The sequence below is a fragment of the Fistularia commersonii genome, chromosome 28 (genome assembly GCF_037954325.1).
Source record: "Fistularia commersonii isolate RoL2024-O1a breed Wild chromosome 28, RoL_Fcom_v1.0, whole genome shotgun sequence".
NCBI classification, from domain to species: domain Eukaryota; kingdom Metazoa; phylum Chordata; class Actinopteri; order Syngnathiformes; family Fistulariidae; genus Fistularia; species Fistularia commersonii.
Window position 1 is genome coordinate 4399095 of NC_141311.1, and position 144179 is coordinate 4543273.

Here is a 144179-nt window from a genome sequence, read left to right on the forward strand (position 1 = left end):
CTTTGAGAACATCTGCCGCGATTCAAGTATCGCAAGATAATCCGCCGCTTTTATTGCTCCCGTCTCCTCACGGCATCATTTGATCGGATCCTCTAATCCTCTTCTGCGCCAAGAACGGCTTTTGAATAGAGAGATAATATACAATCACATATTGGTGATTAATTCATCAGGACACATTTAAAAAACGAAAACTCCATATGATGCTTTTTTTTTTTTAATTTGTTGCTTTACACCGGTTTTCTGTGTATTTCCCCCCCCCCAAGTCAAACACCACTCTTTGGCATCTACCGGTATGCTACCAGCAGGGGGCAGTAACAAGATGTTACTCAACCAGTCTTCCCAGTATACGGTACTTTTCCCGGGTGATGGAAAAGTAGGTACGTCCAATTGAGATTGTTCCAGTTTACGCTGAATGTGTGTTATTTTCAACCGACGATGGGAGTTGTAACGATAACGCCGCTGGATTTAATTCACTAAATCAAGCCCCCTCCTCCGCGCGCCCGTAAAACAGGGCTGATTCTCCACTGTAAAGATCTACCACGCCATCAGTGTCGGCGATTGTGTTGATCACTTTATTTTCTTTAATGGTCCTCTGATTTATAGACCATCCAAACAAAGGATGGTGAGTATATTAGACATCACTTGGTGAATTAGGTTTAATATATGTAAGAGTACTTAATAGATGTGTTGCCCCGGTGACTTGATGCATGGAGGTAATTAACTCAACACACAAACTCAGACGGGTGCAGAATTAATTCAATACCTCTCTTTTTCCTATCTCTCGGAGTGCACCGAGAGTGCAGATTCTATTTAGACTTCCCTTAATGAGCGATGACCTTGACAAAAGAAAAGCCCCCCCGCCGCCGCCGACCCCTTCCACCTCCTACGTGGACTGAAGGCTCCGTGGCTGTCAGGGGTGCAAGACTCTGGCGCTCATGTGCACTAAGTCAGTGTCACCGCGGCCCGGACAAAATCAAAAGAAAGAAAGAAAGAAAGAAAGAAAGAAAGAAAGAAAGAAAGAAAGAAAACACGGGGTGACCGGATGGTCAAGGCCTTCCCATCGAGGATGTTTCAAAGAGCGAGACGGCAGATGGGCGTAGGTAGGGGACGCTCCATCACGTCGCCCTACGCATAGCGCTCGCTGTTCGGTACGAAAAAAAAAAAAAAAACAGGGGCATAAGAGTCTGTAATTTATATGCTCGGGTGCACATAATAACTAGATTCCAGCTAATTAGTTAACCGCTGCGACCGGGGTTATGAGGTGCCAAGAAAATAACATGGGAGCCGAGAGTGATCGCGGCGAATTTGGGAGGCTTATGGGATGCTAGATGGCTGCAATAACAAAACCACTTAGGTATGTGATCTGCGGCTGATAGCCACGCTCGCGCTCGCCCAAGAAGTGCACAAAACTTACTTACCCTTTTGTGCCTCTGCGGCTGGACAGACAAATGTTAGCAGATAGCGCTTTATTCAGGAGTCAGAAGCTATACCCGCACCACAGTTATTAAAAGATTACATCGGGGATCACACCACTCTGTATGATTAATTAACCTTGACTGATGCTTCGTAAAGCTAAATCCAGCTGAGCAAGCGGGTACACGGGTCCGCGCGCACGTACACTTACATACGAGACAGATGAGAGCGTCACGGTAATACTGACTCAGGATTACTGTAGTGAAACAAAGCCTCGCTTTCTCATGATTACCGTGGAAGCGGTCCGCTCACCCTGCCCCACGTACAGAGCTCTCCATAGTCCTCGCTGATGCAAAGGCCGTTTATTTTCGGCCGTTTATTTTTAGTTTTTTTTCCCACCACACGGCATCCCTGCTCTTCCCCGCGTCTCGTTCATCACGCTACGCTTCGGACACGGACTCGATTTCGACGGCGTCATCATCCGAACCGCCGGGCCGAATCTGCATAAGGCGAGGGGGGCCGAGTTACTTGGCCTCGATCTCCCACTTCCCCCGGTTCGCTGATGAACAGCACTGCGCTGTCACAAGCCCGCGGGCCGGCCAATTACTAAAATATAAACCCGGTATTTGTCAGGCTTTTCAATTGCTTTTTGAATCATGAGGACGGAATACTAAAGCGTACACATGTGACAGTACAGGACGAACGCCTTTCTGTTTGTTATTGAAAAAACGAACGCCGTGAATAACCTGCAACAACACGCACCGGTGGACATTTACGACGTTCCCAGAGAAACAGCATAACTGTGGATATTTTCAATATTTTTTTTTATTAATATGTGCTGATACAAGGTCACTCTGACCTGTGATGAGGCAAACACTCACAGAAAATCCTTCACTTTGGCCAGGATAGCTGTCAAAGCAATGACCGTATGAAAAAGAAAAATTCAAAGAATGAACATCATTCCGCAAGAAAATTGAAACAGATTAAACTCAGTATTACAAATGTCTCAACAGTACATGATATATGATCAGTTTTATAGAAAAAAATCACAGACAGCTCTGGAAATGGTGCTTCATGTAGAATCCCACATGGCACGATATCAGCACGGGTCGAACCTCCGAAAGCCTACCAGCCTGCCAGGTAACACCGCTGGCATCCAATAATTTATATTCAGCACATAGCTAATTTCCAATACTGATCGGGCTCTGCAGAGGCCGGGACGTAAGCTGAGTTTTTTTTCTGCCTCCCTCCCCTCTGTACCATTGGGGCGGGGAGATTACGACGGCCACGCATGTGCGCGGACAGGAGACGTTCGTCTCCTCCACGCCGCCCGGGATGGCGCACCCGAAAAAGGAAAAGAAAAAATATAAGAGAGTCATGCCTTCGGATTCATCCTGCTTGGACGCAATGGAAAAGGATGTCAGCACGTAGACAGCAAAAATGGCTACCTCGGTCAGTCTATGCTGTTTGTTTTTAAGCTATCCGACGTTACTAAACATGAGTGCGCTAAATGTGTCCGTGTTTGGAAATATGCTCTTGTTTTGGACTTCGGGGTCTCGATGCAGAATGGGCCATACGTGTAAAGCATTAGGAGAACCCCGTGATCTGTTATTAGTCCTACCCTGTGCATCAAAAATGGCCACTGGCCTGAATGACGTCCACCTACACACACACACACACACACACACACACACACACACACACGCGCACACACGCACACGCACACACACACACATCCAACGTAAAAGAAAACAACACAAACCTCATCACTTAGTTAATGCCATACCCTAGATAGTCTTAAAACTACTCAATATACTCTCTAAAAGAACTGTATAGCAGTCACATGGACATGTAACAAGAGACCAATAACAAAATACTTTATTATTGTTTACATTTGCCTTTTAAAAATCTGTATAGGAAAATCCTATTATATTCGCTTGCACTCTAAAAATCTGGCTGATGCGGCAGTGGATTCTCTTTCACATTTTTTTTTTTTTTTAAAGGAAGCATTTCCGTTAGACCTATTCCTTCTCCCTATACAAGCAGATTTGTTATATTCTGTGGACAAAAAAAAAAACCTTGAAGTTTGACATGCCAGCTTGATCAATTTTGACCATAATGTGATAACCCTCTGGACTGCAAGCCACCAACAGAGAGTCATTTGAAACCAAGCGAGACATCCATCTCCTTATCTCCAGATGCAACCCTGCAAACCCTCACTCTCACCAGTCACCCTCCCGCTCCTACTGTCTTACCGGCTATGAATTTCTGCTGCTGTCCTCGTTTTCTCCTGTCGTGAGACAATCTTTGCAGACTAAATGACCCTTTGCTCTTCTGCTGATGGTGAACTTACACACACACACACACACACACACACACACACACACACACACACACAGGGATATGCACACACACCAGTCTACCAGTCCCCCAGCGCCCTTCTTGTGTTATACGGGCCACACAAAGCATATGTAAAAAAAAAAAAAAAAAAGAAACCCAAAAAGATCTTAGTGTGAAAGGGTCAACTCCAAGTGAATGGTCTATCAGCCTGCTGGGACCTCTGCTGTCTAATAACAGCCCCAACCTGCCACGGCTCACTCTCTACTGACAATAAGCTGCAGGGTTGAGGCAGCAGTGTGTCAAAGGTTGGGCATCCCACCTCATAAACAACTTCCCGCCAAACCGCCGGAGCGCGCCTGCTCCTGACAGACGGCAGGAAATGGAAATGGTGTAAGACATTCAGACACGAAGATAAAAACAGCCAGGAATGTAGCGAGGCCAAGCACACTGCGGTAAATTAGTACCCACTCTGTTGTAATTGTAATCAGAGGTTTGGAAGTGATGGAGAAACTCCCGTTGTGTAAACCTTCATCCAACAGTGTGGGCTGCAGATTTCCTACTATATAATCATTATCATTTACCACAGCACAGTGCAGCTCTGTTTATTGAGATATTAATCTGGGATAAACAAAGCTTTTGACAAAACAAATTAACGCTCTCAAAGAACTGCTGCACTAATGGAGTCTATTGAGACTGATATTAAAATGTGGATGGGAGTGGATATAGGGTTGGGTGGGGGTTACTGGGGAAAAAAAAGAAAAGGGAAAAAGCAAGCCCAAGGTGACGCACATTCCACCTCTCCAGGGGAGAGTCCGTCTCATTGGCGCTCGTCCCTAAACACCCGGGATCGGCGCGTCACGTCAAATACAGTCAGGAGGGGACGGAGAGCGCTGTGACCGGGCGGCCGGCTCCGGTCACCCTCTTCACGGAAGTCCGACTTGCTCAAATACATTCATTTGCTCTCCGGTAACCAAAGGATACCTCATCATCAAGACTTAGTCATTAAATCTGTGCGCACGTTGAGCTGCGCTGCCAACGGGCGACGCACATCTTTGCATTCGTAAACACAACTTCTCGCTTTCGCTATGAAATGCATGGGCGATGGGCTGCGAAGGGGCCCCGGCGGCACAACCGCCTCTAAGAGTTTAAAACAAACAAATGAAGCAAAAAAAAATATTCTCACAGTATCTCAATATTAAAATAAAACGCTTAGGCTGATATTATTTAATATCTGATCATTTTTGAACGCTACACAATTCCTGGAAACCGACCGCCGAAACGGGATCCCGCCCTCGATATAACGGATGCACTTTCAGTTGATTTTTATGTTTAAAGAAAAAAAAAAAGTACTTTTAGTAACACAAACATAAAGGATGGGATGGATGGGTTTCCAGGAGGGTAAAATTCTCTGTAAATAGGTTCAAATTCTGTCGTCCAGAAATAATTAGTACAAAAGTCACAAATGTTTTAGAGAACTAAATATTATGCCATTATATAGACTTTTTTTTAAGTAACCCCAACTTTGTCTGGCTTACGGCATCCCTGATCCAACCAGTATTGCACATGTTTCCCCGATGGCTCCAGCGATAATGAAGGGGCCTTCTTTCCGAGCTTCATCGCGCTCCATGGCCAATACAATGTTACTTACACAATGAACGGCAAGAATAAACGTGACAAATCCCCTTTCCCTTGTCTGCCTTTAACCCCCTCTCCCCTTCTTTCAGCCCCCAGGAGCCAAAGCTAAAAGCTGTCCTTTGGGTTCTCTCAGATGTGGGACAGTCGGGCTTAAGCCAAATGTCACACTGCAGCGGAGGCATCTATTTTCTGCTCACGTTCGGTCCACACATCATACGGTCTCACTTGGTGTGGGTTTACGAGGGAGGCGATGGAGGAGGGAAAAAAAAAAAAAAGCAAAAAAAACCAAAAAACACAGTGAACGATAACTCAAAGATTATAAATATTCAACAGCAATATGTAAAATTGAATCAAATAAACAATAAAAAAAAAAAACACCTATAAATAAGTGACAAAGAAGGCAAAGTCAGTTTTTTTAAAGGTCAAACAGATTGCAGCTGGATGACAGGATCCTCTTGAGAGGCCCTCTCTCGACAGTTGATTTTATGAATGTATCTCTTACATAAGGTGGCGTATTGGAAGCGTGTTCCGCAGATTCAGACAGCGCCGCTTATCATTTTCACGGCATATGTGTATGTCACGTCTCCAGACGCGGCCCCCGATTCCCGGTCCTTTTTTCTTTCTATCTGAACGACGTGACCGCCAGAACGACTTCCATTCAACACGGGGACGGTAATGGTAGCTCTCTGCGACGAGCATTACCCGGGGCTAATTTGCAATTCGGTCACAAAAACAGCCTTTCCAATGGATGTGCGCTTACAGAAGTGTAATGCATGGCAAATACATGTGGATACACACACACACACACACACACACACACACACACACACACACACACACACACACACACGCATACGCATACGTATACGCACACGCTAGACAAATAAAGGAATAACTAACATTCGCGCGCGCAAACAAGCGCGCAGGCACACGTTGGGCACTTCACACAAATAAATACAAACGCGTGCTCACAAGAAATTAATGAATTGTCACATTAGGCTCTGGAATAAGAGAACAAATTCTCTTTAAGAAAACAGCAAAATGCAATATTCTCTGATAGCAAAAAACAAATCATGCTGAAATCCAAGTTGTTCAGTTGTGTGTAATCTGGTTATACCCTCTAAATAATACAAGAACAAACCAAATCACTTTATGGATGCTGTCACTCACCCATAATGCTTTATCGTGCCTTTGAGGCACAGTATGACATTTGACAACATCTATCTCACTTGCCCCGTACCTCCCAGCCCCCCCCGACTGCCCGAGGCAATTCCGTCCAGGGAATATCAAAGGTCAAATATTAACAACGTGTAATGAGTTATATTACATAAAAATTGTGCCATGATTTTTCTTTTCTGTTGTTGTTTGTTTGTTTGTCATTTATCCGGAGAAGAAAAAAAAAAAAAAAAGAAATTCTGCCGCACGGCGTAATTTCTCTCTCTCTCTCTCTCTCTCTCTCTCTCTCTCTCTCGTTCTGCCTTTTCTCTCCGCTTGACAATTAGGGAATTTCACCGAATGGCGGGGCGGCGCCGGGTCGCCGAGGAGCGAGAGAGCGCGAGACCAAGCGATGGGGGAGAGAGATAGAGTGTTTCATTCAGGTCACAAACTCCAAAACATTTTATTTTTTTTTCTTTTGTCGGTTTGTTGCAGTACAAGAAGTCATTTCTCATAGTATTTGTTACCTTTTGTTGCTTTTGATCATCTGGTGTCTCTATTTACAAAGTAGGAATAAAGTAGATTCATGAGTGGTTCATATGTACATGGTTTCTACCAAACGGTCGACCGGCGGATTCGCGACGTTTACAGTCTTGTATGTCACGACCGTAACGGGAGACGAGTCCTCTTCCACTGGCTAGGCTCTAACAGCAAATACAGGGGCGATGGGTTGACATCAGTCTGAACTCTCGGTCCCCGGAGGATGCATATCCAAAGTCAACAAAATGAATACTATCACCAAAAACGATAGCAAGGCAGTCATTGAACTTTTAAAATGCCTAAAGCAAACAACCAGAGGGAACAGCGGCGAGGATTGGCCAGTCATATGCGAGAAGGTTCTCCCGCTCTGGAGGGACGTCGCAGCGCCTCCTCCGTCTCCGTCTCCGCCTCTGTTCCACTTCTGTACACAGTCATTGATTCACAGCAATAGAAAAAGGAAGGCAACTACACTGAATCAGCTCCCACTGCCTGCTTGGAACAAAAGATCCTGCTCCCTTTTACTTAGATGGATTACTGTTTTCACTTTTGATGTTCATTAATGAGCACTTCTGGATAAGTGAGTGAGTGAGCGTGTGTGTGTGTGTGTGTGTGTGTGTGTGTGTGTGTGTGCATGTGTGTGTGTTTGCCTCGTGAATGTTCTACTTTCTGTTCTGGCTCAATAAAAAGATATTTTTGGCAACAATGAAGAGCTTTCTGTGAGACATTTTTTTTTTTTAGGTTATAATAGTGTACTATATGCCCTGTCTCCAGAGTAACTACTCCTATCAAATGATTACTCTGGAAAAAAAAAAAAAAAAAAAAGCCTATGGATGGTACGAAAAGGAAATTAGATAAAATATAAAGCAATATTCCCATCTCCAGAAGTTGGTCTGAAAAGAAATAACATTTAAAAAAAAAAAAAAAAACTTTAACAAAGTTGAAAAGTATCTGAAGGTAAAGGGGGTGGATCGGTACATTCAGAGTGCTGGATGTGGCCTTTAAGGTACCAAAGGAAGGGGAGTGGGGGGGATGGGGGGGGACGAGGGGGGGGCTTGGGTGGAAAAACACCAATCACTCATCTCCATAAGATGGTGGCGGGTCCGAGATAAAGGCTGCTCCTGCAGAGCCAGCCGCAACTCCCCCCCGTCCCCCCCCCCCCCCGTTCCCCTTTCCCGGAAGGTCACGCTCACTGTTTGCTCATCTGTTAGTTAAATAAAAAGTCAAGAGAAAGAAAGGCAACCAAACAAGCAGACAGATGTGACAATGAGATGGGCAACGAGGCGACTCCGGCCGTCACATTTGTCCCGAGTTTCCTTCTCCGGGCTCCAGTCACAGGCTGGTAACCAGCTGCATCTGTCCGTCTCCCTCGCTATGGGCCGGCTCCGGGGCCTGGTGTCCGTCCCCGCTCGGCCTCCGAGGCGGGGCCTGGTAGAAGGTCTGCATGAGGGCCCCGCGAGAGCCGAGGGCGGGCCTCCCGGAGCTGTAGTACAGCTCCTCCGGGGGCTGAGCCGATCGCGGCACCACCTCCAAGGGCTCGGGGCTGCTGTCGGGGTAGGGTGAGTCTCGCAGGTTGGTGATGCTGGTGTACAAGGAGTCACGGGCCGGGGAGTCCGGCGCTCTGCCGCCTCCCTGCCCGCCGACGCTCTGGCCGCTGTGGCCGCTGTGGCCCAGGCTCTCGGTGAGGTCGGCCGTGTAGCTCTCTGACTCTTCCGGATCGCTCTGGTAGAGGACCGACTGGGCGCGTTGCAATAGCAGGGGCTCCTCCAGAGCTTTATAGAGCAGCTCCACATCCTGCGGCGTACGCTGCTGCCGCCCGTCTCTCAAAAAGTCATCGTCTTCATTCATGCCCAGACACGTTTCCGGCCCGACCCCCGTGCCCCGTCCGACCCCGCCGTGGGAGCGTCCCCCGGCGAGGCTGCCGCACCCCCTGTCTCCGGCGTCACCGCCGCCGCCGCCGCCTCCGCTTCCCCCTCCGGCGCCGCCCCTCAGGTTGTTGTGCACGAGCTCGGAGATGATCATCTTCTCGAAGGCGGCGGCGTCCGACAGGTTCCGCCGGATGCCCCCGCCCGCCAGGGCCTCCGAGCCGCGCGGATTGAGGAGGGGCGGCGGGCTCTCGCCACCGCCGCCGCCGCCACCGCCACCACCGCCACCGCCGCCGCCGCCGCCGCCTAGGAAGTCACAGCTCCCCCCGCCTCCCGGGCCGGTGCGGAGGGAGTAGCTATTGTTGAAGTTACCATTCAGCGGCAGGGTTTCCATTCCGCAGGGGTCACGAACCTTAGATAATGTGCTCTCTGGATCCAAACACAAACATAAAAAGAGGGGCACAGGACGGAGGGGTTTAGCGTTATTTTAGCGTCGCTCGAGAAGAACATCAGTTATTGTGAATTGTAGCATACGGCGGTGAAAACGCGGGTCAAGTACACTTACTTGGGTCTCGGAAGGTCCCTGTGCATTCAAGTGAACGTGGAGTGAATAAGAGCGAAAAACAGACATCAGCAAATGTTCCTTCACACACCATTAACTTGATCAATTCATTTCTAAACAAATGCACAAATTCTCCACCATCCCTGAAGGGCTGTCATGGAAACAGTCAGGGATACTGTGGTTTAGCGAGGCTTCGCCCCGGCACAGAAAATCCATCAGATTATTTGGTACCGCCGGTTCAACCTACATACATAATTCATTAAAAAGGAAAACTCGTAGAGTATAGCGGTAATATTTATCTTGCGTTGGAAGCTACCGTGCCTTTTCATACAAAAATACCGTGGCAGAAAAGCTGCAGCCGCCCCGCATAGTGTGAAGCATATTCATTTTTGAGACTGCGCTTGTAGTGCGACTCCCGTCGACGTCCTTCTTCTTCGGCGGCGGCGGCGGCGGCGGCGGCGTGGGTAATTAGACATCCTAATGAAGCTCTCTCCCCGCTTCCTCTCCCACTCTCTTCTAAAAATGTCTTGGCTGTCAGGCCCGTGGCCGTCAGGGTTGACGTATTATTCGGGGAGGCTTTAAAATATTCAACAGAAACGCCGCCACAAATTTCAGTCCGCAGACGCCCCGGCCTGTTACTCGGCGGGTCTGCGCTCAGCCGGGGGAACCGGCGACACACACTTATAGCGGCAATTACACGAACGTGTCTAATTCAGCAGTCATGGGCATCCAAACAGTGCAGTTTGCCATAAAGCGCCTTACGGTTCATTTTAACAGGCTGCGAGCCGAGGGCGGGCAAGGACGTATATGCATGCACACACACACAAACACACACACGCACACACACTGAGAAGTCATACCTCAGCCCGGCTGACACTCAGACAGATTGAGCCTGGCCGCTGAGCTGTCTCATCGGGTTCTACAGCTGTCCTGACTTAAACTATTTTCTTTTTCCAGCTTGGCAACGGAAAAAGTGCGGGGCCGGTACTTTTGGCAGTCACAGCTGTAACTAATTTTCGAATCAATTTGTGACTTTCTCGCGACTCGGCGTCCGACCAGATGGCCGGTTAGGCCCCTTTTCTTAATTGTAGTAAATCCATCCGACAGCGAGGTATTCCGAGGAACGAAAAAAAAAAGAGACCCCGAACAAACGGCGACATAAAAACAGACGTGTGAACATCCGTGTGAGTGTTGGAGCCGCCGCCAGAACACGACGGCGGGGTCGAGGGCGAACATACAATACGCACACGCGCTCACATCCCTGCACACAAAATGCCGATCTATTACGAGGAGCTAACCGGTTGAGTTGAAGACGCCGGGTGAAGGTGGGGTGAAGCTCTCAGCCAGCAGAGTGTTGTAAGGAGAAGTACCGGTGCGTGTCTGCAACACTGGGTTCGTCAGGAGGTGGTTGCCCATGGTTGCTGCAACATTCACAACAAGTACATGATCATAAAAAAAAAAAACGCTCGTGTCTGTGCGAAACGAGCGAAGGCGACGGGCACCCGCGTGCGGTAGCCGCGTTTTTCTGACATTTTCCAGACTGTGTAATAACACTTGCAACTGTAAAAATATTTACTGTTTATTCAGATGGGGTTATTTTTGTTATGGCTGGGCTTTATGGAGTCATTTCACAGTCCTCCTCAATGTTTATGCCTGCTGATTGTAACCTTTGAGTGGAAATACAATTGCAGGGGAAAGGTACTTTTTAGAGCATTGCCATTCATTTTTTTTTTTTTTTTTTCCCTTCGGCCCCTGACAATGTAGTGAGACGGGGGGAGATCGGTAATGCATGCCATTATGTTGTCTTGGGGTGCAACCATTGAAACACAGTTAATTTCACAGTGAAATGTGAATGCCACTACAAGACAAAAATAATTCAAAGAAATGGCACACTGAGAATGTTGTATAATGCCCACGTATGGCTGCAGCCCGGGGGCGACTCGAACAGAAATGCCATGAAATTAAAAATAGGACAGCATGACAGAGTAGTCCGAGACCGAGTGCAACCTTCGGGTCTCAGTCCTGCCGTTCATCACCGGGCAAGGTGCCGGGGAACTCAAAAAAAAAAAAAAAAAAATTAAAATATGCACTCGCACACAGCTATTTATTTATCTTGGACCCTTTTCTTATACCTTCTTCCTGGCTCTGTTGTGTCACATTCTCAGTTCCCCCGAGACGCGTTTTTTTTTCCGAATTTGTCCGAATTTTGCCGTCTGTGATTTCCTCATAGGGAGAAAAAAAAAAAAAAAAAAAAAAAAACCCGTTGGAAATGGATTTAAGTGGGGAAAGAATGAAGGGCGAGGGGGGTAACCGTGCGAGATGGCGGTCGCGTTGACGCGTCGGCTTGTGTGTACGTGTTTGCGGGTCCCGTGGACTCTGTCGCTTTAATTACTGTTGTCGAGGAAAAGATTGCGGATCATTACGGCTGAAGTGGCGTAATCAAAGAGACGCGGGAGAAAACAGCGAAGAATTTTTTCCTCCGGCTTTTGCCGCTTTAATGACTCCTCCGCGATGGCGTCTCGCTCTGAACCCCCTTCCCGCGCTTCCCCCCTTTTGTCTCTCGCTTCCCGCCGAGTGACGAACTTCTTCTCGCGGGCGCCGAAAAGGAATGGAAGAAACTAACAAAGGGCTTCACGCCGCGGTTGTTTGTGTTTGACGGCGCACGACGGAGCCGTCCGTGGCGATCGCTCTATCTTGACGCGTCGGGTGGGGTGGGGGTGGGGGTGGGGGGGGGGGCCTTCCTGAAGCCGACCTGCCAACGCACTACAAGAACTACAGATGCGCGCGCACGTCCCATCCATCCATCTTAATCGTAGCGCCCCTCTTCTTCAACCTCGGCCTGGCTCCTGTCACTCTCCTCAATTAGAATAATTAGCCCCTGTTCCCTCGCACGATAATCAGTTCATTAAAAACAAAATGGATGAAATTAGCGTCGAGACTGACGGCTGATTTAGCAGCCGCCTCTGTGTCATCACCCCGCCCCCGCCTCCCCTTCCCCGAAAAAACCGAATCGTGAACCTGAGCGGACCTTGATCATCTCGGCGGTCGTGCCACCGGCAGCGGAGATATGCCCGGCCCTCAGAACACCGCGGCGAGCTTAATTATTTAGAGATGGAAGTCTAAGACAAGCGCGGTTCCCGTCTGTATCCCGCCACCATTGAACTGCACAGGGGCAGCGTATTTTTAATTAAGACGGAGCCGGATACACCGCCGCTTCAAAGCGGAGGCTTCACAACAGCTGCTGGGAAGTATTTCTGAACACGATGTTTACGGTTTTTAGAATCGACCTTCTATTTCAGCGACATGCGCTAAATTTGAGTCGGTAAATATCCCTCGCTTCGGCTTTAGAAAAGATTCTATGGCGGGATTTTAACCCTGTATGGGGAAAAAAAAAAAAAAGAGTCCACGTCGTCTCCTGCGGTCAAACGGCTGCGCGACCCTTTCCTTAAATGAAACACGTCGAAGGACAAATGGAAATAAATGACACTGAAGAAACCTGCCTGCCAACGGATGAAGGAACAATCCGGACTGAACATCTGGGCTGCCGGTGAAAGCCATCGCGTTTGCCGTTATTATTGACTAAATGACCTCGGCGCCGGCGGAAAAAAAAACCATTATGAAAATAAATGTAACAAAGACATCGAATTTTTCCCGAACCTTACAGTGTTCGACTGCAGACCGCTCGACCCCGGGGGGGTACGGAACAATCCAAACACGAACGGTTTCCGTGCTCGACGGAAAAAAAACTTGGACCCGCGCAAAAAAAAAAAAATCACAATTTCTCGAGGAATTCGGGCAGATATAACATTAAACCTCTACATTTGGCAACAGGCTCACATTCACACATATTACAAAGTGTTGGTTTTAAAGCAAAAAGAGCCATTTATTCACCCCATCGTATCAGGTACGTGAACATAAATACGGTATTGCTGTTTTTCCTTTGTTCCCTTTCTGTTAGTATGCTGAATACATATGTGTGAATTTAACCGCGCGCTGCTGAATAGAGGGGAAACAGAGCAGAGACAAAGGGACGGCTCACCGCGGTTGAGTGTCGGCGTACTGTTGATATCCCCCGCCATGAAGGAAGACTCCGTCTGCTTCCGAACCGTGTCGTTCCACATCCTGCGAATCCGGCTCTGGGGGGAGGGAGGAGGGAGGAGGGGGAGCGAGAGGCGGCAAACAGACGAGAGGTTTAAATATAGAAATGTTGCAGATAAGACTTTGAAACTCGGCGGGACGGCCGTAATCAAAACCGCGGGGCCTCGGACTAATCCGCGAAGAACAACAGGCGAACACGCCAGACAGAGACGGAGGAAAGAGGCACGTCATGTTCTCACGAAGGAGACGGATGAACTCAAGATGTACAAGGCACGATAGGGAGGGTCGATTCCTCGGAAGCTTCTCGCGTCGTGGTCGAACGTGGCGCCACGTGTGCCGACGGTCTTGAACGGCGCCCGTGTCCACATGTTGTACACCGTGTCCGGAGGATGTCTTTACAAAGTATTTTTTAAGGGGGAGATCGAGTTCAAATAATTCGTCATTGGAAAGCTGAGCTGATTCGGTGAAGGTTGAGGCGATGGCGAATTTGATCGGTGAATTTAATCAGCGAGCCGTCGAATTAATTATTAATCAAACTCTGGTAACTGAGAATCTTGGGGTTTTTTTCGAAACCATGCACTTTCTGTAATTCCACGTACTCGATTTTGGACAATAAATCAGACACTACCGTGAGGACTCCTTTTCAGAATTATTTTTTTAAATTAATAAAAGTCAGATTTATTGTCGATGCGCTAGACACGAGAAGACGTTTCTCACAACCTCACGGTGACATGAAATGAACAAAATAGAGTGCAAGTTAAACAGTAAAGTGCACTGTTACATTCAACAGCGAACGTTAAATTGTGAAGGTATAAAGTGCAAAAATACTTATTTCCGCACGTACGAGTCAAATGCGGTTGTCAATTTTCTCGTCCTGACTCTCACCTGTCTATGTGCCGCCGCGTGGCGAGCTTGGCTGCCGCTGTAGTAGCGATTGTTGGCGCGCAGACCCGAGTTCTTCAGGGATCCGTGAGAGCTGGTGGTGGAGGTGCGGCTACAGCAGTAAGAATGACGCAGACACTTACTGTATTCCTTATGGACCTGTAACGATGATATAACAATAAGCAGGTTTATAATCCACCAGTAAACATAAGCGCTTCGGTTTTAATTGCCTTAATAACCCCAAAACAACCGAAACAGTTGGGGCGATATATGCGAGGTACCTTCTTCTGCAGGGCGCAGTGGAAGATAAAGATGAACATGCCCTGGAAGGCGTTGAAGGTGGTGAAGAGGTAGGCCATGATAACCGTGTTCTCGTTGATAAACAGCAGGCCGAAGGCCCACGTCAGCCCCAGCAGGAACAGCAGAGCGATGGCCCCCAGAGCCCACGACCTGAGGGAGGCGGAGAGAGGCTGTTATATGATAATCGGCGCGATATAAAATCGTCTCGATACGGAAAATAATAGCCGGCTGAACTTCTCTGACTCGGTTTCAAAAGTGTAAATTGAGACGAGCCGAGCCGACTCACTTGATATTATCCAGGCGGCTCGAGTCCGGTTTGAGCGCCGAAGAGTTGCGGATCATCTTGTGTAGCGTGATCATGAGGAAAATGAGGTTGAGCTGCGGACGGAGGGATGGGAAGAATCAAATAAACGCGCAAAGAACCGCCGGCGGATACGACGGCCGAGTCGTAACGGGGGAGCGCGCGTTGAGACGGTTAAGCCGCTACCGTGATGACGAACGAGACGGGTCCGATGAAGCTCCAGATGAAGTAGTTATCCACTCGCAGCCAGCATCTGGAGCGGCACAGAGCGGGAAGAGAGCGTAAAAAGAACTGAGTCGGGATACACTAAGACACGTGCACACGCAACTTTCCCGTCTCGGCGGATTATCATATGAAGACTAATCAACAGGCTTCGGCTAAGTGTGTTCAGAGATGCCAGTCGGCGGGGAGCCGCGGGAGCTGTTTGCACAGCAGAGCATATTATATTTCCAGCTGGGGGAATAACATAATCCTACTTCTCAATCTGCAGGTGCAAAAGGCCTGTCTTCACACGTACGCTTTCTTGGTCCCATAGCTCCGGTAGTCTATGGCTGCCGAGATGCCCACCACCAGTGCTGGGAAGCAGTAGCCGCACAGATAGTAGTACTTTTTGCGGGAGTACTCGCTCTCAAACACCTCCACCAGCATGAGATAGAGTTGTACGCCCTCCAGACACATCCAGGAGAAGGCGGCCAAGAAGAAGAAATGCAGAAGGCCAGCAAAGATGGGACAGGCAATCTGAGGGCGGCACCCAGAGAGTGCAGAAAGGAGAGAGAGAGAGAGAGAGAGAGAGAGAGAGGAGGGGTGTTAAACTGAAAGAGGTTTAAAAGTGAAGATCGAGACTTGTGGAATCGCAGGAGGACAGAACAGTCACTACGAGGTACTACGTCAGTGAACTAACGGGTAATCTCGGCGACACCAAGTACGGTAAATCATGCAATCCCTCGCCAAATCGGGGAAAATGTCGCATGAAAAGTCACTCGAATTTCTTTTCCCGCCGCGGCGTCGCCATCGATCGGTCCGACCCGGACGCTCACTTGATAATCCGTCTTGTCGATCCCGATGAGGAAGAGCAGCTCGGCGATGAAGAGGTTGATGCAGAGGTTTTTGTGGATGGTGTTGCGATCGGTCTGCAGGCCCCGCAGGAAGCAGAAGGTGGAGATGCAGATGGCCAGGCACACCAGCGAGATGACGATCCCGACCCAGGTGATCACGAACAGGATGAGCTCGTGCATCCTTCCCTGGTACTTGGGTTTCGACGTCGTCGCGGACGAACAAAGGAGACGGGGGCGAACGTGCGGAGGAAAAAAAATCACAGCGGGCACGTTAGACAAACAGGCGATGTAAAAATAGATGACAAGAGTGTTGGGAAGACGGCGGCGTGAGCGATGAGGAGAAATCAATATGTGGATAGTTAAGACAGAACAAAGAGGTGGGAGAAAGAGAGAGAAAGACCACGATCGCTTTGTTTAATATTTGTAAATATATGCAAGGGAGCTTAAGAGGAGAGACAACGGACGAGACGTCGCCGGAAAAATAATAAAAAAAAAAAGGCATAAGAATTCATGTGAATGTCAGCGAGAAGTAGCGGGACGTGCATTTGTAAACGGCGAGCGCCGGAGCGAAAGGAGGAACGTCGGGAGAATTGGAAACCAAAGAGCTTGTCAGCCTTGAGAGGTTACATTAATGTGCATGTGTGTGAGGGCGTGTGACCGAGAGCGAGCGAACGCTAATACCCGAGCGTAAATCAACCCCGGCGCGCGTTTTTTTTCGCCTCGCCTGTTAACTCACGTCGGGCTCGTGGTGAGCCATCAACACGGCGAAGTTGGTGAGGTGGCTGCAGGAGCAGGTGGTGTGTGTGCTGTTGGTGTCCAGCTGCCGGCAGCCTTGGGAGGACCACTGGCCGGTCATGGAGCGCTCCGAGTAGTTCCAGAAGGAGCAGTTTGGCGTGTAATAATTTTCCAACTGAGGGAAAAGAACAAAAAAAAACAAAAAAACAAAAAAGGGCGGTTAAGTTTCTTGCGTGCAAATGAGAGAAACCAGATTCGATTCGCGCCACCTGAAGATGCTTCAGGGTGAAGACCACCGGTTCGGTGAGAAACACCCTGCTGGACTCTTTGTTGATGGACGCCGCGATCACGTGGGAGTTGACGGCGAGACGTTTGCGGCTGTGACCGGCGCCGGCGTCCAGCTCCATCTTCACCGTGGCGTTCTCGGTGGACAGGAAGGATCCGAGGTGCTTGTACAGGATGAACACCACCTTGACTTGTCCTGGAGGTCAGGGGAGCACGGCGGGGGGAACAGGAGGGAGACAATGGGACATGAAATTGAAGAGGTATAAAAAAAAAAAAAAAAAAGGAAAACGAAAGATGTTAAGTGAAAAGGCCACGGTGACAGGAGGCGAAGATGAGGAGAGGGGAGGAGGGGAGGAAAGACCAAATACAGAAACGGGGGCATAATATGGTAATGGCAGAAGGAGTGACAGAGATAGAGGGCGGAGAGTGACAGGGTGAGCGAGACGGAGACAAAGAGAGAGAGTTAGTGAAGGTTAGAATGATGGTAAGGACCGTTTCATTTTGACTGGTGGAAGAGAGCGAGATTTAATGTGGAGGGCAATGGAACATTCATCCCTCAAGCATTCACAGATCTCTTATTATTCCATATGAATATTTCATGTGCGTTTGTTTCAATCATTCTAATCTCGTTCCCGCCGCAGAGCCGAGCCGAGACAGAAAACAGAAAAGGATAGCGGAAAGAGGGGGCCGCGGAGGGAGGAGAGGAGCAATGAAGAGGGGGATGACAGGGGCGGCGGCGGAGGGGGGGGGGGATGAAAGAGAGATGGGAGAGGGGGATAAGATGGAGGAGAGACCATGCAAAGGGAATGGAAAGGGGTGGAGAGAAGAGAGGGACTGCTGAGATTGCTCTGTCGGGCCCGGCTCGATTGTAATCTACACGCCTCCCGAGCTATTCTATTAAGACCGCTGTTAAGAAACCATCAAGAAAAGAAATTGTCTCAGCGCTTTTCTTAATCTGATTAGCCCATTATTATGAACCAATAACTTAGTCAACTGCACGCCGACTGCTTTAAGTTTGCATGAAAATGCAAATCGGGGGGAAGCCGGGAAGAGCGTCGCCGTAGAGCCGGCGGAAGTTTTCGGTCGGCGAGGTGAACGGGGAAGGGGGAGGAATCGGCGTCTCGGGCTCCTGACCGTTGCGGCTGTACTGCTTGATGGTTGAGGCGGAGAGCTGGATGGTGCTGTCGCTGGCGTACTGCTGCGGGAAGGACAAGTCCTGCAAGTCCATCTCCGTGTTTAGAACGTGCACCTCGAGATCTGCCGGCACAAGGCGTGCGAGAATATAAATCGGAGGTACGGCGTCCCCGCCGTCCACCGCGTCGTAACGCGCGGCCGTTTCCTTACCGATGCTGGGCGCGTGGTCGCTAAAGCGATTCCCGTACATGTTATTGGCCAACAGAAAAGCTCCTTTCTCCAGAACGTCCAGAAGCATGGTGGCGGTGTGAGCCTGCTCCGTGCTGTTCATGTCCTGCCACGACTCCAGAGCCTCGGGACGCAGCAGGTTGTCCACCGTCTGCACCACAGCCTGGTACAAACAGGAGGCACAGCGGCGATTTCCGCGGCGCTAACACTTTAGAATATGACGACCGGAACGGAGAAACGATCAACAAGCAAATCATCCATGCGTAGAAGCCGAGCCAAGAGATAGCTGTACGATTTCCTCAAATATCCTTTTTTAAATTTGCATCCGTATATTTACGTTTTCAAGTTACGCGACTAAATAAAAGAGCCATGTAAAAATCAATCAAAAAATAATAATGGAAAAAAAAAAAAAAAAAAAAGAAAAGAGGACGAAGGCTGAATTCATTTAAGGAATAATACCTCGTGCTGCAGCGGCTTGAGCCATAAGTGCAGTTCAGCCATTTTAAATTTAATTTATAAAGCAAAGTAAATTCACCCACCACTAAGCCGTTGAGCAATTTCAAGGAACAAGCATAGCATTCTGACTTGATCACTGTCCACCCACTGCTGCAGCAGTGCAATGGGGTCAACACACACACACACACACACACACACACACACACACACACACACACTCAGAGTCCTGAGAATACAGTAGCTCTGAAATCACTTAAAGTGCATTTTTTAATTCTCTATTGACCCTGTATTGTTCATATTTTTTTCCAATCTAAATTCTCCAAGTAGCGTTTCGTGCCGCAGGAAGGCAGCGCTTGCAGCTCTCCGACGCGGCGCTCGCCGTTTTCGTGAGAAAAGTGGTTGGCGTGCAGATCTCCAGACCTTCCCCGTGACTAATTGTTAAACAATAGTTTTGAAAGCGGGTCGAGCGGTCGGCCTTTCGCGCCGTTAGATATTCATTAACTATCTGCTAATCGTCATTCCGTCGCTGAAGTTTCTTTCTGTTTCATCAATAATCACTTACTTTGCAGCAGGAAATTTCATCAACTGCAAGTCCCGTTTAATTATAAACTTTACAAAAGAAAAAAGGAAAAAAACAAACAAACAAAAAAAATCCCTTCCTTCTTGAATTCTTCAGTATAAGCCTTGGTTTATTTCTGATTTGTTTAGCAAATACTCCAGCCTTGCATCTGGGTCATTTCTCTGCTGCCCCCCAACCCTTTCCTTTAATACAATTTCCCTCCTACACTTTATTTAATAATTCGCTATGTCAGACATTCTATTTCACACTTACAATTCATTTAATGGCAATTTTGACGGTTGCATCAGCTAAGCAATTTATTGAGGTAGCCGGCTTGATGAATCATGTAATTCTCTTTCTCAGAATTCTCTAAAATGAGGATTGACTGATGCGTAGAATACAGAGAATTGCTGTTAATAAAATGAATCTATGACCAAAATGCATGGTATCCTCAACGGGGAGGGTGAGTTAAAACATTAAAACGCATGTGTGTCTTGTGTTCATCATCTGAACGGTACTGTTTTAACTGAGTCATCTTGTTGTGAATGACAAAAATGACGTCTTTTCTTTTTGTTTGTTTTTGCTTTTTTTTTTTTTTTTTTACCTTATCATATCTTGCATCAGCATTGATCATAAGAAAATGTGTCATATTACAAAACGCTGCGGACAGGAGAACACATACAAAGGACTAATGCAGAATGTCACATCTCATCATTACCAAAAAAAAAAAAAAAACCACAACACACACACACACACACACACACACACACAAGGCCTTTTCATGATATTAGATTACAGCTTCCACAGAACCACTGTTATTGCACGAATATTGAAAAAGCACAGAGGGATGTAGTCACACAAACTGCTTAATACTATCATCAAATTACATTTTCTTGGAGCCAGAGATATTGTGCTTTAGAATGCAACACAATGAAGCATAGGCTAATATACAGCCGGGGCTCTATCAGGCTATAACAAAGCTATGTTTATGTCTCAATGAAATGAGTTACACATTAGCCGGAGCCATACAAAGCACCGCTCCGGGGAAATATTATACCCAGATATAAATACTGCACATGCTGTCCGTAAAGAATTACACCAAAACAAGCTCACGGTCCTCTTAATCACAAATCAAAAATCCACATGACGATTCCCGCAAGCAAACACACACACACACCACCACGATACACAGCTCCGAGCCAAAAAGAATCTCCTCCACCTACAGGCTACTCCAGGATTTATCTCCCTTCAGTTTTTCTAAGTCGGAGTGCAGTCCTATACTACAGGCATTCAAAGCAGGGAGATAAAAGAGAGGAGATACCTGGATGTAGGCCCGACATGTCCGCTCTCGCTTCTGGAGCTGGGAGGGAAAAACAAAGCCGGGGATGAAAAGGCTGAGAGAAAGGATGATTTAAAAAAACTCACCGGTCCCCGCGCATATACGAGGGGCGGCGGTGAGCGTGTGTGTGTGTGTGTGTGTGCTTTTGTGTTCTTTTGGACTTCAATTACAGCTCGGGTGTACGTGTGTCCCTTTGCATGCTTTTCATGGATAATTCTACCTTGTTGTAGTTGCGCGCGGCCGATTCCTTGTTCCCGGGCCTCAGCGCCTGGAGCTGGGCGTCCAATATGTCCAGAAGTTGCTCGATGAGCCGCACGGACGAGCTCACGTCTCCGGCCTGGATCCGACCCCGCGTGTAATTCATCAGATCGCCGGCGATGCTGGCGGCGTTCTCCCCGCTCTTTATCTGCGCATAAATACGTTGTTTATCTATTTGCTCGCGATACAATGATAACGTAATCACGATTAAAAAAAAAAAAAAAAAAAAAAAAAAACACGGACCGGCTCGGTCGGATTCGCCCGAAACCCGTTCAAGGCCGCCGGATAATTCAAACGCTTTGTTTACTTGTAAAATAAACCCGCCTCAATAAAAAAACCATATCTCTGTTATCAGATTTCCCCAGACCCCTTCAAAAACAAATATCTGTCTCCCTCACATCACAGCAAACAAACCTCGGCGAGCATATTGTGAAGGTTTTTTTTTTCTTCCTCCCCGCTATTGCGGTTTCATTTACGAATCATACCTTAACAAGCACTTTCCAACGCCGATTGATTTTGGCCAAAAAAGGAGACGGCAGAACGGATTATTCAAATGATGAAACATTCGGGGCCACGCTATACTCTCTGTGTTCCCCGGCCACAGGCGAGGGTGTGCTCGGGTAAATAATCAGTCAATTCTCCGGCAGGATTATAGCTGAATTCCCATTTAGCTGGACTATGAAACCTATTACTTCCAAAACTGGGAATGGTGAGATTTCGAGAGCGTAAGTACTTCTACAGGTTAGCAATTTAAATAGCTCGCAGTGCGGCTGCATTCATTCTGCATCATCGAGGGACCGTAATGTATGACCGCACAGCATACGGGTAACCCATGATGGGAAAATTGCCTGTAAATGGGGTTTTTACTAACAATTCGGCCGGACGATAACTTAACTAAATTAGCGGCAAAAAAAAAAATTTTTTTTTTTTTTTTTTAAGGGCAGATGCTTTGTAATGAAGGGTTAGTTGTATTTTAATCGGGCGAGCCAGGGAGGTATGCTAATGGGCGGACCGGGCGGGACAGACCCCCGGCCTGGAGGTCTCACCTTCTGGGCCACCTGGTTGACCCACGGGGAGGTGCAGTTGCTCAGGTCAGGACCCCGAGGGTTCCACATGACCTGCTCCGGCAAGCACTGGAACGAGGCGATACCTGGAGACGAGGAGACCAAAGTGGAAAAACGGGGTCGGGAGGGGGAACGAGAAGATGTTAATCGTCCGGCGTCGCCGATCGAGGGGGGGGGAACGTATGACGGACGGGGACGGGAAGCCGAAAGGCCCGGCGGGTTGTTGATGAATTTCGAGGACGGGGACGGGAGAAGGTAGGAGGAAAAAGTCTGGTGGGAAATTGTTGAAAAAGGTTGAATAATAGAGTGCGGGGCAGTGAGAAAGCGATTCGAGCAAAAAAAGGGAGGAAGAGGAAACCGGATGGAAGGGGCTTTCATGCGATAAATGCGACGTTTTTAAAAAGGAAAATATGCGGACGAAACCGCGTCGCACTCGCTTTGCGCACACAGACACACATCAAAGAATGTCAGGCATGATCCCTCACTGTCAAATAAAAACACCGACCGGAGAGCATCCTCCTCCTCGGCGTCATTTCCAGCTAGGTTTTTTTTTTTTTTCTGTTCAGCTGTAAGGGTTCACAGAAAGGACACCACTCTGGGATAAAGCCAGAGGAAGGGGGGGGCTGGAGGGGGCGTCTAACTGCCGCTGTGAACACAAATAACCAACGTCATGCCGCAAAGACAAGACGGAGAAAGGAGAAGAAGGGGACCACATGGAGAGGGATTGAAGCACAACCGGAGCGGAGCGACTACAGAGACAATGCGGCGACGCTTCACAGTAGTACCAGGATCATAAATGTGGCATCCCATTTAATTCCCCTTTTTTTTTTTTTCCTCTCCTCCACTATTTTTTTTTTTTCCGCGCACCCTCCTCCCGCTGCATACAAATGGGGCTCGAGAGCTTTTGCCAAGATGTGGCAATTAAACCGGCTAATTTAACGTTGGTGCCATTTTGCAGAAGACGACAATGGGAGACGCTAGTTTTTCTCCGCGACCGGAGCACACGGCTGCGAGTTTAGAGGTATAGAACACAGCAAAGAGGGAGAAGAAGCCTCTGTTGGCGGGGCTTTCATATTTATTATTTCCCGCTTTTAATCAGTTGTGTTTCTACGGGGTGACGAGCCTTTCATTAGCGGGACGACGGGGAGAATAACGCGAGAATAACACCATCGCTCGTCCTCACCCAGCGATCCCTTGGGACACGGGCGGTCCACTGTTTCTCCCCGCTGAGTGGCGGGCCACTGGATGCCACGGACCAGCTTGGCCTCGCAGACGTGGGGCTCCGGTCCTTGAGGGGACAGCGGCGGGCGGCGGGTGACCGGCACGGTGGCCGTGATCGGTCGGAGATCCGGGGGTTTGTTGATGGCGCCGATGGGGCGGGACGTGGGGGCGAAGGGGCGCGGCGTGGAGGCGCTGGCGCTGGAGGTGAACGGCCTCGCCGCCGGCGTGGTCGTCACCTGGGTGGTCGTCAGGGGACCTGATGAAAACAGAAAACGGAACGAGAGGCGAGACATTTAGAGAATTATAAGAACGTCAAAGATTTTAAGGATTTGAGGGATGAAAAGGTGCTCGGAGGAGATCAAGAGAGTGAAGGACAAACGGACGTGAATATATGATACGGGAAGAAGTTCAAAAGAGGAGAGAAAATAACGGTTCAAAAGTAAGCCCTGACAATAATTGGGGTTACAAATACTTTTTCTGAGCCCATCAAAGCTTGTTCCTGAGAGAGCGGGAGGAACCGGGGAGGAGACGGAGAAAGAGCGCGCATCATCACAAGTCAGGAGGAGGTAAATAATTGATCAAATGTATCACAGAAGTCACCATCGCTAACAACCGAACCTAATGCCGAGATAAAAGCGCAACATCGCAACTACAAAATCCCGAATGATCAAACGCAAAGTTAGCTTGTAACAGCGAGCGCCGTCGCCGCGCGTGTCTCCGCCTCGTCCCGTTTCTCCGGGCAACACTCGACAGGGCTTTATAAGGCTCAGATATACAGTGTATTGAAAACCTCCCTTTCATATTGATGGACTGCCAGAGAGCGGTTTGGTGTTTTCATTTTCATCCCCCCCCCCCCTTATCATCGCAGAGTGACTTTTATGTTTTTAGGTTATCCATGACGCAGCGAAGTTGGAGAGAAGGTGATCTTACGAAAAAAAAACAACAACAAAAAAAACGTTTGGTGAGCGATGTACTCGACCGCTGTGTGACATCTCAAACCGTTTCGATTTTATTTGAAATCTAATTCTATACGGGAGTTCATACAGTCAGACTCAAATCTGATTTTCAAACTGTGATTTTAATTTAAATGAGGAATTATAGCTATCAACACCAACAAGCCACGCTTCTGCTTCAACCAGGAAAATTCAACTGGAAAAAAAAAAATAAAAAAAAGAAAGATTTGTTTTAAAATTACTTTGGAAGAAGTCTTGAAGAAATGAATTAATAATATGCCGAGCATAACGTATGCAGATTGTTCCCGGTTTGAGGACCAAATTACTTCTTATTGTGTTCCATCAATTTTCAAAAAAAAAAAGCAATATTCCCCAGTAAGCCGATATCAAAAGAAAGATTTGAATAATTCATACGAAAACGGGTCTTAGATTCGGAACGCTTTATGATTTTGGGAAATAACCGCCCACCTATGGTCGGGTCCGGCGGTCCGAATTCGAGCGGGTAGCGAAGCACGTTGTAGTTGTTCCAGACATACAGCTGGTTGTCCCGGGGGTTGTAGTCCACCGAGGAGATGTACTGATACGGGTTGGGAAAGGGGATGTTGACGGGCTCCTCGCGGGCGTGATTGGTATTGTAGGCGTACATCACCAGGTCGCCGCCCGCCTCGCTGTCATCGTCCTGGTAGACCGAGCGCACGGCGTACAGCACGCCGCACGCCATGAAGGCGTTGGAGGCCATTCTCTTGTCAAAGCTGGTTTCCCAGGTGCCCTCAAACCGCAGGGTGTAAGGGTTCACCTGCGAGGAGCATCCAAAAAACACTTACTAGAACCAAGCCACAATCTATACTTTGCTAATTCTGCTAAATTGGAATATACACAAAAATCAAATAGAGGAATTACATATTTCTATACATATATACAGTATAAAGTAATGGTCCCGATTAAGTCACAGAATTGATGCCATTGGTGCCATAACATCGGCCGTTTATTAATTATTCAATTATTCAAAATTATTATTATTATTATTCGAAATTATTCCTAGGTGCTATTGGGAAAATTATAAAAATAAAAAAAAAACCTACTGATGTTTATTTAATTGAATTAAAAAGTTAAAATACCTGCAGCTTTATAAAATATGTACTCTATTTTTTTTTTTCCTGCAGTGCCACCTTTCCTCGGTTTAATGCATCTTTGTGGGCATAATTGAAACATTTATGATTTCGCAACCGTCTGGATAAGGATCGGGCATAATAAAATGTCTGCAAAAAACAAACAATTATCTGATAATAAAAGCGATGACTTTCTTTTTTTATTACTTTGTTGCTGGATTATGATACGTCTTCATAGCTCGTGGGGTTTTGAGAGTCGATGGATATTTGGCTCGTGGAAAACACGATGCCGGGGTGAGGTCAAAGACGGCAATAACGAACGGGACCCGTCTTTATGAAATATGATGCAACCGAATTGAATCTGATTAAGAGACTATTAAAGTATAACTCTACGTCGACGGAGATCCGTTCGGTTCGGGACGACGATAGTATCACAAATCCGTTTTCAAGTTGGACGAGGAAACGTGGCCTTATTGTGCCTAAAAAAAATATATATATATAAAATAAATATTTAGCCTCGTTCGGATGATTTGTTTTGGGATTTAAAAAAGGGCTTAAGCCATGTCCCCCTTTTTTCTGCCCTCCGACATCTATATATCTGATTTAAAAGTGCAGTCTTGCAAATCTGAGCGGCGAATATCTCTCACGTGACTTATAACCTTTCTCCGACAGCCAAACGAGATTTGACGTAATCCGCTCCCGCAACGACAATTCCCCCTCTCATCCCTTTTGGGCTCGGCGCTGCTCTCCCACCTGGCTGACCACCAGTCGTCCGTTGTTAGCCTCCGTGGCGTAGATCACCCAGAGGCCGTTCTCGTCCACGGCCAGGTCAATGTCCGACTTCCCTCCCCAGCGGTAGGGCGAGGTGTCGTGGTAGTTGGCATTTGTGATAATAGCCTCGCCGCTTTTGATGCGTGTCCTCAGGTCATATTTAACTATGTTTCGCGTGCGTTCTTTGTTGTAAAACACCGCGCCGTCGTACACGACGAAGCCGGTGCCGTCGACTCGGTTGGGCAACCTGTTAAGAGAGAATCACACGAGCGGTCAGAAATCCAGCTGAACACATCCTTTCATGTACCCCGCATGAAACGATCCCGCAAGACTGCCTCGTCGGAGGCGAGCCGACACCGCGGTGGGATGATTTTTCCGTCACCGTCTACATCCACACCCAGAGCCAATAAATCAATACAGCAGCAGATGCTATTTGATCATCCAGGACTGCGGGGTGCGCTCTCACTTGTAGGTGGTGGTGGCCCGGTTCTGTTTGAAGTCTTCCCAGGAAGCGTACTCGTACAGCATGTCGGTGCGGTAGGGGGTCCAGGGCATGACATAGAGACGGTCCCCCGCCTGTAGGGGGTCCTTGCACCACGCTCCCGCCTGGTGCTCCGCTTCCTGCAAAGAGCTGGGCGCCTGCACCCGCACCAGCGTCCCCGGACACACAAAGACTAGCGCAGGAGGGGGGAGGGGAGGGGGGGGGCGACGTGTTGCAGCGGTGAAAAGAACAGGGGAAGAAAAGAGGGAGATAGAAAATGAAAACAAAGTACTGTAAAGTTTCAGGGTATCATGGGCGATGGCGGGGTGAAGGGGTGGGGGGTGGGGGGGGGAGAAATGGGGAAAAGGCCAAAGATCGTGGTGTGTGGAACAGGAGAGAAAGACGTGGGGTTGGGGGTTGGGGGGGGGGTTGGAGATGTGAGTTGATAAAAGTACGTAGAGAATTGAAAAGGAGACAAAGAATAGCAGGAGAATGGACCAGGGGTGAGGTGAGGTGCCTTATCAGATTTAAAATGAAGGAACATATAAAACCTCATTTGTAGAACATCAGCATTGTGATTGGAGAGCGTCTGGATATGATAAATGGGAGAGTTCTGGCTGCTGCCACGGCTTAGATGTAGTCTCTAATCTAATTTATCTTGGCCTACTTTTTATTTGATTGTGCAATTTTATTTCAAAGGCCTCCGCTTCGCCGCTCTACTACTGGGTGGAAAAACAGTAATTGTGGAGCTTGTTTTATTAGGTATAAAATTTGGCTCTCAGTCAAGAGTAATGTGTCAAAGAGAGAGGAAAAAAAAAAAGGATTCTGGGGTAAAGATGTGAGGTTGGCCAGGCCTTAGTTACCTCCATAATTGCAACTCTCTCTCTCTCACACGAACACACACACACACAGAGCAAAAAACACACACGCTGAATGGGTAGAAAACGTGCAATTAGACACAAAATATTGCTCCTCATCCACCCGCGACATAAACGGAAATACACAGCTACATGCATGCCGCAAGATCTTTGCACATGCACACACACAAACAAACACACACACACACACACACATATACACACACACACACACACACACACACACACAGACAAGGGACCGGTGACAAATCTGCTGACCGACACAGCGTGAGCCTGACAGGGACTGTGCCCTGAGCCCACTGAGCGTGTCAGGCGATCTCCGAGGAAAGCTGCGAGCATCCTCTTTCTTCACAGGGGCGCCCGGGACGGTGAAAAACAAGTTTAGGAAACAGTTTGAGGAACTACGGAATAAAACAGAGGACACCCCTCGTCTCCTCAGACGGTTTATTTTTGTCACTCCATTGCTTGGAGTTGACATGAAACCGGACGCCCGCTGGTCACCTCGTGATTAAACACATCCCTGAACTAATTGGACACTACAGGGGTGTTTGGACACAGATGCCGAACAGCACACGCAGATGCATGACTACACACACACACACACACAAACACACACAGATGTCACTCCAGTGCACCCAAAGAGAGTGCACGGCATTCATGCGCGCACGCGTGTTAGAGTGACCAATCGGTTTAGGCCGGAGAGTCTTTGATTGTCGCCGGGCGCAGGGGCCGCATCAAAAATGGCGAAATTGTGGAAATGGAGGTAATCGCGGCGTTCTCAACCGCAGGTTTCGCGTTTTACGGTCTGTCACGGAGCTGTTGATGGCGGCTGGTGATGTGTAAGTGCCGGCCCACTTAGGAATTAGCCTGTTCTGTCTGAGGAGGTCCAACAGGGATTGAGACTGGCAGCCAAACAAGAATCTAATCAAGCCCAGGCATAAACAAACAGACTCTTCACAGGGAGGAGGCTTGTCATGCTTCATTGTCGAACCAAAATGCTCGCTCGAAAGCAGGGACGCCCGAGGTATTTGCTTTGCAAATATGAATGTGGGTGACTGAAATATGCAAAACAACACCGAGAGCAATGGTTAAATCTGGCGCTTTCTGACAGCCGAACAATGATTTTCTTGACTAACAACGGTGTCATCTCTCACACATCAACATCAAATGACGTCTTTATCAATCAAGACTCGCGGTGAGTGTACTGCGAACCACTTGCGGTCAAATGTGTTTGAAACGCCTCCGGGCGATGGCACGGATCCAGGGAGAATCTTAAGAACCGGCCAAAAAAGGCCAAAAAAACGACAAACAAAATCGGGGCGCCGCCTGCAAACGACAGTGCCGTTTTACATAAAGAAATGAACAGCGTGCAGAAAGCAGTGGACTGACTCTGCATGCAGGTGACCCATAAACTAGGCCTGGAACACTCGGCCTGAAGGTAGAATAAAGGACAAAGGCGCACAAACATGCAAGCCTCTTTTCCGCAGTCACAAAAAGGATGATCTAATACAAAAGTAAGTATTAACAAGCACGCAAGCCTCCCACTCATCTGTTGTTGCAATACAGTGAAATGTACTATGGTACATTAGAGGGTAAATCAATACTGCTTCTATTGAATTTGGTTCATCAACGGTAATCCACTAAAACACATCTTATGCAGCACAGCATTCAAAACAGAATAAATCTGTACAACAACAACAACAACTTAATGTAATGAGGGCAAATCAAATAGGGCTGACATACAGCAGCTGTTAAAACTTCCTCGACGGATACATTTAAAAAGATTTGATCTTGGAAATGTTGAATTGCTGCCGGACGGAGAGACGATGTCTGATAGGAGCAGTCGGATTGGAATCTAGAGAGTCCTGTATTAAAAAAGGGAGGTACGATCAGCATTTGAGGCTGGTGTTCGATGAGCGAGGCGTAAAATTGAACCCGATAAATTTGTTTCATGATTGCGAGTTTTCCAGTAACCCGTTTTCATACCGGATAAAAGGACCGTTTTTCCCCAGGAAAATGCACGTGGAGTCGACAAATCATTTCATCATTTTCATATCAATTAATGAAATAGTGACAGCCAATCAAAAATATTTCCAAATGAACAAGTTATCATATGACTTTGCTGCGAGACTCATCATGGAGGTTAAATACAGCCCAACGCCGGACCATTTGCTGTGCTTAAAAGGCACTGAAGTGAGATTAAATAAAATGCAAATGGGTTTTAAAATGGGTGTTAAAAAAAACAATCTTAATCCGGACATTACGCTCCGCATGTGTACTCACAGTGCTTTTATGTCCTCTGACAACTGTTCTCTGACTTCAGAGATTTTTGGGCTTTTGGGCATTCGGCTTTTTCCTTACAACCGCCGCCCAATTGAATTTGATGGCCAACAACATTATAGAGCCTTCGGTCTTATGAAACAATCATATGGAACCGGAGGAAACGAAGGTTTGAAAAAGTCTGCACGCGACTAGTGCTCCAAAAATAATTTATTTTACATAAAGATCATTTTTTTCAGCATGATGTGTCAAGCAACAATCTGCTCTTCTTCAGGTGCTTACCAAATATGTTTTAGAAACATTGTAAATGTATTTGGTAAGCATCATCAGATTGTTGCTCGAAACGTCATGCGAGCCTAGCAAATGTATTTATAAGGTTTACAATGTTTCAAAAACATATTATATCATGCAAAAATAAATTATCTTTACTGCATGTAAAATAAGTTCTCTTTATATTTGGAGCACTCTTGGTGTGCAGATTTTTTTTCAAAGCTTTCCTGATTTCATAATTTTTTTAATCCAGCACCCGTTCCTAGCTAGGCAGCGGTTGTGCTTTTTTCTTTTTTTTTTTTTTTTTCTCGAAGCCAGAGAAAACCCACAAAATACTCAAAGTAGATGGTTACGCAATGGGTACGACTTGCGCTATCAGCCGGGTCAGCTGATCATTATTAGAATAAGCAAACAATGACTGGCGTCTGCTCAGCGCGGACATGGCGTTTTTTTTTTTCTTCGACACTACAGAGGTGAAGAGAGATGCTGACACAGCGAGAGGAGGCGGGCGCCGCTGTTTGCAGAAGGTTAGTGTCCATCAATGTACATGCTCGCATCATAATTGTTATCTTCTTTCTGTGTGAATAGTCCGATAGACCTCTAATAGGAAAATAGTAAATGTTTAGAATCGCGGCGAGTGTTGGAAGAAGTAAACCAATACGCTTTATCTCGATTGGTCATATTATGCAGGCTGGAGGCGATGAATGCGGAATCATCTGTAAGTGTTCCGCTATTTTTGAGGCCTGCAATAAAATTTCCCCGTGCATATTCGGGTCCACCGCTGTCATCCTCAAAATACAATTTGATTGTGTTTATTATTGCAGCTAACCTTTCAGCCCTGTCTTAAATTGGTAGCGGTCTGTTTTCTATGAGCCTCATCATTACAATAAAACTCTCACCAACCTACGAGAAATCTGTCATCCCCTTCCTTCCTTCCTTTTCGTCCCTTCCCCTCCACCTCCCCCATGTTGCTTTCTCTTCCACGCCTGCAGCAGGAACCCTGCTGGCTGCTGACCAGTGGGCCTCAGTTAATTCTAATGACCTGGTGGTTGGGTGGGCCCAGTGTCAAAGGGGCTCATCAAGGGCCTCCAGGCTGTACATATAGGTCATGTGAACGCACACACACACACACACACACACAGATAGACTCAAACACTCCCGGGCCGAACAGAAACATTGGCCACGCTTCACACACTACAAACTCTGCCTAGGGGGCTTCATTAACTTTGACCTGTGCTCCCCAGCCTTCTCGGCCGGCTTTATGTTTACCATCTCCTCCGCCTCTCCTTAGCTCTGCCTCCCTCACTCTCGCTTCTAACCGAGACGGCGGATGTAGCAGTGGGATACCAGAGCGGCAAACCCCAGCGGCAGAGACTTGTTGTACCAGAGTTGTATTATGTGCACAGTATGAATGAGGCATTAGGTAATAGGCACAAAGCATTAGGCGTAAATCTTGAGATTAGTCATTATCCTGGTCTGGCTGAAGCAGGTTAGCTCGAGTTAGTGCCATCTGGAATGATGCGAGATAGTTAGATTAATAGATTAATTCCTCTTCGGGTGCAGATGGAAATCGTGTATTCGCGATCGGCGCGGTGACGTCACCGAGCGGCGCAGACACGCTCGTTTACTCAACAAATAAGCCAGATGGCTAATGAAATGTACCTTATCAGGGATTAAAACACTGGCTGAAACTATATACTCCGGCATGCCAACAAGTGCCAGACACAAAGGGAAATACTGCTGTTGTACTCGACTGTTTATCTCTATAATCCCTTTCCCAGGCACAGGTCAGCTGTTACTTGTCAATATGAGGTTTTCATCATTCTAAACAGGAGCCAGACGGAAATATCAGGCTGCTATAATAAATCGGCCAACGCGAGCCTAAAATGGGCCGATCGCCGATGTGTCCGACCTGGATATAGTCTTGCCGATACGCATTGATGTGAGAACGGCAATTGGCTCCCGCCGAAGTCTGTCTACCAACGAAAACATTGGGGAGAGAAGTAAGAGAGATGAAAATCACTACGAGTCTGTCTGTTGCCGGGCAAGCTGAATAAAACATCTTTGGCAAGGAAGCGGGCCAATTGGTGAATACGACGACGAAGCTCATCGCTTTCTATTTTCGGCACGTGCGGCGAAGGACCGAACTCTGCTGAAAGTTGGCTTTGACCGATGTCGCTACGAAGGTTGTTCCAAGTACAACTTTTCAAAAATGAAAAGTTTTTCTCGCGGCGACGGGGGAACGTGTTGATACCGTTATAACTTATCTTGAAATAGATTTTCTCCTCGTCTTACAAGCGCTTTACAGTTGCACATTTTCCCCCAGATCTGGGCTAGAATTAAACAAAACTCTTCCTGTAATTCGGGTCCAATGCGAGGCCCAATCAAATAACCCACGTTAGTTTTACCATCGACTACATCTTCTCTGTATATTGTTTTATATATACATATATATATATATTTAGAAGAGAGCGCTGGCTGTGTATCAAATAAACCTCGCCGTAACTGAATCAAACGGCTGCGAGAGGAGGAAGTCGAAAAAATGGGCTATGGAAAAAATTGGGTAAGAGCGTCTCAGCTCGGTGTTCGAGACTGGTGTCAGCTGCACAGCACAAAAGAGTTTATGTCATACTGTGCTATAGGGCTGTTTCTGAATGTTAATTTTCATCCTATTTGAAGCCTCGCTGTTATGTTGGTAGTCTGCAGCTGTTAGCGTGAGCCGCTGCCAAGGAAGGGTGCAGTGCATTTAACCTTACATCGCAGCAAAAACAAGAGCAAAAAGGCATTGTACACAATCAAGTTTTAACCGGATTATCTTTTTGTTTTTTCTCTAGATACGGCTGGAGCTTGAAAGAAAGGGCCCCGGCCCAAGTTCCCGGACGCCTGTTCTGACTGGAGCTAACTTCGGGAAGACGTATCGCGACCAAAGTAAGCATTTTTCAAAAGCCTCAAAATGGCCAACACCACAGGCCTACTTACGAATGTATATCATCATATTTAATGTATTGACTGCATCTTATGAATAATGCAGGGCTCGCAGTCCGCGCCGTCAAGTTGTCAGCACTAATAAACAGAGGCCGTGATTGGCTGCGCGAAAGCGATGATACTTTTTGTTCCTTTAAACACCTCCGACAATGACTTGCCCCTGTTTCCCGAGTGACATCCTCATCGGATTTTGCCTTTCACCGTGACTGCGGCTTGTGTTGGCTTGCGCTTTTGCCCAGTCCACAGTCATGGCCTGCTCATAGGAACGACCGCTGAGAGCATGCTGCTCTAATTGAATCCTGCACCTGTTACTGGCAGGTATAGCGCGCAGGCAGCAGGGGGCATAATAGAGCATGGCACGTTACCCCATGTTCCACACTGGAAAGTTAATGGGCTTTGAGGGTTAGTGAATCCCCTGATGATTTGCATTCTTCGGCCCATTAGTGTGTGCAAATGTGTCACACTGTGTGAGTGAATATATAAATATATAGTCATATATCTGTGTACGGGCATGCGTATGTGTCTGTGACAAGTGCAAGAAGGAGAGAAGAAAGCGTGAGGAGGGATGTGAGCATGTTCTGCATAAGCAAAAAAGAAAAGAGTGAAAGAGGAGTACAGCGAGAGAGAATAAATAGGTTATTTCCTGTGAAATGAGAATTAAGAGTGAGTTAATTTGCCGAGGATTGACATAAAGTGACAGAGAGATGATAGAAAGGAAAAGGGAGGCGCTCCAATTGTGTTCCCGCTTCCTTTTAGACTACAAGAAGGCAAGTCATTGGGGTAAAACACAATACAGTACAAACACCCATGCACAGACGGTACACACACATAGATATACACTCTGAGGACACACACAAACTCTCAAACAATGCGTACAAGAACACACTATTCAGACGGTGGAAGAGGCAGGTGTCAAACTGGCACTTTTATCAACCCAAACATTCACCCCAGAGAATACCCTTCACTGAGACCAAAAGCTGGCACCGGCTGGAGATAGCGCCCGGTGAAAGCGGTGTCTTATCTACCTTGGAATGAAGCTGACACTGAGTGACAGGAAAGTTGGTCGGGACATGCCTGCGGAGGCCGCGGCGGCAGATACAGTAAGTGACGGAAGGGCACGCTCTGCGCCGATCGACCGGGGCTTAAGAGTTGGGGCGACGGGCTTCTGTGACCGTGACGGTAGCCTAGCTTTGTCTGCGTGTCCCCGAATCAGGACTTCCAGAGGCGCTGCCCTTCTCACGAGGGTCTTTTAAACTCGCCTTTTTCCATTCGGACGCCTCCGTTTCCTCAGTCTAAGAAGGACAGAAAGTCCATGTCGAACCCCAACCTCGGTCGTGGAACGCGCGCTCACGTCCGCACTTGTTTGCGGTGGGTCATCCCTAATGAAGCTTAGCTGCCTGACTGCACACTACCTTCTTGTCTGCATTTCTAAGAGTATTTTCCTGTCACACAATGCAGTGCTTTTTTTGGATGTTTTTTTTTTTTGCCTTATTGTCTGGGAAAGAGATGTCTGTGTATGTGCGATGTTTCTGTCGTTGTGTGCTTCCCCTCATTATTTACATGGAGCGCGGCCTCCAGGGAAAAAAAAAAAAAACCTCCATGCAAATATCGAAATTGTGCACATAAGTATGCCGCTGTTCGTGTCGCGTGTTGTTGTATTTTGTTTTGTTTTTTTCCTTGAGAAAACAAGTAGGAAAATGCGATAGAAACATGTGTGGTCTGGACGACCGGGATGAAGCTAACGCCGTGACGATATCGGCGGTGTACTCTGTAAGACGGTAAGTGAGGACAGACAGAGGTAGAAATGGGAAGATGCAGGGATGGCTGACACTTTCAGTCTTGAGTAAATGAAAGTATGACATTCATTGCATAGGATCTCCAGCATTTGACATCACCGCATGTGGCACCTCATCCAAATCCCAAATCTGTCAATCAGCGAATCAATCAGTAAGGATTAATTGGACATTCAGGGGCAAGACGCGAGTCTGGAATTTCAAATCAGCCATACAAATAGAGAAAGAAAGTGTGTTTAGCAGCAGTGTAGGGTTGGACTGGATAATGGCAGGGATGCACAGAGGAAAAGGGTTTTCCTCTTAGTGTTAGTGGGAGGAAGAATTAGGAGGGCGTGGTAGCTTGCTATTCCACTTCAAGTCAATAGAAAGCTAAAATGGCTGCTTGTGGTGGAAGAAGAATGTGGGACAATGATCCATGTTAATGAAAAGCCATGGACAGGATAGACGGAGAGGTCCATTAACCAGTTAATGGCAATGTCTACAGGAGTTAATACCACCGACATATGGATCCAACCACGGGGCCGGACGGGAAGGATGGAGGCAAAAAGATGGAGGTGGGGGCGCGGGGGGCGGTCGGAGAGAGTCGAGGAGGCCGGGGGGACCTGAGGGGGAGAGTTAGCGCTCGCCTAGACGCCTAGACGCCCCCTTTTACGGTGACCTCGCACGGAAGGTCGGATCTATCTTCTGTTCTTTGAGACTCTCGTGATCGAGGAGCCCGGCCACGCTGATTGGAGCTCTTTAGCATCGGAGTGGTCGTTACAAGGAGCCCGAGCGCTCCCGACTGGGGATACACTCGCCGCCGTCCCCCCTCCCACCGACCCTTTCCCCTCTCCTCCCCCCCCCCCCCCCCCCCCCCCCCCCTCCGAAAGCCAGAAGTCTCGAATACATAAGGAACGGACTCGTGAATGGGTCGGGGGGGAGGAAGGGGGCGGGGCAGGTTCACTTGCAATGTGCAATAAAGGAAACAACATAGCAGCAGTAGCACACTGTAGAGACAGAAAATAGGAGGGAGAGAAGTGTAGTATATGCTCAATAGAGCCTGCAGCAGCTCGTGATGATCAGGTGTGATCTGAGAGATAAACCAATCAGAGAAAGAGAGGAGGAGAAGGATGGCACGAGGCGGACAATAAGCAGACAGTGAGAAGAGGATAGTGAGATCAACAGAGCTGTATGACAGTGTGACAAATTTAGAGACACGGACAATGAAGGAGGGACAATGAGGCACCTGGAAATGGGATTTTATCAAATTATCCGAGCGTTATTTTTGACCATTTTGTGTGTGTGTGTGTGTTTGTGTGTGTGTGTGTGTTGGCTATGTTTTTCACAAGAGTTTGCAAAATCTAATTGGGAAAATTGTTGATGGATAGGACAAAAAGAACACAGAGCTGCTGGGTAATGTAAAAGGAAGAGAACCGTGTTGTTTCATAAATCTGAGGGGGAAAAATCTCAAAATTGAAGTGAGTGTAACCAGACTTGAGGTGCGGCAGTGTGTTTTGAACGGCGGACAAAAGAAGAATTTACCATTCATGAAACAACCTGAATGGGTGTTATGTAAATTTCAGCTGACATTTCAAAACTGTCATATTAAAGAATAAAAAAAAGTACATGTCTAGTTAGTCCTTGCTACATAAAGGGCTGCCTGCCCGCTAATGCTGTTTGACAGGGTTGATTAGTGTGCGTGTGCGTGTGTGTGTGTGTGTGTGTGTGTGTGTGTGTGAGAGTGTGTGCGTGCATGCAGGTCAGGCTGGTGTCATCAGAACCGAGGAGGAGAGCTAGAAGGATTTCAGAGTTTTGGTTATAAGAGAGATAGAAGGAGGTTCAGAGGAGGCGATTAGAGAATTGAGAAAGAAAAGGGAGGGATATCAACATCAAACATGACCACTACACATGGTGCAGGGTTAGGGGGGGATATGGGGGGAGGAGGGGAAACGAGGGCGGAGGAGGAGGAGGAAGAGGAGGAGGACGAGGAGGAGGGAGGAGGAAGGGGCGAGCTGTGGTTGTTATGTTCATTGTGGTCTTTACCTTTTTGATCCACTTCTATTCAAGCATCGGAAAAAAGGAGAAGGAGATAGACAGATAAAATAGAAAGACAGCAAGGAAGAGAGAGGCAGAGGGAAAGTAAAGAAAATGAAAGAAAAAAAACAGGTGCAGGAAAAAAAGAGAAAATTGAGATTAAATAAAACGCTGTCCTTTCTCTCTTTCTCTGTTTCTCTTTTTATTTTTTTTTTAAGCAAGTTATCTGTCTGCGTTATCGTTGGCTACTCAGAGAAAGGATGGCTCAGATGGAAAATGAGGAGGGGAAGGATGGCCTGACTTAAGTTTTCAATCCATTTCATTTCACCTTCATCAATAACTCCCCCCCACCAAGAAAAACAACACAATCCACCCTCAACCACACACTCTCGACCCCACCTCCACCCCGCCGCCCCCCCTCCCCCCGTGCCGCTTCTCTTTCCGGACCCCGGCTCCTGGAACCTGTTTGGAGGAGAGAGCGAGGAGAGCGTCTTTGTCTTGCGGTCTTCTTCACCTGTGGAAGTAAACAAAGGGGGCGGGGGTGAAGGAGCTGGGCGAGAGGATAGAGCATGGAGAAGCGACTCTACGCGGGACTACTTTCTTTACGGAAGGGTCGCGGCGAATCCCCGTGTCGCCCGTCTGAGCACGCTCAACTGTTGACACGGGAGCGGCCCCTTTTGATCCGGGCAAAGAGACGACGCTTTTGGCTTTGCTCGATTTTCCAGAGTCCGGAGGTAAGCTACCGCTACCGAGGCGAGGTGGGAAAAAAAAAAAAAAAAAAAAAAAAAAAAAACACTCAACCCATCGACCAGCCAATCAATGGGGCGGCAGCCGGCTTGCCTTGCTGAGGATGTCTCATCAAAGAAAAAGAACAAACAACGGGGAAGAGGGAGGGCTTGACACGGTGTTACATCTCAGACACACAACCCCCCCCACCCCCCCAATCCGTTACTCAGATATTCTGCCGCACCGCTCGCCCGGACAGTTTCTTTGTTTCACCACCACAAATCTCCCGTAATGGTGCCGGGTTTTGTTCTCGCGTTGTGGAATAATAACAGGTCCGATGAGACTCCATCCGCCGTCTATTAGCTAGCTTAGCCCCCCCCTTCCTCTCCCTCCCAGCGCGGAGGGGGGCGACATGACTTAGGGAGCGAAATACAGGAACGTAAGTTATATTCGGAAAAAAAGATTGTTCCGCTACGGATAAAATACGACGCGTAATTTGTGGTGCAGCTTGATCCCGGTTTATCCGATTTGCGAGCCGCCGAGAGACCAAACCGGGATATGAAGTCCATCTTTTATAATCGAGGTATAGATATGATAAGCATATGTCATATCTCAGGAAGTCAGATCTGGGAAGCCCGGAGAAACCGTCGGAGGGGTTTCCCCCCCGAAGGTATCAACGGGGGGTCGGAAATTGGAGAGAGCGAGACGGAGGTAAAAAGAAAGGGGGCTCGCAGCCCTTCCTCCATCGACGCGGGGGGACGACCTCGCATCTTGGCAGCGATGCAGAAAAGGCAGCACCAGCATCGGATCATTTATTATCATCTGCCAAGATCAAACTGAACAAACAGCCTCTCCAAAGACCTGGGGAATGGTAGCCGTTCTCAGCCCTGGAGGGGTAAATATGGCAAAGCGCGGAGCCTGCGGAGGCCGGTCGGAGGGGAAGAGGGCATCGCATCGGCGCCGCCGGCCGCGAGCGAGATCGTCATCTCCGCGGTAAAGGGGGACGAACATACGGGACGGAGGACGCGAAGGACTAATGCTAGACGCCGAGGGAGCCGAGGCATCGGTAACGTGCGTGAGGGCGGCGTCCTCGCAAGCTGCGGTGAAAAGATGGAGAATGTTTGTGAAAATGATGGATGGAGGGAGTAAAAGACGGGAAGAAACGTCGGAGGAAGACGTTGCAGAGGAGGAGTAAAGGATACGGAAGACTCCGTTTATAATCTCCTTCTGCTTCGGTGTTATCCTGAAAAATAGACATGAAGCACACAGAAAAGTCATCACAAGTACCTGAGGACGCATACAAACGCCGGGAGGAGAGAAAAAAAAAAACCAACAACTCACAAACCATTCAGACGCGCGTGTGGCGGAAGAGGGGGGTTAGTTTAAGGCCACCTTGGATATTTGTCTGATTCATTCAGCGTTTCTCTTTCAGGGCCCTTTTGAGAAATAAGCCACTGCCCTCTCTCCCTTTTAATCACTCTGCTCAGCGCTCCCTACAACCTTATCAATTACTCCCACACTAATGAGTACAGCTAGAAACACACACACACACACACACACATACATACGCACGCTATTGGTGTACAGCAGAACAACTTAGCTCCTCTGTCTCTTTCACAGTAGTGAGAGATAGTGTGTTTTCCCCAGCGTCTTCTGTCCTCTCCCCACTGTTTAACCCCTCTTTCAGTTTGCATTCTTCAAGTTGAGGAGAAGATCCTTTTCCACCTACCCGGAAGAGCCTCCCGCTTCTTATTCACCAAACATTTATAGTGCTGCTATACATATTAATAGAATTTCATTTTCGGCTACGTCAAAGTGTTTCCTCACCTCCCCTGAAAACTTGACATATTACAATGTCATTATTCCTTTTCCTGACAACCCCCCCCTCCCCTCCCCGCCCCCACCTCCGGACGAGTCAACTATCACTCGCAGCCGCTTAGAGTCCAAAAAGTGATGTTTCATAATGAATAGGTCGTGCTGAATAAATTTTGCGGGGGCCGAATCAATTTTGAAACAGTAGCAGAGCCACAAAATATGAATGTAAAAAGAGAGGAGTGATATGAAGTCATCTACAAGCTCTGTAAAAAATCTGCTCGCCAGCCTGAGTAGTGGCTTTTAAAGCGGGTACCTCGGCGCATATTAACATAATAAATCAGAGGTGATGAAATAGCGGCGGCGGAACAGCGGAGCTAACGGCAGGGATAGTATGGATGGCCCTAACGGAGAGCTCTGGGGATCAATAATGATGTAGCGTCGGGCGGTGGAGAAGCGGAGGGAGGGTACAGGTAGAGATCCTTTTGCAAGGTATATTTATTTTGACACCGTGTATATTTGCATTAAGACGGGCTTTCCGGCGCGGTACAATCCCAAAGGTGATCTGTGATGTCTTCATGTAATCCAGCTGTCTGGAGCGCGGGGGTGGGAAGGTGTAGGTGGGGTGACAAGTGTGAAATGCGGTTAAGTCGGTTCGTCTTGAAAAAAAAAAACACAAAACAATTCCAAATTCCGATTCCCGGGCGGGCTGATGTCATATTTTGCGGAGGAGATCCAACATGCACCGGAGGACGCGCACAAAAATCGGAGCCTTATCCGAAAAAAACGTCGGGGATGCGCGTGAATTCCGGCTGTCGCCTCGCGGTTTCAGGTGAACGGTAACGCCGTTTTCGCAGCGAAGATACGCGACCTTCTCCGCGTCGACTCCGTCGTCGGCCTCTTTGTCGGGACGGAAAAAGCGACGAAAAACATGTGTCAGCCCGGGATGATGTCGGAGTGCCCACCGTTGCCAGCCAGACGTGAACGATGGGGCATTACTGGAGCGATTAGCGGCGGCAAATTCAATTAATCTTGACAAATCTCTACTGAGGCAGAACTGAAGAGAGCAACGGGCCCCGCCGTCGCCGCCGCCGCCCCCCCCCCCCCCCTCTCCTGGTAATTAAAAGTGGCCGAGTTGAGCGGCGCGCTGCGCAACGGTGGCTAGGTGTTCGGGATGAACAGCTCGGGCTCGAAAATCTGCGGTTGTATTCGGTCTGTCAGGACGACGCCGACACGCGGAGCGGCCCGCGGTGTGAGACGCACACACACACTTTTTCTCCCGCTATTCCGTTTCTATTCCTGTACGGACGTGTTACCGAGCCCACTCCGGCTATGTTTCCCCACCAAAGGAGAGCGGCAGAGGACAGGGGTAATTGGCTGTTCTTTGTCACCTCATATCGGCAGGACTTTGCATCATAGCGGGATCAGCTTCCAATTTTCCGAACGGCGCCGCTCTTCAGATGCAATCAACAAAGTTTCCTTCCAAACAAGAGGATGGAAAATGCAAGTCAGCAGCTATTTAATCATCCCTTTGATTGCCTCATGGAGAGAGTACAAGCTCCCTTGTGCAGTCGGAGGGAAAGACAAGGTTAGAATGCGTGAAAAGGAGAGGGAAAGTACAACTGAGCCGCGCCGACGTAACCTCTGCGGACGATGCTATATACGGCGCAAAGCCGCGGCCGATTTGACCGCCCGCCTACGGACGATTAATAAATAAACGTCATATAATTGGAGAGGGTCGAGCCGATCGCGGCCGATAGCGACTGAAAGATGGCTGAACAGAGAGCAGAGGAGACCAGAGAAGAACACTTGGTACCACTTATAAGGCCGTGAGGAGCGGATTTACACCACAGAATAATCCCCAATGGCAGGAGTCCCAGCTAACTTCTTATCTATGATTGTGGATGCAATTTTCTCTAAAGCAAACTGAGGAAAGAAACACACTGGGCAGAGAAACAGGAAAAAGAAGTTGGAGAGAGATGATTGGAAGTCCCTGAGTTTGTTTAAGCCTCCCCCAAGTGGATGCTTGGATACTGTCATATCCTCTCCACCTGTTTAAAAAAAAAAAAAAAAAAGAAGCGGAGACAGACGAGACAGGCGAGAGTGATAAAGAACTGCGGCAGGATGATGGACAGATGAGAAAAATAAAAGAGAATGAGAGAAATAAGACAGTGGGGGAACATGAAAGATCTTCGGGTGAGCACACTGGAGGAGGAAAAAAAAAAAAACGCACAACACAGAAAGATAAGATATAAAAGAGATGGAAAATAAGTGGCACTGACTGTGAGATGAAAACGGTAAGAGAGGGGAAAAAAGTGGGCGATATCAGACGGGGTGATCAACAGAGAGAGAAAGAGAGCAAAAGTTGTTAGTGGCTCGCCGTCGCCGTCGTCCTGCAGCTCGCCGGGTGATCGGCACCTGCGGGAAGAAACGGAGAAGCAACCCCAACCCCCGGAAAAAGAGGTGGCATTTGCACCCAACTTTCTGCTGACCGCGAACCCCCTCCCCTCCGTTATTATGCGCCCCATCTCTGGGGCGAGGGGCACCGGTGCTGCCCTCCATCCAGGTGCTCTGTGGAAGGATCAATGTTGAGAGAAAATAATATAAGAGAGGGAAAAGGAGTAGGAGGAGGAGGAGGGACTGAGCTGAGATTTTCACAGGAGTGAAGAGCAACACAACAACAGGTCATTTTTGACGCGTCTGCTCCTTCAGCGATGCGACTGCGCCCTCGCGAAGAGTGCGATTTTACACGCGCTCGCTCGAAGAAAAAAACAAAACAAACAAAAAAAAAAAAAAAAACGGTCACCGGATGCCGAGACAAACGGGAACAACTGTTCTTGAGGGCCGCTCGGTAAAAAGCGGGGTGAGAAATGCTTTCTGTGTATATGTGTGTCATACCTGCCACATAGCTTCGAGAGGCGCCGCGAGGAAAATAAGTCGTTACCATGGGGACATTAAAACGTGTGGCACTCCGGGTCATGTGATCTAAAATAAGCCTTTTGCTTTCAGTGTTAATGTTCCTATTGTGAGAGACGCCGTCGACGCAGCAGCACCTGCACTCCCAATCTCACTGTGCCAGTTTTTATTTAATTGGATATCAGAGGGGCAGCAAATGTGTTTGGCACCTGATAAAAGCAGCGGCGTGCCCCCGGGTCAGTCGGCGCGCGAGATCGGGCCGGTGTGTGTTACACGGCGGCGATCGCCACTCGCGGCTTACCCCCGTGTTTAGGGCGGGCGTGCACGAGGTGCTTATCGGACCCCGTGTTTGTGAAAGACCGCCCCTCCCCCCCACCCTCACCCCGTGTGAAAATCTCCCTCAGATACCTGCACGCCACTCACTGTTGATGAAGAGAAAAGGGGTTTAGGTGCTCCGCGTGAGTGTTTGCGTGTCTGCATCTGCACGGTGTGTCGGAGAGAAATAACCAAGAGACAGATAAAAAAAAAAAAAAAGTGAGAAGAGAGAATGTCGGTTTGTTTATGTGGAGGTGGGGGAGGGCGAAGAGATCAGGTGTGTTGGAAAAATGTAATTTTTTTCCGGGTATTTTTGAAAAAAAAAAAAAAATTGCCAGGGTGGGGGTGGGGTGTGGGGGGTCAGGTCGGGATGTTGGAAAGGGACGAATGGGAAGGGGGGGGTGGGGGGGAACAGCGGATGCGGTGAGGGAGGTGGTTGACGGGATTTCTGTACTCACTGTAGGGAACACACTCATACTGGATCTCCAAGTACTTATAAGTCCCCGGGCAGGGGTCTGGGAACACGTCTGACCCCGCTACTACCACACACTGCGTGCGGTTATTGCACCTGTGAGAAATGACAGAGAAACAAAGAAAAAAAAAAAGGGAAGGGAGAGGATGTCAGCCATTGCGGTCCCATTGTAAGACGGACAAAGAGAAAGTGGTTGGGGGGAAAAAAAAATGAAAAAATATCGGGGGGTCTAAAAGTCGGAAAAGAACGGCTGGGAAGTGTGCAATTTCACACAAGACTAGATCATGTGACAGCTGCACCCGAGGGAAGGGGGGGGGGGGGGGGGTGGAGAAGGAGGGAGGAGGAAGGACAAAATGAAGGAGGGAGGGAAGAGGCAGAGAGAGGGCGTGTGACGTAAGAGGCTCCTCTCCTGGGGGATTGTGAGTGAGAGCAATTAGAGGTGAGAGAACAGGGAAGGACAAGGGGGGGCTAAGGCAAATACTCCACAACACATGCACGGGGGGAACATCCATATGCACACATTACCTACGTCTAAACCGCATCTCGGCATGCCTTCTCACGTTCCCACACCCTTCTCGACGTGCGCACGCGCTCACACGCGCGAAGGGAAATACACATCTGCACACGTTCTCACTTATTCCCATCACATAATCCCTCTATATCCAGCTTTTAGCATTTCTGCCGCGTTGTCTCTCCCTCACTTCACATCTCAAATCTCTGCTGCATTCACTCTATCATCCCATCGTGTTTAGCGGCCTCTCTCCTTCCTTTACACCCTCATTTCTCTCCTCCAACCCCTGCCACTTCACTCTCTCTCTCGCTCTCTCGCGCTCCCTCCCCGCGCTAGCGCCCACCGCCTCCATTACATGCGTGACGGATAGCCAGGAGAGGGCTTTCATTGATCTGAGCTTAGAGGTGGAAGATGCTGAACACAAACACTGAGAGCAGCTGTTGGAAGCCTTACAAATACTCCTGCAACAATCCCAAACATGTCCACAGATGCACACACATTTTCCACCATTGACACACACATCAAGATGCAGACGTGTTCTGCACAAGGATGCTGACATCAGTATTCCGCGCGTCACGTAAGCACCCCGGAAGGAAGAAAAGCAGGAAATTCTGGACAAATTATGTTGTGAAACAGTATCTTGTTTCCCAGGGCGGTAACAGGCCCCGGCTCGAGCCGGAGCGCGAGACCCGAGCGAATCGATAGTTACCTCTGTGACATTATCTTGAAGGCATCGGGCAGGTAGCACTGCACGTTCTCCATCTGGAAAGGGTCGGCGTCGCAGATCTTGTCGTCGGTGCGGCCGTAGTTGGCCGTTTCAATCATGATGACATCGCTTCCAGGACAGCGCAGCTCGATGGGATAGCCTTCGCAAGCCAGCTCTCGACGAATCAGTCCAAAGGCCATCATTGACCGGCCGAGCGCTAAGGAGGTAAGAGAGAGAGGGAGACGCTATTGACAATGTACTCAACCGCCGCTTTATTATCGGACGAAATGTAGAAACACGTACTCTCGGCTCCAGCTCGCCGTTTGATCCGATCGTTACCCGCGCGTCGTCGTTTGACCGTATACCGTACTTTCGTGAGTCACTCGCGATAGGAGGTAAAACCTTGAACGCCACGACATTAAGCGCCAAGTGCGCTCAGGGCTGTGTGCTCAGCCCACTGCCGTTCACCTCGCTGAATTAAATTAAAATCAGGTCAATTAATTTTTATTTATGCCGCCCCAAAATCATGAACACAATTTGCCTGCGAGGGATTTAGAATCCGAAAAAGACACGGCGACCTCTATTAGACCGTCGGCTCGAGAGAGAGGGTTCCGGACCCGGGTCCAAACACGGAGATGTAATTTGTGGAGCGGGGGTGTGTGTGTGTGTGTGTGTGTGTGAGAGACGAAGCGACTGGCTGCTAGCCGCAAAGACAACAAGCTCTCTCGCTGTATTGGAAATGAAAGAACGGGGCTTCAAAAAAGTGAAATGAATTCCTTTTTGGCAGGAAAAACACAAACGGGATCCTTTTGAATGATTAATTTCATGAGCATTTCTCTACCGCCGAGGCGCAGACCGGCATCCCGGGTTTTCGCGCGGTGGCAATCGCAGATCGCATACGACGGCGGAGGATTTACAGCCAGGCCAGCTCGTCCGACGCCATATCGCACCACTTGTGATACAAACTGAGAGTCTCAAATGTTAACAAACTCCTACACGCGGAATATCAGCGGGTTCCTCCGAGAGGCGACTGAATCCTTCCCGGCATTGTTTGGTCTTTCCGCCGAACAAAATGTACGCTATGAAAAAAAAAAGAAAAAAAATAGAAATTAATTTCGCTGTACACCTGCACCTCTTTCGGGCCCTCGGCCGACACGCGCGCTACCTCGGTGTGCTGCGGAGAGAATACTGGAGCGGGGTGGGGGAGGAAAGTCGGCGGGGTTAATCACCGAGCCGGTCTGAGAGTCACGAAACAGGTCTACGAGTCACGAGTGTGACAGTCGCTGTCTTTCCGGCTCGCTCCTTATCCGCATCTTTATCCGGCTCCGTTCGGCCCCCCCCTCCCACCTCCGATAGCGAAGGAAAAAAAGAGAAAAGAAAAACAAAATGGCCGCTGGCTGTCGAGAGCACGCAGGCCAAACAAAAACAGAGAGAGGTGAGAGAGAGCAGTCTGGCGGAGACGCTGGATGTGATGCCGGGTAACTTCAAATCCTGCCAGCGAGCACGGCCAGGATGAGCTGTCCGCGGTGCTGAACTCAGAAAAACGCTATAAGGTAAAAGGTACGCGCTGGAATCTTTTCAAAGTGGCCGACGCCGTGACCTCTTTCCACAACACCGCTGACTGCTGGGGAGATTTTTGCGGCTGGAAAATGCGATCGATTCTTTTTTTTTTTTTTTTTGGCCAAATAACAGATTCCTGTATTTGGAAACTGTTTACAGATGTTAATGTTCGCCTCCATGGAAAAACACATTGCGAAATGACATCCCCTGCTGGGAACAAATGTTAGACCGATCCATTGGGTTACATCTGGTAAGGTTTAAAAGCATTGAAAGTGTTTGGTTTTTTTTTTTTTTTTGTCCAAAACACGAACGGTACTCGATTTCACGTATTTTTCAGAGAGATTGTCGGGAATCGCTGTTTGCTCTCAGCAGAGTCATATTGGTCGGACTCTCGTCTGCATTGTCATTAAGCCGAAGATGGCAGATACGACGTAATTGCAAATCTAGGCTGGCCAGAAGAAAGCTGGGCCAGAACAACACCGCCCCCCCCCGGCTCCCCGCGCCAGATAAGGGCGCCGAGAGGGCCCCTCTTCCCCTTTAATGACGGCGGAGAAACTTGCAGCCGGCGCCGATTTCCCCGACTGACACTGAATTAGTGCTGCTTAGGTTTAAGCCACTGTCCATTCAAGGGGAGTGCGCATCTGGGTCAATGTCAATGCCTGTCATCCCCGACATTATCTGCAGTGGTATGCTACATGATTCACTGCCATTGGACTTGCTCATATTTCTAAATGCCACTCATTGATGCGGTGGGGACTTGAGTTCGGTTGTGCAACCGGAGCCATTAAGGCTGAATGACGAGCACAGGCTGACTTCAAATCTTTTATGCCTCGCCGGCATGAACCGCCAGCGCCAAATCACGAAGACCTAGATGCAAAAGTGCATACTAATTAAAAAGCGCGCGACGGCCGAGGCCGGGCGAACAAACATCGGTGCGCAAATTTAAAAAGCCTTAGCTGTAAATGAACACGCGGACGCGCGCTTTCCCGGTCAAGTACACGAACGGTTTTCCCACATGCATACGTACGCCCGGTCCTGATGTCACGCGGGGATTACCATAAGCATTGTCAGTGTGTGGCCTTGTTCTTTTAACTACCCTGCGGTGTAAGTACACAGCGGCGTGCAGCTGGCCGGCAATTAGAACCGCACAGAAAGCCAGGAGAGGAGCAAAACTGAAGTGGGTCTGACAGGAATGATAACAGCCCACTCACAGCGTGGATCAACACCAAAGGAAAATTAGCCCTCACCGGAGGGGGGGAGATCACACGTTATAACGCACTATGCACCCTAACTATGGTAAATATATGTGCCGTGATCCTCCGTCAATAGGAGAGGCTCATCTCTCGGTGGAAACCGACCAAGAAGCGGTCGGTTTAATTACGCGAGGGCCGGCTGACTTACGACTGAGCCGTTTTGACGGTTTCGGCGCTGTTTTTGATTGATAACGGGGCATTTTCATTGGTGTACTTATGCTTATCGACGAGCGTTTGTGTAAATAACTTCGGCTAAATATTGTTCGGTTGCGTCTGGCGCAGTATATCATCTGCAGCTCGCCGACTAAACGGTGACGTGTAAATGTTTACTCCGTCAAAGTGAGGAAACGGTCCGATTTTATACGGGAAAATGATGAATGAAACTAAATCCATTACCATTTTCTGGTTTTTCTTCTTCCAACCTGGCTGTTATTGTGCATGCTTAGCGATAATTGAGCGTAGCAATGAGTACGCTTCGACGACAGAAGCAAATGCGATAACTTGCCTATTTCTAGCACGACTGGAAATATCTACCTGTGCCATATTGTATCGCATTTCACACCTGCAGATTTCACACCTGCACATCCGCATTTTGACAAGTCCCAGATTTAAGGTAAGTTTTTGCTCCGCGAAACGCGGCGAGATGCAATTTGCACACCGATTTGTGAGATTTTTTCAAGTGGCATATTTACAGACAAATATGGAAAGAGAGGGAGGGAGAGAGAGTGTATGTGTTTGTGTCAGCCAGATGGCCCGGGGCCTAGCTGGAGCCGCGGCTGGCTCTGAGCTGAGCCGAGATGAGATGAGCAGAGGATAAGCCTGGACTGGCCATGGGCTATGATTGTCCTTCACTCTACAGGAATCCATTAAGGTTTCAGGGTCTCTTCAGTCAAAACACACACACACACACACACGCGCATACACAAGTGGTCACGTCTGTCATAATACTGAATGACAGAGTGTTTTTTTTTTTTTTTCCCGGCAGCAGCCGTACGTATAGCCTACGACTCACCTCCTGTTGTATACGAAAACCCCGCTTATATCTGTCATCTGTTGGAAGTGGCGAACAATCGGTGCGCAGGTTGGAGGTAAAGCTGATTCAATAGCGATACCGGCTGATTTATATGGACTCCGACGCGTTCGGGAGACGGACGGGGAAGGCGCGTGTCGACAGAGGCACGGTTTCACCCCGGAGCCCGTGGCGTGAGGGGATGAAGCGGTTGACTTTATAATAGAAGCGCCGTACAAATTAAGAGGAAGAGAGAGAGAAGTGATTTGATTTGAATCATTATGCGTAGTTGGTAATTAAAGCCTGAGGGGGGAAAGAAAACCTTTGACAAGAACACGGGTTTGCACACATTCATTCTGTTTTCCACATCTATTCCACTGCCCCCACGAATAGGAATGTGAAATGTGGTATCATTTGAAGTAACGACTGTTTGCAGTACAAAACAGTAACAATACATGGACTCGCAGTTGGGTGATGTTTGCATCCAAGGCGCCGGATCTGCCAGGACATGAGCTAATTAGCGCCTCATCAGCTTGCACATTAATCATCAACATCTTTTCGGGGATCCGCCGGCGTTTAAGAGAAGTGTTTTTTCGTCGTTAAGAGTCTGTTTGTCAGCCCCGTTAGCCTGTCCGCTAGTCACTAGTTTTTCTGCAACGCCGTGATACCACTTCTTGTTTTTTGCTGAAAGATCAGCCTGGAACATTTGCTTCTGCTCACGATCAATGCGTGCAAGTTTGGCCTTTTGATTTAAACACCAGAGTTTTTTAGAAAGAGTTTCAAAGTTGCCTCTGAATGGTATCAAGGATGTTTAGTCTGTCTAGAGCTAACACCTTCTTCTTTTTCTCTCGGCTTTTCTCTTCAGGGGTCGCCGCGGCAAATCGGCCTCCTCTCTAATGCTATTCTCTGTATCCTCCTCTCTCACACTAACAGACCTCATATCCTCTCTCGCTCCGTCCATAAATCTCCGCGGTCTTCCTCTGGATCTAGAGCTAACATTGTGTAATATAAATAAAAGGCGTCGTGGACATTTTTAACGGCAAAATAGTCAGTTTGTGTGTAAAAGAAGTCACAGTGTTTACTGCAATGTCTAAATCATTGTCTTAAATGATAAGCAAAGCCAGAACGGAATTGACGGAATTAAATCCGCCCTGAGACATAAACACGGTGATGGAAACAATCGTTGCCAAAAGTGAAACGGCAGGGCCTGTTGTACAGCCGTGTTTATGTCACTCTCTTTCCCTCCGCACGCCGTGTCACTCGAAAAACAGGAAGTATGACGGAGCAGCCTGACAGAGAATAAAATTCTCCGTGACATTTCCAGCTGGAGAAAATGTAAGATTCAGCAGCTGCTCATGGAAACTATGTGCTTAAAATTAGATCCTTTTTTTTTTTGTTTTTTTTGCATACAAATAGCCTCCAATTTCACTCTAGATCTTCTTTCTTCTAATATTATGAAACATAATTCCATGATTTTATCTACATTATCCATCCGGCAAAACCACACGGCTCTTATCTTATTAATATTAAAAATTTATATCAGAAATCCTTTTTTTTTGCCCGCGTAAAAGCACTAAAATGACCTGAATGCAGATCAAATTAAAAATAACTTCTATTTAGTGTACAGTATGGGTGTTTAATTCAAGTTTATTGCACCTGTGGTCTACCACAGTCAATCTGATTCACACGCGCACACACACACACACACACACACACACACACAAACACACACACACACACACAAGGCGTGCCGTATGTATGTGCTGTTGATTGTGGATTGTGGGACGGCCATGATTAAACCAGTGTATGATAAAAAAAGCATTAGTTACCAAAGCTCGACCAAATATATATTTTGAGGCTTTCCATGAGTCTTGGTTTAGTCCTTGTCATGGGACTTGAGTGATTAATGTCAATGGCACTTCTTGTGGGGTGCATTTGAGATTTTCTTTTTCGCTGTTTGTTCACATTTAAATCACTTCAGAATTTTGAAAAGTTCCCAGTGAATCAGGTAAGAGTTGTTTCTCTGCAAACAATAGCGGGAACATTTCAGAGGCAGCGAGGCGCTTTCAATCATAAAAAGCGCTTTGAATTCTTAATCTCTATCAACTTGACCTCGGTCTGCATAATCACAAACATTGTATTGTGTTTTTTCAGAAATCATCAAGTGAGGCGGTTTGGCCTTGCAGCCAGCCAGGGACCGCGATAGTGACTCTGCAATTGAGTCACAGCAGTGAGATAACACTTGTGGAGCTCTGTGACCCCCAGGCTGACCGGTTAGCTGGCTGGCTGACTGGCTTTCAGGGGGCCGATATGTGATCAGACCCTCTTGGCTCCTCTGCTGCTCCAGCAGTCATCTCTTAATGCTACCCCATTTGCATAGCGTCGGAGCGTGGTGCCAAGGAAGAGACGGGCCAAGCGGCACCGCCGGTTGAGAGACGACTGAAAATTCTTCAATGTTCTTTGACACAGCCCGAGGGCAAACAGGTGGGTTTGTCCTTTTTTTAGCGGAGAGGTAGCGGTGGAATTATTCGGGAAAAAAAGTAGCATTTCATGGATCTGCAAATGCGGTCCGTCTCACCGCTGTCACAAAGAGCCAATTCAGGTCGGTGCCTTCGTAAAGCTGGCAAAGAAAAAAAACTCATTTCACACTCATTGGACAAAACTGTCTCGGTGACGGGAGTCCCTCCCTAGTTGAGAATCCTCCCTCCCAATTTCTCCAGTGTTTTATCAGCTTAGTGCTGTATCTTAGCGACTCACTTAGCGCTGCGAGTTAGTGTAATGACTCGCTGGAGCATGGCCTGTCACCGCAGACAGGCGAAGGCGATGCGGCTGAAACTGTCACATCCAGGCAGGCTTCAAGCTAAGGGGTTGTGACAAAGTGACATCCAAAGACAAACCTAGAAGGCCTAACATGAGGATGCAGGGGATGGGGGGCTATGAGATCTTAGGGAAGCCTGTGTGTGTGTGTGTGTGTGTGTGTTGGTGTGTAGTGAAGGAGGTAATGCCGGACTGAAAGCTATGATGCTGTCTCATCTCCTGCGAATCCCCCGCCTGTCTCCTACAGGCAAAGTAGACAGTGAAGATGAGATGAAGAGCGACTGCATGGGGAGTCACCAGCCGCGCTATAAGGTCAGAGCAAAAAGCAGCACAAAAATGACATACATCCGCCGCGATGGAGCCGAGTCAGGCCGACTCACGGAGAGTGGAAGAACCGAGCAGATGAGTAAATGGGACAGGACGACAATAGGAAAAGATAGAAACCATCAACCTAAATGCCGCTATAAGATGAGTTCGAGGACCGTTATTCGTCACGAACATAAAAGCAATAAAGCGCACGCGTTCACAGGCGGGGGGTCCCGGGCAGAGACGGCCACACGCCTTTGAGCAACGCGGGCCTCCAAATGAACTGAATTACAGTACAGCCCATAACATTACATCATTCATAAGAGAATTAAACCTGGAGGAGGAGAGATACATGCACCCTCGTTCAACACACACGCAAAGCACTTGAATTCTTGCAGGCAAACGCTCATGAACCAAAGCCCTCATCCATCCCATAAAACTCTCCGCGGATGTGTGTGTGTGTGTGTGTGTGTGTGTGTGTGTGTTGACAAACTTTGCTGTAGGGGGAACTAGCAGGAATAGCGGAGAGATTAAGACGGGCAGTTAAAAAGCCACTGAGACACAGAGCAAAGCACACATACACATAACTTGAGGAGGGAGGCGAGACAGGACGTGCTCATACTGTCAAACCACTTCATTGGTAGCCATGGCGCCTAATTATGCAATAAAAGTGCCACAGTGGGAGGAAACAGCGTAGCCAAAAATAAAAATCAGCCTGATTAAGCATGAGATTCAACTGGTAAGATATCCTCCTTTCCCCTCTGGGAGACCAGCTATTCCACAGGCCCGGCTAAAACTCCGCTCCTGTTCTTTGTTTCCAGCACATATCGTAATAAGCAAAACCAGGGACTGCGTGTCAGACCTAGATTCACGTAAACACCGGGCTTGGGTGAGCTGTAGGTGCTGCGAGGATACAGCCGCCGGGATGAGGAGAAGGTGCAGCTGAGGCGGAAAGAGAGAGAGAGAGAGAGAGAGGAGGCTGAGGAAAACAGAACGTCAAGACTGAGAAGTGATGAGAGAAAGGAGAGAATGAGAGATGCGAGAGGGAGAAGGAGCATCCTGCAAAGGCCTGCTGTCAGAGAGACAGAGTTTCTGCGTCTGTGTGTGTGTGTGTGTGTGTGTGTGTTTGGAAAATTCTCAAGTCACATCCAGAGACCTGTTCAGAAAGCCGACAGCCAAAGCCCCATCCTGCTGCTGCTGCTGCTGCTGTCGACATATAATTAACCTCTATATATGCAATACAATGAGGGCTACCTGTGTGTGTCTGATTGTGAGTCTGCATTTTCCGGTGTTTGCGCCTTGCACTTTATCCATAGCGTATGACTTTCATTTAATTCATTTCCATGAATTTTAAGTACCTTTGGCTGAATGCTCCCTATCTGTGTATGCTATCTTGTTTACCTGCGGTGTAGTAAACCTGTTCCCTCTGCTTTTAAATCAAGCACCGACGCCTCCCATCTCTTCTCCGACCCCGTCTCCCCCTTTTTCACGCCACTGTTCCTCCGACTTTTTACCAAACTGTTTACTCTCAGGTTTCCCCTCTTCTCTCCGTTGTCCATCCCATCTTCGCCTCTGCGCTCACGTCCCTAAACCCTTCCCTTTTTCACCCCCCCCCCCTCCTTTTCTTCTTCCATCTCTGCCGGTAATTAGCAATCTGCAGTCCGGAAAAACATATGACAAGTAAACACACACACACACACACATATATACATTCTCAAGCACATGATGTTCGTGACACAAACACGAGAGCGATCCTGCACGAAAGAATACCGAAACACGCCGGATACACACAGTCCTTCATGGCGACAGAGCCTTCAGCTCGGGCCCTGAGAGGAAGCAGGCGGCGATCACAAGACTGCACAAACAGGAGCGCGGTCCTCAATCCTTTATGTAGAGGCTTGTTTGCGGTACACAAATCAATGTACACGAACTAACATACCCCAACAGACACGACTACAACACAAACAATCAAACAAAACGGGTACAAATGCGCAGTTCGGCGCGAATACAAAACACATGCGCGCACACAACCCTATGAACAAATGAATAAACAAAAAGGCCGGACCTTGTATACAGGCACGGACACATGGGGGGGAAGCGTGCGTCATCTTCAAAGGGAGGTTTAAAAGAACACGCCGCCACTCTGGCCGAGCCGCTCCCTCCTTCCTCCACCCCGACCCAATATATGTTCAAAGGGCGTCCATTAACCTTTCACTCACACAGGCCTCTCTGTGATCTACTGCTCTCAGCGAAGAGCTTTGAAGAGCACGGCGGACCCCCGGTGCCGGGGATGCGGCGAGGGAGGTGGCCAGCAAGTGCCAAAAGAGGAAAAAGACAGAACAATAGTGCAAAAGGAATAAACGGCAACCATAAGAGTCGCGCGCTTACGGAAAAACGGCCGCAGGACGAGGACGGGGAAATCGGCCGAGTGGAAGAAAGCCGGACGGGGGTATCGAGTCGGAGAGGCGTTGTTATGACAAGCGAGGACGGCAAAAAAGGAAGGATATTTGGGGGCGGGGTTGGGAGGGGGTTACCGAGCAGAGAGATGGCGTAAGAGCCGAGGTGTTTAGGGAGAAGAGAGCGAAGAGATTGGATGAAAATGAGAGGCGAGTGTTGGGAGCGATAGGAGTGAAAAGCACAGACTGTTGCTAATAGGATAGCGAGGCGACGAGAGCTTAAAAACACACACTGGAGACGGCGAGAGAGGAACAGGGTGAAATAGGCTTTACAACAGTTCATTATTGCAAACTCCAGATGATATGAAGAAAGATGCTCAATTAGCGCAAGGCGGCAGCGAAGACGGCCTTTTTCGACTTGCCGCTGAGTGGAAAATAGAGAAAACACACACGCGGATCATCAGTTATTCGGACTATTTAAGAGCCTCGTGGTCAATCTCAAAACAGATGCAATAGCAGATGGCTTGAAAGGCAACGGCCATTAAAGATGCTACATAAGTATGTCATTAAATATGCGAAAATGAAATAAAATGGTGAACAGCTAGAGAGGCAATCTCATGCCTGCTGCTGCTGGCTTGCAGAGATATTTACTGAAATTCACCTGCTAAACTGTTGAATCCCGGTGAAACTTGATACATTTGAATAAATGCATTACAATGCACAATTAATATTAACTCTAAATGCAAAAGTGGAAATGGGAAGCTGTTCCCCATCTACCTGTCATAGTCTTCATAGGCTCGATTTTTAAAATATATTTCAAAACCTACAGAAAAAGCACAATCTAGATATTCATATGAGCACATCCTTGTACTCGCCATGTAATACCTATGTACGGACAACGTCAGATTTATTCATGAAATGCAGTTTCTCTATGTGCAACTGACAAGACTCCATTCCAATAGGCAAAACATTGCACGACACGCAGTCTGGAACCGCAAACTGTAATTGGTGTGTTAGAATAAATCTCCCATGAAAATATGTTGTTTTTTTTTAATTAAATAATGAGCCAGGGAAGCCTTAAATTTAGACTCCACTGATATTTTTGGATGGCTGTCAGGGTCATAAGCAGAGGTGTTGGGTGCAGGTAGGCTGAGAGAGGCAAGGTCAGCGTTGATGTCACGCTTGGGGGCGGCGGTGGCTCTGATTGATGAGCTGACACAAACACACCTGTGGGAGTTCTTGACCGCAAAGCTTGATTTACTCATTGCACGAGAGAAGGCGAGTTGGAAAAGTACATCATTGCAAATTCCCTATATATATATATATACACACAGTATATCTATATAGATATATGTATCGCTCTCTCTCTCTCTATATATATATATACAATGTATATATACATATATATACATTATATATACATATATATACAGTAAATAAATACAGTATATATATATTATTTTTATATATATACTATTTATATGTATTTTTATTTTTTTTTTTCTTTTTTCCTGTTTGCGTAGATAATACTCATGTCAGAGGAAATAGGAAAACATAATGGAAACACAGCACTGTTTCTATACAGATAGCACTGTTCTATTTAGCGGGGATGAAAAAAATAAATAACACCTTCGGCGAAAGAAGACACTCTATTCAGGCAGCGTGTTTGCAGCCTCTCTTTATAAACACAGAGGACACGTGCATGTCAGATGGGAAATTCAAGAGTGGAAGCCTTTTCAATAAAGCAAGGGGCTCAATAATAGTAACCATTTTGTAGAATCAATACATTTTGATGTGAATAGTGGGGGTGGTATGTTTCCTCACTTGCATTTCTGCTTTAATATCATTGATATTATAGAAATAGAGCTCAGTGCTCAATGCATAATGCACAAAAGAATCAACTTTGCATAGCACAGTTTTATCCCACTGATAAATAATCGCTACAAGCCTGACTGAAAATAAATATCTATGGGTAAAAAGAATGGGATATATAGTGAGTGTGTGTGTTTGTGTGTATGCATGCGTGAATGTGTGCATATATATATATATAAATATATATATACTGTAATTATATACATATATACACATATACACACACACACACACACATATATATACGTATATATGCATATACAAACATATACATACATATATATATAAATACACATATGTATATGCATGTGTATGTCTGTGTATCTATGTAAGCGTTTATGTATGGACTATATGTAGTGCTGCAGGACAAAAAGCTGACTTCCCTGGTGAATTCCGATTGTAAAATCCAAGATAGAGCGTCAGGTCCTGAAATTACTGTCAGGTTAGTCATAAAAAAGACACAACAAATTCTTCACGCAGCCCTCTATGAAAAATTATTATCAACCTGTGCATTGTAGTGCGCTAACCGCATTGAAAACTGTCCCTATTTGGAGATTCTGTCAGCAACCAAGGACAACTGCGACACAAAGAGACAAAAAAAATATTGCAAAAACTGCACAGGCCCATCTTTAAATATATTTTCACCCTGGTATATTGCCCCCTGAATAGATTTTCCAAAACACAAAGTCACTTCCACAGATTTTCCAACTGAACACCTGCAAACAAAGTGCATCGATACAAATAAAATGAAGCGTAATAGACTGTCAAATCTAGTAAAACAGTGGAAACTGTGCCCAAGGAACACTGGCATGATATGAAAAACCCTGTGTGCAAAACATACTTGGGTCCCTTTAAGGAAAAGTTTAATCATTTGCGAAAAAAAAAAAAAAAAAAAAAGGTACTCAAACTGCCTTAATGTCTCCGTTTTGGGGAACAACAAAAATTAATCACCTAGAAATTGAGGCCACACAGGTCAGCCCCAGATCCCATTCCTGATTATCATGGAGGGCAAGCGGGTGAAAATAAAAACCTGAGCACATTCGATTGCAACACGGAAGCTTCAGATCTCTAAATTTACCAGCAAATGGAAATGCGGACAAAGATCTTTCTTCCCTCTGAGTCTCACTCAAAAGGGTGCTATCCAGATTTGGAATGCATAACTACAAATATAGGCGCACTCATCCGCAAATGTTGTGAGCGCAAACAGTTTTGTAATTATGCAGCAGGCAGGAAGAACCTTTTTCTCCAATGTATATTTACGAATTTACCGCCGTGCGGCGGTTACCGATCGAGCGTCGGGTTAAACACTAATGAGAAAACGGTCGAAGACAAACAATTCTGGAAGATAGTATCAACGAATTTTGCTCGGCATTAACCGAAATCCTGCAAAGCCTAATTGCCGCCGGTGAATTCCAGATTTCCGGCGGGTCGAACGTTCCTCTGGATGCAAGTCGGGAAAAGTTCCACCAAATTAGAGCAAAGAAAGAAACCAATTCACCTTTCAGTCAAAGATGGGATGCATGAAGAAGTCACAGAAAGACCGTTGTTGAGCCGGGCTCACTAATAAGTGAACGGCTTGCATGCTGCAACCCTAAGTTGGATGATTTTTGACGACCGTGTTTTCATCCAATGGGGCTTATTGATGTGGCGTGGCGTATTTCCGAAGGCGCGCGAAACGTCTGCCGTGCGCCGAGCGACCGAGACTCAACGTTCATTTCAGAAGACGATCAAAACCGCACTTAAAGGTTTTCGGCGTGAACCTCCCGCCTCGCCACCGCTTCATCAATTATTCCCCTCTGCATTTATTCTCTGACAATTTGGTGCTTTGTTTTCCATTTCGCTGTTAAGTCTTCCATTACAAACAGAATTAATTAATTTCACTTAAGTTGTAAAGCCATCTTCAGTGCTTTTCCTTTAACAAGAAATTTCATTGGGGGGTCCGGTGGCCTCCGGGGCATCGCATTGCAGACACCGGTCAATATTCGATCCATTTTCAGTGCTTATCCATTGCTTTAAATCACATTTAAGTCCAGCAACACACTGACCGGTAAACTAGATAATCATAATAACATATTTAAACCAAAGCGTGCCACGGGCAAATATTGCAAATGTAAAACAAATCCTCTAAGGAGGGCGGTGGGGGAAGAGAATAAAGAGGAAGACACAGAGTATTTAAAACAGGCACACACAAAGGGAGCACACAAATCGTCCACATTTAATATTAACATCTGACAGTGGAACAGAAAATACGGTAAAAGCCTAACAAGCCGCTTTTGAATAATAGCGACTCATCAGGGGAGGAGGGGAAGACGGACGAAAATGTCGGCAAGTGCACAAAAGGACCGGTGGAGTTTCCACGTGACTGATCTGAGAGCAGAGGCTTAAATAAAGGGGAAGATGCAATTCCACCAGTCAGCTGGCACTCGCGTCCTGATAGGAGCGGCACGCACACCCATCCATCTGGACACGTTAACACCCTCGTGTAAATACAAATACCCAGACAGACTCCTGTGCATACACATCACCGGGCCCTCACAATAATACAGTAAACAGATATACCTACAAGATTAACACATTTCCAAACACACATGTGCGCCTCGTACCGAAAGGATCAACAAATAGCATTATAATGGTCCCCGCTGCCGCCGTGATGGAATACAAGCGTGCGCGCGGCCATGAAAGAAATCTCTGCGTCAGGGTTTCACCACGTACGCCGCGGTTTCCCGGCATGCTTGCCACATTACACACGCCTAATGGGCTTCCAGGGATACAGCTCGATACATGAGGGCTTGTACGTTGTCGGGCGTTCCGAAGGAATCCCGTTCCGTTTGTCAGGCCGCGCACGTCAGTTTGCCGGGGAGCCGGCCGAGCGGGACGGGGAAGGTGTGTCAGCTGGCGGGAGATTTTCCATATCCTTAGTCGCCTCTGTTAGCGCGGGTTCGCCTTGACTAATGTAAGCCTTGTGAGTTACCCTGCTACTGTATCTTTTACAGAAATAGGAAACTGAGTTAAGGCCTAAGCAAACATTTTAATTAAAAAAAAGAAAGAAAAAAAAAAGGCTCGGAATTAGAATATGTTTGAGGTAGAAAAGAAAAACACACACGCAGCCGCTGCCCAGTTAGGGACAGGTGCTGGATAAAAAAAAAAAAAGAAATCAAAAATTTGCACACCAACTCCAAAAAGAAAAAGACGATTTATTTTACATATAACGCAAAACGCTTTTTCTCGCACGCGTGACGAAATAGACTCTTCCTCAGACACTTATATGTAATACAAGTATGTTACTGTGGCGCCATTTTTAAAGAGAACAGAACGATCATGTGATCGTTTTTTTTTTTTTTTTTGCGCCTAACATTTTAACATTGCAAACCTGAAAGTTAGAGGTAAACATAAGGAGATGCAGAAAGGGGTAGAATGAGATTTGTACATGGCACATTAGTCAGGACGGCGAAGAGGAGCCGGCGTGCACATTAGACTGTGAAGCCATGTGTGATGAACCTGTAGGTATGTAAATGAGTTCTGATTAGCCTGAAAGGAAATTCAGAAGCTCTCATCATGTTGAAACTCTGCCCTTTGCCTTCAAATTCTCACTCTCTCTTGTTCCCTTTTCTTTTCATCCCTGCTTCTGCGGTCGGAGACAAAACGCGAGCGACAAAATTACGAACGTCGAAACGACGCGTCCTTGCATCGAGCATCTTAGTGTTTGCTTTTGTGCGCGACGGATTCCATTAGTCAGGAATGTTTTCTGCCTGCGCTTTGGGGCTGAATGCAGAAACAGTCAATTGATTATTAATGTATTATTAATTCCACCCGAGAGCCAGGCAACATAAACCGGTCTGAGGCCCCGTTCTCAAAAACACACACATTCGCAAACATGTAACACAAAGCAACGTAGCGCCGGGGGCCGAATGTGTGCGACGGAACAGAACGTACGCCACGCAAATCCACCGTTACGAGAGCGGCTATATTAAGATGGAGAAACACGGGGGCCTCCTCGTATCGCGCCACCTGGCCAATCAGAGCTCACGCAGCGGGACCGCTAATACCAACGCTGACACATGCAGTCGTAAACACTTTAAAATGCAAACCCTCCCTCCGTCGCTTCGTTCGACCTTTCCCGCTTTATCGCTAGCACCTCCCCGTGGCGAGCGCGCGTCTCCTTTGTGCTTTTCCTAAACGTGCTAGCTGTCCATCACCCAGAGGCTTGTTGGCACAGAGCTGACTGAGAGCATGCAGCAGATGGTGTGCTGCTGTCTGTGTGTCAGGCCACTAGCAGGACACCAAGCAGTCCCTACTTTCGCTCCACTGCCTCCCATACACAATCCCTCCTCATTCCCACTTACACACCATCTAGCAGACGCACACACACACGCATACGCACACACGCCCCACAGCATAATTTCAGCCCAACCAGGTCACCTGCTGCCAGGTGTATAACTTAAGAAAAAAATGAAACATCTTCTGGTCGCATGGCCCGCTCAAGGAGGTCACACATATGGCGCCATTACATGCGCGGATTCACCCTCATACAATTGCCGCGCTCCGGCTGCCGTTGAGATGACAAGAAACGATATTGACATTCACGCAGTCTTCACCTCGCTCGCTCGGTTGAGACAGTTTGGTTAATCAAATGCCGCGTTTCCAGCGTGGTCAGCAGGTCAATATACTTACAACCTTCGACACACACGGCCACGGTATAAATATTACATCCTCATTTGCAATAGCCGGGTCAGGCCACTTACGGGACATTACACACTCTCAGCCGAGCCACGCGATCACACCGGACCAAATATGCACGCCGTAAATATGCATTTACAATATCGCCGCATGTATTATTATTTTACTGTTATAGGCATTGCTTACCTTGTGAGGACGGAGCGATATTACTGAAAGCCACAGCGCACGTGAAGATAATCAAGATTGCATGAGCCATGCTGGACGGTGACCAGGGGCGTGGCTGAAGCGGAGAGGTGGTCAGCAGGCACAGGTGAGGCGGGGGTTTAGGGGGGGCGGCACTTTGTCGGCTTACACCCTGCCTGAGGGTGACCCTGCAGGGGGGGAGGAAAAAAAAACAAGAAAAATTGTGAGGTAAGGGACTTCCATGCACGGATGAAAGAGGAGAGGAGAACGTTTGGTCAAGTTAAATGATCATACCGGGAGATCTGAGGCCATTTTGTGCAGCATAGCATGGCAACAGCTGTTGCTACAACTGGCTTGTCACTCCAAAGTGTTTTGAACGCTTCATCGTGTGTGTGTGTGTGTGTGTGTGTTAAAAGTGGTGAGTCAGTCAGCAATGCCGCAGGGCTCACACATCTCATTTGCCTAATGAAATAAATCACAATCTGGAACTTTAGCTCTGATTTTTTGACGGCAAAGCTTACTCTGCCCCTCTGGGAGGGCTGAAAGACAGAAAACAGAAGAGACGGTATCGCCTGAGCCGACATAACCACCAATTTCTGCTTTTGCGTGCGTCCGGTTAATTTTTCGATCGCGCCGATGGCAGGGTTAAAACCCAACCCCGAAATTTTTCAGACGCCACACAGGTCGGCCGCTAATTCCCTCTGCGTGTCCCTGCATTAATAGGAGGCACGACCGCGCATGACATAACGCAGCAGACGCAATTCAAAACAGTAACGCGGTTATGAATATTGCACGGCGACGACGTCGAGCGGCGCAGAGAGCATCAATTGTTGTGGAAAACAAAGAGCTCAGCTAACATCCAATCACCGCGACGTCCCACCGCGTGTGATTACACTGCATTGGCAGCCACTGTATGCATGAAGCACATATTCAAAATAGCCTTTCACGCGTTGGATAAAAACATCTTATACATCTGCCCGTGGAGCTTTTATTCCATTCTAAACATGTTGTCGAGATGTCTACGTCTTGAATGCAATGGAACACAACGGCGTGGCACTCAAGGTGTCATAAAAACAGGTATTTTCTGAGCAAAAAAGCCTGAACACACATCTTAAGTGATATACAACACGATACACGTCGAGTAACCCAAGGCAGCTACTGTCAATATTTATCTATGTACTATTTAACATCAATTTCAACTGTATTTTCTACAGCATAGTTTACATTTCTATTTGTAAATTATGTTCGTAGTTCCTGTCCATGATATTCAATGTGAATACCCATCTGTTTGATATTTTCATAGTACCTTATCTGTAAAGCACCCCCTGCTGCCCTTCCGCACTTCTGGTTAAAACTGCATTTCGTTGCCTGTACTTGTGCATGTGTTGTGACAATAATAATAATAAACAATATAAAAGACAATAATAAAAGTTAAAGGTAATCTAATATAATACAACGCATTAAGGACGGGTATGAAAATGTTATATGAATTTTGGGGTGAGCTGTAAATTTTCATGTGATTGACCTTTGTGATCGTGCATGCGGTTTTAACGTCTTAAATAATAAAATACCCGCATTACAAATTCCACCTGCGCCGGTCATTTATGTGACATATTAATATTGCAGGCCACACACATCCAAGCACGCCATGTGGGTATTCAAAAAATACACAATCCACAGTTTTGCAAAACTTGCAAGGAAAACGAATCATTCCGACGTCGATTAAAAAATACAAAATAAATCTTTCTCCTTCACTGCACAAAAACCCGCACCCTTTCTCCCTCTTCTAGCGCCGGCCAGTTGTCAGGTTTTGAATGAGTGGGTAGCTCCACGCCCCTCTTCATCATCACTGATTCGGCTTCAGCCCCCCACCGCCGCCTCTCCGGCCCCTCCTCCGCCTGACCTTCTCTGATATTTGCCCTCCTCCCCAGCGAGGACGCCGGGGCACCGACGGCAACCAGCCTGGCCGGGTGTCGCTGCGTGGGTGACTGTGTTGAATATTGTAGGATACTAGTAGCGGCTGAGAGAGACAAACAACGGACAAAGGGGGTAGATAGAGGGGCGCGGGGTGCAAAACAGATTTTCCTTTTTTTTTTTTGCCGACATTTATGTCTCTCACACACACACACACACACTTAGCACCTCTAACCGCTGTAGCCCGAGTCTTAATCTGAGTTTGTGTGTGACTACCCTTGATAGAAGACAGAAAAGGACAAACGGGGAGGGAGGGCAGAGGAGACAAAGAAAGGCTAGAGATGCAGTAAAGCTTCCTCACGCTCCCTCTTGCAGTACCTTTCCATCACTTTCCGGTCAAAGGGGGGGGGGTTCTGTTCCTGCGCGGCGTCGGGGCCGAGGTTTTTTTTCCGCAATTTGTGGTTTTAATAAGAGAAATCAGTCGCGCCGTCTTTTTTCTGACCGCGCTCCTCTCTGCGGTTTTCAAAAATAGCTTTCGCCGAGGTCTCGGAGGATGAGAAAGGCCGGAGAAAGTGAGTGCGGAGGGAAGGCGGGACGTCGGGAAAAATTGCAGGGGGCCAGAAAACTGCGAGGTTGATAGATTGATTTTTTTTTTTTTTCAATAAAAATGACTCCATTTTAATGAAATAACAAGGACTGACCGATCGAACGGCGGATCAAAAAGAGGAAAATAGAGGAGAAGAAGTTTCACGGAATGGGGAGAAAGAAGCAACAGCGAAGGAAAAAACCTGACTCCGGCCAGAGGAGGGATCCGACCTCGGAAGGATCCAGAAGGAGACGTGACATTGGACCAAAAGGGCAATATGTTGAATTTTAGCAAAAATATAAGAAAACCCTTTACCACGCAGATTCTTCTCAGCCTTCGCTTTGGGAACATTTATTCCAAACGCGGTGTTTTCACGCTGATGTAAATTTAAAGATGCAACGGTTTGATTTCATTCCAGCATTTTGTGCAATCATCTTGCTGGCGAAGCCGGAGGAAAATAAACAGTCCAGAGGCACACGTTTTGGCTGAAATTTCAAACGCCGAAGTCCGAGCACGGTTTGCTTTACTTGATGACACATTGACTGGAACACACACACACACACACACAGCGGGATTTTGGCATTATGCAAGTAAAATATGGTGATAAAACATATCCGTGATATGCGCATATTTATCCCGTAATAAGCTGATAGTACTGGTGAATCAACACAGCGGTCTGGCACTGCGCAGAATGGAAAGTGCAAGAAGGCGTGGTGACTTCAGAGCTTGCGAGATGGTTTCATGCCCGCGGCTTCACAATGCCCTTTTTGCTCCGATCGCATCCACCATTATCATCATCAACGTGTCTTTTCTAATAGAGCGGAAAACATCATATCCCTATGAGACCAGTGGCCACAAAATGGGAAAATGGACAGCAATTTTGCTGCACTGGTGGAAAGGTTAGAAGGGCTGTGGGTGGGGGGGGGAGGTGAAGTAAGAGGCGGCGCAAATGACAGTCAATTGTATCGCCAAAAAGACGGACGCGCGGTTGTCTAAGCGGAGCAGTGGCGGCACTATATTAAGAGGGCAAAGCTTTGTCATCTTTGTTTTTTTTTTTTTTTTTTTTTAATGCCGCACTCAGTTTCTTCTGCTATTAATTCATAGGCTGCCTTGATTCAAAGCAAATAACCTCATTATCCACTTCTATTGGATCATTGCTATAATCACCGTGATCATTAGGATCCGTTTGCTTTCGCAGACATGCTCATCAAGAGCAGGGTGTCACAAGTCCTTTCATAGAGGGTACGGGTTGCTGATAAAGGCTGTGTGTGTCTGTCATGAGAACCAGCCATGTGTTTCCCATCACACAAGTAATTTCTTCACAAAGGAGAGAGAAATTTAGGGACATTATCCGACATGAATCAAAGGGAGAGGGGGGAACAAAGAGTTTATGTCGACAGTTTTTTGCTGCATAATTAGAGAAGGTGGTGCAGCTCTCGGAGCGACTACTGCTCCGGGCCCTCTTTCTCCTGCATGCTCTTCCCTCACTGCAGGGAATCTGATACCAAGGTGGGAAACACAAGTATGATAAGTATGAGTCACTGCAGTGTGTGTGTGTGTGTGTGTGTGTGTTTGAAAGAAAGAGAGAGAGAGAGAGAGAGAATGGATGCCCCATTGTTAAAATGCTGTATTGCAGTTTACAGTATCACTTCAAATCCAACATAATGGCAACTACTAACATCTTGATTGGCCTTTAAGTGTTTCTCCCGATGAGCCGTGTTGTACGCGCGAGGCTAAATCGTGCCGGGCGAGGCGGGTGCGAATACGCAAATACCGCACATATCCTATTTATTCGGTTCAGAAGGCGCGTGATTGATGGAGGATTTGACGCTCATAAGGTACGAGGGACTGTTTCTTCATACCAAATCAGTCTCCGTGTCTTGAAATGAACCTCCCATGTTTGTAGGATGTCTATAGCGGAGATGCGTCAACAGCAGAAAATATGTGAGACTTCCCAGCAGAGTCTAATGTGCAAAACTGCACGGTAATTGCATCAAAATTACAGCTGGCGCTGCTTTAAATGTGTGTAATCAGGCGCCATTCAGCTTAAAAGTAACATATAAATATGTTAATAAGAATGAATTGACAATATGTTTTCGTCTATTTATCTATTTTCACTCAAAGCTGTTTGGTTTGTGGGTTAGTCCCGTCAGAGGCGTCAGAGTATTTCTCTTTTCTAACTCGCTGGCGCTCTGTCACACGTGATGCCCGTTTTTACTCCCCAGAGTACAAAGCAGGAGGGAGCGATACAAAGACGTGTTGCAGTAAATGAGAACGGGATGGAATTCATTAATTCCCTCTTCACCTCCATAAAACCAATCACCTTCCAAAGTGAAAATAACAATCCTACTGACACGTAACAGACACGCCACTACCGCCATCCTTGTCGCCATCTGTGACCGCGCTTTGCTTAGCAGGAGGCTCGTTGTTTCTCTCGAACCTGCCGAAACCGAGGGAAGACGTCCAAATGTAAGGCAAAGACTATTTTAATTATCCGAAAGATGACGTGGACACGCTTCCACCCACCGTGCGTGTTGCAAAATCCCCGGTGACCTCATAGCATGACGGATCGCTGCGAGAATGAGAAGGCGTGTTCAATCCCTGTGCCGAGAGTGACACGGAGAGGAAGTCCGGTTCCGTCCGTCGGCGTCATGTATGGAATTCCGAAGCGCCCGAAAACCGCGCTCCGGACTGTAAAACTAATTCGGGAAATGTAAACACAATTTTACACAGACCGCAGCATCTCCGCATTTGCCAGCTGTCAGAAAAGCCTGAATCAATGTCACGGCATAATAAATATGATACCAGCTTGCACAAACCACACCCCCCCACCCCCAACCCCTTTGTTATCTTCCAGTTGGGCCTATCGCTAATCTCCCTAATCCTTTTCAGTGAGGCTATCACTAGCAAGGACAACATAATAGCATTAGATATCATTCCTTCAAAACAACCTGTTTCTATCAAATTTGCATCGACGCCGACGCGGTCTCGTCCGGTCGTAGCGGGAGGCGGAGGCTCGCCGCGAGGCTAGCGCTCCGGCACAAACGCTCACACCGCTTCCGATTCGGTATTCACAACGGGTGGAAAATCGCTGTTAATTTAGCCCGTGACTCCACGAGCACGTCGGGGTCAGATCATCTCAACACTTCTCCATTTACCAGGGTAGGTCAGTTAAGGCCGGAACCGTGGTGTGGTACTCGCTAGTTGGCTGCAGCAGCAGGGCTGTTTATATAATGACACCATTGTGCTGGCTGTGTGCAGATGGAGCATCACAGCTCTTGTAATAGCCTGTGTATTAGGGCCAATGTGTTTGATTACTGACTCAGGGAGAGCGTGGATAGGCTGGGTAGTCATCGGGGAATAAGGCTCCCTCCTAAACAGCAACCAAGGGAAAAAAGACCTATTTGAAGAAACAGAGGGAAAGTGGAAAGAGACAAAAAAAAAAACCAAAAAAAAACGGGAGACTTTAATGGAAGTGTGCTTTGAGGGAATGTAAATGAGACTAGGGAATCTGCAGAGCTGCAGAACACAGCACGGGGATATCAAACAGGACTAGCGTGGTTGTCAAAGAGGCAACGGCAAAGGGAAGTGTGTGTGTGTGTGGGGGGGGGGGGGGGGGGGGAGAAAAAGAGCCCATCTCACTTTATTCAATAGACACTCCTGTTACACTTTTTCCTGCTTCAGCAACCGCCCTCAGCACAATCCCCAACCCACACACTTCCTCGTTTCTAGAGTCCACACTTAAACCGTTTTATGTTCCTCCAACAGTCGCTACAAAAGCAGCCAGTGAGAGTGCTATATTCTTGACTGACAGTTGTACAAACTAATCATCGTACGGGCGGGTTGGGGATGGGGGGGCGGGGTCACCATGTTTGTTAACAGTGTCGCATCGGTGGAGGAGGTGGATAGTCGTGCCCCCCCTCCTCCTCGGCCCACCCCACTTCCCAAGCCAGCCCGCCAGATTGTTTATCAGCACCTTCGCCAATGCAGCTGGTAGAGCACACACTGCAGCCTGGTGTGTTATGTCTCCAGTGTGGCCTGTGATCTATTGTGGCGGCACAGAACTTGTCAGGGCTCATTATGACTGATGAAACAGGAGGTAACGCCACCACCCATCAATGCTTGCCCCATGATAGCCGCCACAGCTGCCAGGAGGAAGTGACCTCAGCACCTACTTGTCTGCTCAGACAAACACTGGATGCAGCCTCGATCAAATGGGCTTTCTTATCTCGCGGCGACGGAACCGCTGACCCGGTCTGACGGCACCCTCTTTACCTAACGTTCATTGGAAAAATGTCTTTTGTTCAAATCCACCGCGCGATGAAATCTGCACTAAAAAAAAAAAAAAAAAAAGCAACCTGTTGCAGACGGCTGTCCTTTTTCCTCACGAGGTATAATTACTTTTCATCCCCGACTTTGTCCACCACGGGTCCCGATCTCACAGTGACATCAGATATGCAACGTATAAGTCAACCTGCTCTGTCAACATGGTCAGCCTGAGCTGTGTTTCAAATCAATAGGAGGAAATGAATAATTCACTGGAACTATTAAGTCTAAACAACAAGAGTGATAACTGCTAGGCTGCAGACATTAATCTTGCGAGCCACCAACAATGGATTATGATATAACATGATAATGTTATGAAATAGTACTCTCTAGTGAATCTTACTCTTTTGCTCTTGGATTGAGCTGTTCCCAGATGTCACTTGGCTGTGACTGGCAGGCTGCCACCCCGAGTGCCTGCGCGCCGCCTGGCCCGGCTAGATCCATCTTCATTAGGCACACAGGCCCTGTGACTTCTGCGTTATCATCAGTGCCTATTAATCTGAACAATCCAGCAGGGCAACCCCGGCCCAAGTGTTGCACTACATGCACGCCGAACACAAACACAGGCTTTATACACACACACACACACACACACACAAATCCAAACAAACTTTCCATGCACAAATCCACAATCGTGTTTCCTAAGAACTTATACGCAGTCGTCTCCCTGATAATGAGCACCACCGCAGAGTTAAACAATTTGCAGATAATGCATACTCCCTCCTAATTGTGGAAGATAGACAATAATTACTTGTGGAAAAAAAGCTTATTTCTAATGGTTTAGCCACTGTGAGACTCATTCAAAGCAAACACCCTCTCTGAAGTGTTGGTGTCTGTGCATAGTAAGACACGTGATTATCACTTAAAGCACTCACACGGATTCTCTCTCTCTCTCTCTCACACACACACACACACACACACACACACACACACACACACACACACACACACACATATGCACACAGCCCAGCCCACGGGGGTGCCACATGTGATGTTGACCCAGTTTAGATCTGTGGCACAAAGTAGAGCACAGATTCAGAACAAAAAGAGACACTGACATTTAAAAATAGGTTGACTTTCTTTTCATCTCATGGCTGAGGCCCACACCATGGATGGATCCATCTTTTGTGTCTTTGGCGCCGCCATCTAATTATTCCGTGAACTTGACACTGAAGTTTCACTCTTCAGTGTCAGCTTTGTTGAAGTGGATTTAGTCGAAAGCGGTGAGATGGAACGGACCAACACACACCGGGTGCTTTCTTAGGTTACAAGTGTCATAGGTTCGGAACGGTTTGCGCGTGCAATCCCAAAACTCGATCACAAGAAGAAATGTATTCGTTCATCGTTTATACCGCGTTCCTCGCACTCGAGAGGCATGAGACGATCCCAGCTGTCACCGGGAGAGAGGCGAGGTTCACCCCGGACCGGCTGCTAGTAGATGACAGGGCCGCATACAGAGACGCGCCAACGTTCGCCCTCTCATTCACGTCATATAGAGGCAAACAACCGTTCGCTCTGCACGTCGGGGCAAATTTGGGTCTCCGATAAACCTCCTGCATGTTTATGGATTGTGGGAGGAAACCCTGGGGGAAGCCACGCCAACACGGGAAGAACATGCAAACTCCACACATGCAAACTCCGCTGAGAGGCAGAAATGCTAATTACTCGAGATGAAATCGTGGAACACAATAAATACTGACTTAGGGATAACCACTTTTAAGTTATATGTTTACAGTACCATCACTTCATTACTTGCCGATGGGGGTATTTCAAGAGCGTAGCACCACACTAAATTACCAGTAAAACTGTGTACTTATTTATTCACACATTACTTCGGTGTTGATCTGCGTCACAAAACGATGAAGAATTTCAAGAGAAATATTATTTGCATTTGCACTTCCATATATTTAAAACGTTGACAAACATGCAATTAGTGGAAGATCATTAGTTTTATAACCCGATAAGTCAAATCCGCTGTACATCAGCACCATTACGAGTTGCAGAGCTTCCTTTTGGGGTTCCAGGGGAATCGCACATCAGCACACCGCGGTTTGCATTCAGAAAGCTTCTTCGGTGTATGCTCCTTGCTTTTAATGTGAGCGCACATAAATTAAAGTAAGATGAATGTATTGGGCTTATCAACACGGTGCATGCTCCTGTCGTGACAGCAAGGCGGCGGAGGACCCGATTTAGTCAGATTTCTGGCAACTCCGCCAAACTTTAGTTTTAAAAAGTATAGCCTCCTTGATCCTCCGTACCTGTCTGGAGTTATCACCGTGATTTTGTCGTAGGAACCGAGACCACAGCGAATCGGCCCTTGCCTGTTTATGTAGACGCAAACATGTCTACCTTTCCCAAATGCACATGTCTAAGTGATTTTGTGTGGCACAACGGTATGTGTGTGTGTGTGTGTGTGTGTGTGTGTGTGTTTGTGAATGATGTATCTAATTTGATGGTAGTGACCCCAATCTGCCTGCCAAGGTTATCCGGCTTTAGGATGGGCAGAGTGGGCATCAGGAGATACTGACACAGCAGGCCTGGTTGACATGCCCCCATTCTAAAAACATGGCTGTCACTTTCTTTCTTGGATTCTCGGTTCCTAGCCGTGTCTACCTTTGTAAAGCACGCCACGGACATGTATGTGCACACGCTGACACTGCCCCACGTGCAGCTTTGGCGCCACCATTGTTTGTGACGATACATCCGCCCCTTATCGCGAGCACGGATGCACGGTAAACATAAATCCCGTCTGCTCTACTGACGTGCATCTGTCATTCACAATAACATTAGTCAAAAAAGCTTTTGTTGATAACCAGAGACATCATTTCTATTAGTGGAATATAAATAACTTCCAGTAGCAAGGCAGGCCCCGAAGCTACAGGCAGAAGCTACTTTGGAAATTATCTCCCCGCTCCCTTTTCTCTCTCTTTCCCGGCTCCTTTTAATCCTTATTCTACTCCTCATTTTTGAACAATGCTCGAAATCACGGAAGCACACAAGTGCATACTTTCATGCTGTGAGGTCCCAGAAGAGGGGATGAGCGGTGGCGGTCTGATTATTAGAGAGATGCAGAGGAGGACACAGCCAAGAGCACAAAGCTCAGGGCCTCAGTCAGTTAGGCTGTAACAGGTGCTTCTTTCCAATGCTTGCTTCTGTTAATTACCAACAGCACAGAGCTGAAAATGCTCTGCTGGAATCCAAAGCAGGCGAACACCTATTAGTGCATGGAGAGGATCCAGAGGGCCTGCGCCAGCCACTTCCATAACTGCTTTACAGAGATTGAAATAAGCTGACAAATTTGTCAACAGAACAAGCACGCATGCAAAACGTGTCGTTTCTGCAAACGCATCTGTTATTGGCATCTGCGAGTGCCGTGTAAGGATCGCTTCTGAATGCATTCATTCATTCATTCATTCATTCATTCATTCATTATCCATCCCGCGCGAACCAGGGTTGCCGGGTCACAGCTGTCGTACGGCGAGGGGTTCGACACGGAGCGGTCGCCGGTGGATCACAGAGCAGTCTGGATACGACCGGACGACGCCTTCACTCTCTTTCACGCGGAAAGGCGGCCTATTGGAATCGCACCCGGGAGCTAAAAGCTGCGTCGCCGTACCGCCTCTCCATCCAATCAACCCCGAACGCATTTCCCCAAAAATGTGCACACATCCAGACACGCCTTTGTATTTATCCATTGTATCTTTTACGGTGTTTTCTTTTTTTTTTTCTTTGAATACACAATTTCCCTCCTGTCTCCTCCCGTCCCCGGAGGCCAAAGTACATCAGTTCATCGACACATTTCGCTCTGGTCTGTAGTCTCCGCGGAGCGTCCTGTTTCATGTGACCTTTCTCTCCCTTCTTTCTGGGAGTCTCGGGCGTCTGGTCACTCTGAATCACTTTCTCCATCTGCCTTTGTTCGGTTAAAAAGGTTCAGAGGAGAAAGGGAACCGAGCGCATAAAGGGAGATGAATCCAGAGACGTCTCCCAGCTAAAGCATAGTACTGTTTGTACTCATCCTTCTTATCATCTCTCCCTTTTTACATATCTCTCTTCAAGCTCCCATCTCTGCTCCTTCCACATCCCCTCCGCCCCGGTTTCGTGCTCCCTCCAATCCGGCTGCAGATCTTATCCTCTCTCCAAATCTCGTCATCGGATCCGAGTCAGTTTAATTCCCATCAATAATGGAAGCCTTTTTGACTCGGGTGAAAATAAATGAATATCAACCAATTGAGAGGGAGCGGACATTTCATCGGCCTCTGTCAGCCAATGGAATCGGACGATTAGTAGATCAAAAATGAGTTTGTGCTCAAATCCCATTAAAGGGAAAAATAAATTATTCAGGTGAATTCCCCAAAAACCGCCGTAACCTTTTCTCTCTGCGGGGAGGCCAGCGCACGGATTAGAAAGAGTTTTTTGCAATGAAAGATTTATCATGCAAATATGTTCTCACTGGCTGCAATGTGCAGTCATAAATTGAAACGCCATTAAAGATAACTAAACACATGCAAATGAGCCGATTAGTAAAATATGCAAATTAAATTATTATTTATTGAATGCATTTATATGTTAATTGACACTGCGGTTCACTGTAGATTAATTCCATCATAATCATATTATACATTCATTATATAATAATCTATAGAGCAATGGATCCAGATCGAAAGATAAAGATAACAATTAGTTGCCATTAGTATCTTTCATTTCTCTCCCATTGATCTGACAAATGGAACTGACCAAAAAAGGGGGGAAATCTCATTCTGGAGTACATGAAGCCGAACAGAGCTTGTCTGAATTTCCGCGTCGAAGTTGAGCGCCGGCTCTGCATCCAGAGAGGACGGGGGGGGGGGGGTGTAAAGGCCGGCTTGCCGTAGGATTGCTGGGTTTCTTTCTCTCTCTCCGTCTTCCTCTCTTTTATTGTCTCTCATCCCTTCTGTCTCTTGGCCCTCTGACCCGTGCAGGTCTCACGTTCCTGCCTCCTCTCTCAGCCAGCGGCCGATCGATAGATGGATCTGACTTTACCCTGACTCAATAACCCCTCATGCACATCCTCTTCCTCTGAGGAACGGATGTACGTGTGCGTGTGTGTGTGTGTGTGCGGCGCGCGCGTGCACGCGCGTAAGTCGAAAAAGGATCCGGGTCCGTACGCGTGAGTTTGTGCTTGCGAGGCATGGTTTGGAAAGGCGGGAGGGGCTTTGCATGTGTGCCTACGTCTGTGTCTGCCAGCTCCCGTCTCTCACTCCGGGGCCTAGAAGTCACGGCAGTGAGAAAACAGATTGATTTCTCCCCTCCCACGCACAAACAATTAACTACACAGTGCACAATTAGACACACGCTGGAGACCTTTCCAGACAAGTCTTTGCCTTGACCTAGGATCCGTTTCCCGCGCAACAAGCCTGCAACGTATATTACCCCCTTCGATCGCGCCGCGACGATAACAGCGGGGTGGTCGCCGGGACCGGCGCTCGTCGTCCGGGGGCATCTTCCTAGGATTACGTGTCCTAGCGCAAAATGAGCCGAGATTATCTTTAATGATGTCGACGGTATGGGGTTTCATTATCGCCGGTGTTCACACTCCGCTCTACAACTTGAGCCGCGAGCTGACTAAGCAGAGTAAGGATGCTAATTTAAAGGCGGGGGGGATTCCAGGACACTCGGGAAGCTCGGCGGCAGCCGCTCGACGCTTACCTCGGGGACCCGGGTCTGTGTATCACATGTTGATAATCCAGTAAAGGACAAACAAGGTTGTCATCCCTCAGTCAGTTCACTGTCACTTCTCATTTTTCCGTATGAAACACTCCGGTGAGCATGTCGCTCTCGGTATCTCTCTCGGTTTTTTCCTTGAGCCGAGACATTTGTCAGAATTTCTACATCGTCCGCCGACCGCGTGAACCTAGTTTCCTCAATGCTTTAAAAAGAGACGTCTATTGTCTATGTCTATTCAAGGGAAGAAAAGCCAATTTACCCGTGGGTATAATTCCCTTAATCTATCTTTTTCTACCTTTTTTAATGTTCCCTCGATGAAAGTACTGTACTTAACGAATTACTCACATGAATTATTCCGACGAAGACTCAAATTTGCTGTGAGTTAATAGGTGTTCCTTATCCATTCCAATATCTAGGAAGTATTAATCTCCCGTGACTGTGAGATCCATGAGCCAAGTGTGTGCTAACTATGCCAAGCATATCTCTGGGGTGCAAAGCTGTGTAGAGAACAAAATGCTGGAACCCAGAAATTTGTTTCATTGTTTGGGGCTTAAAACTCAGTTTAATGTTAAGGTTAAAGCCTTGAGGTAGATGTCCATTGATTTTTGTGGGATACAGTGCAAGAGTTTGCATTTCATCAGTGCGGGTCCCCAGGAGCAGAGAAACAGAAGGGCTTCCGTGTGTGTGTGTGTGTGTGTGTGTGTGTGTGTGTGTGTGTGTGCTTTTAAAAGACAAACAGACGATGGGGGCAAATCAGAGAAACGGCGAGACGGAAAAAAAAAAAAAAAAAAAAAATCATAGAAATGCAGCAGTGCGAGCCTCCGTGAGTGTTAACATTTCTAATTATCTCACTGTCAAGTCTGGAGGCTGAGAAGATAACACCTGAAGTCACCAGGGCAACCGCATCCACACACACACACACACACACATCCGTGCACACTACACGAATACATACGCACGCACATGGACCTCGCACCTTCCAGCACCTCCACGCTGGGCCCTCAGATTTGTCTCTCCCTGCATGGCTGCCTCCCCTTCTCACTCCTCTATTTTCACCGTTGCCTACTTTCTTCTCTTTATTTGTTGCACTCACACTCGCTCTGTGAAGTATGTGTGAGGTCCAGCTGGCGCGCCCTCTCCCCTCCATCCCCCCCCCAACATATGTATGAACAGCAACCACCACACTGCACAATCGTGCGTTTCCGCCCATGTTTATCCTCAACGTGCCTATTGAACGGGGCTTACGGACGGCGTTTGATATTAAATCCTACGCGGGATTTTTTTTTTTTTTTTTTCTTTTCGGTTGCTCTGCTCATCAGATAACCGTAGAGGAATGGATTTAAATGCTCTTAGTAATCAGAACAATCGCTCTCCCCTCCCCTCCCAGCAACACCGCCGTTCATGCAATACTGCGTATCTTAGCGTGGGGATTTTAAGCAATACTCGAGGCAACATTTGACTGTGCTGAGAAAAAAAATAAGACAGTCTAAGACAGAATACAAGACTTCACACTACAGCACCGCATTGCTCTCAGGGCTGCTCCGCCATGCCCAACCTACTATATTTTACAACTCACTTAGGGGATGATGAAATATTCACAGACCTGAGTGTTACAGCAATATCTGGTGCTGTGAAGCTTTTTAAGGTCAACTTTGAGCGAGACTGTCATTTCCTATCCTGTCCTTTCTCCCATCTCACGGTCTTGCAGAGAGCCTTTCTGTATTGACAGTAGCCGTTCTCCTGTGACTTCCCCTTCTCCGTCACCCTGCCATCCACCACGACTCTGGCCTGTAAAATGTGCGGGGTGTGAAAGTTGCAAAAAATTTCCACTCGCTAGCTTGTGTCAGAGTGAGTCACCGGGTACCAGAGAATCGCCTTGTGCTCTTTGAGAGTGTTTTACATTATAGACGCATTTGCACGGAAGAGAGCCCCTGAAATATTAATCACATTAGAATTAACAGAGCTGTCAGTCACAGCAGATACTGCGTGTCCCCCTGCCCCGTCTACATCACCTCCGGTATCACGGTCATCATATCCAAAGCGAAGAGGCGACAGAAATAAGTAATTGCAGGCTAGACGGTTGAAACCCGAATGAAAAATACATAAAGAGCTCGGATAAATGTGCGTTTGCGCAAATTAAACGCGCGGCCCATCAGATGTTTACGCTCCGCGTGGCCGCAACCCGGATGCATTTCACCAGCACACAGGTCCGGCAGGAGGCGTCTCCACGGCAAAACACGCGATTTCGTTGGCTGTGACATCACCGCCGCGGAGAGCCCCGATTGGTCGACAGACGGCCGCCCTCGTTGGATCCCGGCCCCGAACTGCGGCGGCTGAATCGCTGGCTCAGAACTGCTCTGGACACGGATCCAGCCCACCTGCGCTGCCCACCGCTCACACAGTTGACACTCGCGAACGCGGAATGGCGCGCATAATTGAAAATCGAGGTATCCATAACATTCAATTAGACACGCTCATTCATTAAAATAAGTCATCTCGGCCAACGCCTCCACCTTCCCCTTGTCAATCTGTCTTTACCTTTTATATGTCTTGTCAATTGATTTTAAAGTGCTCTTTTTTGAAGATTATGGCCCTTTAAAATCTAAGTGCCCTTGTTTAACTTAGCTTAAATGACTCTCCCTCTTTGCTTCGTGGGTTAGGCCCCATTTCAACATTTCTGAGCACTGTCCTGGGAGACATAAACTGAATGAGAAAGCAAGGGCATTCAAAGAGAGCGAGGGTAAGCGAGAGGGTTCGCTGTGCTACGTGTCAGTCTTTGAGTGTGCGGATGCTTTTACGCATGTATCTCCTTTCACTCACTGTCTCTGCTCAGCTATGTCAGGCAATAAGTAGCTGTTAAGTGCAGACATTTCTTTTAAATACACTACAAATGGATGGTAGCCTCTACTTGAGCCTTGAGGGGCACTCCTGAAGCTTTACTGATTGAGACACGAGACCGTTCCCTCCCTATCCCCGCATACCCAAAGGGATGCCTACAGCGCACGTCTGTTAAGATACCCCCGGCGCGCACATCCGAGGAAAATATTGAGCCCCGAGGAGTTTCGGGCGTCGGACACGTCAACCAGACCCGTAAGACTCGGAATTAAGAAAAAAAAAAAAAAAAAAAAAATCACTGTTGAGATTGTACTCTCCCCTTTAAAATACCCATCAAAATATCTGGCTTCCATTGTTTTTCTTCTTGTTTCTTTTTTTTTTTTAATTCTTCGCGCGCTCTGTTCTCTCCCTTTCGCCTTTTCCTAGTTGCACTGGCAAGCTGATCAAACACCTGCATCTGCGGCTTTTTCGCTCTTTCCAGAAGCAAAATAGAGAGCGGCGCAACCCTCTGGTAAGCCCAAAGGAAACAGAAGCACAACATTTGGCAGAGGGACAGAGCCCCCGCTGCACCTGTGCCTGTTCGGGTGGATCAGTATTTAGCTGTGGCCCTCCTGCCGCCCGGGGACAATGAGAGGGGATGGACGGATGGACCGAGGATTTAAGAGGTGGACTTGGATACGGCTCTGCTCTCCGCGTGCCAACATTACGGGTCGAGTGGACCAAATGTCTACTTACTGGCACTAACACGCATCTGCTTGGTGATCTACCGTGGGTGTAGCCGCGGGGTACACGGCGTGCGACGAGGAACATCTTGTACCGCCGTGAATTTTCTTATTTCTCTCCATGATATCAAATATTAAAAGCCGGGGTTGTATCGTAATCATGACTCGCATCAAGAAAATGTCAAGTGTTTGCGGATATACGTTCGTTAATGGAGACAAATTAGCAACGGGAAACACGACGACGAGCTTTTGCGACTGTTCCGCCGTCGAAAATATGCCGGTTTTCATGTCGGCGACGGCTGGCGTGGCTTCAGATCTCTCAAATTCTTTCCCCAAGGTTGTCATTACGACGGAACGGGTGTGACAATAAAAACTCGGAGAGAAAGCCCTCCCGGTAGCGAAACTTCTATCGCTCCTTCTCTCATGTATGGAAAAGCTGTTGATCACACCTGTTCCCGCCGCATCCTCAGATGTGGGAATCATGATGGAGGGAAAGGCACCGAAAACGCGCTATCCGCTTAGGGGAGGCGACACTGTGTTTCTATGGCAACACTCCACCCAGCGTTATAGTCATTTTGCTGCCTGCTCTTTCACTCCCAGTGATTCTCAGATGCTCTGCGTCTTCTATCGAGGACTGAAAATAGCGGGCTCATGAAAATAACATAGGTAAGGAGAAATAATTAAAGACGACGAGGTTAACCTCGAAAGCAGGCGCACGTTTTTTTTTTATCCGGGGATATTTTTTCTACTTCATCACGTTCTTCGCTATCGACGACTCGCTGATTACGACGGACGACGAACGCGCCGATCCATTTTCCGTCTTGACCCGCTCTTGTCGGGCAGCGCCGGTTTTCTTACTTTTCTCAGTCCACGCCGCTGAACTGGAAGGTGACAAGCCACCGTTCAATACGGGTCGTTATCGATTGCCGATAATCGACGTCGTCGTCTCCCCCCCCCCCCCTCGTCCGTGTAGTTATTAGGAAGGATGACATTAATGAGCCCCAAAGCTCCCATTATCCTAGCCTGTACATAATCTCACACGATTGCGCGTTTTACTTTACACTCACACGTACTTAATGAACTCAGATGGAGCTATAATACCTAATGTGTCTGGTGCTTAATTAGATCATAACATCTCCAAGTACGAATGTGCGCACGCAGGCATCCATACTTAATTGCACAAAAGCCTAAAATCTTGGTGAGGGCTCTGCAACGGGACGATAAAACGGACTTCGGTCCACACGGGGTAGAAATTGAGACTCTGAGCAGCAGAAGGAGAGGCAAGATGAGAAGGGGGGGGGGGGCGAGGGAACGAAAGGCCACCCGAGTTACATTCCAGCCGTATCGCTCTCTCATTTGTTCCCTGTAGGTCCGGGGCCTTCGGCGGAGACGGGGGACGGCGAAAAAGCGGTGGCCGACAAGATGGAATGTAGGGTTACGGGGGGGCGTGGCAAAAAAAAAGAAAAAAGGCAAAGCTCGGCAAAATCGACTGCTTCGACAACCCCTCCTTCTGGTTACTCCGCCGCGGCATGAAATCGTAAATACCCAGATGACAGAATCCAGACGGTAATGGAGACACGGGATGAAGAGTCAAAAGAGACGGCAGTGTAAAAGGTTGGGGGGGCCAATGATGGGAAGAGACAAAGAGGAGGAGAACAGTGAGATGAAGCGCAAGACTGAGCACATGAAAGAGTTGTAATTTGCCTAATGAAAGAAAGAGGGTGACAGGTTGGCGAGGCGGCGGTAGGTGAAGGTGCTGGGGGCCGAGTCGCAAGTTAGAGCGGGTTGAAGGAATGAAAACGTGCAAAAGTGGACAAAAGGGAGGAAAGTGAGAATACCGTCGGGACGAGAAGGCGGATAGCCTGGAAGGACGTGACCGTGGGGTGGGGTGGGGGTGGGGGTGGAAAGTGGGGCCGACGAAGATGGAGGAGGGCGAGGGTGGGGAGGGGTAGTCTTTAATCAAAATGTTTTTCAATTAATTTTACAATTAGGGCACCGCTCGTTAGCTTTGGCACACACAAGAGATGACATTGCTAGCAGTGCAATGCGTGTCATTAATATAATGATGACAGATTAGTGCTCCTTCGGGACTGCCTCTGCTCGCTGACAGCTGGGCCCTCAAAACAACGTCACCTGACCGGCTTGACATCGCCTCACCTCATCCGACACGGCTACGGCGGCGCACGAGGGCAGCGCGAGACGGCTAACGCCGGCTTTTTTTTTTTTTTTTGGATCCGCGAGGAAAAAGCAATGACACGAGGAGAGAAGCTCTTCCTTCGCTCTTTATTCCCTCCATCTGTTTATTTGTCATTTGAGCGAGGACACGTGACCAGAGAAGGGGAAATAAAACCCTGCCTATCCTTTTTTTTTTTTTTGTTTTTGTTTGTTTGTTTTAAACGGCCAGGGTGGGCATTTGTTTCGCCGTCTTGCCGGAGATGATCTCACAGACAGTCGTTCACTTGGGGAGCAGCGCACGTGCACACCAATTCACACACGCATTCACATACCGCACACTCTAGTGCGGGTGTCTGACTCTCTTATACACTGTTGTCATAGCAACCCCATTAAGGGAGACACTCAGGCTGCAACTCTGGTGAAATCAGCCCGTCTCTCTCTCTCTCTCTCTTTCGTCCAGACACACCTTCCTTTTCTTTCACTGCCAGCCATTTCTATTTGTCTCCCTCCATTACCTTCTGTTCTTCACCCACTGGACTCGCGCTCTCCTCGCATCACCGTCGGCGCACTTCTCAGCCCTTCTCTCTCCATTACCGCTCCGCCTTTTCATCCTGTCACCTCTCAAACGCTCATCACGTTTACAGCTCCGACTACTGTTTGGTTTCCCATCCAGAGCTCTGAGGACCCCCCGCCCTCCAACTTCCTGTCTGCCGTCCATCCAAAATGCATTAGTTATTGAGACTGTACATATCTTGGTGCGCCCTCCCCCCAATTAAAGGGAAGATTTACAAGGGGAATGAGTCAGAGGGCAGCCTTTAGAGGACAGCTTTAATAAGGGCTTCTTTCCTCTCGCTCTCGCTCTCTCCCTCCAAGATGGCTTGCCATTTAGCAGGTGTGAGGACGGGAGACAGGAGAATCAGGCAACACGATAACCCCGCTATGACAGAAATATTAAATAGAGGCCCTCGTCGGTAAAAGTCGGCCGACCGGCAGTGATCGATGCCTATTTGCAGGTGCTCCAAAGCGGTTAAAATAATCGCATAAAAGCAAGCTTTAGATTTTAACCACTAAGCCAGATATTATCCGGGCGCGTGCTTTGAGACCGGTTCGCCACATTAGTCCTAGCAGCCGTCCCATCTGTCTTGTAGCCGGTTGACGGGTGCGGCGTCGGACTTCGCGACTTCACGATATTGACGCTTCTCCCGTGTAAATAGCGGTTTATTTCTCAGAAACCTAAAACGCTATCATCCTCCCGTGCTTATCGGCGTCCGTCCCCGTCCCTCCGGGTCACCTGTTCGCCACCAGCCGGAGCATCAAGCCTCGACCCCACCCATCCTGATCCACTTCTACCCACTTGATGAGCAAGATAACGCAGTATGCCGGAGAATACGCGCAGGATTTCCCCCCAGAGAAATAATCTGGAGATACAATGAGCGAATACGGCGGATAAGCAGCGGGGCTTGGAGTTAGCGGGCGTCCGGGATGATGAAAAGAAAAAAGAGAATAAAAGAAAGGACAGAGATAAAGAGAACGGGAGAAGGAGGCGGCAGAGGGAGCGAGTAACGGAAGGGGTGGTGGCTCAATAAAAGGGAGACGTGATGGGAAAGGGTACGGCGTGCGGGGGGTACTCTTCATTAGAAAAGAGAGGAGCGAGCGAGCGAGCCGGATCCAAGATGCCGTGAGTGGGGAGGTGGGACGCGGAGGGGATGAGAGGCGAGGATTAGAGGGCGAGTCAGAGGCGTATATGCCGTTTGCTCCTCGAGGATGCTTTTCCGGGCCTGCAGCTCCTTCGGCCACAGATAGAAGGATTTCTCTTCCCGGAAGCCGTCGCTCGCACGTCAACGCGGGCTCGCCTGCGCGTTTGCGTGTACGGTCCTGATGAATGTCGCTCCGTGGTTTACACGCCGGCCCGCTGTGCGTTCCCCGCGGCGTGACCGTGAAAGGACGACCACGGCGAGACCGACTCCTTTGCGCTTCGCACGTGCGCATCTTCGCTATTCTTTGCAGGAGCTTTAACATGGAAAATAGCCCGACAACACATTCAGAAGGCTGGCAGACCGACTATTCACAAGCGTGCAAATAGTTACAGCATGAAGTGTGAATACACACCGACCGCGGCGGTCGAGTATTTAACTCGAAGCAACGAAATCATGTTGGCGCAAATAACCGTGGCTCGAGAATTGGCTCTCAAGATGGAGGGGAGGGGAAAGATCCGTGTTACAACATAGCCGTTATGAATATTTGAAGCAGCCATATCGCCGGGCTCCTGGTTGTTGCTCGAGGGGAAGCATGGGTGCGGGTGCAGAGTGGTTGGCGATGATGAGGCACAGATAGAAAGGGGGTTCGAGGGGGGGAGGAGGAGGAGGAGGAGGAGGAGGAGGAGGGGCAGCCAGTTGGGGGGCGGGAGCCAGTGGCGGAGGCAGCGGCCCATCCTGAGGCTGGCAGCAGGCGTTCGGTGAATGAAAGCGGGGCAGGTCATGTGTGGGTGGGGAGGCGGGACTCTCCTGCTGCTGAGACAGATGCCATGGTTGTTTGGCTTAATTTCTTCTGCCAAGCACCACCCAGCACCGGCCAAAAACAAACTCAAATGCTTGTGGCCAGAGCTGTGTGTGCGCGCGCCTGTTTGTGTCTGTGTGTCAATAGAGAGAAACAACACTGTTTTATTCAGTATCAGGCTCTATTAGGAATAGACACAAACAGACCAGTAAACGTTTACAGTCCCACTCCTCCTTCCCCCTCTCCTTCAATCTCTCCCTTCGCTTTCAAAGTCTCATTCTCTTCGTCCTTCCCCCCCGCTTTACGCCATCCGTCTCCCCGACTCTTTCCGGGTCCGTCTCGCTCGCTCCACCTCGATCTTTCCTCGATCTTTCCCTCTGCAGCAAAGCCGACTCCCACCGCAGTGTGGAGAAAAGGCAGAGAGACGGAGACGGGGGGCCGGCCGAGACACGCGGGGAGGGAAAAAAAGGAAGTGAGAAATGACAAAAAGCAGAGCGGTGTTTGGCTTAGTGTTGCATTATTGGCTCCGGTTGATCTGATCTGAGCAGATTACAGGAATACAATACTCACAAATCACCGCCCTGCCCCTTGAGCCTCACACTCGCGCAAACACGACGCACGGACTCGCTCACATGTATTTTCCCCTCAGCTGACACCCAATTCGCCATCGACACTCGAGCGCTTCTAATTCACCGAGCTGCCGCCTTCCTTGACAAGAGGCATCACCCGTGCAGCAAGACATAATTACCTCTTGACTAATAATTTGTAAAATTAATACAGCAGCATAAAATTTAGCTTCCAAAAGCCAAATGCATTCGGTTCAATCCATAACGAGTTCATTATAAATGAAAACGTCTTTCTGCTCCTGCACAAACTGTTCTCTTGACTTTGCCTAGCCCAGCTGGTTCGGAGGATGCTGCGGGGGGGCGAGGGGGGGGGGGCCGGTGCCTGTGCCAAGGCCCCCGCGACATGTTTTGCCTCTTTACTTACACATTAATTCAAGTATTGATCATGTTTGTGTCGAGCCCGTGGAAAAAGAAAGCGGCGGAATAAGAAAAACACCAGACGCATTAAATCAGTAACAACCGCCAGTATAAAATATAAAGGAAGCAAAACACAGATCGCACACGCTCAGAAAACACGGACATATGCCGGCGCACCAGAGGATCAACATCTCATGTAAACACTTACACATATGGATATTAATCCTCCAAAGCCGGCGTCCACTCCATCATATTGTCAAACACGGCCACTGAATGAAATTTAACCGCGGCACAGCAGGTCTTTGGGTGGCAACTCATAAGTAATGACTCAGGTTCCAGCGTCGCTTATTTACCCGCTAATTCGCTAATCTATCTCGCCAAAGTAAAGCGTGAATCATGGGTGCTTTTTTTCATTCGCTCATTATCTATATCGCTTATCCTCGCAGTTTCCCCGATGCCATTCGCCCTGGACGGGTCACGGGGCCGCGTTTAGGGACGTGCGACCGCGCACGTCTCATGGAGACGCACGGCCGACGGCGCCGTGGTTCGCAAATCATACGGACACGCAAGCGTTCGCTCTCTCATTCGCGTGTCATACGGAAGACATACGACCGTCGGCGCTCTCATCCACAAATCATTTAGAGACTAGCAAGCGTTCACTCGATCGTCCGTCCGAGAAATTCAAGGTCTTCGACGAACCTCCCGCGTGGTTTTTGTGTCGACTGTGAGAGGAAACCGGAGAACCCGGCGGAACCCTACACAGGCACGCGGAGAACATGGAGACCGCGCGTGAAAATAAAAAATGCCCCCCTGTTGAAATCCAACCGGGGACCTGTTTGCTCCAAGGCGGACACGGCAACCGCTCTGGCCCCGTGGGTATTTCACTTTTTTTATTTTTTCTAAATCCACGTCACGTATGCTCTCGAAAGCTGTTCGAAGAAGTCTTCGGAATTAAACTGCTCTAAAAAAATAAGGCACAGTCGCACCGCTACATCCCTTGTGAATGCGACACGGAGGTGCGTCATGGTGTCTGGGTGGCAGACGGGCTTCGGAGACAACAATGGCGGAAATTAAATTCCATTTAAGGCTAATCCCATTTCCAACCTCTGCTGAGTCTCACTGCGACCGTGAGGCGGTCGGGGAAATCCGTCTCGATTGTCCCGTCGCAGGAATTGATGGCGAAATACAATAAAGCATAAATAATGAAGTTTGATCGCCAAGACACAGACCCTGAAGGAGAGCTCTACAGGGTCAGACAGGCATGCCACCGCCAAGGGTGTTGGAGAGGGCGAGCGATAGAGCCGTGGCAGCCGTGTAGGTGAGAGAGACAAGCGAGCATAAAAAGTGAAAGGCCAGGTTAGTAGGGAAGACAGTAAACAGGGTGTGTACATTTATGCCATGCTAATTCTCCTGACATTTTACAGGCAGTATTGTTTTGCCGCTGCCACATCTGACAGAGACAAGATGAGAGGGGGAGCCTTTGAGCGTAGCACGGGGTGCGAGGCGAACAATAGCTTCATTTCGAATGTCCCTAAATCAATCAAATTGCTAGTTTCACACTCATGTGCTATACACCCATGTTTGTGTTGAATGCGAATCAGCCATTGGCGTCTCGAGGGAACAAGAGGGAGAATAAATTATCATACCGTCTCTAATAACAGCTCAAAAGCAGGATCTGGCAGGGTGATGTTCCTCTTTGGCGAAGTAACTGTATTAATGCAACAAAATGGTTCCCTCTTGCGAAGCGCCAAAACAGAGGCCATTATAACGGATCTGCGAATCAAAAATGCAACCCATCGGATAGTAACCCCGCAAAAGCGGGTGGAGGATTAACCTGAAAATGAAATACAGTTTAACGGTCCCGATGGTTAGGAAGAAATAACGCATGCGGGTTTTACGGCGACGCGGATTCGCGGAAGGCGGACGGGAGAAGCTCGGCTCCGGGTTTCAGCGGAAAATGATGTGGAAATGACAAGGGTCTAACGCGCAGAGATAGGCGCGCGGACGCGATCCACCTTCTTTTCCCATTCGCATTCATTTCACGTCGGACTCGAAACTCGCGACGAATTTTAGAGTCGGTCCACGTCCGCGGCGGCGCTAAAATCAGCTGCTTGTTCATGCAGCCTGTATTCGTGGGTCAGCGTAGTTAGAGCTGACACTTTCTGTCAACACAGCCGCCACTAACCCCCATTACTTGCTCCCTTAGTCTCTTCCATCACGCCTCACTCACTCATTCACTCCCCTGTGCGCGGGCTCTGAAAAAACACACACAGTCAACACCCACTTATTTGTTTAGCTATTTGTTCATTTGCTCAGGCCTTCACTTGTCCATAATGCCGTCACCCACTCGTTCCGCATTGGCGCGTCGTCCCGGCCACTCGTCCTCTCATCTGTTCCCCCGATCTCCGCGATCTCTCGGTCCCGCGCTTTTCCTCGTGCTCTCGCCCGTCGTTTCCCGCCGCGAACTTCCTCTCCCTCCCTCTGTCGCTGTCGCACTCTTCCCGTCCGTTTGCTCATTAACCTTCCCGAGCGACACGGCCCCTCGCCTCTCCTCGCTCCGCTCGTCCCGCATAAATCCCGCCGGCCGGGACCGTCGTCCCGGACTCGGTGCGGATCGCCGGCACCCGTTCCGACAAAGATTTAAGAGCTCCTTTAAGTGCTAATCAGGTTGTCATCTGTGTGGCCAAAATCAGAGACTTGATAAATAAAGGATTCCTCTGTTGGCTGGCGGCTCACCGTGTTTAAATAGGTGACACCGGAGTGCATTCTAAGCACATCAGATCGATGCCAGAACCCCTAGGGTCCCCTGAAACGGCGAACAGAGAGAAAGCTCGGTGCTCAGTAATAACACAGGGATAGGCAGCTTGCTCCCTATTTTCAGAGGAACTCTCACCGGGCTTGTCCTCCACTCCTCTCGCTCTTTTCTTTCTCTCATCACGACAGGCCCTTTCAAGCAGGGCAGAATTGCATGAGGAGAGGGGCCAAAGCGAAACCTTTATTTCCGTAGATTTCACAGAAAGTTAAGCTGTTGCGCCGAGGGAAGCAAATCAAATATATCAACAGACACAACACTCATGCCTATCTTCAGTCCCCCAACCGGCCCATTCCCTGCTGTCCAATCATCCCATCACATCCCACGATGGCCAATTTGCCACTATGCCCAATCTTGCCTCTGCAGTCAAACAGTTAGCCATCACTCAAAATAGCATATCGCCAGCCCTCACTGTCACCCACAGTGTCATATCACTAAATCTCCCTCCCTTTTCCAATATATCCAGCACCAAGCCGGGCTCTGCAGACAGACACTACTAAAACATGATGGTCCTTCTTAACTCTCAAAAGCACCCTACCTCATCTTACCCGGCATCCCCACACACACACACACAGAGACGCCCATTAAAGCTCTTCACACTGCAACTGCAATATTAAAGGGTCCAAGTCCTTTGTGGCTCTTTTCCCTCACTTTGATTTTCTGTCCATCAAGGGGGCGTGGATTAGCACTCTCTTGTTTATCTGCTCGTCAGTTTTATCTATCTATCACTAAGCTATCCGCCGTGCTGCAGCGGCTTCGGCACTGCATTAATCCCCTATCAGCGAGCCATCCATCCATCACCCCGCTGTCTATCACGTCAGATCCATCATCCGCCCATCTGTCTCGCGCCGCACGTGCTCGGAGACGATCTCGACGGAGAACCCTATTGGTGAGTCGCGCGGGGCGGAGGGGACGGCGGGGGCAAAAAAGGAGAAATTAGAGCGAACGGTGGAAACATGAGACAGGGGAACGGGAGAGAAGATTATACCCCTCTTTCCTCCCTTGCTCTTTCTCGCAGCATGCTTTCTTTCTCCATTTCACTACATGCTTATTAGCCGTTGTGTTTGTTTGCCTCTAATTTGTTTGTTTTCCTCTCCTACTAATTCAAGCAAGTGGGAGAGATGTGCCAGCAGAGAGAGAGAGAGAGAGAAAGAGAGAAAGAGAGATAGCTGCTGGGGACCGGGGTCATAAATCCCATAAAACCCTGATGTAGTGAGAAACCCTGGCCCCTCCCTACCCAGTGTGTCGGAGCAGGGAGGGGATATCATCTAAAGCCTCTAGCTTTAAAACAGCTCAATATCTGGTTTCATCAGGGGTCATTAGTATTTCTATCCATATCTGCAAGCATTGGAAGGCAAGTGAGGGGGTGCACAAGCAGGTGAGAAGGTGAGCGTAGGGCAAACACTCAGGGAGGAAGGGGAGTCCGTGTCGGTTCTCGCAAGTGCAAGGAGCGGGGGATGGCGAGGGAAGCGGTGCGTATTAGGAGAACCGGCGAGCTATTTAGGTTCGTGAACTGCAAACCGTACCGACGGCGAGCCAACGGGTACGACGCGGGCTGAGGTACCGTAATTGTTGCCACATGAGCGCAGGGGAGACCGGTGAAAGAAAACCAAAACACGACGCGCAACAGAACAGGGTAGATTTCACCACGGAGAATTTATGGAGAGAAGAAGTTTAATATGCATTCTCGCGTCTTTGGAGTCACCCAAAGGAGCATGTCTGTGAGAAATTTGTTTGTTTATATACACACCTTTAACCCATTTACTGAGAATTACTCAAGGCAATTATACAATTACGCTTTGCAGTAACCGGATTTTCCTTGCAGCCGATGTAATGAACAAGATTTGTCTGGTGTAAAATATGTAGAATGGAGGGAGTTTGTAACCATGTGTTGCTGTTGGATTTATCCCCCCTCTCGACACGAGCCCCGTCACATGCAGAGGTAGATGCTATATGAAAGCTATTTCGCTGTCACACAAAAAGTGTTTTGCTTTGTTTCCACAATTCTGGGCATGCACAGAATGAAAAGATGGAAAAAAAAAAAAAAGGCAAACAGCGGTGTACACCTAAGGGCGAGATTGATTTCAAGGTGAGTCAAAAGATTTTTTTTTTTTTTCCCCCCTCAAATGTGTTTACATGGCAGCTGCGGTACATGGCGGTTGACCTGTTGTCTAAACCCGGTTACATGTTACGTTACTGTAATTCACACAAAGTCTTGGAATAAAAATGGTCAAAAAAAAAAAAAAAAAATGAGGCATTTAGAAGGCTGCTTCTTCATGTGCCTTTAAAAAAAAAATCCAATGTTTCATGTTGCACCATACAGCAAATCACGTGATATATTCTAATAGCCTGATACCAATTCCCAAGAACATAGACTGTTGCATCGACTTGTACCATTTGTACGAGTGAATATAAACAAGTGAACGCAAACTCGCTGTTTGAGGTAATGGCAACAGTAATAAACTACGTACATATGTTTTTTTTTACTTTATTCATAACGCAGACAGCCTACCGACTTGCTGCTCGGGCAAAAATCTCGTGAACGAAACCGGCTCCTTGAAACGCGGGGGCCGCATCACAATTGCGCTCCCGCCTATGCAATGTCAATAACGGGTCCTCGAGTGCACGCCAGATAGGACAAAAGGGGCACGTGAAGCCCTCGCTTTTATCCATAATGAGCCTAAACAAACATCTCCGTATGAATGTTGTTCTTCCGCAGGCAGTCGAATCAGATGAGACAGCTGTCAGAAAGCGTCCATATCCATCGCGAGTTAGTTCTAATTAGAGAAGTACTTTCCCTCCTCTGGCCCTCTTTGACAGATACTGCTCAATCACCACAATGGCGCCGAACACGGCTCCAGCGCTACTATTTACAATCGGCAATTAAGCCGCCAACTGCTGTTACCCGACGACAGCTCTCGCGCCGTACGTATCCAGGCGTCTGCGCCCACACATTCATACATGATCGTCGTGTTAATCTTCGCGATGATGTTTTAAAATTAACACGGACGGATACCTAATTGCTCGGGAGTCCGGGAGTTCCTCGCGTGAACATCGGTAATCGAATACAAATGCCCTGCATTTCGGCGGGCCGGCGAGCGAGCCGGGGCCGAAATTGATGGGTTGTAGCCTCCGTCGCCAGCATGTCTCATAAGGTGCCGGAGAGTGAGATTTACACACTATTCAACATTTTACTCGCTGGGCGCTGTTACAAGAACTGTAAATAATTGGGTGTAAACACCTGAAAAATAGCCTTAGCCACCCTGGTGTGCTGAGCTGAAAGCGGCACTGATTTCTGCCCGTACTGGGGAATTACAGTCGGATGGGAAACACGCCGCACAACGCCTGTGCGCTTTTGTGTGAGGCTCTCAGCGGTTTTTAAGCTGAAACCAATACGAGAAGTTTTCAATCTGTGTTCACAATGTAATGGATTGACACTAACAGGGCAATATCAGGCAAATTCTAAAAAAACTTCATGCGCGGCTGATGAGAATTCACACCGAGGGAAAGACCTATTAGGTCAGGTTTTGTCACGCATTCATTGTTTTCGGGGCGGCCCGGCGCAAATACAACCTTAGCTTGCCCGCTGTTCTCTCATAATCATGACAGCATGATGCTCTCTGGCCTACCTGGCGATTTTTCAACACCTTGAAACCAAAAACAGAAAAATTTTCTGGCATGTGTTCAGCGTATTATGTCTGCTAAACGGAGTCTTTTTTTTTTTTTTTGGTTTTGATTTTTTCACCTGCCTCAGTCACTCTGTGAATGCTGGCAGTGATGCTATGAATGGAAGGGAAAGATAAACCCCAAATGGGAGAGAAAAAAAAGCCCAAAAGTTGTCCCGGGGGTCACTGTCTTACGACGATTACGTCGGAAGCAATCTCCCGCCACAGTTGGGCAAAATCAACTGCCGCGGGAAGTTCTTTCGTGCACGGACATCAGCCGACTGCTCCTGCCGCATATCGGCAGGCCTGTTTTTTTTTTTTCCATCATATGACCCACGACGCCACCGCAAGAGTTAAAAGCGCGCACGAAATTTTACAATAAAATATCGGGGATCCAAAGCAAACAGGCGAACCGCAGCAGGACCATCCGTGCGATGCCATCCGTGGCTCATACAACTATGCATAAACAAATGTTGGTGTGTGGCATCTGCCTATGCATATTCACGAAGGGCATGTGACGTGTCGGCCTCTGACGGGGTAAATAAATGGCTTAACATGCACGGATAAGAGACATATAAATGGTAAAATTAGCCCTTCCGTTGAAAGGTTGACATCTGCAGCCCCGTCGCAGATGCGGCCGTCGGGAGACACGCAAACACTCGACGCTCATAAACACAAACGCATTTGGTACACACCGAATTAATCAGCTCGGAGACAAATAGCTGAATAAATAGTGTGGATAACCAGATCAATATTGTACACTCAATTCATTTGAGTTCACAGAGATGTCAAATTCTGCATAGTTCCATAGCACCCTGATTAAACTGGCACCATATTAATTCAGTAAATCAATAAAACCAATCTTTCAAATAAATCACATGGATGACTAGAGCCAATTGGAGGGTAAGAACACATTAAACTCCCTCGCTCTAACCGCGTATCTATGTCAAGCAGGCAACACTTCGATTTGCTATTTGGATTCCACAATTTGTGGAATGAAAATGATTAAGTCATTAAACAATAACCGGGCTGCCGAGAAAGCGCATGGTAATTCTATAATGATCAAAGACTCAATTAAATCCCTTTCTATTCTCTTCCCTAAATGTCTAATGTCTCAAGCCGGGGAGCAAGCATGTGTGTGGCTTGGTTGCTAAGTTTATTGCATTCGTGAGTGTGTGTGTGTGTGTGTGTGTGTGTGTGTTGCTGAGTTAGAGGCGATCAAAGGTTAAGCTGTGGTCTGGCGAGCATATTTTGCGGTCAGATGATGCCTGACATGGGGTTCGTGTTCATACTGTAATAGCAGCACAGGAGCACGAGTGTGTGATAGAAAGTGTTAGTGGAATGTACTTACATTAATATCCCAACAAAACAAACCAGCGTATGTAACCTCTAAAAATGTAGTTTTTTTTTTGGGGGGGGGATCTCAGCCCTTAAAAAGAAATTAATTGCTGATCTGATCTGTTCCGAGGAGAAAAAGAAAAAGAAAAAAAAACACACACACACACCTGGGTGCCAGTTGCTGATCATTGTGCATGTAGTATCATGTCTCCAAAATAATACAAAAGGAACGGTGTTATCTCAATGTCCTCTTTGTAATCTTAGAAGGACATGTTGAATTAGATATTTAGAAAAAAAAAAAAAAAAAAAACCCTTATTTTGTCCAGAACTCATCACCGCCGCCTCCGTCTGCTCCGGGGCTGGAGCAGAGCCGGCGAAACAAACAGCTTTATATATCCAAGGATGTTTCTTAAATCAGAAAAAAATAATAATAATTGGACTCCCCTTCTTGCATAGATTTGTTAGCTCTGGCAAGTGATGAATTTGAGTCTATTTCCCAGGGGCCCACAGAACCAGTGTGAAATAAAGATTTGTTTAACATTAAAATTGCAACAACTGATTATGTTTCCTCCCATACCTGTATTATTTTTTGAAATCTCTTTATCTCTGAAAAGGCACATAATTAATCGTCTGACCCAGTGGGGAGGGGAAGGAAGCGATGGGCCGCACTTGCAAGAACTGTTTTCCGATCTCTCCCTTGGACACCGCAGTTTTTTTTATCAGGCATAACATTGTTATCGTGGAAATTCGATTTGAAAAACAAACAAAAAAAAATTCTAATACCGGAGATGTAAGTAAGTGATAAAGTAACTAAAATACATCCATGCATGTGTATACACGTAGGTCGAGCTGTTTTGGGCGACGTCATTCATTTCTAATTTATGCAATAATGCAATATTCTGATAGAAAATAATAAATAAAACGACACATTGCAATAAATACCATGGTAACGGACATAATAGTTTCTGCTCCTCCATGCGTACCGGGTGAAATCCGCGATGGTTATGTTTACCTGTGATTCGTGTCCGCAGGTGTGAAGGAACAGAGTGTGTGAGGCGTGGGGAAGAGCAGCAAAGGGCAGTCTCAGGTGAGCCATGCAAAGTCCCAGCATAATTATAATACTTAATTAATCCACTCCGGATATGCCTCTCCCTCTCTCCGGCTCTGCGGCCGTGGTTCACTACGTTGCGATTTGCCATCACGGTGCACCTTCCTTTGCTACGTCCTGCCTGGCATCTGCTTTCCGTGTTTTTTATGTGCCGGGTGTTTTTCCAGCTGTTTATGAATCGATGCGCCCTTTCACACCTCCTTCCAGGAGCCGAGGCTCCGCTCGGCGGCCCCACCTACGCTTCATAATCTCTTTCTCTACCTGCTTCGCCGCGACTCCCATCTTGAGAAGAAACATCTCCCTTCAAACGGCTTCTTTTTCTGCCGTTTCCTGTTGTTTGCTGGTTATTTCAGGGTGTTTTGTTTTTTTTTTTTTTGTTTGTTTTTCACTGCTCGCCACATGAACCGACACATGCACTACACACACACACACACACACACACATGCGCTACACACACAAATACACCCCGAGGGGAGTGCTGCTGACACAAATACAAACCCCAGGGCCGTCCACTGTGGAATGACTCAGGTGAGTCTCAGGTGAACGTCACCGCTTGCAAAGGCTACACACACAAACACACACACAGAAGGAGTTCCTGTTTATACACACGTCCTTCCTCATTTTGCTGCATGACTGAACGTGTTGATAGCCTAGACGATGTTGAGTAACTCCGGTATTAGTCATCGAGTTTGAGAGGTCAGCGGCAGAAAGTGAGAAGTGAGTCGTGTAAATGGAAGTGTAATGAAGGAACACTGGAGTCCTGCAGCAGATGAGGGTTCTGCACATGGCGAGACGCTGGCCAAGGTGACAGTATTGATGCTTTGAGAGCATCAGGTGAAAGGAGTGACGGCTACATGTGCCATTACCACTCAGCCTCTGCCCGCTCTGGTACAAGCCAATTAAAGGGGCTCATCCACCACTCCGGACCAACCTCTGTCAAGCTATCAGAAAAACATAAGGATTGATTGTGCAAGCTATTAGGTCTATTGATCCCTGTTTCCTCTCATCTGTGTGCTCCTCCTTTTCAGATGGACAGGTTGGACGTGGAAAGCCACGGCAATTACCTGAGGACAAGAGTTTAACCAAGACCAACTGTCACCTACGGTCCATGATTTCACTCGAAAGGTCCTCCCGTCCTCTCCAAAGATTTTACTTCATACATTTCAATTTAAATATATATATGTGTATATATAAATATATACTCCGTGATTTATCAGTTTTCCCCAACTTACAATGGGCTTTAAATACATTTTTATGGATTAGTAATAGAATTCAATCAATCAATTACAGTTCCCAACCGAACCCGAAGCAGGGTCTGAATAAATCTCAGTTTTAACCGAACATTTGCCATGATGCACCATTGGCAATAGCTGCCATGAAAGATTTTATAAAGTGACGGGCAATAAAAGGGTAATAATTTGATCATTACTCTCAAGTACCTTTAAAATCCATTAAGTACATGTTCAGAAAAGTTGAAAAAAATAAAAAAAACTGCTGAATACAGTATGAGCTAATAACTGATATTTGAGGCCTCATTGTGCAGGATGAGGAAAATTGGACGAGCTAAAGAGGGAAATCAAAGAGTGGAATTACAGGATTACAATAACATTAGAAGAAATTTGGATGTTGAAACCTTAGTCCCCTTCCCCTCGACAATCTGTATAAAACCAAATGAATTGCAAGTAAGGCTGATTGGTCACATTGATCGAGCGTCACTTCTTTTCACTGTTGTACACCAAGTTGCCTCTCAGTCGATAGACACAACCCAAATACACCACTCACTCAATCCAATGTGTTGCTACACGGGGCCCATCCAGCTAATTTAACACCCACTCCATTTATGAAAAAGAGTCCTCATTGATTTTTTTTTTTTTTTTTTGTGTGTGTTCATGTGCTCCTGTTCATTTTCGCCATGCTGGCGCCTGCACCGGCTCGAGTCTGGTAGCAATTGAGTTGAATTGTGAGTGTGGCGGGCTTCCTGTAAGACCGGCTTCTAAAAGCCCACACCTTGAGAGGAGGTCCTGCATTTCGTAGGCTCACCGAAACGCCGTCACGCGCCCTGGAAGAGGTTCGCGCGACAAAGAAGACGCACCGGCGTCGGTGACCGCACCCATCCGCCCCCGAGAAACCATTCCGGCTCGCCCCCTATTACGTACATCAACCTGTCTTTTATTACTCGGTCTAAGAGCGTACCGTTCAATTTTCTTTTCCCCTCATTGTCCCCTACATGCTCTTCTTGATGAGCCATTTTCGAATGCACACGTGCCGCAAATACAACCTAGCGTTTAAGACAAAAAACAGCCAACACATTACCAATAGCCTTGGAGAACACAATGGGTTATTTCCGATTGCCATAATTAGTCCGGCAACATCTGTTTAAAACCATTTCCGCTGACTTTTGTCAGCTGTGGTGAAACATTGGACCACAATAACAGTCATTATGATCATAATGGCTCCCTTGTCATGACAAGTCTTATCAGACAAGTGACAACCGTGAAGCTGTCATTGCCAGGTAAACAGCACCCGCCGCGAAGGGAGAAAAAGCCACACAAGAAACAGTTTCTAGGTCAGACCGGTGAAAAATTGCCCAACAGAGACGTACCATTTTGGCACCGACTGAAAAGGCATAAAAGATTACACTTTGCTTATGCACAAGAGGAGAGAGTAACACAAGAGACACAAAAAGAAAGGGAGGGAAAAAAAAATGCACGCTTCCCGGTGCAGTCATCCATCACAAGGCATCTCGGCTTAAATGAGAGCCACCGGTTTGGGGGTCGGGGGAGGGGGGGGGCTATCGAGCCGTTTCTAATTATCAACCCATTCCGATATAAGTTACAGTCAAAATATGTTTTGTTTGAAAATTTCGGCGAACCTGTCACAGTGCGGCGACAATAGCGGCTCGGAAATGTTTGACAGTAAAGGTCAGAGACGGCTTTCATAATGACTTTAAGTGTTTTGTCAAAATAACATTTTAGGAAGGGGAGGAGAAAGGTCAAACACCGGAATCGGGGAAACAATTCAATCACAGCAAGGCTCGCGTTGAGTGGTTTATAATTCCAGACAATCTTGGGAATTTCAATAAATCAATATAGAGCGAGGATGTGATTATTTAAAACAAATTCCTGGAGGATGACGAGTCGAGAGCTTGTTGTCTCATCAAATATCGTATCTGGGATCCATTCATCTACAAAACGCAAAAATGAGATTATGTTTGATAAAAACCATTATCATCAAAATACACTGCAGCTCATGCACACTGTACTCACACAAAGGCTAAGCTCAAGCACACTAACCTGCATGCACAGTGAAGCACGTTTGAGTGACGACCGAGTCACCAAAGACCCATAAACTGAAAATATCACATAAATATGTTTTTTTTTTTCTTCCATCTTAACGATAAAACAGCAGAATCCACAATCACAGCAATGCAGATGATAACAATGTCAGACAGCAAACAACTGGACTCCTGTGACATACTGCCATCCATGTGTGCAAGGCAGCCTCACATTCCTTCTGCACGTCATTTGTATTAATATGACAAAATTTCTAGTCGCAGCACATAAGAAATGATGGTGTTCGCCTTGTTACATGTTGCATTAAAAACTGAAATATCAACAACACTCATGACTATTCAATTATCTAAGAGTGTAAAACTGGAAAATTGAAGACAAGTTTGACAAAACCCTTCACTATTACATAGAGTTGTGGCTCAGGTGTCTTATTCCACCACCGACATAACGTCTGACATTTTTTTAATTTTTATTTTATTTTTTTTTTCTTACACCACACGAGTGAAAGCTCAGTGACATTCCCATACATGCCGCGGATAAATCAGGAAACCCTGACCGTCTTATGGCAACGTGTGTTTTCCGAGTTCTCGTTAATAGCAACGAAGACATTCTCGTGACGCCCTATGATTTGTGCATTCACTCTTAAAATCCCCCCACCCACGTGTTATTTTCACATTATACTTTGAACGGTATAATTCATGAAAAACAACCTAAGCTATCCTGAGGTTGTGAAACATCATAGGTCAATTTATGAAATTCAGATCAGCACTCTGTTTCTGTTTTCTAATTATTTTCTATTAACATATTCATTTATTTTTGCCTTGCTAGGGCGCTGCAGGGGGGGTGTTACATGCATATTGAAAAGCAAAATGCAAAGGAAATATAAGAACATACTCGTCCCACCAGCTCCTTCTGCGTGCAAAATAACAACATCGCATGTGTGTGTGTGTGTGTGTGTGTGTGTGTATCTACGAGTGCGCATGCAAATACGAGCGAGTTTGCATTGGTTTTTGCAAGCACGTTAAGTCACCTACGCACGAGAGAACACACATCTGTTCAAACCCAACACATTAGTTGATTTGAATAGGAAAAAAAAATTAAAAATAATCCAAATGGTAATTATACTGTGAGGAGAGGAGCCGGCAGACTCGCAGGAACCACAGAACACCACCGTCGTCAAAGTGTAACCACAGCATCGCACAGCCTCCCAGAACTCTGCACTCACAGTGAAATAAATCTAATTATGATTAGTGACTTATTAAAAATCTGACGGTCATTAATGCCATGCTAATGTACGACTATTATTCACCCATTGAAAGCCGAGAACAATTTTCTGATGGCGATGTGACACACAGACAAGGGGGAAATAAATCCTTCTGTCTTCCCGGGGAAAGTGTTTGGCAGTCAACCAATTCCAAGTCTGGCTTCTTGAATACCCAGATAACGCAATCAGACAGTTGCAATATTGCTGTTTTACCACCTGAAGAATTTGAATTTCATTTAGCCCCTTCAGAATAGTAGACACGCCAATTTTTTCCCCACGAATTGGCAGGACAAACACAATGCACCACGCTGAAATGAGGAAAAGGGCTTACCAGCAGAAAATAACTGCTTTTTCAGGGTGGGGGGGGGTGAAGGGGGGGGGGGGGGGGGGGTCTATGTCGTCTCCCTCCTCAGGTTCAATTTTATCATAATAACACACTCATAATAACACACAAAGACAAAAAGGTTTAATTTCTACCACAATAACTACAACGCCGGCTGCCTGCTCCTTTTTATTGGATGCTTTATTATATTGGGAATTGTATCAGCATAGTACAATATAACAGTTTTTTCAATCTTGATATGAAACCCCGAAAACATTACAGGGTCACATTTTAATTACAGCAAGGAGAAAGGATCCTCCCCGGCGTGTGGGGTCGGCTTCGTACGCGTCGCGCTTATTAGGTGCATCTATTATTTGTGGCATTAACCTGACACGGTGACCGTACGCACAGAGTCATTATGGAGATTCAGGAAAGTTAAATTCCAGAGACGCCTTGGCCCCCAGACCCCCCGGGGCGGAAGAATTCCTTCGAGGGCCCAAAGACCACCCTCCGGATAAAGATTTGACGGTGGGGACTAAAAGGAGAACTTTGATTTGAATTGAAGATGCACTGAGGTGGGTGTTTGGTGTATTTGGCCCCTGCATGTCAAAACAAGCCTCTTTTTAAAACCTTCCAAGTCAGAGAAGCACTGATTCCTGCAAGAGGGAGAATCATCTGCTCCTCACTGTGTCATCTTCATGCCCTCGCAGGTTTCCTTATCATTTAAAGAGATGAATCCTCAATGCAGGAGGAGGGGGGGGGGTAAAGGAGGGGGTCGATTAATTAATCAAAAACCGATGCGTATCAGTGCGCAGGCCACGGTGCGACGCACAGGCCCCGCGGAGCGGAGGATCCACGTCCGCCAGGCTCTGGAGCATCCTGCGCGCATTTTTTTTTTCTGCACATCTGTCAGTGCACGAAATGTCAACGGATGGAAACGACTCGAATGCACGGACACCCCCCCCCCCCCCAACCCCTCCTCCCCCCCACCCACTCCCCACGGGTGGGTGGCGGACACTGCAGGGGTGGGGGGGTGGGGGGTTCGTTGCAAGCTTCACGCTGCTATAGATATATATATATTTCTTTTTACATTAAAAAGGACATAATGTGAAGAACGGAGATGCTTCCTACCTTCGGCTCCTCCGATCTCCGTCCCCTCCTCGATCGCTCAGCGTGTCTCCTCCATTCTCTCTCCTCCTCTCTCGCCTCCTACTCCCTCTCTGCCCCTCGGCTCGTCCGCTCCTCTCCGGTGCCGTCTTCGTGCGGATGCATAAGAATTAAAAATTAATAGCGCGCTACCTTTAAGACAAACCGGGGAGGTGGGTGGTGGTGGTGGTGGTGGTGGCGGTGGGGGGAGAAAAAGAAGAAGCAGAAGAAGAAGAAGAAGAAGAAGAAGAAGAGGGAGAAGATGATGAAGTAGAAGAGTAAAAAATGGAAGAGGGAGAAAAAAAAATCCAGCCGGGTGAAAATGAGTGTGGTTGAAGTGGTGGTGGTGAAATAAAGGAATAAATGAGGGGGGGGGGTTAAAAAAAAAAAAAACAGATCCTCACGGACAGAGGAGGTTTTCACGGAAATGTGCGCGACCGGGCATCAAAATAAACCTCGGCGACACCATCGTCCCGCGTAAAGGGGCATCGATGACGCGCGGATGGCTGCAAAAAAAAAAAAAAAAAAAAAAGAAAAAAAAAAAATCACGCACACGTCGGCGGGAAAACGTGCGGGAAGTCGAAGTTGTCCGTCCGTCTCGGGTTTTTAAGGTGATGACAGAACGGTCTTCCGTGCGATCCGGACCTGCGTCGCTTCTGTTTCGCTTTCTCTTGTTATTCTGCGCCCGGGACTCCGCGCGGTCCGAAGCGTGCGGCGCGGTTTGAGGCGGGACGGCGTGCGGGGCAGCTGCGGGCGTCCTGCGCGCTCTGACGCACCGCGCGGATCATTCGTCTTCAGTTTCCCTCTTCGTCGGCAGGCAGCGCACGACACACCAGGACCGCTCGCAAAGGTAAAGCTGCAGCAGCTCTGCGTCGGGCCCGTTATAAGCCCCGCGTACTTTCAAACCCACCCTGGCTCCAGGCAGGGGCCACCAGGAGTCCGTCCATCCTCTTTATCTGGATGTCCCAGGTGGCCTCCGAACCTGGAAGTGCTCATAAACGCGTTTTCTGACACTTGTTCGCATGGCCGAATGCATGTTCTGATCCGAGATGGGTGTTTAAATTAAACAAATGTGAAAATAAGCAGCACAACGTTGCTGTGTTGCAACACCGTTGTTGCTTCGTGCTTGCCCTGGGGGGGGATTCTAAGATTTAGGTGTTTTTGTTATAGTGTTGATGGACTGGTTAACACAGATGACTCTACCATTGGTCAGTTTATCAAGAGACCCTGTCCTGCACACACACACACACACACACACAAACAGGAATGATGAGAAAGCGTCGCATCAGTGGCATCCATATATGTCATGTGTGTCCAGGCGGGGAGGCAGTTCATCTTCATCCCAGGGAAGCAAGTCTTCCTCAATGCTCCATCTATTTTTTTATAACCACTTTGCTTTACCAATAAGAAAGATTGTTTTTATCATGTCCGCCCGCTTGTTGGTGCGGCGCTTTGAACCGAATGGATTTTTACACAGGATACTTTTGTTGTGCGCGCACAGCGAAGAGCGCCTAGTCGCTGTCAACCATTTCTTTCACTTCACCGCGTTCACCGCCGCCTCCCCGCTGGCTGCTCCGTGCGCCCCGTGCAGAGAGGCTGAGAAACTCTGGCCTCGGCAAAACCAGACTGACGCGGAAGTGTAAATAATACGCGGCGCAGACTCATCATGCTACCTCCCCGCTAGTGCAAGGATCAGAATGACAGACGCTCATTTTATGAACTCTTGTTTCGAAATCTTGAGTGTGCCGCCTCGATTGTTTACTACACACATGATAGAGATGAGAGAACACCTTGTAGCAACCTTATAATTGCAAAATGCTAACATCTGGCAGTAAACATCACTGTACGATCTCCCATGCGCCTAATGAGCTCTCAGTTTTTATAACACAAATGCTTTAAAAAAAAAAAAAACAACAGGAAATGTTTGAGCCGCATTACACGTGTGGTCGTGCTCTCATGCGACCTTTGAAAGAAAATTTATTCTTTGACAAAAAAAAATGCCCATTCAGGAAAAATATTGGGGTTTGAAAGACTTCTGCACTTTTTTTTTTCATTAAAAAAAAGCATTTTCAACTCTTCAAAATGAACCGTCTATGATTTTTTTTTTTTCCTAGGGTTAACAAAAAAATGAAATCCCGTATTTGCACACATGCTTTGCTTTGGGGAAAAATATGAAGAAAACAACCCTTTCGTAAAGTCTATTTCTGTCAGCTACTTGCAGCGTGTTTTTGAAGGAGAGCTGAATAACACTGGAGATTACCCTACCTACTTGATAAAGAATATTTCACTTGATATTCCAGATCTTGTATTTCTTTGAAACACACGCCTCGCTTATAGCCTTTGTGAAAGTTAATGTAATTGTTGACATTACGAGCAATAAATGAATAAGTACCTTTGCGCAAAACGCAGAGCTCGGCTCAGATCACCAAATCCTTGCATTTAATAAAGACACCGTCACTCTCCGGTTTCCTGCCGCAGTCCAAACGCATTCGGGCGGGTTAATTGGAGACCCTAAATTGCGCGATCGACCGGCGAGCGTTCCGGGGTGAACCCCGCCTCTCGCCCAACGGGGATCGGCTCCAACCCCCCGCCTTCCCTCCGCCACGACCCTGAGTGCAGGACAAGTGGTACGGATAATGAATGAATGGCTGTTTTTCTCTCTCAAAGAACATATTCCACCTATATTTTCCCAGAAATAAAAAAAGCGATCTTACCATTTCACTGAAGATGCTCTGAAATTTAGTTAATAGGCTGCAATTTTGCATCCATAATAGTGGAGTTGCTTCTGTAGGGGTGACGAAGGGAGGGGCATATTTGATTAGCTGTTGACTTTAGCCAGCGCTCACCAATCACTGACTAACCCCCTTAATTCCGTGTGCTAATTCCCGAGAGCTTTCGGAGATGTGTAAGTGAGGCAAATTGTTTTGGAACTATTTTGCAGGTTCTCAGTTTGAAAAAGAATAAAAAAAATATACCATATAATAGGAAATTAGTTTGTTTTCCACATGACAGCATACAATTAAAATGTGATTGAACACTGGGGTGCAAAATCCCAGCCTCATCAATTGTACGTGTTGTGTGACAAGACCCTCGGTATACTTTATGAGGGAGCAATAGTGATTTATTTTGGAAAAACACCAACGGTTTTCACACTGCGGCCAAATGAATAAACAAAGCCGTCACGAAACTGTGCGGAAATCATCAATATGTAAAGCAAACATCTACTCCAGCTCATCCACATTATGTTGCTTAAGTGCTTCGTTTTGAATTCAAATGCGGCACAACGGGTGGATATACTTATTTAGAGTACAGAAGACAAGTGTCAAGGTACTTGTTCTCTGAGAGGACAGAATCACTCTCAAATAGCTGTTAGCCGCCCCTCACAAAGCCCAATGGAACCTCAGTCATTTAGATGTATAGTTTAAGGCAGGGGTCCTCAAAACCCTCCAGTTTGGATGGAAATTGGTGACTCCCGCTATCTTCGGAACGGCCCTGAAGAATACAAACCCCGCCAGGCACGAACACAGACATATCCACAAGCCCGTCCACATGATCATTTGCCTTTTCTTTTTTTTTTTGGTAATTTCTTAAAGAGTACAAGGCAATTGTGATCCAGAGATCCATACCTAATGCCTTTATTTTCATCTGTTTCCTGGTATTTGCAGATTAACCCATGGTATTTTTCCATGTATTTCAACACCAACCAGGTAAAATTACTGTGGAAGAGAACTACCTGGTAATTATAACTGAAAAGGGTAATTTCTTCCCAATTGATCATGTTTTTGTCATAATTTCAAAATTGCATTGATAAAAATCACCTATTTGTTTTAATTTACAGTAACCTTCTTTATTTTGCATCTAACTATCAGGAGACCGAAACCGCAACGGTAATAATTTACTTACACACACACACACACACACACACACAAAAACACACACGCACACATGCACGCATGCATGCACGTGCACACACACACTTTCAAAAACCTTGGGTGTTGTTTTTGTTAATGGTAACACACGTCCAGTGGCAAAACTGCTGCAACTTAATACCTCAAATTTTACTTAATACCACACACACACACACCCACACACACACATACACACGCACACACACACACGCACGCACGCACGTGCACACACACACTTTCAAAAACCTTGGGTGTTGTTTTTGTTAATGGTAACACACATCCAGTGGCAAAACTGCTGCAACTTAATACCTCAAATTTTACTTAATACCACACACACACACACCCACACACACACACACACATACATACACACGCACGCACGCACGCATGTATGTGCACACACACACACTTTCAAAAACCTTGGGTGTTGTTTTTGCTAATGGTAATACAGGTCCAGTGGAAAAACTCCTGCAACTTAATACCTCATATTTTGGTTCAGATGGAAACACTAAAATCTATTAGATGCATCCGTGTGAAATTTTCTTCCAGACATTTAATTGTGTTGTACCACCTAACGTGTCGTATGAATCTTAATTAGTGTCTCCATTGGTTGCTGCCGCCTTAAAGAGGAAGGATTAAGTAGGCAGCGCTGCACGTTTTCAGACGACCCGAAAAGCATATTGGACAGATTCCGCCCCTGATTTGCGGCGGGTTGCTCGAAATCTAACAACAGTCTGACGGCTGAGAGGTGAGAATTTGGTTCCAAACGTTATTACTGCAAGTGGCTCCATCATCCAAAACAACAGCTTGGAACCAGAGAGGATACGTTACCTTATGAGAATTGCAGGCCTTTAAGCGAAATACTAACCAAATACAACCGGCTCAGTCTACACAACACATCTATCAAAGTTAGATGCCCGGCAGCATTTCTTTCAAGCCAGCATCCAAAGCTTCATTGTGATATGTATTAAGCATCCCGCCATAATGAATATTTACCTTTGACGGAAAACTCTGCTGAATGAGATAAATGGGAGCTGGTTACAGTTAGATTCTAACTCAGTCACACCGTATTGAGCGGTTACCGTTGCGTTATTGTGAGGTGTATCCAAACCAACAAGAATGTTTTCCAGCTGCTCCGGTCGACCTTTATCATTGATTCTTTGTTTATCCGTTTCAGTGTCTGTTAGAAAGGTGGAGGCGGGTTCTGTACAAGGATCGCCAAGCAAGGGGAAGAATTTAAATGAAATATGCGTTCTCTTTTTTCCCAAGGTAACACTCCTACACGCAAAGTTTTCACAAAGTCACTCTTCTGAGGCGCCCGTAAAGTAGGGGACTGGCCTACAACGGGGGCCGTCCCTCATGGATTGAGTCTACCCTGTAGAAAATAGCTGCGGCTTAAAAAAAAAGCTTAATTTCTATGTTGATTTGATGATTTTCTGAAGGATAAAATCAGCGGTATGATGTTACCGACACTGATACTGCATCACGACTGGCTGGAGACACTTTGTCCCATTATTTTCCTGGTATGAAAGACAAATCGCTGAATGTACTGAAGTGCCGCGCCGCACTGAATGAGTGTCAGAAATTGGCATTTCAAGGACACTTCAGGCTGTGAACAGGTGAGAGTAAAAATAGAGGACTATCTGAGAAGCACAAAACTAACTACTTAAATGGAACACGACTTTGCTATTTTACAGCGATTACAGGATGCTCCACGGGGGTAAAGTGAGTCGGGGTGACACACGGACTTTGGGAGGCCCAGCTTTAGGAGCCCCCGTTTCTCCCCTGCCAGCGGAGCTGCAGCATGACCTGCAAATAATAGTCAGATTTACTGGCTAGATTCATAGAAAGGTGGTTGGAAGCCACAGCAGCATTACTTTCATGCAGTGCAAATAGAGACACAGCACTATTTGGCCAAATAGGGGCAGGACTCCTCTGACTCAGATGAAGATTCACTGCCGACTGCACTCTGGGCAGCCCGGTTTTATCCACGTAGCCACGTAGCATCGTCTCGTAGGTTTAACCAAACTCCTTGGACCAGGAGTGGTTTGCCCAGATTGCTCACTGTATTTCAACCAAGAGTCAACACGCTTCGCAAATGAGAAAAACAATTCGCAGAGTATTTGCAAATATTTTTATTTCATTTGCATTTGCAAAGAAATATTTGAGCCGGTGTCTCAATTTTGTTTGACTTACAAATGGCGCGTCGCGTTGGGGACATGCGGGCCATAAAGTCGGGCTGGGCTCGCCGAAGTGAAACTGTTCGTCTAAGATCGCTTCGCACTGAGTTTGTTGTGATAAGGACTCGCGGCTTAAATCATGAAAGCGACCAAGGGTGAGCTAGAGGGACACCGGCGAGGAGATTCTTTGAAATCTCACCAGGCAAACAGTTTCATAGTGGTTGAGTGCAGGTAATGTCAGATCTCTTTCAATTATATATCACACACGGGCTCCACACTGCACTAGACTTTTGTAAAAAAATGTCCTGAAAATGACTGGTGTGAATTTAGCTGGCTGGTACAATCTGCCCTACAAGCACCTCACTGAGGCCATTTTTTTTTTTCCCCCTCTCATTGATTGATAAGTTCCTCGCATTCGTGACCTGTCTCCTTGGATGGCGATGCTAGTTGCGCATGCCAATTGTGCTCCAATTTCAGCTTTGAGTGACTGAGAAGAGACCAAGCAGAAGCAGAGCTGGAACAGCAACGTCTCCACTTTCTGTGCCATGATCTCCCTACCTTTTATCTCCACTATTGTTGGGGAAGCTTCCCTCATTTCAGTGTCTCTTTTTACTCTCACAAAGAAAACAGTCAGAGCTGCCAGAGGACACATTCCCTTCTGTAACAAGTCCTTTATTATCTACTGCCAAGATGGTGCACACGAATCACGTGGCCACCGCGGGGCGAGCGATGTCAACACTTGTGGCTCACCCCAGCTTTTTGCAAATTCATGGTGACAGCGGCGGCGCAACTTTAGCAGAATCCCTTCATTTGTTCACACAAACATGAAGGCGCCCACCCCATGGAAGAACCAGTGAGGTAAATTTGCCTCTGCTGGATCCAATATGTACACTGGCAGGCTTTGACATGTGCAAGGATCCCAGGAGATGAACCGATAAGTCGAGTGTTGCTTCGATGGCGAGTGGTAAAATACACAAAACACCTGGCTCGCTGATGGTGCGACGGCCTGTCCCTTGCCTACAGTCAATTGGGTCAACCCCCTGCCCCCCTCCCCATAGAGACAGAGTAACTCCAAACCTAATCTCACGGCTTCAACAGTTCTGTGTTCGAGTGTCGTGGACAGATGTATCGCCGTGTTGTTGTCAACACCCTGTTTGGTGATGGGGTTCTGCCCCTTTGCCTTTGTACGTGTCAAGTTCTTTTTCTCAAGGTCCACGCCTGAAGTGTTGCCTCAGAAACAGGGGGCTTTGGAGGATGTGCCAGGTGTTTCATCGGTAGACCAAATACGCGATGGTATGTGAGTGTAGCGCCCAATACAGATGAACTATTACCAACATTCCAGGGTATATTTGATGGGTTGTGAATTGGAAACAAAACCCCAGTGAGTAAGAACTTGAGTACAACTTTAGTGAACCTAGGCAAACACAAGTAGATCAGGCAATTCCCCCCTAAAACAAGGCCTTTGTTGGTCTTCAAACAAGAAACTCTTTGCCATGCAAAGCCTGCCGTTGCTACCATGTGGGATATTTTGCCTCTTGTTTGGACATGAACCGAAGGAGCGGCAGCGAATGTAGTGGTCGAAGGATGCTGATGTTTGGAACTGCCAGGCAGGAGGTCCAGGGGAGGACCAGAGAGGAGAATTACGGTAGGATTGAAAGATAACGTGAAGTTTGTTCGGCGTGAGAGAGGAGGATGCAGAGAATAGGGTTAGATCAGGGGCGCCCAACGCGGGTCGATCCCGATCTACTGGTGGATCGCAAAGGCAACGCGGGTCGATCGCGAAGCCCTGCCTTTTAAAATAAACTCTACCGCACAACGTGAAAAAAACAACTCACCCGCAAGCCAAAGAACACACTACAGCACAGGAAGTGCGGGATGATAGTATGTCATTAAATGGCCTATCAGCCACCCGCAACGCAGCATCGAGACACTTGATTGACATACAGTACAGCCAATCCAATATCTCGATTCCGAATACTGTTCCACCATGACTGACGGACATTTGGAAGTGTGTTTGAGGCTGATTCAGTGCAAGGCGTCATCAGAGTAAGGCAATGGCCAGAAATGTACAGAATTGTATTGTGCCATTCATGTTCCTGCTGTTATGCAAGGGAAACAATACATATTTTAAGTATTAAATATTCTTGGTGCACCCACTCTCTCTATGATGTGTGAGACTAGGAAAATAATCTATAATCTGCGTATCTGACCCCGGACCGATCGCCAGTAGACATAAAACCCTTCACTCTCTCATACAAATATCACATCAAGACCTACGATCATATATATATATCACATATATATACATATATATATATATGTGTATGTGTGTGTGTGTGTGTGTGCTTGTACAGATCATTTTTATTCCTGGTAGATTATAGATTATTTTTACTTATAAGAGTAGCTTGCAAGCCAAAAAGTGTGGGCGCCCATGGGTTAGATGGAGGAGCTGTGAAGACGGACGAAGGTCAAAGTCAATGCGTACGATAAGTTATTGGACTCATCAAAGGTATGTATGAATATACACGATGATTATATAATACTCTGGTAAATCTATCCGTATGCCTGGTCTTGCAATATATGTAAATACTTCAGGCTTACAAGGAGGCTGTCTTCACTCACCGTGAGCACAAGGGGAATTATATAGCCAGACGTGATTATTTCCTTTTCATATCACATGCAGCGGCTCCACCGTGCAAAGTGCATGTTACAGCCGTTCGGGTACGTCTGAAAATGCCTTTGTCACTTTCCATTATGACAGCTAATAGCAGGCTCTCCTGGATAAGCTTTACATGCCTTTCCTACTTAGCCTTCTGTCACACGGTACCTACTGTTATACCGCTCTCAAATCCAGTCAATTGACCTTCATGGTCTGTCTGACTCATTGCACCAATAAACAGCAGCCATAGTATAGTTTGTGCTCCCCAGCAGTCACACACTATATCACTTTTGAAATAAATAATCGATGTAATCAGAAGAGACTGTAGTCAGACCTCATTGCCCGCTCGAGAGAATGAACATGTGGCCCACTACATGGACAGATTTACAGTGCCAGCTCATGTTTTGCACAATTTGAGCAGTTGTACATCACACTCCGGTCTCTTAGCAACAACAATAGTGATCACATGATTAAGTGCTGATTTGCCTACTGAACACCAGTGGTGCTTCCTTGGAGTACTGCAGCACCCTGTGCCTGATCACTCAAGGACAATAAAGTCCTTGTAAATGGAGTAAGTTTTAAATTGGAAAATGACACATAAATTGCTACTCTAAGGTTTTTAGCCCAAATGGGTCTTCATGAGAGAAAGCTGGTTGTGAGTTTGATTTACTCGATTGTAATTAAAGCTTATGACAAACTCTCGCGCGCACACGCATACACATGCACGCACGTGCACACACGCACGCCGCCCCTAACCTTTCTCTTTCTGCTAACACAAATAAATTTGATAAAGAAATAGCCTCTGCTTCTCAAGGACGTAAATAACCAACAGCAGCAGAACATCCACTCAAGGAGATGAAAAGGTGCATCGAAACCAATACATACAAAAACATAGCATTCCAGAAAGTTAATGAAAATCATCTATCGCTACATCTATTGCCAACATTATTTAATGATGAACCAGGGTAACCTTTCGGACATGGTAACCTTGTAATTGACGTGTTACTCAATCTGGAAGGAACACCCCACCACACACACACACACACACACACACACACACACACACATTCAAGGTCACATCTACAAAAACTACAGGCAAATGTACATTTTTTTGTAATTGAATGCAATTTTACGTCATTATTGTAATATTTTAAAATGTATTTTCCCAACATTTTGCTGTTATTTGTAAACTTTTTTTGTCTGTTTTCTAATGATGTTAGGACACTATAGAAGGCAACTATAGTATGCAGCATTTAGAACCTATACCGATGACTTCGGCGATTTAATGTTTCACAGACTTGTGAGAAAGAATAACGGAGCCTCTCTCGGTCTTCCTATGAGTTCAGCGTATCCATCAACTCGTAGGTTTTAGAGCCGCGATCGGGGCTTTCCAAGCTTATCTTGGATCTCACTACAGAAATTATATCAAAGTTGAGGAGACGAGACGGTAGTTTTGGGAGGAAACTAGTCTCGGGCAATGTTCTCGCTGTCAGCGACTTGGTCAGCTTCACTTTCATTTGAAATCAACAACACTGTGTTTTCTTTAATTTTTCACTTAATATTCATTTTACTTTATATTTCTTCATCCATTCTACTGTTGACTAGATGGCATATTTCTTATAACTAAGCTGTAGATGTCAACAAAAAAGGAATAGTGCCGCATGAAAGTAAGATGGGCTGCTGAATAGTGAACTACATTTTTGACAACACTGGAGTCTGGCGTTCACTGATACTGAAAGACAGTTAAACCACGTCTGTGGTCTGAATGGTGAGGAAATGTTATCAATACACTGTTGGGAAAAATGCTGAAATTGCAAACTTTGCAAATGTGTAGATGGTTATCTTTGCAAGTAGATATTTATTTAGGAATTTCAACATAGCAATTTTTGATTTTACACGGTACATTAATTGTTTGGAATAACAGTGACTTACTCTGTAACAGCAGGAAACAATCAGTGTCATTTTCATCCATAAACACTGCCTTTCTTTATTTGCAGACTTTGAATCCAGTGGGAGAGTTGGATGTTTATCGTCCGTCTGGTGAAACGGTCTGGACCCCAATGTTATAAACCCAAATCCATGATTACTTTCCTAAATAAAAAGAACCAGGTATGTGTTGATGAACGCAGTTGTTCAATTGCACAAGCCAGTGTGTGTGTGTGCGTGTGTGTGTGTGTGTGTGTAGGGGGTGCAAAAAGAACATCTGAGATAAGAAACTGTCACCATCTTGCATTGTAGTGGTTTTATACCATTGTGTGGGGACTTTCTCGCGCTGAATAAATTTATTCAAGCTCTATCAAGACTGTGAGAAATTCAGTCTTTGTTAATAATAAATCTTTTTGTTCGCTTTCTGTTCATTGTCGCATTTATTCTCAAAACCGCAACGACTTCTGTGATAAGACAGACTTTATCAACAAAGCATCAGTGGTCCTGTTTGCCCGAATATTTCTTGTTTTCTCCTAAAAGAGAAGGTGAAAATGAATACAGCTGGCATATTTTAATTTGTTCTACCTCATGTTTGATTAATGCCAATTTTTCCTTGTCAGAGCTCATGTTTATGCAGCACCGTTATTTACATAGCACCTTGCCCTATTTGCAAATAGCTCCTATTTTCTCAGTGATACAGCTCATTTTGCAGTGATTGAAAAATTATCTCCTTCACCACAAAACACAATCGCATTTTTCTTCTCGAGAAAGTACACCATATTGTGCGCCGTGTGCGTAAAATCAGCGGAATAGTTTGAGTTATATGTATTCGTTGCGATAAGATAATGAATATTGATGGGTCGAAAAAATATAAACATTACACTCATACAACATATGAATAAGTGATGTCTTAATGGGCGAAATGTATCGTGATAAAATGGGAAATGTGAGGCACAACTCTCCGCGCGGGTATTGTTTTCAGCTTGTTATGTTGTTAAACCGGTATTAAAGATAGATTTTTTTGTAATGTAAAAATCAATATCCTATTTGTGAAATGTGGGGCATACATAAAAATAAAAACATTTTATTACACAAACACCCTCCCTGGAGGAAGTCTTTTCGGCCCTTCACGCATGCCCTCTATATACAGTGCAACGGAGTGGGAGGCCTGGAGGCATAGATATGAGCGCAGTGGCAAGAAAGAAAAAAGAAACCAAAAAAAAATAAATAACCTGTATGGCATTTCCAGTAGTGAAAGGGGAGGAAACCAATGAAAAGGGTTTAAGAGTCGGACAAAGCCGGAAAAGACATCAGTATTTGCAGCCAGCAAAGCGTTGGTGTAACACCTCAGCTTTTATATAGCAGCCCCGTGACCACCGGAGCGCTCTTCCCATCATGTTCTTTCCATTGGATGGATGTTCACAGCAAACGCAGCATTTCAACATTTTCCGAGATCACATCCATAAAGACACCTCCTCCTCCAACACTACTACTACTACAACCACCACAACTACGACTGCTGCTGCTGCTACTACTACTACTACCACCGCCGCCACCGTCTCTCTCCCTCTTTCAAGCTTGCACTTTTTTCTCTTTTTCACTAACTCTGCCTCCCTTTCCCTTTTGCAATATGACATAGTCCATTATCTGCTCTTAGTACTAATTGGTGTATTAACGCCATGCTGTGGGTGACATGGTGAGAGAGAGAGAGAGAGAGAGAGAGAGAGAGGGATGTGGGATGAATATGGATGAGACAGTGGCAGGGTGGGAGTGAGGCAAGCAGAGAGTGATTCCGCAGGGGTGAGAGAGAATGGGAGGCCAAGGTAAATCTTTTCAGCTACACAAGTGGTTAAGAGCAGCATGGCAAAATGACGAGCGAAGGGGAGAAAAAAAAAAAAAAAAGGAAAAAAAAAAACAAAAAAAACACCCTGTAATGGTGTGCTTTTTTTTTTTTTCTTTTTCCTTTTTTTTTTTTTTTTTCCTTTTTCTGTCGGCCTTCTCCGTATCCCTTTCTATGCTGCTCTCACCGTCACCACTTTCAACCCAATTATCCACTCTCCCCGGCGCCACTGTCAGCATATGGAAATGTAAATTGCAAGCGAGATGTTTTCCTTTTTTTTTTTTTTTTTTTTTTCAAAGCTGCGGAAGGTAGGCAGCTCTTGAGGATGGGGGAGAGTAGGAGGAAGAAAAGGAAGAGATGACAAACAACTGAAACCGAGGGGCCGTTTTTAGTCCCAATAGCTTGTCAGTACTGCTACTCCATCAGATACACAAATCCGCCCACGGACGAAAATGCAGTAGACTTAAGTTGATTTATGCCACTACACACAGACACGCCGCCAAGCCAAAATAAAGTTTGTGGATAAAGTGCATACATTAGTCATGATATTTTACATTTACAAATGTTGGGCGCTTTTTCCGAGCCATGAAATCAAATCGTTTCCGAAAATGTGTAATATTTGGACCCCCCCCCCCGCCCCCATCCTTCCTCCTAACGCTCGTTCTCAGCCTCACACATGCCCACTTTTGAATTCACACGTTTAATTTTACGTAGCGACTCAAACACAGTTGCGCCGTACACTCGGGCCAAGCTTGAGGGGCTTTTTTTCTTCTTTTTTTTTTCTTTTTTTTTTTTTTTTAAGGCTAGGCCAGGATGCCGTGGATGAGCAGCAGCTAAAGCTCAAGATGTCGAGTTCAAAAAGTCCTCATCTTCCTTCCATGCGTGTGACATACAGACATGTGCGGGCTGATTATTCCGATCGGCGTGTCTATCCTCGAGGGTGGAAGCAAAATGGAGGCAAGGGTTTTGTTTATTATCATTAAGATCTGGCTTTTCCTCTGCTCACCTCCCTTCTCTCCACATGCTGATATTCCGCCCCCGCAGCGCTGATGAAGCCAACTTCTCAAATACGCAATTTGCTCAATTATTTTCAATTATCCTGCCATCACAGCCTCTATCGTTCCCCCTTAGTTCAATTGTGTGCAGAAATCACTTGTTGATTGACAGCAAAGGCCAATTAGAGGAAAGGGGAAAACTCAAACCCCTCTGGTAATTATTGCTGATTGGTATCACATAGTCACACACGGGCCCGAGACACCAAATTGAAACCCTTGTACTTATAAACGCCCTGTTAGTGTACTGGAGTTCTTCAATGCACTGTCCTCAGAATTTTTCATTCGTTCATTCACTATCAATACTGTTTATGCTGCGCTCGGGGTCGCGGGAGGCTATGGAACCCATCCAAGCTGTCACATGTCGAGAGGCGGGGGGTCACCCTGAACCGATTTGCCGGTCGATTACGGGGCGACACGTGGAGACTGACAAGCATGTAAGGGTCTCATTCGCATGTCGTCTACGGGAAAACAACCGCTCGCGTTCTGTACGGCCGACCATCCGCTCTCTCGTTGAGATGCCGCGTAGAAATACACGACCATTCTTCCTCTATAACATGTCACGCAGTGTCAGTCGTGTTCTCATTCACACGTCACGGAGACATACAAATATTCACTTTCTCGTTCACAGGTCGTACAAGCATCCGAAAATTCTTCCTCTCTATCGCGTGTCGTACAGACACGTATAACCAAGCGTTCACTCTCATTCAAATATTCACTCTCACAACATTCATCTTTCACTACCTCACCCATTCACGTGTCACGCCCTCACTCTGTCGTCTTATATTTATCCTTGTTGGTCGCAGCCCGCTTGTATCCTGCATGTTTTCGTTCATTTATTTTATTCTTGTACGTGCTATTGTCACTCTGTCTATGTTGTTGTTTAGTTCTGGTTGTTTATTTTCACCCTCACTGTCTTTTTTTTTATTCTGTTTATTCTTATCCTTGATGTTGTTGCTGTTGTTGTTCTCTCTGTTGTCTATTTGTGGTTGTCTTTTGCTTTTTGTAATATACAGGACTGTCTCAGAAAATTAGAATATTGTGATAAAGTTCTTTATCATCTGTAATGCCATTACAAAAACAAAAATGTCATACATTATGGATTCATTACAAATCAACTGAAATATTGCAAGCCTTTTATTATTTTAATATTGCTGATTATGGCTTACATCTTGAGAAAACTCAAAAATCCTATATCAAAATATTAGAGTATCATGAAAAAGTAATTTTTGTTTTTTTTAATTGCATTACAGAAGATAAAGAACTTTATCACAATATTCTAATTTTCTGAGACGCGTTTTAGACAGGGAAACACCAGGGTGACGGTAAAACATCCGTTTCATAAGCAATATCCGCCACACAAGCCTGCTATTCAACTAACTGTTCCCGCCTAATTCCAGGTAAAAAAAAAAACAAAACAAAAAAAAAACAGAATTCCTTGCACCCCAAACCACACCCACAAAAATTCCCATCAACCCCAAAATCACACAGAAAACAACCATCAACATAAACCCCAATATTCATGACTCACGACAATATATACTTTAATTATAATAATTATAATAATAATAAATAATAATAAATAAATAAATAGATAATGATACATTATAATAATAATTATAACTATTATGCTGCAGTGACAAAAGAATTTCCCCAATGGGGATCAATAAAGTTTATCTTCTCTTATCGGCATTATTCATCTTGTCATTCACACATCACGCAGACAAGCATTCATCCTCCCATTCATGTCATAGGGGGGTGGAAACAACCAGTCACTTTTATTTTCGCGCAAGCGTTCCCTCTCATTCACAGTCATCTAGGCATCCAACTTTTCACTCATTCATTCACAGATCTGGGCAGTTTTGGTTTCTCCAGTGAACCCGCTGGATGTTTGTGACCGTGGGAGGAAAGTCTGGAGAACCCGAAGGAAACCCACGCAGACCCTGCGAGCAGAAAGGCCCCCCCTGTCGGAAACAAACCGGGGTGCTTCTCGCTGAGAGGCGGGAGAGCGCTAACCGCTATGCCACCGTGCCAGGAATTTTTTTTCTCTTTTTTTTTTTTTTTTTTTCAATTTTGCCGGATTAAAAAATAAATAAATTATACACAGTAAGATTTCTTTACATGCCTAAAGAAAATGGTGTGCTTTCAAAAGGAGTCGTTCCATCTGCTCAGACCACCATGTCTGTGTGCCTTTAGCACATTAACTTCAAGGTAGAGCTGTTCAAGGTTTTATAAGAAAAAAAAAAGTCTCAGCAGTGAGCACAGGAATCAATGACGAAGTGATTTTGAGCACGACACGGGGACCAGCAAATCCAATATACCTTCGGCGGTGTTATTTTCTCGGAAAAAAAAAGGGGAAAAAAAAACTTCATTGCTCTGGTAAATCAGTGAATATCCTCCTGTGTTGCAATTTGACTTTTGACACCAAAGAATAAAAGTCTTTTTCTGTTTATAGTTTTCTTATCCCCCCCTTTACTTTTGAATTTCGTTCATCTATTTGTTAGGATTTATTCTTCAAATTGACATTTCAAAGGAATGAAATTCAAAGCTTTTCATTATTTTCTTATGAATGTTACATACGGATGAATACAGTCGAACGGCCGTGCCTATCCTTTTATTACTATCTAGTCTGAACTATAGAATGACTTTAGCTATCGCACACACACAAAAAAAAAGTAAAAGAAAGTACAATATCAACAGCTGTAGGAGCGGCGCAGCCTCCCGCTGCTGTCACCGCTGGCATTTCCATCTTAATTTATCCTGACAAATGTAGGAAAGAACATGTTTCGTCCGTTGGGATCGCCGCTGAAAAATGACAGGACGGGATATGAAGCATTTCAACCGGAACTTCCCATCTCTCGATCTTCTTCGTCTTCACTTCCTCCCGGCTGGGAGGTCGCCACGGCCAATCGCCTGCCTCCATCTAACCCTCTCCTCTGCATCCTCTTCTCTCCATCCATGCATCTCCTCTCTGCATCACCCGGATCTTCACTATCCCTCCTCAGATTTTTCTCTCCGGAACATCTACCACACGCCGTCCTGCTCCTATCCGTCCTCCTCCTTCCCGTCTCGGCCGGTCTCGCCGCCGTCTCGTACATCTATCTTTCTTAAAGTTCACACGGAACGGATTGCGCCGTCGTTTGTGACAAGTAGGTTGCTGTGGAAGCGCCGGTGACTTGGAAGTCCCGTAATGGCATTATAGGCCTAATGAGTTTTAATTGGAAGGAGATCTTAACTTGCAGGCCTAATTGCATCTGATTACAGACAATATTAGTTTTACAGCTGGCAAATTGGTACAGGAGGGCGGCTGGGTCGGGGGCTGGAGGAGGGCCGTCGACGGCGTGCTTGTGCAAATATCCGGATAAACACATTCTCCGAATGTTGATAAAGAGAAGGAACAAAAGCGCGAGGAACGTCCGGCGAAGAACGACTCGAGGCGCGAGGGAAAGGGTGTAGAAAGTGCAGACGCGAGAAGGAGAAAAAGAAGGGCATAAAGTTAAGAGCTCAAGAGAAATTCATGATTTCACCTTCACGGACTTTTTGTATAATGTGTATAGAGCGCACCTTTTGAGCAAAGACAAGGAGAAAATAAAAGGTGACTCCATGACCTGCTCCGTCATCGGTCCGATCCGAATTTCCATGTTTAAAAAGAAACGTTGTGAAAAGAGGAGACGCTGAAAGAGCCCAACTTAACCACATACTGATTGAAAATAGAAAAAAATAACCGCATACAGAGACTGGATATGAGGCGTCCAAAGGATAAAACCAAAAGGGCGAAAAACCTCAAAGAAAAAAAAAAGCGTAAAATGAAAAACTTGTCGTGTATCGTCTTGACAAATAGTTTTTTTTTTTACTTGTTTTGTACATCGCTAGAACGTGTTTTTTACGGGAACGATACACAGCGGAGCAGTAAAAATCCACACCAAAAAGAAACTGAATCCACTTGAAAATTGTTCAATTTTTAAGGGGCATAATCAATTTTTTTTTTTTTTTTAAAGGAACCGCTTGCTTGTAAAAGCTGGGAAACCGTCTTCTCGTCTACTTAAGGGTTTCATCTGAGATTGGTTTGCTCCGAACAGCCTTACAATTATCTTATCTCCCTTGAAATTACCTCTGCCTGTACGTTTTTCCTGGACTTATTGACAACAATACGTCACCTGTCTTCACAGAACCACACCATCCGAAGCCTATAATATAGGATTCTGTGCATTTCAGGTCTGCAGTGGCTTAGCTTCGCTTGGAAAGCAGCTCAACCAATATGCTGGATTTGATGAATTTATTTTGTCTATTATTATCCCTGATGTCGTTGCAGTTGCTGCTGCTGTGTATTTATTCATTGATGTCTAGCTATCTTCTGTCTCTCTATTTATATTTATACTCATATTTATTTCCCTTTTTTATTTTCTTTTTTTGTGATTATGACTATTATGCTGCTGTGACAAAGGAATTTCCCTTATGGGGATCAATAAAGTTTATCTTATCTGAAAAACCCCGCCGGCGAGGAAGATCAATCTCCATTATAAGCACATATATTCTTACCCGGCAACCATATGAAACGCGTTCACAAATGCGCAAATTGACACGCAAGTATGCGGGCAACCAAACACACACGCACCGTTCCGGTTCCCTCCCCGCGCCACAATAAATACATGCCCCGGATCATCAGCGATTTAAAGCCAGACACAGGAGAGAATAGTAAATTATGTGTGTATGAGGCTTCATTTCCTCCTCTTCTTAAGCACTTGCTTAATTGCCATTCTCACCTGAGCAATTGTATAATTTCCTTTATTTTTCTCCTCCTCTGCCCAGAATATGAGCCTGTAATGAGCTGTGGGTGTCCCCCAAAGCTAAGCCTGGCGCTTTGAAATAGGTTTCACTAATTTACCAATTAGTGTGCAAGTTCCCTAAGTCCATGAGTGCCCCCACCGCCGGCCTCCCCGCCTTGATTGTTCAATCTCTGCAGCGATCATCACTCCACACTTGGCTCATGGTCCCGCCATGCTTTGTTTAGCCTCGGTACGAAATCCAGGTCCCACCTGCACTTTGGATATTACTCTAACCCTACGTGCCTCCGAGGGAATCGTGAGGGAGTGGGAGTATGTGAATATGTCTACGTCCGCAGCTCTGGGTTTCTGGTTAAGTGCAGCTGGGACCAGTTTCACTGACCAGAAGGATGAAAGTTAGGAGAGGGAAGAAAGAGCTGTCAGGAGATTTGAAAACTTATGAGAAGTGAGATAAGTTACCGAGAAGCAAAGTGAAGGTTTGCTTGAGGTGCAAATCTAATTTATGTTCAGAGAATACCGTGTTGTATTTCTCTCCTTGATTTGCTCAGCCATTAAAACTAATCCCGAGGACAAATCGGAAATATATATTCTATACACACACATACAAATTAGACATAAATTACATATTTACACACATTTGTGCATGAAAAATGAATTCCTCCATTATATTTTTGTGATATTATAAACTGCTCTGGATGAACAGAAGTTTCACTTGTGAGAGGTCATTTGTCAGTTCCTTTTTTTTTTTTTTTTCTTCAAGTATTATTCATTTTTATTGCACTCTATAGCAACAAAGTTCCATATTGAGTTTCTGGTTGTTGCGCTGAATTGTCTCTCCTTTCAATATCACGCCGTCAAGGTCTTTGTGTATCCATGGCCGTGTAGGCTCAAGATAAAATAAAATAAAAAGACTAACACGTCAATATGAAATATGTAGCAGAGACAACGGAATTATCAAGTAAGTATGAAAGCTCTCAGGAATTCAAGCAGTTCTTATTTTGTTGAAATTTGGCAGATTCACAAAGTTTCGCAATCAAACGCAGGAGCTCCGAGGGGCGCCTTTGTCCGATACTCGTAAAGATCAGACTTTACATTTCCGGGTTTATATTCACGGTATTAACCAATCCCGAGTTCTCTATCCGGAGTGCACACTTCACGTCGAGTGCGAGGAGAGCGGCAAACTGTGACCCACCAGCCTAGTTTAGCGTAACAGTTTCATTAAGGATGTTACAATAATGCTATTAAATCTCTAAATAACAACAAACAAATGCGCTGACACTGGAGAACTCATTACGAGATAAAGAGAAACATTCTCAGCTCTCGGCATTCATAATTGTAAGCTCTTACGGATTAAGGCGAAAACACTTTTTGCTTCAACAAAATTACACGTTTAAAAGGTCCACACGTTTGGAGATACACGAGAATACTGGGATAAACACTTAGAATTGCAAAGATGGGTTTTTTTAAAAATCCCAGAATACGTGGATGGAAAAATTTGATTTTTTATTTAAATTTAGATTTTTTTTTTACATTTTATTTTATTTCACAAGTTCAGCCGCCGCGCACGAGATGTCTCCTTCGCCACCTGTTATGTGTGTTGTCGGTGTTCTCGCTAGAAGAGTAAGAACCCACTCTGCCTGGAGTGGAGCTTGTTAAAAGTTCATAGAGACTCGACCGTGTCGCGGATGCTGATTCACTTTGCATAACGCACTTTAAATCCTTATGGTTTTATTCATTCTGGATAAAAGAAAAACATTTAAAAAAAAAAACCTATATGAGATCAGCATGCTCTTGCTCCTGGTTCATCTCACACACACACACACACACACACGCCAGCTTGATGGATCGCTCCACGCTATGACACGGCACAAATCTCATTTCAGATCAGCAAGTGCATTATCTCCTGCGAAAAAAAATAAAAATGATTTGGTGTAAATGCTGCAGTGAGATTTGCATAGGTTTTAGGCGCCAAATCTGTTCTGATTAGTATAAAAAGTGTATAAATTAACCTCCTTCAAGTTACTTTTCTTGTCATGTTTACAATAATTACTGAAGGAACCGTCGGTGGTTCTTGGACGTTTGCTTTTTGGCAATGAGAGCGAATCCCCAGAGCACCTTCAGCTTAAAACCCACAGTTGGCCGCCGAAAATAATAAAACATTCGGTTCCGAATACAGGGATGTAGCGCGTGTGTGTGAGCAAGTGTGTGTGTGTGAGTTTCCACGCACCTGCTTAAGATATTCTGCATTTCCACTGGTGAATGCCTTGTGTTTTGTTGACCCGGCCACCACCCCGACCGCCTCGCGACACTCTCACTACATATTGACATAATCTGATTTCCCTCCTTGATGTGGATGCCATCGCCACGGCTGCCAGGAGGCGTCTCTCCTGTATAATCCCGTATATGTGACGAGCGATGGCGGAGGGGTCATTGGCCACCTGCGGCGAAGTTACCCCGGCGAAAGCAAAAAAAAGCAGTCACCGCACGGACGGAATAAATCTGTATCCTTTGAATAAAATATTCATCCCTCCGCGGCGTCCGTAGATGTAAGCACATGTGTACTGTAAATCTGCACATGCATGGCAAAACCGCTCTTTAGCCGTTTGTATATTTAATGAATCCCCGCATTTGTGTATTTAAGTCGGCTTTCCGACGCTCACCGGGACTTTCCTCCGTAATACGGCGTTCCGATCTACCTCGCCCGGATGTCCACGGCTGCCGACGTTTCCCCACGGTAACGGTTTATAATTAAAGAAAATAATGAATTCAATTAAGCTGCGAAGCAGTTCGAATGAAAGAAAAATGCTTAATCCCAACGGTGCGTATCAAATATGCATATGCATTTATTTACTTGTCATTTGCTTCACCGTATCTTTTGAAATATAGCTCGGCCTCCGTCTGGCGTCCGCCGCGCCTTCCCCTCCTCTTCCTCTGGAAGGTTCGTTCCCCTCATGCTAATGGACCCTCCTCCCCATGTCCATCTAATCAAAAATCAATTAAAAACACCTCGCCGCCGAGTCTCCAGAGCCGAGCCTATGGTCGAGGGTGGAACAAAAATGCTTCCCGCACTCTCTGGATGACTCCCTGCCCCCCCCACGCCCTCCTTCGCTCTCGCTCACCGCCTTTTCCTGCCTCTTCCTCCTATGGTCGCTCTCCTCCAAGCTCCGCCCTCCTGTCTACTGGAAGTTGGCAACATGATTTACGAGAATGGAGAACTTAATTTATATATTTTTTTCCTCTTGCATCCTCTCATTTATTTATTAGATTTTTCTCCTAGCCGCCTCTTCCTGTCTCTGGCGTGGAGGGGAGGAGAAGGAGTGAGGGAGAGGGAGGATAGGATTAGATGGAGAGTGGTCTCAGGGCAGACCAGTAGACTGGCAGGCCTGCAGACATGGAACAGATCTGTCCCACACTTAATGGCATTAGTGCCGTCCCTGAAAGGGGGAGGGGAGGCCAGCAGGGAGACAGGCTAACATATTAAAACTGCTTCTGTACCAGACGGTTGTCTACTCCACTCAAACTCCAACTCCAACTCTTTCTTTTCTGGGTGTGTGTGTGTGTGTGTGTGTGTGTGTTGTTCAGCGGCTCCTCCTGTAATCGAAGCTTTTCGCGGAGGCGTCCGTCTTCCCACTCATTAAGCTGCTGCGCCACATTAGAATATATATCTTTAATAAGCCGGTCACCGCGAACACAGTACAGTAATGTTCCCTTCAGCCCGCGCGCACGGTTTTAAAATATAACCGCTTCCTCGTCGTGTCAGGTGCAAATGGACTTCGGTTCGAGGGCCGACACGGACCTGGAAGTGGAAAGTGACATCTCTGTCAACTCTGTCTGTATGGATAAAGCTACAATCACTCCTTTCGCCCTCGCTCCCTCCTTAGCTCATTTACACTTACCCTCTTCCCACCAGGATTTCACACATCTTACCGATCTCTGTGACTTTGGTGTGATCAGTGGCCGGATTGCTGACTGTCAGCACACCGTCCAAAAAAACTAGATCCAAGCCCCACGGCTCCCTCAGAGGCTCAAATTACCCTCTCTAACCTGCTTGGACAGCACACTCGCACTACACACCGCTCCTGCTCCGAGAGCCGCACACAGCGGTCGGACATAAAAAGGAGGGATAAAAAGCAGGGAGGAGACGGTGAGAGGTGGAAGATTGGAGTCAGCAACAAAAGACCAGTGACAGAAAGGAGTCTAGGAGAGCAATGAGAAGAGGGTTCTCTTTATTCATGCACATACCAAGTGGAGGAGACCAAAAATTGGCCGGTCGAGAGGAAGTAACCGCGCAATGCGAGCGGACACTGATAGACAGGTGGAGTCGACGTGCCTTATCTTTTGATGGATCGAGCGGGGAGTTAGTAAATATACATGGGCCCCGCCCTTCGGCTCTTTCAGCTGTCTCAGCACAGCCCGCCGCAGATGGATAGGGGGATTTCTCTCCCCCCGCCCCGCCATGCCTTTAAGAAAAGGTTAAGTTCCAATATTGTCGTGGTTCATGAAAATATTAGTATTACTCCCACCCGCCCGGCCCCCGCCTTCTCTCATGCAAGTTTGATTTATCTATCTTGTTCTACGTGGGCTGCAGAGAGCGAGGGGAGAGAAACGTGGAAAGGGGGAGACTGGCAGACACTAACAGCCCGGGGAGTGTTTTCTCTTTATCTCTGTGACACAAAGGCCACCCCCGGTACTGCAGGTGAGTCTGGGAGCAGCTTTATTGATCCTACTGAGTACTCCTACTGTATATAGCTGAGCTCTGCCCACATCCCTGCACCCTGAGGAAAACTATACAGGAGCAGGCCATGCTAAAGGTCACCCCCTGATGAAGATAGGGAGCTGTAATTCACCATGGATACCTATTTAGGGCACGCTGACTTAAGACATTATTGCTAAGTCAATGAGGTGAGCACGCACTTTCTTGCAAAATAGCTATCATCCGTAGTGGTCATTAACATCGCCGGGAGAATATAGGGAGGGGACCGAGAAAAATAAACGACCAGATCGAAACAAGTCGTTTGAGGATTATGAAAATGAGGGATAAGAATTAACTGCGGATCCGTGTGTTTAGTACGCACAGAGAGGAGGGGAGAAAAAAAAGACAATTTCTATCATTGACGGACAGACGTGTTATAGTCAGCGGATGTTCTGTTCTCTCAGCAGAACATTTCACTCAAGTGAGGTGTTTCTTTTTTTTCTCCTCAGCATAATTTGCATTACAAAAAAAAAAAAATACAATACAGTTAAGTTACAGTGACAGCGGCTTGAAAATCCAACCTGTGTACCTATTTTATTTTTTGTGCTTTGGTTAAAAAAAAAAAAAAAACAATTGAATTGGTGTGTTGGATGTCACATTATGTGCAGCTGTATGTGTTTAGCCTGCAGTTAATTCTGGTTGGGAGTGAATGTCCATTAAATGTAATCTTGTTTTTCAGCCCAGCGCTTAAACCACAACTTCAGAGAATTGGCCACCGATGAAGACATCATCCATCATCCCACTGACGCTTGGCCAGAACACTTGGAGATAAATATGGAGGCTTTTCAAGTTGTACCTGACTTTGAAAAACCACACAGTCATAAACACACATAGGGTAAGCATACACAGACTCATAATTCCGATTTATTTCTACGAATCAAAAGTGTAAAAAAAAAAAAAAAAAAAAAATTCTATCTTTCTTGCGCCTATTCATCAACTACCACTCACTCTGTCAGCAGCATTGCCGCCTTTTATCCGGCATCATTATTTCACAACTTGGCGGCAGCTGCTGTAAACCAGTGTGTGTGTTCGTGTTTGTGCGTGAAGACAAGCTTCTCCACCCGGTCTTATCACCTCATAATGTATGAATAAATCCAAAATGATGCACTCTGAAATTTCACTTTTTGGTTTAATGAAATAGTGCTTTTAGAGTTGAGCTGAGGAGGCCACAAGAACACTTATCTCAGCATCAACAGTGCTCGGGGTGGGGTGTGTGTGTGTGGGGGGGGGGGGGGGTTGTGGGGCGGCGGCATTAATCGGATTTCTGGCAGTCTAAAAAGGTTTTCTGCATGCTAGTTCTTCTACAGGCCACTAGGCTCCGGGGCCAGACTGGCCACCGAGGCCTGACTGCCAGCCCGTCGCCGCTGCTGGACCGGCTGATAAAGTCCAGACTCATCGGTGTCTGTTTTAGCCGAGGAGAGCCGACGTGTAACGCAATACTAATTGGAGGTTTTAAATATGTGATTCAATCACGATGCGGCGAAACGCTCGCGGAGGCTCTTCGGAAAGAAAACGCCCACACCTTTTCCATACCAAAAAGATGCAGTATGCAGATATTATGGTATTTTTATATTATATCCCCACACACTCGCTTATTTGCCTTGTCCTCCCTCTCTCTCGCTGTACACCTACTCATCAGTCGGCGGACACACACGAAGGAATTCATCTATCAGTTCAAAGTGCCCTGAAGCAAGCAAGATCCGCTGCAGACATTGATCAAACTGACTTATAACATGAAGAAGTTCAAAATCAAACATTGCAAATCCCTTTACAGCCAGAAATGTTGCTCTTCCGGAAAAACAAGAAGGCGCGCGCACGCGCGCAAACACATACAAGGCCCATTGAATGCACAATATTTGGAAATGCGTGTATTACAGATTCCACGAAAAAAAAAAAAAAAAAAAACATACCCATTAATAGAAGTCGTCTCCAACAATGCAAACATAACCCCAATATTTTTAGCTCAGTCGTACGAAAATGGAAGAAAATAAAAAAAAAAAAATCAGAGCCTTGCTGAGCAAGAGGGAACATGGCAGCATCAGCAAACAAATCTATTTTGAGTGATAGTGAAGTATATTCAGTCAGTTGTAGAAATGTTCCCTCCGTGGCCCGGCAGATGTCGGCGGATGTTATTTTCATAAATTGATGCACCCAATCAAACATTTTGTCAAAGTATAAATCTTCTCTGAAAGCGATGAATCAGGTGTCTCTGTTTCCTTTGTCACTTCTTCAGCTGCGCGGGTGGCTATCTCAATATTTATTTTATCTGAAATTCTGTCTTCATTCGAGTGTTTTCTGATTGAAATTATACACATTGATGCAGATTTACTCCTCTATAGACAGAAGACATCAGTTTTTCTGAAAAAAAATATAAGATTGTATATTATTTTCCGCATCTCCGTGAAGATTTGGCAGGATAGGCAATTGACAATTCAAACCAAAAAAAAAAAAAAAGAAAGAAAATTAAGATTGAATTCAGCCCTCGTTGGCAATTATTCAGACTGAAAATCTTCCCGGTGCTGATAACTTGCGGAAACTCGTGTTCCTCCTCCAAGTGATACAACAGCATTTTTGGCTTCTGCAGAAGTCAAGCAAATGTACCATCTTTTTTGCACAGAAGCTGCAGTTATTTGCTTTGTTCCAAACGTTTTGCATATTCCGCCTCCCTTCCAGCCCACATAGATGTTAATGCACTCCCACGTAAATAGATCAGTGTGAACAGGGCAAATATCCCCCCCCTCCCCCATATCAATCTCTCTTTCGCACTTTCTGCTTCATCCTCGATATTGCAGTCTAAACTGTCCAGCACAAGTGCCGCCAAACACACAAACACACACACACAATTAATCACACTCGAATACACAGACACAGGTGCACAAAATACGTTTATCGCGAGTCTTTGACAGCCATCTCTCGCTGCTGGATCAGCTGAAATGGGACCCATCCCTTAGATCCTGCTGTACTTCTTGCACATACTGATGTAGCCCTGATCTCTTGTCAGTGAGACAGCCTGCAGGGAGCAAGTCTGGGGCTTACAGCGCAGCCTCCGGAGACCATCTCCGCCACATGCTCAGAAAGCCGGAAAGCCGTGGAAACGGTAGCCCCTATAGTCAGCCGGGGCTAATAGGTCTCCAAAATAGCTAGGCTTAGAAAAGGACAGCGTTGCTTCAGGCTACCTAATGTTACATCGCCGGGCATCTAGCGTCCGGCGAGTCATCAGAAGTGAGACGTGTTTTGACGTGAGATGAGTGCCGTGCGGTGCGGTGATACACTCCGGGGCATGCACAAGCGCCTGCTAACATATTTGTGGACACTTCGTTCCCTGTGGCAACGGTGTCACAACAGCAGGCATGAAAACAGACTGTGTCGAAGCGAATCTAGTGTACAAAGGGCTGAATGTCTCTGCATGATAGCTGGAAATAAAACCATGGCTACGGCTGATTCTGCGGCTGTCTCTCAAGGTGTTTTTTTTTTTTGTTTTGTAGGGGGGGGTGTAAGAAAATGAACGGCATGCCTTTCATAACCTGGGTCTTATTCTACTTTATTTTGACAACTAGTTTTTCATTCAGCCACTGAATCATTGAGCGATGAATCTCAGCTCCACTTTCATCTCTTCTTGGGAACACAATGTCATGACAGCCTCTGCCTTGAATTTCGATGCGCATTTCACATGTTGATTGTTTTGTACGTAGCACCGCCGCTCTACACATCTTTTTCCCTTACTTTTCAAATTTTAAAGCCTATTATCAGATCCGCCTGATCACCTTTTGCTTTCTTTATTTGTCGATGTTTCCCGGGCGACGGAGGACGATCGAAAGCCATCGTGCGGTCTAACGCGGCTAGAAATCCAGGCCAGAAAAACAACCTGAGGCAGATCCAGCCCTGGTCAGGGGAGGAGAAAAGCTAAAATCTGGTCGCGATGGTTGGGTCAGTCCGGACCGAGTGTCTAAATAGAATTGCCTGTCCTGAGACATATCCTTGAGGTTCTTTTTGTTGTTTTTTAAATATGCAGCCGTGTCTCTTTCCCGGTAAACAACTGTTGTGGTGTTTGTCAAAGCACAACTTTATCACTGACCTTCTCCTGTCAACCTCCACACCGCGTTTCAAACACTGCATGTATTGAGGCACAGAATATTTTTCTCCTCAATGCTATAGCTGCGCAATTATTTTGTGGAGAGAAAGTGAAAAAAAAAAAAAAAAAACAAACACAAGAAAATACTGCATTGCATTCTCATTTGTAGCATTCTCATTGAATATTCAAAAATTACTGGAACGGAATTTGCAATTATTACATAAGTGTAAAATCAATTCGAGACACGAATCCTCCTTGAATACCCAAATCGGCTCATTCATGAGCACGAACCAAAAAATTCACAATTCTAAGCCCTCCGTGTAAATCTGCATGTAGGGTGAAACCCAAATACTCAACTTTGCAGATCAAACAAGACCCAGTTTTGACAGACGGGTGCACTAACCAAAGCAATTTCATTTAATGCTTTGCCGGGTCATTCTGATCATTAGAGGAAAAAAAAGACCAGTAATACAGTATCCAACTCCCGTCCATTTCCGGCATGTACACTAAAGACTCTTGTTTTAATTCTACTTGTCTGCCTCTTTATCCGATACTTCCTTGTCTCTTTCGAATCACACTCTCCCAACAAAGCGCGGTAGCATCTCTCTCGGTTATTAGTCCCTTTACACGAGAATGTGTAAATATGGAGCGATTGCAAAATTGATTGTTGCTCTCTTCTGTCCAGTGTGGCCTTCTTCCCATTAATCGCTAATGCCGCCAGAAGAAGCTAAAAATCCATCTGGGGCACTCGCTCCAGACAATTGTCTGAAAGACCCATTCCATCCAAATTGAATTAGAATCAATGTGGAACATACACAAGCAAGAGCATCATTAGATCAAGAGAAATACAGTAAGTAAGGAGAGGGCCAGCGAAGGAGACGAAAAGCACTCTCCAATCCGGGTCCATGTTATCAAGCCTTCAAATGAGATTGAGATGAGTAAAATTTGCCCCCCCCCCCCTCCCCCGTTGACGTGTTCATCTCTGCATATTACTGTCACCCGTGCCAGCGAGCCGCCGCGCCATGACCAACTTTTTTGCTGCCGCGACTCGGCATTAGCGTCGCTTTCTTGCGGCAGAAGAGGGCCGGGGGGGAGTCGAAAGCGGATGACGGGTAATATCAGGTGGATGGAGAAAAGAATGAGGAGACGGGGAGGGAGCGGCGAAAAAAAAAAAAAAAAAAAAAAGGAGAGGGGGGGGGTGTTTTGGTGAGTCATGTGCAAAGGCACAGCTGGTGTGACTGCCTGCCTGAGAGAGAGCAAGATGGGTGACAGACTGAGAGAAAGATGAAAGGCTGTGGGAGGGTACAGTGGGAGAAGAAGAGGCGTATTAAAGTAAATCTGAAAGCAGGTCAGCGACAAATGGAAATGCGCGGTGATTGATATGCCTGTCACACCGGTACAACGTAGAGATACGGGTTAGGGAAATATGTAACAGAACCCGTGACTGCTCGATGGCAAATTTTGGCTGACGGCAGATGAAGTGAAACTTTTGGAGAAGGACCTTCAAGAATAAAACAACAAACTTGTGAGTGAAGGGGGGAGGGGGAAGGCGTTTTGAAGTCGTTTCAAATGTCGAAAAAGTGAACGGTCGGAGGAGCGTTCGGGTCGAGAGGAGAGACGACGTGTGGAAAAAGAAAAAGGGGGAGATGCAGAGAAAGATAGATATGAGAGGGGGGAGAGATGGAGATGGAGAGGCCGGCCCGGGGTGAGACAGACTTATCGGCCGTGATCGATCTGGCCGGCTGATGCCAAATGGGGGGTGTAATGATGGGTAATGATATAAGCCTGCGGAGGGAGCACAGCGTGCGTGCACACGCGTGTGTTTGCGTGCATCTCGAAATCGGCGACTGCACCGCGCCACGCAATTTCATTAATAGAGACGATTCATCACACCTTGCAGCCAGGGTTTAATACTCGCCCCCGTAACAATCCGTGTATATTGTACACACACACACACACACACACACAAACGTCGCAACTAAAACATCGCCTCCTCTTTCGGTCTATTTATCCATCTTCTTGAACGCTCTCGCTCCCGTCGTTCGGACCGCGTCCTCTCCGGTGCGTCGCTCCGTCCCCTCGCCTCTTGGCGGGTTCGGCCCTCTCAGATCTGTCCATTTCATTCGCACCCACGACTTCTGTGTAAATCCGTCCCGAAACAAGCATTGCCGTAGTGCAGCACTTCAATTGATAAAACACGTAGCGCTAACACACACACACACACACACAAGCCACACACGCTGACATGTTTATCACACCATGGCAGACTTACTGACTCTTAAACAGTTCCCACAGCAACGTGAACTGGCTGGAATAATGTATTCTGTTATGGCTGGGGATAATTAGCATCATCCTGCTCTGTTTCAACATCTGCGCCCCCTCTCCTCTCCTCGCATTGATGTGTAGAAGAATCACTGAATATGATTGAAATCCACTCAATGAAAACGATCATGCAAATACAGCCGAGTTCGTTATTTTACGAAAAAAAAAAGAAAAGAAAAGAAATGATGCGACATTTGTGTTTCATCATTTGAATTAGGAGAAGAGGAGGCATAAATGTGCCCAAGTGTCTCAAGAGTCATAAAAAAAAAAGGAAAAATACTGATTCGCTGACACATTTGAAGTGCTAATGTTGGACTAACTGGTAAGAATCTAAAATCAACTGGTGACATCTATTTGTACATTTCTATTCATCCTAAGTATCCTGTCGCCTCAATTCGATTATTATGAAATGTAATTGTTTCAATTTAAAAAAAAAAAAAATACTGTCAAACTATTTATCTTTAATTAGTTTACCCTTTGTGTGACCATTTATTTATTTTTGCTATTTATTTAATTTATGCCAAATTTAATGAACGCGACATAACGCATCTTATGAAGAGCTGAAGTTTACACTTTTAAACACTTAAATCAGGACGATAGTTCAGCGCAGTGATGGATGGAGGTGTTTTCCAAAGCACATAAACAACCACGGGGAATTACATATTTCTTCTTCTTAACTGCAGTTGGAGGTGAGAGAAGGACTTCCGCACGAAGCGTGCACACTCCCTCTCTCAAGCCCGTCCTTTAAAAAAAAATACGATTTGTCGGAAACATCCATAGCGTCCTCATGATACCGCCATCTCCCTCAAGAGGCTTCTTTGCAGCGTCAATGATCTGCACCGCTGGTGCGATCTGTCTCAAGAGCTTGTAACCTGGCAATCCTGCCACACCGCAAAGAAGCACTGGCTACATAGCTTGCAGCTCCTGCCATTTAAACAAATAGCGCTGGGAAATGGGAACAATATGTAACCGTGCGAGGGTGCAGCGATTGAGGCCAGCGTATTTATTGAAGAAGCTCATTTAAATCATGGAGGTTGTCATTTATTTTATCCCTATAAAGAACAAAAAAAAAATCGTAGCCACAGTTGTGTGTCAGAATGTAAATCAACTGATATATTCAGACTTTCATTATCTGCAGGTCGTAAGCTGCAATAAAATAAAGAGAATGAAATATAAAGGCTTGGTTTCCTGAGGACAGACACAAATTTGACCTCAAATATGTATTTTCGAAGAGCAGTCACAATTCATGTCATCATTACAGCTCTGCAGAGAGGAGCCAAGTGGAGGACAAACAGAGGAGGCAGCATGAAAGTAGCACAATTAGCTGGATAACAATGCAGTTAAAGGTTGCATTCGGAGGCTCACGCGCACCTTGTCAAATGCGGCAGTCGCTCCACCTCATTTTCATGTTTACGAAAACCGACGTTAGTGACGCCGCTTGGCGCTGCAGACGTGTTTTTGTTTTCTTTTGATAGACCACAAAATGGTGGGCAGAAACTGAACATTTATATTCAGGAATCATCTTGTTGCCTTCTGTAGCATACGCTCTAACGGCATAAATTCACCGATGCTTTTAGTGCCTTCTGCTCCCACAGACGCGCGCACACACACACACACACACACACACACACACGAGCGCGCATTATCTTGCATTTTCAAAAGACTCCGACTATACTGTAGTTATCCGAATGAAGAAAAATAAACTTTTTATTATTTCAAATGTCTTGCACACATGGAAATGAACGAACAAATGTTGCATGACCTTGTTTTATACACAAATATATATTTATAATATTTACTCCATCATCATGCCATCGTTATCCATACCACCTTTCCTGCATTCAAGGTTGCTGTAGCCTATCCCAGCTTTCAACAGGAAAGAACATGCAAAGGGCACTTAGAAGAAGAGCCCCCCTGTCGAAATCGGACCAGGGACCTTCTCGCTGGGAGGCAGAAGCGCTAAAACCGCTACGCCATCAATGTATTTATCATCTCGTAAACACACACGCTTATCCATAAAATCCCCATTTAACGGTCTTTCGCTCTAGCGATGAAAGACCTTGTTTATCAAACTACTTTCCAGAACTACACTGGCTGTTCCTTTCACAGTATGTAACTTGTCTGCGGGGAAAAAAAAAGGAAAGAAAAAGTTTTCTATACAACTGATCACTCAAATGGCGGTAAAAGCCTGACAAAGCCTGCCGAGGACCAACTACAGGAAGCGGCGAACAGAACCCCGAGCATCGGTCCATTATCTTTTCTCAAGCAACTCTTTCGACACGACTTCACAGCTTTTGCCTGGAAAAAAAAAAAAATTTTAGAAAACACTCACGTGGACACACTGGTAAGTGAGGATGAGGAAAATAAATGAGAGGGAAAGTCTGGCTAATGAGAAATGCTATTTTTACTGCTATGATGAGCCCCATCCACATAAGCATACAGCTTAGACAAAAACAAATTAGATATGTCTACTGCGTCCCAAAGACATTAAAAACATATTAGCGCAGCAGCCATTTGTGTCCGTGGCCCCACATATGTGGTTTGTGGGTGCGTACTTGTTTTAAATTCAAAAAACAAAAGTCCTCTCGGTGTATTTCTCAGTACTATAATATCACTGTAATGACACCATAGTTTCTGTAAGACGCGATGACTCAGGGGTATAACATGATTAATTGCACTACTGAGCGCTGTATCAATCAACAAAACCGAAAGTGGCGATGAACACATCCAACGGCGCTTTCTTAAACTTGGCGAAACTCAAGATCACGTGGAAGCTTCCGTCTTTTGCGCGGGGGGGGGCAAAGTTTAATGGGAGAAAGGATGTCCCTCAGCCGGCGCGCGGCGCTGCAAAGGGCCGGCAGCCTTTCAAACCTTTCCAAGTGAAATTCTCTGATGCCGTTTTCGTTTCCACCTCCGCCAGCCGGAAAGCAAAGCCGAAGCCGACAGGGTTTACGAGCGAAAACAAGTAAACAAGTCAACAAGCAGGCAACTTGTTATTCACGGGATCTTGAGCCATTTTTTTTTTTTTTTTGTTGGTTTTCCTTTATGTGTCTGCTAGAAGAAGATACTTTTTGAGGAGTCACTTTATATATACACTGCTCAAAAAAATAAAGGGAACACTTAAAAAACACATCCTAGATCTAAATGAATAAAATATTCTTATGAAATACTTTGCTCTTTACACAGTTGAATGTGCAAAATCACACAAAAATGATCAATGGAAATCAATTGTATCAACCCATGGAGGTCTGATTAGGAATCACACTCAAAATGAAAGTGTAAAAACAAACTCCAGGCTGATCCAACTTTGATGTAATGTCCTTAAAACAAGTCAAAATGAATCTGTGTTGCTTCCTGAGTGGACACTATGATTTCACAGAAGTGTGATTGACTTGGAGTTACATTGTGTTGTTCAAGTGTTCCCTTTATTTTTTTGAGCAGTATAATATTTTATGATGTTCCGAGAAACCTTACATCAAGCGCCAATCTTCACAAGCAAGAAGTTCATGCCCTGAAGGCGTCCTCAATCGGGCCTGAAACTGTTGCACTCCTGTAGATATAATAAGCGGAGGTTAGTCGAAGCCCCTTGAACAAACGAAAAACCCTTTCGTAACTATCCCGTTTGGTCTCCATTGACTTGCAAGTGCTGCAAGGCTGCTACATTTTTGACAGCTTTTCACTCCAGAGTGATTATGACCGAGAATCGAGAGCGCTAAAATGTGAGTTCTGACACCTGGTCTGGCAAAGTACACGGATACACTTTCGGATGTGTTATCAAAATTTTTCCCTCTTTCTCTGCAAAGAGTGCAGAATTCAAAACATGACTCTCACCTCGCAGGTTACGTGACTGTCACTAATGATTATTAATGCTGCCTGATATGCAGGTCGACACTAATCCTGTGTGTTCTGCGGTCCTCAGCTGTCTGTCCTGGGAGGAGCGCAAACCTCGCTGTAGACGTTGTGTTTCCGACACAACAATGGATTGATTTGTTGAACCTCTTAAAACCAATTTGTTCATTTCATCTCATTTTTGCCCTTGAATAAATCAATAATTATAGTTAGCAATTAGTCTGAGCTATTCAAGCTCAATTTTCAGCACCTTAGTGAACTAGTATTTGGTGGAAATCCTTAGCGATCAGGTGATACAAGCCCATTTCCTCTTAATTATATGATTATTTACATTTGTCAATTGAGCTGCCGTCAAACAAGAGTAAATACAGTTGGCCTACAGCCTGCTGGATGTGCTTCTCCCTGATCTGAGCAGAGAGTTTGGTCATTGTCTTCCAATTGTTAAAATACGAACAGATACAAATGGAATTTTGTGAGATATTTTGTGAGCTGAATGTTAACAATACACACAAAACCAAAGCTTGAACATTCCCGATTCTCGATTTCATTCCAAAGGCCATTTTGTTATAGTGTAAGTGAAATATCATTAGATCCTAACTTCAAATGTAGAATGAAACCAGATACGAAAAGTGAATTCTTGTGTCAAGTTCATGTTTACAGCTGAACCCTCGCCTTTTTAGATATAAATAAATATCCCCTTCCTTGATAAATAAATGAATAAATTATGTCGGGCAGTCAGCGCTTTTTTGCCTCGCAGCAAGAAGCCCCGTGGATCAATTGCAACGGGGGGGCCTTTCTGTGTGGAGTGCGCACCATCTCCCGGAGTTTGCGTGGGTTTCCGTCGGGTTCTCTGGTTTCCTCCCACACTCCAAAAGCATGCAGGAGCTTTGCCGGAAACCATAAATTGGCCAGATGTGTGAATGAGCGAGTGAATGGATGTTTGTAAAAATCCAAATTGTAAAATTCCAAAAGACAGGCACATTTGGTTTATATTGGAAACGCCGTTTTGATGACAGCGGTTAAAAGATTTTAATGATCTGTACATCTGGAGGGAACAATGCTTGGAGGAGGGTGTAAAAGGCTCTGTTTGTTGAACATTTGCCTTGCAACTCCATTACTGTGTTGTTTGTGTGAACGCTCCGTTCTTAAAAGAATGAAAGGTCTTGGTCGGTCGACTCCCGCGTGCACTGGGGGATTTTTTTCCGTCCGAATGAACGAGTGAATGGTTGTTTATCTTTACAGCTGGCGACCGCTCAGGGGTTGAACCACCATCCCATGCAAGATAAATGGCATTGATCATTTCTGAATTGCTCTGATAATTTGAAACAAACTTAGCGCTTGATATACAGAAAGAAAAGAAAAAAAACCCGAACCAGTAGGTGTAAAATAAATAACTAAAGGAGAAAAATACAGTGGAAGGAAAAGAATGAAGAAAATGTTTTGAAAGTTTTTTTTTTGTTTTTTTTCTCTTGTTGACAAAGTGAACGATAATGAGTGAAAACTGGAAACTTGTATCTGGAGGAAAACAGAGGAGACAGGCCGAGATGAGGGAGGATTGGTTAAAATGAACAAACTAGAAATGGCTGCAATAACTGACCAGTGACTCTGGACCACAGTCAATATATCTAAATGGATTTTAGCTTCGGCGTGATAGAAGAAATGCTTCTGCACGGCTGCAACGCTCCTGTGCACGTACACACACACACACACACACACACACACATATCTAAATACACACCGCAACAAACAAACTTAGAATTGGTTTAATTCCACCAGCTGGGTTTTAATGTGAAAATAGAAAGTGACATTATACACACACTGTGCTACGGTTTTGTGCCTGCCTGCAGCTTCATTGGGTTGGTGGGGGTAGCAAGGTTGCAGGCTGCAATATTAAACCATCAATCACCCCCTAAATTAGGCATTTTACATCACACAAGCACTCACGGCTCACTCCCCCTCTCCCACAGGTGGGGTCCAAACCGGGGGAAAAGAGATTACATCACAAAAGCAATGATGTTGCAGCAAGACCCATGAATACATTAAAAAGTCTTGTATATGCAGAGAATGGGCGAAAGGCGCTAACGCAATAATAAATGATAATGAATAATATCGAATTAACAGTTTGCTCCTTTCCTCCGATGTTTATACACGACAAACACAACTTTCAGCGCGCCGTGTCTTAATCGCGCTAATCTCGTAAAACGAGAACCATCGAATTGTATTAAGCGGTGTTTTCGGCGTAGCATATCTTGATCCCCGGCACCCATGTAAAACACGGCGACGAAATCATTTCAATCAGCCGCTGAAGAGAAGACATCGTGTCCACTTTAACGTTCCTCTTGTTTTGATTATGAAAACAACCGGGGATATAAATGAGCGGGGGGGAGCCATTAGCAAGCAAGGAAGAGAGGATGCGAAGAGAGCAACCGATGACAGAGGAGAGATGAGGTCAAAAAAAAAAAAAAAAAAGCACGGGAGGGCTGAAAAAACAGGAGCGACAAATACAGAAAGGAATAAGAGGGATGAGAGTAAATGAAGCATGGAGTTGCATTTATCCCAATTAGCTACTGGGTGTGAGGGAAGCGAGTGTCCACCCCGATTAACAGTGTTTACTGACATGGTTGCTGATTACAAGCTGGGTAGACAAACTCGCCGCACAATATTCCTCTCTGCGCAGGCATGAAACTGAAAAAAAAGAAAAAAAAAAAAACAATCACAAACACGCAGGACTTTTCCACCAGAGAACGTCAAGAACTGGTTTGAAGTCGGTCCCCGACCCCTTCCGACGGAGTGGACCCGCAGCCGCATCAGCACTCTCTGAACATCTTTTTGTTCGTATCCTTCTTCTCATTTCATTAAGAAAAAGCAGCACAGGGGCCAAAGGATATTGGGATTCTTAGCTGCCAATGTCATGCAAGAAAGCCCGAGGCAACGCTCTCCAATTTTAATTGTGCCACTAGAATGCTAGAATAGTGAAAACATATTCTGGGATATTCATACTTCCTCGGCTTCGACGGCAGACACCCACTACAACTTCTGGGTCGTTTGCAAATGCCTGTTCGTTTTGTTGGCCTTTTAAGAAGCAACAACCCTTCCCCGTTTTTTTTAAGATGCGTGCAAAAGCAAACAAAGAGCTGACTATGTTCGGAGTTCCAAACAGCACGGATCCAAAGTGTTTGTGGAGCTGAGCGGAAATCGCCATGGACTTCGTTTACATTTTTTTTAGGGGGCCAAGAAGGCGAGATCAAATATGAGCCAGTTTTGTTTTTTCGCTGTTTTTTTTTTTTTTTTTGCTCTCAAAATTTTCACGGGAGGTTTCGGTTGATCTTCCTGCTCCTTATGATCGCCGGCCCGAACGCTAAAATCGCAGATTTGCTCTCCAGCCGGTGCCATTTCTGGAAACCGGATCTCTGTGAGCTGACTTTTTGCTTGGCATCACCTGAGGGGGAAAGTAAGTCATTAAGCTCTCAATGTGGGCTAGCCATCGAATCCGTCATGAGATGGACATAAACAAAAACAAAAATCTTTTTTATCAACCCGTTTTTCTCTCACTTGCCTACATGTGAGAGTTTAAAGTAGGAGTCTTATATAACTTTGTGGTGCCCAAAAGTCCCCACCCACCTCCCCCCCTGTCTCTTGAGCTGTTACATGGCAGCGATAATCGAAATAATTACGTTGGCTCCAAGTCGTTTAAAAAGAGTACCCGAAAGCTGTGGCCCCACGAGTCCTGCTGTCCAGAAAACATCCTCACATGGTCTGGAGAATCTTTATTGGAGGGTCTGCACTCCATCATGTGGAAACAGACATTTATTTTTTTTCTCCCGACTGGTTAATCCGGTTGCACAGATGTAATAAATAAAATTTTGAAAGAGGTTAGAAAGCCTGTGGTTAATTCTGTGCAATAGATTTCACTTGTGAATCTGTTTGCAAGTACAATGGCGCGTATATATACGTTATGCGGTTTCTGGAGGGGATTGTCTAGAATCTAGTCCAGCGGCATTGCTGAGATAAGCTGCTTGTGGGCAAACATTTCCGCTGAGCTTCTGACCTGGTAATACACAGGACTGCGGTTGATACAGGGGTATAGAAGAGCAGACAATAAAGGGCAAGGAGGAAATATGTGGCTTTCCGCCGAAGAGAGAGGAGGGTAAAGGAATGGAAATGCAGAGCAGCATATCTCGACTAAACCAGAAAGGAAGAGAAAGGGAATGTTCATTTTACAGCACGAAAGGCCCGGGGACACGAAGAGGGACGATAAATAATGAATGCAAAGTACTTGTTGCATAAATGAATGCATGGGAAAAAAAAAAAAAAAAAGACATTTCATTCGCGGGAGTCAAGATTTAAGAATGTTTTATCTGCAGAAATTAAAAGAAAACAGCATTCTGCATTGTGCACCACAAATGAGTTCAGGCAAATAGGACAAGAATGCACCTAAAGGGTTGTTCAAGGAAAAAAAGAGAGAGAGAGAGAGAGCGAGAGAGAGAGAAAACAACCAACAAGCTATGGCTCTCCAGGCTGCAAAGAAAACATTCATATCTGTGTACAAACAAGGGCACAAAGAGAAGCAGGGGATCTATTTGAGTTATTCTTGCCTTTTTCTTCGCGCGTCCCTTTCCCTCTTCTTCTTCTATCTGACCTCCCTCACCCCATCTGTCAGCTTCAAGCCAAAACCCTTGCCTATCTGAAGAGAGACACCTAGTGGTGCAAAGCAAGCCCGGTACTCCCGGGTGTGCACAGTGCACGCTATAATGCAACTACACATCACCTTTACATGTTCTTTTCTGGGAGGATCCAAAACAAAAGACGCATTAATCAAACTGGAACACTAACTACTCCAATTATTGGTTTGATTTGCACATCCCTCACTATCAGCCTCTCCAAAATAATGGGAGCGGCGTTGCTTTCTGTGAGGCATTACAATGGTTATAGATGAGGTGCCAGCTTTTGCGGCCGATCAACTTGATGTGTGATATAGGCGGAATGAGACTGACATTACTGACCAAAGATGATTAAAAGCCACCCTTTCAGTAGGCGGTGCAATGAGAGATCAATTACATTGTGATTTTTCTTTTTTTTTTTTTTTTTTATTTCACTCCACGATAGACAACAAATACGGGTTGTTTGTTTTTTTTTCTTTCCATTTAACCACAGCGACTATCAAAACGAAGCAAAAAAAGAAATTAAATCACATGTTTGAAGGAAAAATTCTGACTTAATCAATCACACTTTCCAAGCTGGCAGAGGGCCTCTTGAGGTGTTAATAAAACTGCTGAAATTAATCTGACAGGTGGCATACTGGTTGTCATTATTCTCTCCAAGAGGGGTAGACATGACAATAATGATTGGACGGCACCTTTGAAATACCTATCTGATCTTATGGGTCTGATACTTAATCAGCAGACACGAACATCAAGACACTTCCTCCCAGTCAAAAATCTGTTGAATCATGAAACTCGTGATGAGCTGATCTGCCTTGACTGTTCAATGGGCTCCTCTGATAAAGCCAGACAAGGTGGTATTACACCGGCGAACCCCGGTCAGAAAACCTGCAGTCGATCTATCACGCCGTTATCTGCGGAAGAAGAATATTACCTGGGGCCCAGACAGCCCTCGGCATGCGTGGATGTATTGGGCCGATAGCGGAGCTGGCTGTCATCCCTCTGGGCTGATTAATGAGTGGCTCAGCCCGGTGTTTAATGTGTTTAATATGGGCCGCTGACGAGGCCGTCACACACACGGAACCCACCCGTCTCTCTGACTGATGAAGTCACTTGCATCTCTCCCTCCGTTGCTTTCTCTGCTCGGATACAGTAAAATGAAAAAAAAAAAAAAAAAAAAAAATCCGTAAAAATCCATAACCTTCATTGTTTTTTTCCCCGTTTGCGGACGTGACGGGAAAAAATATACATAAAAATATACATATTTCTCGCACAGAGTGACCCAATGGATACCAGATCCGGAAATAGCTTGGCCAGTTCCTGGGAAAGACAGACTGAAAGCTAATTAATAGCCAGCGTATTTGCTGGACCCTTTTGGCAGAGCGGCGCGGGAGTGACGCGGGCCAAATGCGACGACTTAAACACGATGTAAGCCACGTGTAGGTGAACGGGATCGGACCCGTGGATCGGTTTTAGGCGGCCACGCCTACCGTGAGTCACCGTTATCACTCGCCCATTTGGAATAAGATCAACATTCGGGTTTGACGGGAAAAACGTCCGTGGCGAAAGGGAGAGCTGGCGCGAGAGCTTTGTTTAGCGGGGGGGGCGGGGCGGCCTGAGTGGGAGATACTAACACCATTTTGTGTGGTAGAATTCAGGCTCTCTCGCGCTGAATAATAAAACAGCTATTATTGTCGGAGCTTCTCTGCCCAACAATCAGACTCTTCACTCCCTTTCCTCCCCCTGCTCCGTGATCCGTCTATTACTTCGGCTCGCCTCGCTCTCTCGTTTCAGCTCTCGTGTTCCCACCTGCTAATTTTCACTTCTTTCTGCCTTTCTCTCTCCTCCACTGTCTTCAGCCATCCCACTCCTTCCAACACATTGCTCTCGCTGTCTCTCTTTTCATCTATCACCTCCTCTGCAATGTTCTCATTTAATCATCCCCTCAAGAAATACATTCACCTCTGAACAACTTGGCACCTATTAGATCATATACTACTGTTTTTACAGCAGTTATCATGGCCAATTCCTGTGCTGGCGGGGTGGCTGGGAGAAGCCGTGTTAGCAGTCCACTTCAGGAAGTGCACACACAAAGAGGAGCGAAGATGCATGCGGTTGGAAGCAGCCTATTAGAAGAAGGCAAAGGCAGGATGCCGTCTCCGCGCCCGAGGTGGAAGCTCAGCTCGTAACCGCGCTGATGGACACCTCAACGTCGGCAACATTCTGTACGTTCCCTCGCACCGTACGCGCGCGCGCGCGCGATATGTCGTCTCGTTCGCCGCCCGCGCTTCTAGACCCCTCGCGTGAATCGAGGGCTAAAAAGCACGACGACCAACCTGGTAGCGATTCGGCGTGTTGATATTCATAGTAGCTGGCCTAGATTAAATCTTTCTTATTGATCTTTTTTTCTTTTTTTTATTTGCTGGCAAACAGTAACATTTAATAACACATGCTCAGAGAGGTCCTGGACCCGAGTACTTTCTGCTTGTTGAGTCACTCTTACACGTGTGGGTTGGAGTGAAAATGTCATTTTCCAGTCCAACGTCCAATGTGCAGTTGCTCAGTATGGGCTATTCTCCCGACGGGAGTCTCCGGCGCTCCATGAGGCAGGTACACATCAAGCTAGGAGATTGGGTGGGGCGGGAATGGCGAGGAGCGGGGTTGCACTCTTCCCCCTCCAGACTCTATGAAATATCAGCTCTGTGAGAGGCTTCCATTGCCTTCAGGGTGGTTAGCCAGAGCTCAGTTTAAGTATACATTAAAGAGAGGCTCTCGATGATCTCTGGCTCGGCCCGACCGCTGTGGGCTTTGCAGTTTTAGAATATGTATGGATCTGCCTTTTTAATTATCCGCATGTCATGTTGTACTTCCTTTTTTTTTTTCCTATGAGAGTAAAGGCAGGCAAAGCATGGCTGCTCCCTCTGCAGACTCCACCGCTCTCGCCACCTGAATCCCATCTGTGCATTTATTCACACATGCACAAATTGCTCTCAGCACACACATATTGTAAGGGGGGCGGGAGGGGGGTACTCTTTCATCAGAGTGCACAAGCGCATGTGCACGAGTAGATAAACACGTGCAAATCAAACCCATGTAATATTTGCCTGAAATCAAACCTGATGAACACGAGACAAATCCATCAGGTATGTGCAATGAAAGTAAACATGCCGCATGATGTACACGGGGGGGATAAAAAAATAAAATAAAAACGCAAGATTAAAATTTCACCGGCCCCGCTGCTTTTAAATAGGCATGAGCAGATTTTAGTCGTAACATATCTAAACGCGGCAGGACACGGGAATGAAAATGTGATAAGGCGTGATGTAAGGAATGTTTTCAACTCTCAGTTCCCAAGTGATGTATCATAACAATAATCACTGTCAGGCTGTGAATGAAGGTGTTTCTTTCAGAAGAGGGGATGAAGGCAGCACTGTGGTAATTATGCAGCCGTAATGGAGTTGGTGCCTAGCGAGAGCCTAATGAGCTTACTGAAGTCATTCTCAGCGCCATTGAGAATTGATTCTTGGGAAGGAGAAAAAAAAAAAAAAAAAAAAAGAACAGTTGTGCTTGCAGAAGAGGAGCAATGGAGGTGAGCTTGTCTCCATTGTTGTGCACTTAATTGACAGGGAACCAACATGCACAGAAATTCCCCAAGAGCAATTAATAATAATGAAACTGCGCTTTAAAAAAAAAACAACAAAAAAAAAAAAAAACACATGGGATATCTACAGCCTTTAAGTGTACTGTCACCTGTCACGACGAAGGTGTCTAATCACGTTATTAACGTATGGTACGTGTGAGTGTGTGTGTGTGTGTGCATGTGTGTAAGTGACTTAGAGAAAGGGGGAGGCAACGAATTTGTTTTCATTTTAGCCCCTTTTTTGCTAAACTTTACCTTAATGTACAAAACAAGATAAAGCTGTACGTATCAGCACGGGAAATGGGGAGGTCTTTCGTGTGCTAGCAAAGCTATCATGGAAGCTGTCGTGGAGCTGCTGCAGAAGAAGATGAAAAGAGAACCGCTTAACCCTGAAATCAATGAAAATTAATCTGACCCCTTTTACTACCTGAGGAACTGGCGAGTAGATAGCATTATTCTGGTATGTTTGCTCTCCTGTGCATTTACGATGCAAAATACAAAATTCCGAATGGGAGCACGGTTTCTTTTTGGCATTTTCAGTGTCTATTTGTCGTGGGACGTTCCACAACGAATGCTTGATAAAATAAAACCATCATTACATCCACCGGCAATTCTACGCGTTCCTCTCTGAGCGATTGGATTTTATCAGTATTTTACACAAATTACCATGAAATTTGCAGTGAGGGCAGGTGGGACTAGCCAAAGGAAGGAGCAGAAACACAAATTACTTTTTCCTTTCATCAAAATCCCGACATAGAGCTTTCAATTTTACCAAATCTCGACATCAGACGGAAAGCGGGAGAAGATCTACAAAGGCAGACGGGTACTATTTCATCCTGGTCCTCTTCTCTGGGGTCCTTCGCACATTATGTGGGGTCCGACCTCAGTGGGCTATTCTCTATCACCTTTATGGCGTATTCACACTATATATAGAAAATGCAGATGGGCTTGCTGTGACTGCTATGGCAGTCGGATTTTGCACAATACTTCTTCACAGATGTGAACTCAAATTTCACCCCCATACCCACACGTATGACATCTCACACGCACGACACTGCCTTACTTTCACACAATGTAACTACCTGAGGAGGGGGAGAGAAAAAAAAAAAAAAATGGAAAAAATCTCACACTTCATACCTCCAAGTGACAGGAGTAACTTCAAACTTCCACGGCGGCGCATGAAAGTGAGAACAGGATTTTCAGGAAGGAAACTCCCTTGCTTGGCTGCTAATCGTACAATGCGGGTTTATAGACGTGACATTATATTTTGCATTGCTGCAGCCTTTTAAGCTGTGCCTAATGGGATCAAATAGGAAAAGGTGCTATTATTAATGCTCGCTGTGCAAGGTTTATTAGGAAGTGGCATACGGCGGGTCCCAACCCGCAATACAAATGCTTTGCAAACCCAAACCGAACCGGAGTCAAAAATACAGACCGGATAATCATAGACCCAATAGACGGCCCCATACCTTTACATGGGAGCGAGCTAGCGGTTCACACGTCGCTCTGTTTTTGAATCTTCGACTTTTATGTTTTCATTAAATATAATGATACGTATAACATTATTTTATTCATATATGGTATTCACACATTGGTAAAGGTCAAATTAATGTGGTCATTTTTCAAAGGAATATTAACCTTTCTTCTGCCTTTACAAAATTGGTAATTTCCCAGAAAATATTATAGTATATGTACCTTGGCAGAGATATAAAATCATAAGAGCCCTTCTGGTTTGCTGTCTTTTTAGGCTATTGTGTGGAGCCATTGTGTTTCTTTTAACCTTCACAAATAACAGATTTGTGTTTTAAATGGCAAATGAGCTCCCTTTCAACACATCTCCCATCCATCTGCGAAGCTTTTAGACTTAATTGTCATACTTGCTACACTGAATACATTTTCTCACAGCTTTTAACATCTCTCCTTCACTGCCAGCCTTAATTTAATACCACATCAAGACTCTCACTTCTTATGTTTGTCAAATGCACTTAAAGTATAATGAAAATAATGAGGGAAAAAAAATGATTGAAATCAGCAAACCGAGTGAGGGGTTACAGGAGTGGTGGCGGTAATGATATGGACACTGGTGGTGGAATTGCGCCAAGTACGCTGGCAGCAAACGCCGCAGCCCAGTTTATTTCCCGTAGAAACATTTATTCTAAGAAAGCTTAATCTGCACTTGTGAAGGATTTGCTGGTTTTTGTAGAAGCAATCATTTACAGGGAGAATTGTTTGACTTTGGGAGTAAAAGCAGGTGTTGAGTTCCCAAAACGACGCAAGAGTCTTCAAAAGTCTGTTCCCAGCTGTTTACGGAATCAACTAACTTTGTCTCTGAGAACAAATATGGGCTTTAAAAAGAGAGCGTTGGATTGATAGTCATAATAGGTTGCTTTTTTGCCACCAAGGCTTATGAATTAATCCTAGATGACATATTTTGGGGTAAATGTGAAGCTTAGGCAGTATTTTAATGGCTTTATCAGAAGCTTCCAGCATAAAGTCACATCCACTCAAACAGCTCTCTCCCCACATGCCCCTTGCCTCTAGCTCAGATATTTCAAATATGCACAACAGCAAAAATAGCTCAATGAATTTTGTGAGTGTGCACACACACACACACACACACACACACACACACACACACACACACAGTTGCATGTGTGCTCATTTGCAAAATATCGGTCTTATTATTTTACTCACATCAACACCACCGTGTAGACAAGGAGTCAGAGGGTGGGACGGTTCAGCGGTGGGTTTGCCTGTTGTGAACAGATATGAGGACCACACATTGCAAACTGGCCCAAAATATGATTATTTTAGATATCTCAAATCACAAAGATCTAATGTTCGCAGTGATCTGGTGTACGGGCAATCAAAACCCACTGTGCTAATTTAGAAAATGTTGCCTCTTGATGTGAAACACAAAAGCACAACATGGGGGAATAAGGGCAGCCTTTATTCCGCAATATAGCGGCGATATATATCCACAGGGAGTCCCGGATGGTTTCTGATCAAGCGTAATGAGTAAACTGATCACTCTACACCCACCCCTTCCATTTTCAGTTTCAGTCACTGGTATTTTAAAGCACTTTGGCTATGAAAGCCGATAAGACTCGTACAAAAGGGAGGAAAAAGCAAATAAGCAAATCACATCATTATTAGCATTACACTGAACTGTATTTGTCTGTCCAAGTGATCTGATCACAGACCTGATTTTCGGGAGCGTATGTCTTTTCCGTTTGGTTCAATAACAGAAGAACATACCAGTTGTGGGGGTGTGCGGGTGTTGGCCCCGTGGGAGGAGTTCTGTTATTGTTGTTGCAGTACCTGGTAGTCGCCGATAGAGGTCAACAGAGGTCATATATTTCTTAACTGCCCTTGAAAAAAAAAAAAAAAAAAAAAAATCAGTCTACCATTCCCTGAGGGGGAATCTTGTCAGTCATTACACCGTCGTTTATCAGCTTTTTCAATGGCTTTACACCGATTAGAATGCGCAAGACAACAAAAGCTGAAAATCAAAAGGCTGACCGTCCGTCAACGGGAGCTGAGACGCGACGGAGGACAGTGTTGCGTCAAGTGAAGAAGTGTGGGAACACTTGAGGACGGCGGCTATGGGAGAGCATGCAGAGCTGAGCTGGTGCATCATGCCACAGAGGCGTGTTGCTATAGAAGCAAGGGCACGTTTTACAAAGGGACATTGCACACCTACACACAAAAGAACTGTTCACTTAATGTGCTCCTGAGGGACTCGCTCACTGCAGCATACCACTCATTTCTTCCCCTTCTAACTTTCAATCACCATCCCTCTCTCTTTTCAGGGTGCACGTGTCTCATTCTCTGTATTAAAAATGCCCCTGGCCTCAAACTGTTGAATATTTCACGTATTTTAAATTTTCCAGCTGTCTTAAGTAACTTTTATGATATCTTCGCGCCTCCTTACCCATATCATTCAATCCGTGCGTCAATCCTCTCAACCGATGGCGGCCGCATGCTATATTATCATTGTAATAATGATACAGGTCCTCTTATTTTACATGAGCGGCGTCTCATTAATAACAAATTCCCTTCCACGTGCTCTCCCCATTCCTCCAACTAAGCCCGCTCCGAAACCTGGGACTTCACCTCAGACTGCTATGGTAGTGGCAGGCATTGATTGGGTTTCAAATCTTCACAGAGGTTATGAGATATTCTGACAGAAAGCCCACAGTAGCGAGGATGAATGGGTGAGGTTTTCGTACACATGGGTTTACCAAGGCCAAACATTCGTAATGACCTGAATGATTAAAAGAAAAGGGAGAAGCAGCTCTGAATATTAATCATACATTTGAATTGACACAGGACCGAACCAGCTTTTGCAGTCTAGACCCGTCCTCCTTCAACAAGAAAAAAATATTCCAATCGAATGAAAAGGCTTTTAAAAATGAAATTAAACAGTGTCCCTGACTTAATTAGGTTGCCTGTAGATACCAATGGTTTTCATTAAGTATCTCATTGAATCCCCCACCACACCCCCCATTCTCCCATTTGACCCTCACTATTTCAACCTGCAGAATTTGTCCACAGGTTAAAATGCTATTCATGAGCCATTTCACTTCTCCATTTATGGAACCACTTTGTCCCCTTGGGTTCAGTTCTCGGCTTCAATTCCATCCTTCCGCTTCCATCAAGCAGTTGAAGTGTGTGTGTGTGTGTGTGTGTGTGTGTGTGTGTGTGTGTATGAGGGGGGGTCTCAAGTAGTGCACACCCCCGTTGAGTCAAACAGGCACAAACATCTCTAAGCATGCATCATAGGACCCTGCGGGACCAGCATGATTAGAAACTGGATGAGACAAAGGGGTCAGTGGTTGCAGTCAATCTCTTACAGGTCTCCGGGTCTCTCATTACTCATTGATTGGTCACCCGACGCAGCGGCATCATTCTGCAAAGCGTGCTATAATTACTCGACACAAAAATAACGCGAAACAAACATAATACCGTGCACATATTCGTACGCCCAAGTCCAGCGGGTTTCCCGAAAGGGAGAAAAACCTCAGCGGCTTATTTGCGATAAATTATGAGCAGAAACGTCATTTGTCACATAGGGTGCCGGTGCTATGCTTTCCCTTGGGGCTTAATTTTTTGGCAAATTTCTGGCTGTGTGGGTCGTGTTCAGGTGCTGCTGTGTTGTTTTTTTCTCACTTTTGTCTCTCCTTTGTTTTGTGAAAAGTTTTGGAGGTTGTCACGAGCAACAGGAAGATTATAGTTGCGAGTCCTTGAGTTGTTGTGTTTTGTTGTTTTTTGTTTAGCTTCCCCCCCAAAACACCAACTATTTTCTCATTATGATCGAGGACAAATCCGGCATTTATCATGAAGTGAACGCTGATTCACG

The 144179-nt window shown here is 46.3% G+C and overlaps 1 protein-coding gene and 1 long non-coding RNA gene across 4 annotated transcripts; one reads left to right on the top strand and one right to left on the bottom strand.

The window, feature by feature from the left end:
• Nucleotides 1-8104: 8104 nt before the first annotated feature.
• On the bottom strand, nucleotides 8105-97723 carry adgrl1a (adhesion G protein-coupled receptor L1a). 3 transcript variants are annotated; one of them, XM_086176342.1, is made up of 25 exons: nucleotides 97157-97723; nucleotides 60490-60674; nucleotides 44417-44630; nucleotides 43183-43292; nucleotides 26722-26929; nucleotides 26238-26502; nucleotides 24844-25171; nucleotides 23385-23678; nucleotides 22184-22287; nucleotides 21100-21285; nucleotides 20862-20900; nucleotides 18508-18688; nucleotides 18298-18420; nucleotides 17148-17359; nucleotides 16880-17053; nucleotides 16126-16335; nucleotides 15606-15826; nucleotides 15275-15341; nucleotides 15074-15165; nucleotides 14769-14937; nucleotides 14491-14646; nucleotides 13547-13643; nucleotides 10806-10928; nucleotides 9511-9528; nucleotides 8105-9374 (listed from the first exon to the last, which is right to left on the bottom strand). In XM_086176342.1, the coding sequence occupies exons 2-25, from the start codon at nucleotides 60557-60559 to the stop codon at nucleotides 8413-8415; spliced, it is 4623 nt and encodes a 1540-aa protein (XP_086032468.1). In that variant the 5' UTR covers nucleotides 60560-60674; nucleotides 97157-97723; the 3' UTR covers nucleotides 8105-8412. The 3 variants fall into 3 exon arrangements, with proteins under 3 accessions (XP_086032468.1, XP_086032469.1, XP_086032470.1); XM_086176343.1 differs by lacking the exon at nucleotides 97157-97723 and having other exon boundaries at nucleotides 60490-60680; XM_086176344.1 differs by lacking the exons at nucleotides 43183-43292; nucleotides 44417-44630; nucleotides 60490-60674; nucleotides 97157-97723 and adding an exon at nucleotides 36965-37045.
• Nucleotides 97724-119638: 21915 nt separating this feature from the next.
• Nucleotides 119639-121334, top strand: LOC147217257 (uncharacterized). Its single transcript, XR_015108988.1, has 3 exons — nucleotides 119639-119992; nucleotides 120109-120216; nucleotides 120953-121334. It is a non-coding gene; the product is annotated as an uncharacterized LOC147217257 (long non-coding RNA).
• The last annotated feature ends 22845 nt before the right edge of the window (nucleotides 121335-144179 follow it).

What these genes read in the sequence shown, in the direction of transcription:
- adgrl1a (XM_086176342.1), bottom strand. Translation starts at nt 60,559, where the DNA reads ATGGCTCATGCAATCTTGATTATCTTCACGTGCGCTGTGGCTTTCAGT. An exon ending in GTGTCCCAAGGGATCGCTGG is followed by an intron (nt 22,288 to 23,384) that starts GTGAGGACGAGC and finishes CCTCGTCTCCAG; the next exon opens with GTATCGCCTCGTTCCAGTGC. An exon ending in CGACCACGCGCCCAGCATCG is followed by an intron (nt 18,421 to 18,507) that starts GTAAGGAAACGG and finishes TTGTGCCGGCAG; the next exon opens with ATCTCGAGGTGCACGTTCTA.